This window comes from Sturnira hondurensis, unplaced genomic scaffold (assembly GCF_014824575.4).
Source record: "Sturnira hondurensis isolate 20B ecotype Veracruz unplaced genomic scaffold, ASM1482457v3 Scaffold0015596, whole genome shotgun sequence".
NCBI classification, from domain to species: domain Eukaryota; kingdom Metazoa; phylum Chordata; class Mammalia; order Chiroptera; family Phyllostomidae; genus Sturnira; species Sturnira hondurensis.
Genome location: NW_028088227.1, coordinates 25,055,105 through 25,169,176, shown reverse-complemented (window position 1 = coordinate 25,169,176; position 114,072 = coordinate 25,055,105). Strand labels below are relative to the sequence as shown.

Genomic DNA, 114,072 nt, shown 5'->3' with positions numbered 1-114,072 from the left:
TGGATGTGGCCCTGGACCAGGGCCTTTGTCCAACTCCAGGCCCCTTCGCCCCCCGCCACCACTGGGCAGAACCTTCCCTTTCTCGACTTTTCCTGCAGCCTTTGACTTCCCTTCCTAGCACTTTTTTTTTTTTTTTGTTTGGAGGCATTGTTTTACAGACTTTATTTTTCAGAGCAGTCTCAGGTTGACAGCAAAATTGACTAGAAAGTATAGAATTCCCATACACTCCCTGCCCCCCAACATCCACAGCCTCCCCACTATCATCATCCCCCGCAGAGGTCACATCGGTTAAAATGGATGAACTTCCATGACATCATCACCCCAAGTTCATGGTTTACTCTTCGTACTTCGTGTTCGGACAACCGTATAAAGACAGGTGTTCATCATTACAATACACAGGCGTTTCACTGCCCAAAACCCAGGAATTCATGCCCCCTCCCCGACCCTCAACCCCTGGCAAGCAAGATTTTACTGTCTAGTGTTGCCTTTTCCAGAATGTCTCACAGTTGGAATCGGACAGCGTGCAGCCTTCTCAGGTTGGTGTCTTTCACCTAGGAATGTGAACTTAAGGTTCCTCTGTGGCTTCATAGCACATTTCTCTTCACTGACTGACGTTTCATTGTCAGGATGGCTGTGGGTTTATCTGTTCACCCAGCGAAGGGCGTCTGAGTGTGAACGTTTCACAAGTCTGATGTCAGTCGTAGGGTTTTTGTAGATTTTGCTGAGTTGAAGAAGTTGTCCTCTATTTCTAAGTTCCTGAGGGTTTTTTTAAACTATAAGTTGGTGTTAGAGTCTGTCAAATACCTTTTCTGTGTTTATTAATTAGGAACAAGTGTTTTGATTTTTCTTGTTTAGTCTGTTGCTTTTGAAATGTTGAACCAGCCTTGCATATCCGGAATAAATCCCACTTGGTTGTGGTGTTTAATTCTTTTTAAACGTTGTGGAGATGATTTGCTAACATCTTGTTGAGGCTTTTTGCGTGCTTGTTCATGAGAGATGATGGGTCTGCAGTTTCTCGTAAGGCCTTTGCCTGGGGTGTCAGGGAGATGTGGCCCCGTGGAAGGAGTTAAGACATACTCTCTCTGCTTCTGTTCTCTGGCAGGGGCGATAGAGAATGGGTGTGCTTGCTTCCTTAAGTGCTTGGTGGAATTCTCCGCTGAACCCGTTGGAGTCTGGTGCCTTCAGTTTGGGGAGGTTATTTAACTATTGCGTCAGTTTCTCTGCTAGGTATATATAGCCCAGTTCAGCCCCTGTGTCTTGTTGGGTGTGTCAGCAAATGGGTCTTTCAAGGAATTAATTGGTTCATTTCATCCAGGTTAACCTGTGGGCGTGGAGTTTGGTCAGAGTGGGTTTTTTCCCATCTTTGTAATGTCTATGGGATCTGCAGTGACGTTTCTTCTTTCATTTCTGATATTAGTCATTCGTATCTTTTCCCCTCGGCCTGGCCAGAGGCTTTTCAGTGCTATCTCTTCAAAGGAGGCCCTGCTATTTGTCTCATGGATTTTCTCTGTTCCCGTTTCCAGTTTCATTGATTTCTGCTCTTAATTTTCATTCTTGTTTGCTTAGGGCTTACAATGTGCTCTCCTTTGAGTTTTCTGAAGTGCAGGCTTAGATGGTTGATTTCGGCTCTTTTTTCTTTTCTGATATATGCATTTAGTGCTATACATTTCTTTCTAAGCACTCCTTTTTTTGCATCTCACAAATTTTGATTGCTGTATTTGCATTTTTCTTCAGTTCAAAATACTTTAAAGTTTCTCTTGAGATATTGAACACACATGTTCATTAGAAGTGTGTCGTTTCATCTACAAGTGCTTAGGGGTTTTCCAGTTAACTTTCTGTTATGATTTCTAGTTTAATTCTATCATAGTAGAGGGCAGACATTGTATGATTTCTGTCCTTTTAAATGTGTTCAGGAGTGTCCTTGACCCAGAATGTGGCCTCTCTTGGTGAATGTCTCATGGGAGTTTGAGAACATGGGAGTTTGTGTCCTGCCGCCGTGGGGCAAAGTGGTCAGTAGATGTCGGTTAAACCCAGCCGACCAGCGGCGGGATGGGGTCAGCTCTGCTCTCACTGCGTCCCCGTGTCTGAGATGGGGTGGAGTCTCCAGCTCTGACAGCGGGCTTTCTCCCCCAGTTGTAGCGCTTTTTCCCCGTGTAGTTTGTGTGTTTCTAGGCACATTCGTGGTAAGACTTGTTTATTGGAGATGTGGACTCCGTCTCCAGGGGGCCATGGACTAAGCCCGACGAGCTCAGGGGAGGCCTGTGTGGTGGACTTAGAAACTCAGACCGAAAGTAACCTCACAGGTCGGCCTGAGAGTGAAACTTCCTGACTGAAAGTGAGTCAGAGCGGGCGGTCACCTGCTAGGCCATTCATTACCTTCCATGACAAAGGTCAGTCTTTACCTTAACCAAGACTGTGGGTTGTCGTGGTGCGTCCAGGACAACATACCTGTGGCATGTCAGAGCAGTCCCCTTACTCTAGATCCTTTAGGGCACAGTCTCCCTCCAGGACACGAGAGCACAGCACCGCTTGCGGTTGCCGTGCTCTCCCAGACCGCTTCGCCACGCTGTGAGTGTTCACCGTGCGCTGTCCGGTGTCCACCGTGTAAAGGAAGTGTCTGTCCGCCCGCTCTTGGTTAAGTTTCAGACGGGTCCTCCCTTCGCCTCCCCGCCTCCCCGACCTACCACCGTGGGTTTCATGTCACCCCTTCAGTCTTCCCCTTTGTTTTTTCTTTTTAAGTGTATTTTATTGATTATGCTATTACAGTTTTCCAATTTCCCCCCTTTATCCCCTCTCCTCCCTGCACCCCTCAACCCTCTAGCACCCCCTTAGTTCATGTCCATGGGTTGTACATACAAGTTCTTTGAGTTCTCTGTTTCCTATACCTTTTTGACCCCTCCCTGTCTATTTTATGCCTGCCAGTTATGCTGCTTCTTCCCTGCTTTTCCCCTCCCCACTGAACCCCCTCCGTGTGATCTCCGTTTCTCTGGTTCTGTTCCTGTTCTAGTGTTTGCTTAGTTTTTCTTTTCTTTCTTTTTTTAAGGTTTATTTGTAGATAGTTGTGAGTTTGTTGTCATTTTACTGTTCCTATTTTTTTATCTTTGTCTTAGATAAGTCCCTTTAACATTTCATATAATAAGGGCTTGGTGATGATGAACCCCTTTAACTTGACCTTATCTGGGAAGGACTTTATCTGCCCTTCCATTCTAAATGAAAGCTTGGCTGGATAGAGTAAACTTGGATGTAGGTCTTTGCCTTTCATGATTTGGAATACTTCTTTCCAGTCCCTTTGTGCCTGCAAGGTTTTTTTTTTGAGAACCAGCTGAAGTCTTACGGGGTCTCCTTTGTAGATAACTGTCTCCTTTTCTCGTGCTGCTTTTAAGATTCTCTCTTTATCTTTAAAGAGAGACTTTAAAGATAAAGAGACATTCTTTAAAGAGTAACGGCGGGCCGACGGCCATGCCGATGGCCGAGAGGCTGCAGGTGTGTGAGGGCGGGACTGTGAGCAAATGAAGTGCTGCTGATTTGGACCCATTTAGTTTTGGGGTGCATTGCTCCACAGCAGGAGATAACTGATACACCCACCGCTCCAGACCGGGCCAGGGGCCTACCCAGTGGGCTGCCCTGGATCACGGGGGCTGTGCATCTGGCTGACCTCGAACCGAGGGGCTCTCTAGGAGGCCAGGGGACGCCTTTTTGCTCATACCAGCCCAAGCCCCCAGCTCGGGGCCTGGTGTGAAGGACACATTGACTGGTGTTCGGAGTGAACAAGTGACTTGAATGCCCCAGATGAATCTTCCTGCCAGTCTGTTCACATAGTGGTCAGAGCCACCCTGGTGGACACTTGTCCTCACAGGCCTTGGGAACACTTGCCTTATGCTGAGTTGGACCCTACTTAGAGTCTCCCAGAACCCCTGGCAGCCGCTCGATGGTGCCGGCCCAGTCTCATGCTTTTGCCACCAAGAACAAGGGGTTGTAAGGCTGTGAGGTTTGTGTGGTGGGGTGCCCGTGTGCCTGACTGTCTGGGACCTGTGGCTCCACAGTCATTGCCAACTGTGTCCCGAACAGAGATGCCACTCCCTCCGGCCCCCAGCCCCTCCTCGCTGCTCTGTGTTGCGCTCCTGCACCCTCAGATCCTTTGCCAGTGTGGCCTTCACTCTGGGCTCCAAAAGAGAAGGCTGGCCCTGTGGAGGTGGAGAGCATGGGGGGCACCACAGGCCCCTTGGAAAGAATTTATGGAATTGTCTTCAAGCAGCATAATCCACCAACGTTTTCAGTGTTCTCTCTACTATTTCCTGTCTCATTTTCATGCTTCCTTGTACTTTCCTGTTTGGGCTAAGGTCAAATAGCAGAAGTACTGAAAAGTTTCTCATTCGTGACTCATGATGCCTCTAATCTGCCCTGAAACAGGAAGCTCTGTGAGATGTGTCACCGGAAGTCTCTGCTTCCATCACGGGCTCTTTGCGCACGACCTGTTTCCCAAGCCCCTACCCTGGGGTCCTGTAGGGACCCTTGGGACTCTTAGCCTGAGGGGGGCCTGTTCCCAGCTGGGGGAATACATCGTTTGCTCACTGGGGTCAAAGGGTGGTTTGGGGGAAAATAAGAACCCAGCTGTGTTGAGGTCCTAGGGGGACCCGACAACATGACAGACCCGTGGCTTAGACAAGGGATTCGCTTTCTCACAGTCCTGGAGTCTGGGAGTCTGCAACCCAGGTGTGGTTAGGGGTGCGCTCTCCTGAGACCTCCTCTTGGTTTGCAAGTAGCTGTCTTCTCTGTGTCTTCCCTCTATGTGTGTGCTGACCTCTTCTCAGAGGACAGCGGCCAGAGCAGGTCTGAGCTCACCCCTATTTTACTTTAGTCACCTCTGTAAAGATCCCGTCTCCAAACACAGTCATGTGAAATCTTGGGAGTTAGGGCTGCAACGTGTGGGTTTGGGAGCCACACAGTTCAGCCCATAAAAAGTCTCATTTTCTTTAAGTCCACACAGAGTCTGACGGTGAAGCAGCTAAGCATGTCGGGTTGGAGGGCGGCTGCACCTTTGACAGAGCAGAGCTCACTCTGAGTGGTCTGCGTGGGGCCCTGAACGCAGCAGCACCCAAGACCCCTGACAGCCTCATGGGACCCTCACTCCAAGCTGGCCCAGCACAGCCCAGGAGGTGCGGCTGTGAAGTCCTCTCTCCAAGTCTAGAGGCTTTCAGGGGTACAGGGACAGCAGTTAATTGTGGTGAAATGCACGTAACTTAAGAGTCACCACTTTGGCCATTTTAGGGTGTGTCCTAAGTGGCAGCAGAGCAGTCACGATGCTTTGTGGCCCCCACATAGCTCCAGGACCCCTTGTTACCCCAGTTGCTACCACACCAGCGAGCAGCCCCCTGCCTGCCCCGAGGCTCACCCACTCTGGGTGCGTGTGGGCTGTGGGTCCTGGAAACTCTGAGCTGGTCCTCAGGAGAGCTTCACGCCGAGGCTGCCTGGACCTCAGATCACTGCGCATGTGAGGCCTGGGCCCCCCTCCCCTCCTCGAGACGTGTATCCCTCCTCGGTGCCTGTCTGTCCATGAGCATGCGGTGGCGCCTGGGGGCTGAGGAGAGTCCTGGACATGCCGGTGACGGCCATTCTCTCCCCAGAGCCCTCCCAGACCTTCCTCTCATGGCTGTCCTGCCAGGCCTGGCACGTGGCCCCACCGTGCCCGTAAGCATCCAGCTTCTATGTCCTGGCTCCCAGCTGGCTGTCCTGGCCTCGTTCTTCAGAAGCCACCTGAGATGGGTCAGGGTTTATGGAGGAAGGACACACGGGTTAGGGAGACAGGTGGGAGACACGGGATAGGCAGGTGTGTCTGGATCACGGGGCTCTGAGGGTGACCCAGCCTTGGGATTCCCTGCAGGCATCTGGGTGAGGCTCCTTACCACTCCCTGTCCTGGGATGCAGACAGGCCCACGGGCACCTCCAGTTCCAGACTAGACCTGCAGTGCCAGGGAGCCCTGCAGCAGCAGGGTGGGGCATGAAAGGGCTTGGGGGTGTCTGGGAGGAGGTCGAGTGTTGCCCTCCTGCAGCCGTGGGCGGGACCTGCCCTGCCAGCCCTCTCACCTGCCCAGCTGTTCTGCAGGTGACATGAGCCTCACAGCCCTTGTTCTCTGACAGAGAACAAGTAGTTGTGCTCTGGAGGCCTGTAGGGGGTTCTTGGGGGGACTTCCAGCTAGAGATCAGCTTTTATTGATGGTGCTAAATGGCTCTGAAAGGTCAGTCCTTTACCAAATGAGTCACCTTAGAGACTGTGCCCAGGAGTGTGAGGGGGCAGGGGTGCCAGTCTCCCTAGAGTGGACTGAGCCAGGGCCAGCCCAGCCCAGCCCCTCATTTCCTGCTGGCGCCGCTTCTTTGATGGTTGTTTTCTGTGTTAGTGCGCCTGCCCCTTCCAGGGGGCAGGGCAGACCTGCCGGTGTGTGTAAGGGTGTTTCCTGATGAGATAAGCACTCTGTTCAGTTATTCTCCGCCCTCTTTCCCTGCCAGTGGCAGCAAAGTCAGAGGACAGGAGACCAAACACCAAGCCTGGGGATATGTGGAGCCCCAGACGTGTTCCTGTGTGCCTGCGTGTCTGTGAGGAGATTTGAAATGGGGCCCCCAACCTGGCTTTGGTGGCCTCCTCACTGGCCAGGTCCAAGGATGTCAGGTTTGTGGTTGCTGTCACAAGGGGCCGGGCCTGGCCAGTGCCCCACCTCTGCGTGAGGCTGCCCAGGCCCCTTGGGGTCTGCAAGAGGCCAAGCTGGAGGACGGGGATCTGTGGGCCCCCCATCCTTCAAAGGTGGGGAGCGCACCCCCTTGCCAGGGCGGGAGCCCGGGGGACACGGAGACAGCCCTTCTCCATGGAAAAGCCCCGGGATGGTTCTCCCCATTGGGACAGTGAGGCTAGCCCGGCGATGACACCAGTGTGGGAAAGCAGAAGGTGGAATGTCCAGGGGCTGCCCTAGAACCAGGCAGCTTGTGGTTTTGATGTTTAATTATGTTATTATTGTAGAGATGGCACAGCCAGAATGCTGAAAATGGAGAAGAGAAAAATTCAGCCCAACCTCAAACCCTATAGCCTGGAGCTACCCGCCCCATGCGTCCTGTGTTCCAGATATTTCAGTGCCTGTGGGTGACTTAACACGTTCACTCTGTGAGTGAGCATGAGCGTGGCCGAAAAGCCGCTGTGCCCTTACAGCCCTCTGATGGCCGTGGGGTTGCGACTCCCAGGGGGCTGGGCCCTGTGCTCTTTTCCCAGGGCTTTTCCATGAAATCCAACCCCTTACTCCCTTCAACATTCCCAGTGTTGGCAGTTTGTCCTGATTAAAATAATGCCGAGAAGAACATTTTGTCCTCGGAGTCCTTCTCTGTGGCGCATGTTCTCAGAAATNCGGGATGGTTCTCCCCATTGGGACAGTGAGGCTAGCCCGGCGATGACACCAGTGTGGGAAAGCAGAAGGTGGAATGTCCAGGGGCTGCCCTAGAACCAGGCAGCTTGTGGTTTTGATGTTTAATTATGTTATTATTGTAGAGATGGCACAGCCAGAATGCTGAAAATGGAGAAGAGAAAAATTCAGCCCAACCTCAAACCCTATAGCCTGGAGCTACCCGCCCCATGCGTCCTGTGTTCCAGATATTTCAGTGCCTGTGGGTGACTTAACACGTTCACTCTGTGAGTGAGCATGAGCGTGGCCGAAAAGCCGCTGTGCCCTTACAGCCCTCTGATGGCCGTGGGGTTGCGACTCCCAGGGGGCTGGGCCCTGTGCTCTTTTCCCAGGGCTTTTCCATGAAATCCAACCCCTTACTCCCTTCAACATTCCCAGTGTTGGCAGTTTGTCCTGATTAAAATAATGCCGAGAAGAACATTTTGTCCTCGGAGTCCTTCTCTGTGGGGCATGTTCTCAGAAAAGAAGCCACAGGATTGGGGTTGGGAACGTTTTCTGCAGCTGCACTGCCACGTGGAAAGGTCCTCACAGTGTGAGCTGTTACAAGTGCTTCCCCGTAACGAGCCCAGACTGGCAATGGGCTGGGGCCCGGGGGGGCCTGACTGCAGGACCCTCCCCCTTGTCCTAACCCCTGCTGGCTGGGCCCGGAGGCTGCCAAGGGTCCTCCCAGGAGACTTGCAGAGAAATGCCCTTCTCCTGGAAACCCTGCTCTCTGGCTTCTCTGGCGGTGGCTGTGGCTGGTGGCTCATGACGGGAATCCCCACAGCACATGTCCTCGCATTCCCAGGGCTGGGTGGGTGGCACACTGGGGGTCTGCTCCTTTATTGGTGGAGCCCCCCCCCCCTTAGTAGTAGTCTAGAATAAGCCATTTCTGGGCATGTCGACTTGATGGCCTCTTGACAGGTAGCCGGCCAATAAGTGAAGATGGCTGTTTCTGGAAAGACAGGCTCGCCTGCCCTCAGGTCCAGCCACAGGCGGGCCCAGCTGGGCTTTGCTGTGGCAGGTGGCAGGTGCACAGACACGGGTGCGCCCTGGGCCCTCCGACCCACTGCTGCAGCGCGGGTCCCCACCACCCTCACTGCTGAGTTGAGAACATTCTCCATCTTCAGGGCTTTGGAGCTCCCTGTGGCCTCTCTGGGGGTCCAGGTGGCTGCCCCAGGCCTAGCCCTCAGTGTCACCTCCTCCTGTGGGACTTTACCCCACAGGTCCCCTTCCCGGGCAAGTGTCAGCAGGCGCGCTTGGGAACGCCAAGTTAAATGGAGCAGAACAGGTGTCTTTAAGGTTGTGGGCCTGATGAGAACCTCCCAGACACGGCTGCTTCCCCATGGGAAGAATGCTTTGAGAGCCTGGGGCAGGGTGAGTTCTGGCCCCGACAGATATGTCCCCAGAACCACGGAGCGCGGTCCACTCTGGAAGTAGGGCCTCTGCAGATGGGACCAAGTTACGGGCCTGAAGATGAGGTCCCGTGGGTTACCGCTGTCAGCCCTGAGCCCAGTGTTCTTGTCAGAAACCGGTGGGAGAAAGTGTGTGATGACTGCAGCGGGGACTGGAGTGGCTCGGCCAGGCTGGGCCCCGCCCCAGGGCCCTGATGCAAGGACAAGGGTGCCCACCTGCACCTCACAGGCCGGCTTCAGGGCACAGTGTTCCTAGAGAAGCAGCGTGGACTCACGAGAATGGAGGGGCACTGCCAGAACATTCTAGAACCAAGCAAAGGAACACAAGTCTGAGAGAGAAGCACAGCCATCGTCACAGAAAGGCAAGCCATGACTCAGGTCACGGAGAGGAGGCAGATGCCATAGACAACAGGCCAGACATGCAGCTGCCCGACCTGCTTCTGGCCTGTGGCCCTGGGGTCCCCAGGCCCTGGGGTCCTGGAGACTAGAGAGGCCTGAGGGCGGGCAGCCAAGCCTGGAGTTCTCGGCAGCTCTGCTGTGGTGCTTGTGTCCCTCCTCGTCCAGGGGTGAGGGAGCCTCACACCACAGGCTCAGATGGTTCCTCACTGGTGACGCCAGCATGAGCCCCCTGTCTGTCCCTAGGTGTTGAACGAGGACATTGGGCTGTCCTCTGTTGAGACATAAAGACCTTTACTGCTGCCTGGAGGGCAGTCCTTCCACCGTGACCCCTGACCCTCAATGGGGTTCAGGAACTACTGAGATCCAGCCCCATGTCACCAACAGAAGGGACACATAATTTCCAGACTGGCAGCCATCAGCCTCGCCCAGTTCTCCTGGGCTCAGAGTCAGCGGCCTCTGTGGCAGGGCCTGGGCTTCCCGCTTCCCACGGTGATGGGAGGGAGGCCAGAGTGCGCTCTTGGCAAGAGGCAGATGTAAAGGGAGCGCCTCCTGTCCTGACTAATGCTGCGGTGTGACTGAGGGCAGCTTGTCCACAAAACCGGGTGGTGACTCTAGGAAGTTGGTGACCAGATGACCTTGCATCACAGGGCCTGAGGCTGCCCCCTTCTGGGACCACTGCCTGCCCTGTGGCGGGTCCTGCGCTGGGGCCACCCAGCTCATAGTCCCTACAAGCTTGGGGAAGCCAAGGAGACGCAGTGTCAGGCCCGCCACTTCCCAGAGTTCATTACCGTGTTGCCCCTTTCTAGCAGCTTCACTGCCCCTGGGGCCCTGTGCATCTGGTCCCCCTTGACCCCCATCCCCTTGGCTCCAGCCAGCTGCCCGCCCGGCCACACCTGGTTCCTCTCTGCCCTACCTCCACCTCCAGTGAGAAGTTGCTGCTCACCTCTGGTCTGGAGAAGAGAGGACGTGCCCTCAGGATGGAGATGAGCTCTGGGGCAACAGAGCCGGCCAGGGGCAAGTTCTTCAAGCCGCTCCATGAAACCCTTCCTCCCTAGCCTCAGGCGGGACCCCCAGGAGAAACCCTGCTTCCCAAAGGAGGCGGTGCCGGGGGAGAGCTAAGGGTGGGGAGGCCGGGAGGGACGTGTGAGAGGGCGCTGCTGGGACCCCTGCTTCGGGAGAGCCGCGGGGGCCCAAGTGCTGCGTGTGAGGTGGGCAGTGGCACCCGCAAGAGTATTGCCCTGCTGACCACACTCGCCTTGCCTGGTGCCCCAGTGTCGGCAGCAGACTCAAGCTGGGTTGCCCGGGCCCCACGTGGCCCCTCCATGTTTGGGATGAGCTAAGGAACAAAGTCAAGTTCACACAGCGTGGGCCACAGGGTGGATGAGGAGGCTGCTCCTGGAGAGGGGTAGAAAGAACCCCCTGGAACAGGGGCAGTTGGCTCTGCATGCCCCAGGACTGCACTGGTCCCTCTCAGAGCTGGGAGTCTGAAGCCATGGCCTCGGGAAATGTTCAGGACGTGCTGGGAGGCTGGTGGGCAGTGGGGTCTGGATTTCGGGATGACCGAGCTGGCGGCTTGCAGCCTCAGGGGAGCAGAACAGGAGTCTCTCCCCGCTCCCCACCCCCGCTCCCTGGTAGCCCAGTGCCAAGAGCCACCAGGGTGTCGGTTCCCCTTTACCTGACCCCTCTCCCCACCTCCCAGTCTCAGGTGGCTTCTGTGGCCACAGGGGGTGAGGTGACTGGGGTTTTTCTCCAGAAAGGACCCTGTGACCCAGGAGAGAAATCGGCTCCAATGCTAGAAGCTGTGGTTCAGACTCGGGCAGTGTTTCCCAAAGTTTTGTTGTGAAAAATTTTTGAAATATTTAATCAGAAATTTATTTCAATGTCAAAGTTTATAGAAAATTATTAGCAGTTCCAGTAACAAATTGCATCGTCAGAAAGACCTTTTTAATGATTAAAAATTGTCAAAAATTATTTGCAATCTGGTGTGCAATCAAGGCTGACTGACATTATTTTCAGTTATATCAATTAAAAAGGAAGTTGCTAGAAATATAAAATTTAACATGCTAAGAAACCAATCTTCAAGGAATTGAGCTGGAAAAAATCACATGGGCAAGCAAGATATCACGTTGATAAAGTGTGATAGTATTTTATAAAATTATAACCCCCAAGAGTGAAAACTTTTTGAACCAATACTACCTTTTAAAAACTGTGGTGAAATACACATAACATAAAATCTACCATCTGAACCATTTTCAAGTGCATGTTCAGTGTCGTTAAGCACAATCATGTTGTGCAGCCATAACTACCACCCATCTCTAGAACTTGCCGTCTTCCCGAACTGAAACCCTGTCCCCACTGAACACTCTTTCCCCATCTGCCCCCACCACCACCACAGCCCCTGGCGCCCACCTTCTTTCTTTCTCTGTCTCTGAGATTCCATGGCCCCGGGGACCTCACAGAAGTGGTATCGTACTGTTTGTCTTTGCGTGTCTGGCTTGTTGCACTCTGCAGCACGTCCTGAGGTTCATCCACGTCTCGGCATGTGTCAGGATGGCGCTCCTCCTCAAGGCGGAGCACTGTCCCATGGGGTGGACGGGCTGCACGGGCCTGCCCGACCCTTGGATGTGGGTATGCAAATGTCTCTTCAGGACCCTGCTTTCACTTCTTTGGAGTGTATAGTCAAAAGTGCAATTGTTGGTTATGTAGTAACTCTATTTTTAATTTTTTGAGGATCCACCGCGTACTGTCTTCCACCACGAGCTGTGCCGTTTCACATTCCCACCCACAGTGTGTGAGGGCTTTAATTTCTCACCTTCTCACCAGCACTTGTTTCTGTTTCTGTTTTGATGTAATAGCCATCCCAGTGGGGGTGTGTTGTCAAAACTGCAAAGCACTTAAAATGTTTAAAGAACAGGAGGGTGCCCACACCCTGTAGCGATGCTCTGTTCCCACCCGGTACCTCTCTGCTGGGTGACCGCACACCCTTTTGGCCATGCCGATCCGAAAGCGGGCAGCAGACGTCTGCATCAGTGCTAGCACACGTGCCCCTGGGCGAGCGGGGTGAGGGCAGGAGGACATCACTGCCCTCAGAAGGTTCCATTGTTATGTCTGCTCTCCAGGCCCCATCTACAGGTCCCCACTTGTCCTGACACCTGCCAGGTGCCGTGCGTGGTCCACACCCAGCCTGTCTTTCTAGACTCTTCTTGATGTCTTCGCCGTGGACAGTGCTGCGGACTCCGGGTCTGTCTCACTGCCCCCTCTGCTGTCACCTCCCTGGCCTCCTATAACCTAGAGGTTGGCACTAGAACGGCCATCCTTACTCTTAACTTTCCCCCCTGGGAGATGTTTGCCGATACCTGGAGGCATTCATGGCTGTCACATTGGCGGAGTACCATTCCACACCCTCTAATGTGTAGAGTGGCCTCAGGCCCACGGGGAGCCCTGCCCCAAACATCTTAGCCAGGAGGTTGTGACAGGGAGACTTGCCGAGCTCAGGGCAGACATCTGTGGCTGGACCCTTGCTGGTGCTCCAGGAGCTTGCTCGTGAACAGCCAAGAGCCAATGCTGGACCCCTACTTTGGCCTCTTGGGCAAGGGGTGCATGTGACTGTCCACTATGCAGGCATATTCCCACCCTGGCAACTACCAGGTCACACAGGGGGCCTCCCTTCGGCCCCCACTGGGTACCCTGGTCCCCAGCTTCTGCCAGAACTGCAGGTCCCGGGCTCATCAGTGATCACATGGCGGCTGTAGGTGACACTAACTTGTCATCCAGGTGCCCTGCATCCGTGGGCTGACTTGTATCCTTAAAGAAAGCCCTCTCACTTCCCCTTCTCCCCAACCTCTTTAGCCTTTCTGTTAGGTTTTCATTTAGATTTCTAAACAGTATTTCTCTGGATTTGTGGATTTCACTCATTCAATGAGTTGCAGTCAGTATTAAGTTTGAAGTCAAATTGTTCAAAATCTAGCCACTGGAACTCCTTCTGGTGGTCGCAGGCGGGGCAGCCTCCCCTGTGCCCTCAAAGCCTGGGCTTCGCTTCTTCTCCTGCCTCCTTTCAGAGGAGAATGGAACTGCAGGACCCAGATCCGGGCAGGAGGGGAGGCTGCCAGTGCAGAGTTTAGGCTGGTCCACTGGACTGGAGTAAATAGATACAGGTGTGCAAAACTGCATATGGACATCCGATTTTAAGTGAACGTTAGGAGGACTTTGAACCTCGTTTGTTGCTTGTCTACGTCACCCCGCTACTTATTCTGAAACTCTCGGTTTCCAAGAACATCACCTTATTACTCAACTGTGCCCACAACCTCGGTGTGAGTCTCTGCCCTTCGCGGCAAAGATTTTCGAGTCCTCCGGCTGCCGAGAGGAACAGCCAGAAACTGCCTTCCACGCTCCTTCTCTTCCCAGAGTGGCTGTGTTACTGGTTTCAAGAACATTCGAAATTTAACCATTTCCTCAAAATACCAAGTGTGGTGCTTTTTACATAGACATTTTTCTTTTAAGTCTTGGAAATACTTTGAAAATGTGCCACACCTGGCCCCCACCCCAGGTGGGGGGAGGGTCTCCTGTGTGCCCCCAGGCCTAGCCTGTCTGCCCTCCCAGCACCTGTGTGCCTGTGACGCTCCAACACAGGGTCGCACACTGACAGTGACCCTACCAACACTAGAGTCTCCACCCGCCACCCAGGTGCCTGCAGCACAGGGGTGTTCAGTGGCCCCTCAGTCCTTGCAGGGCTAGCCCATGGGGTGCGTCAGGCTTGGACGGTGCCCTGGGCGCGCTCGTGTTCTCCTGCCCTCCTTCCTGCGTGGGGCTGGCATTCTATGGAAGCACGTGTCCAAAAGGGACCCCAGCTGCCCATCCAGCACCAGCCACTTGCATCTGGGCAGCCCAGTCTCCTGGTTTTCTCTCAGCAGGAACACACGGTGCCCCAGGCCTACTCCTCAGAAGCTGCATGCTTCCCTTTGGAGATGTCCCCACTGGTTAGGGGGTCAGGCCTGACAGAGTAGGGGCTGTAGTAGGGCCATTCTATAAGTGCCATCCTCTGTGCTGTGTGGCCTGAAGCAACCTGCCCACCTCTCTGAGCCTCAACTTCCTCACCTGTGAAATGGGCAGAAAAAGACACTTCTTGCTGGATGCATGGGCCAATGGGGGCTGGTTAGGTGAGGGCCGTGGAGGTGTCGGGCTGTGGGCTTTGGCACATGAGAACAGGACTGCTGTCAGGGAGCGGACTCTGCAGAACGGGATCGAGTGTGCTCATGCCTGAATGTCAGGTGTCTGTGGCCCAGGCAGTGGGGACAGGTGAGGTTGGCGCTGGGATGGGGCTGTCCTGGGGTTGAGTCTGTGTTGGGGTGGGAACAGGAAGGCCGTGGAGTCTTGAATGGGGAAGCTCTGATGGGCAGAGCAGAGCTGGGTGGCAGCGCCCAGGGCGTCAGTCAAAAGGTGCGGGGAAGGCTATGTCCAATACATTTATGATGTGTGTCCCTGCGCCTGGCATTGCCCAAGGACACCAGGGAGCACGGCTGGCTACGGTCCTGGTGGGGCACAGGCACGGAATGCATGTCCCAGAGCCTCCCACTTACCGCCCATGATCCTGTTCTCGTCTTCCAGAAATGGACCGCCCCTGGCAGAGGCCACAGGAGTGAAGGGAGCTCCGCATCCAAGGAGGAGAGAGGGAGGAGGGGCCACCCGGGGCCTAGACAGCACAGGGAGGGCGCAGGGCAGCTGACTTCGTAGAGGACCAAGGGGGCCAGCGAGGGCAGGGAGCTCTGGGGCGAGAGCAAGGTGCCCTGATGGGGGCGGTGCAGGGGCACCTCAGTGCCACCCTTGGGAAGGGTGCTGTCAGAGGGGCTTAGTTACCACCACGCAGGCGGCCCTGTAGGCAGGCCCATTGTCACCCAGTCCATCCTTGTCTCCGTGGAGAGCGGGTCACTCTGAGCTCCTCACTGGCTTGGTCTACTCATGGGACGGTGCCCCACTTCCTGTGCGTCTCTCTGCGGACTCGGCCGTCCATGGGGGGAGGCAGAGTCTACCCTCCCCAGCCTCCCAGGGCAGCGGACCACACTCGCCTGCCTAAATGTGGCTGTGTGGTTGCGGGCCAGACAGCACACAGGCAGGGACATGAATGAGCGTGAGGCAGAGGTGGCCCTGCTGTCCTGGCAGGGGAGGACCTCGTGGTCGGCTCATGGATCTGCAGACCCTGGGCAGGATCACAGAGGGCTCTGAGACGGCAATCAGGCCTCCAGGGACCCTGGAGCCTCTGCAGGGCAGGGGGTAGGTAGGGGTGCTGGCCTTGCTGGCCCTGACCCGGGGCAAACTTCTCCTCATTGGCTGTGACCTGGGACTTTCCTGGTCAGGCTCCTTGCCACAGGGACAGTTCCCGGGGAAACCCCATGTGAAAGTGGAGTCACTCAAGTCAGCCAGTGGTGAGGGCGAGTGCAGGCCGGACTGGCTCCCTCCAGAGGTGTCAGAGGCACTGGGAGGGCGGCTCACTCAGATTTCACTGTCCCGGGCCACACCCTCCAAGTGCCTGCCTGGCCAGGCCACACTCACCCTGCCTTGACCCTCAGCCCTGCTGAGCTCAACCGCTCTGCCCTGTCCAAGCACCTCTGCCCCCAGGGCCTGTGCCTGGCGGTTCCCGTGCCCCTGCCGGCCCGGCTCGGAGCAGATGCCCACTGCAGGCTTGTTGGGTGGAGGTCGGCAGATGTCTGTACAGACCTGTGTGTTCAGAGAGAGACATCAGAGACCAAAGGGAAACATCCCGATGAGAGAGACATGGGTGCATGTGGGTGACTGTGGGTCTGGGACAGCTGGAAGTGGGGGCTGGTACCAGGGGACCTCCCCCAGGGAAGCTGAGGCCCTGGAGACACCAGGAGAATGGGGCCAGCTCCTCCAGGGTCCTCTGGGGCCCCCACACTGGCCGAAGCCCAGGACACCCTTCTCTTCTGTCACCTGCCTCTCATCCCACACGTCACTGCTTCTAGCCCCCTTTCTGCAGCAGTCCCTAGTTCCTGGGAAGGGGGCTCCGGTCTTGTTCATTGTAGCCTTGCTGCCACTCTGCCCGAGTCACCACAGACTCCGACGTGCAGACACCTCTGCCCCAACGAAGGTCTAGAAGAGCATGATGCAAGCAGGGGTGTTCCAGTGGCTCCCAACCATGGGGCACAGTAGGCACTGGCCCCTCACCTCCTCTAGGTGCAAGGGGCGTACCCCTCCCTGGAAGATGGAGGACAAGCCCATGACGGCCAGCACTGGGGCCGGGCTAGGACGTGTGACTGGCAGGTGATGCCTGTCGGACCTGGGGCAGGGGGGGGGTGTGCGAGAGAAATCCCCTTTCCTCCTTGGGCTGAAAGGAGCCTGCGGACTGTCTGGAGGCTGTGGTACTTTGCAGGGGCTTTCCTGGGAAGCAGCCTGGGACTTGCCCTACTTTCATTTCTCCACTTGGAAGCCTGGGCCAGCAGCGGGCCTGGCTGGGAGGAAGTGAGCTGTCCTTACAGACACTTCCGGCTGGCACCCAGCTGGGTGGAGGGCAGCATCCCTGCCAAGCTCGGCTGAGGCGCACAGAAGGGGCCTGCCCCACAGCAGCCTCCTTGTGGGCATTCTCAGCTCCTGGCCCTGAGGGCAGAAGGTGCTGAGTGTGGTCGCTGGGCCAGTGTGGGCGCCATGCCCTGAATTGCTGGTCAGTGAGGTCGGAAGGTAGATTGTCACTGGACTGAAGTGCTCAGAGTCTGGGCCTGGAACCCTCAGCTTCTCCCTCCTGGCTTGGGGACACAGCTCCTCCACCACCTGGCCAGGCCTCAGTTTCCCCAGAGGAACCTGCAGCTTTGGCTCATTTTGATGGGACAGGTTCAGGTGAACAGCGGATTTGCGGTTTTCTGTCCACAAAGGCCACTCTGGCTCCTGCCCCTGGGGCCCCTGGCCCTTTCCCCCTGTGGATTGTGCCTGCTGCTACCCTGCTCAGCCTGGCAGCAGGGTGTCCAAAGTGCACATGGCCTCCCAGCACCTGGGACAAGGCGGAGGTAAATGAGTGGGCAAGCTGAGTGTTCTGGCCTTGTGGGTGAGCAGGCATCAAGGGCAGAGGGCAGCAGGCAGAGAGCACCATATGGCATGGGCCTCGAGTCTCAGATGGGACGGCACCCCCGGCTCCTGCCAGTCCAGAGCCCTGTGGACCAGCCAGCCTCCTCCCGGGCAGCCTTCCTGCTGGGCTAGGAAAGGGCCATGTCCTGACGAGAGTAACATCAGCTTGGCTTCCATGAAATAACCAACATGGAGAAGAACCTGGGAAGACGATGTTTGTGAAAACTAGGGAGAATCTGGGAGACTCCCCTGCACTCAGAGAGTGGCTGAGAAGGGCCCGCTCAAGGTCAGGTTCTCACCTGCACAGCCCTGGTCCCCCACAGCACCTCAGGCTGTTAGCGCTCTGGCTGTTCTGGGACATATACGCAGTGTTACCTACTCACGCACAGCCTTACTGAGACAGCAGTCACATACTGTCACCGAGACCCTCCATGGAAATCACTGATGCAGGACAGGAGGTGCAGGGGTAACTTTGACGTATCCACGGACAGAATGTGTGACCCTGGTCCTGCAGGTCATCTTCTCTCCTAGAAGCACTCACTGTGCATTCTTGGTGAGCAAGCCAGCGAGCGAATGGTGCCAGACACGACTTTCACGGGCCTGCCTCTCTCTGCGTGGAGACTCCCCGCCCCACGCACACCTCCTGCAGAGGGCTGGCCCTGAGCTGCCTGGGCCATTGCCCATTTCACTTAGAGACAGAGCTCAAACATTGTGACACCAAGTCGGGTGACATCCTTTTAAAAAATTTTATTTAAAAAATTTAAATTTACATTTCCATTATGGTTGACATAGAACATTACTTTGGTTTCAGGTATACAGCCCAGTGACTAGACATTTACGTAACATGTGGTGTGATCCCCCAAGAAGTCCCGCGCCCACCTGGTCGCGGACACAGTTGCCGGGGTGATACCGATTTTACTCCCTTGGCTTTACCTTCTATTCCCGTGACAGTTCTGTGACCACCAATTGGAGCTTCCCAATCCCTCAGTTTGGCAACTCTCAGTTTGTTCTCTGTATTTATGGGTCTGTTTCCATTGTGTTTGGTCATTTGGTTTGTTCTTTTAGATTTCACATGTAAGTGAAATGATCTTTCCTGTCCTGACTTACTTCACCTAGCCTAATGCAGTCCGGGCCCATCCGTGTTATCGAAGATGCTGGGATTTCACTCTTCTGAGGCCGAGTACTAACCCGTCATGTGCACCCACCACTCCCTCCTCACTCCGTCGTCTGTTGAGGGACTCGCAGGTTGCGTACCTGTCTTCGGCCAGGTACCTCCTTCAGTGTTGATTTCAGGATCGAGTCCAGCTCGTGAGGACGGGCTGCGCTGCTGTCCGTGGCTGAAACGTGAAGCTAGACACCCATCTGTGTTTCAGTCCAGGTCCAGTTACCAAATCAAATGCATCGTAGTGCATTTAAGATGTGATTACGTACAAAAACACATCTTCTCACATAACGAAGGATGGTTTCTTTGGTAAGTGGAGATGGACTTCAGTCCTGGTCATATTGAGGATAAATGTTACTAAATAAATCTGTAATACGATGCGGATAGAGTTTCAACCTTTTTAAAAACCTGAACTCCTGTTTGTATTGTGTGCTGTTTAAAAATGGAGGCATGGTGAAGGGGTTTGTGAGCCTGAAGAGCTGGGGGCGTGGCCTGGATGCGGGGTCTGGAACTGCAGGTGGGGCCGGGGGCATGTGGGGCGGGGGCTGCCCAGGGCAGGTGCAGTCCTGGGGACAGGCTGATGGAGAGATGCCCATGCTGGGGAGGCCGAGGATTCTGACTTGGGGAGCACTGTCCACAGGTTTCTGTCCTTGTGTGTGCCTGGGCCTGGATGGGGGACAGGCTCTTCTGCTCTTCAGGGGCAGTAAGGGTGGGGACATGCCCTTGGGGACTGGTGAGACATCCTTGCTGATGGACCTACCCACTGTTCCTGAAAGTCCATCCTGGAGTCAGAAGCTGCTCCCTGGGCAGCAGGACCCTGGGGTGAGGAGGGAGAGAACCGGGACTTTGGTTGGGGACTGCGCTATACACCAGGCACTGAACCCCCACCCAGCCTGTCCCTACCCTCCACCAGGGACACAGCCACAGACAGGGCTGAGGACACGTCAGCCACTAGCCACCCACCTGTCCCCAGCCCTCGGGATCCTCAGCCTGCCCTGCTCCTTGGTCAGGGGCCCCCGGCTGCACCTGTTCTGTCCCCAGCCTGTGCTGCAGAGGGTGGGTCCCCGGGGGCTGATTCCCGTTACCGCATTTCACAGAATTGGCACGAATTAAAGGTCATTTATTATGGTCACTTCTGTTTTAACCCACCCATCTTTTTAAAAACTGGGAAGGAGTGTGAACACACTGGCAGTTGCTGGCCACAAACTGGGTGATTTTTAGATTATTCTCTGTGTTCTTCTGTACTTTCCAAATTCCCCACGAAGTGCACAGGCTGAGATGTGACCAGGGAGAATAAACACTCTCCTGCAGCGCCATGCTTCCTGCGTGTCAAAGGCCCGCGTGTCAAAGGCCTGCGTGTCTGCGTTCGTGCCACCATCTCACCGTCACAGCCATGTGTCCCAGCAGGGCCACTGCGTCCTGGGGGAGCACACACACTCTTTCCCCAGCGCCGCCCGCGGACACACAGGTCCCCTCCAGCAGGGGTGAGGATGGCAGGGGAGGTTTCCTGGGCCTCACGGAAGGGCCAGGTGTTGACTCCTGGGATCCTCTTTAACCTCATGAAGCAAGTGCCGTCTCACCCCATGTTACGAATTAAAGGGACGTTCAGACAGACAGATGAGGGAACTGGAGCCACAGTGCCAGCTCGCAAAGCCAAGAGGCAGCACTTAGCCAAGTCCATGACCCTCGTGCATGACTTGACCTTCACTTGGGTTATCTGCAAAAAGGGAAAATATTTTAAATAAGAAAGCTGGGCCGGCAGGTGTGAGGGGCGAGGGAGAAACTTGACTCGGTTAATTGTGTTTCCATTTATTCAATGGGCAGAAAGAAGATTCTAGGACAGAGTCTTGGTGTGGTCAAAGAGGACCCCAACTGCCCCCACCACACCCCCACCCCTTGTCCCATCTGGTTCTGGGAGTGGGGGGACAGGCAGGTGGCCACTGTGGCATGGTGGGCCACACTTGTCTGCACACTGCAGGGACGTGTGTGTGAATGTCCGCACACTGGCACTTAGATATGTGGGCGGGTTCCTGAGCCATCAGAGGCCCTCTGCCGGAACGCCTCTCCGGGACAGAGGCACCTGAATCAGGGCCCGGTTGTGGGTCCCAGCAGATCAGAAGTACCTGACGATGTGACAGGTGATGGGGAAGGTCCGGGGACTGCAGCCGTCCTGCAGTTTTCTGGCGATGAACCACCCGTGCTTGCCCAGAGGCTAATCCTGGGAGTCCTTTAAGACTCTCTCACTGCTGCAGCCCCCAGCTCCAAAGACAGGCCAAGTGCTAACCAGCCTCCTCCCGCTGCCTGGAGCCCAGCCTCTCCCCTGGAGAAGTTCACAGGCCCAGATGGCAGCCAGGATGTCAGAAAAGCCCAGGGCAGATGCCCTGCTCACTCTGGATGCTCCAAGTCAAGAGCAGGACAGACGCCTCCCTCTTTCCCTGCCAGGTAGCGGGGTCCTGCTTGGGGATCTTTGGGACAGGAGAAAGGTCACGTTCACTTCCTTGCTCTGTCTGAGGTCTGCCCTGGGCAGAATGTTCTCCTGAAAGCTCATCTCCCACGCTGGGTGTGGGTTTCCCCAGGCACAGGCGAGGAGAAAGTGAGGGAGGTCAGGTTTGCCTGGAGGAAGTGGACCACCTGTGGTGGCCCGGGAGTTGGTGAATGTCCCACAGGGACTTCCCAAGGCTTCCATGGCCTTTGGCCGAGACCCACAGCTACTTTCTCCAGTTGTGTCCTCACAGATCTAAACTTGGGGCTTCACTCAGCCGGTTTGGGTGGGTGGAAGGTTCTGGAACTACACAGAGGTGGTAGTTGCACAGTACTGTGAATGTACTTACTGCCACTGAGTTTTACACTTTGAAATGGTAAATTGCATGTCGTGTATACTTTACCACAGTAAAAGTAAACAAGGGAATTGGGAGAACCCGCCCCCGTTTGTCAGCTTTGCATGTGGGTTGGAAGCCCTGGCAGCGTGGCTGGGACCCCTGATCGAGGCTTACCAGGCTGAAACCAAGGTGCTGCTGGCTGCGTCCTCCCGGAACCATGGGCCCATCGGGCTCCCTCCAGCCGCTGTTGGGGTTCAGTCCCTGGGTGAGAGGACTGGGCCCTCTTTTCCTGCTGCTTGTTGAGCAGCGTCTGTCCCAGTTCCTAGAGGCCGCCCTTGGTCCTTGCCCAGTGGCCCTCCATCTCCAAGCCAGCCCTGCTGTCCAGGCCCGACTTGCCCTCCATACTCACCAGAGGGAACCGCTCTCCAAGAGCCTGTGTGATGCAGCCAGGCCCCTGGCTGATCTCCCTGCTGGCAGGTCAGCCAGTTAGTGACTTAGCCACACCTTTGGGGTCTGTGATCCTGGGGCAGCGTGGGAAGCCTGCCTCCAGGTACCCTGGTGACTAAGTTGCTGAATTTAGCCTGTGCCCTTTCAGAGCCCAACCCACTCCTGGGCTTCCCCAAGGTGATGCACAGCAGTCCCCAGGCGCCTTGTTAAAGCAGGTGCTGGCTCAGGGGTCTGGGGCCCACACTGTGAGCATCACGTCCACAGCTCACGCCTATGCGCCCCTCCTGTGACCTCCCATCCTGACCTGGGGGCCACAGACCCCCCTCTCCGCTCCTAGGCGGTGCTTAATGCCAACCCCATCAGGATAAAGCCCCCACCACTGCTGTGCTCAGATGCTGTGTGTGTGTGTCTGCATGTGTCTCTGTGGGTGTGCATGGGTGTATGCGGTGGCCCGAGCAGTCTCGTGGATGGCCATGGGTCCAGGGAGGCCCAGACGGTGGCCTGGAGGGGAGGCCACCAGTGGCACTGCCCCCCGTGGGCTCTCCCACAGCACTGTCCAGACCATTCTGCTTCTGGGTCACTTGCTCCAGACCCAGAGTCCTTCACAAGATTGTCCGATGGCCAAACCCAGGCCTCGAGTCTGGGCACACGGTAGCCCTTTTCAGTGACCCCCTGAGCTTGTGTTTGCAGAATGCCAGCAGTGTAGTTCAGGGCAGCAACGTGCCTGACCAAACAAGTGCGCACTGGGTTGCACACTGTGGTTAGGGGTGGGCGTGTGACCCATGGGATATGGAGAGAAAGACTGGGACCTGGGTGGGCAACCCTCCCAACCCATGGTCAGTGATGCTGCCCCGCTGGCAGCTTGACATCAGCCACTGGGGTGTACTTACACCATAGAAATGGGCAAACCCCACAAACCAGGTCTTTCCCCCAGGAGAGCCCAGCTGGTCTCTGTGGTGACCAGGTGGCAGAGCCTGGTGCCACTCTGCGGCCGCCACCGTAGACAGGCCTGGCCTATCTCTGTTCACCCTGCCCCTCAGCCTGGGTGGGTGGAGCCAGCTATGCTGGCCTAGGGAGCCACCTCAACTGGAGCCAGGTCCAGAGCTGCCGGCTCATGACCTAGAGGACATTTGTGAGGTGATGTGAAGATAATGCTGTGGGAATCGAGAGGAGGGACAGCCACTCTGAGAAACAGTGGCGTGCCCTGGAGGTGGGGGCGCCGTCTTTCACATCCCTGCTCTGTTCCCATCTGTCTCCCAGGAAAGGTCCCCCTTTCTTGAAACACGAATAAATAGAACAGAGACAATAACCAAAGGTATAATAGAAGAAACTTCCTTGAGCTGGCGATAGATCTCAATCTATTTAACTAAAGAACTCAGCAGGTTTCAAGCAAAATTAATGAACATTTTATAACAAATATAAAGTCCTCAGGAAAGGGACTTCCAGCCAAGATGGAGGTGTAGGTAGACACACCATGCCTCCTTGCACAACCAAAAGAAGGACAACAACAATTTAAAAACAAAAAACAACCAGAACTGACAGAAAATCACACTGTAAGGAAGTCCCACAACCAAGAAGTTAAAGAAGACACATTCACCGAGACAGGCAGGAGAAGTGGAGACAGGAAGCTGGGCAGAGTGAACTCACAGCAAGGCAGGAGCTGGTGGACCCAGCGGTCCCACATTCATGTGCGAATGAACCAGGAGGAACACCTGGGCAGTGAGACGAACCACACAACCCGGGGCTCCAGCGCGGGCAAATAAAGCCTCAAAACACTGATTGAAAACACCTGTGGGGGTTGAGGCAGCAAGAGAAACTCTCAGCCTCACAGGAGAGTTCGTTGGAGAGACCCACAGGGTTCTACAACATACACAACCCCCCCCACTGGGAATCAGCACCTGAAGGGCCCAGTTTGCTTGTGGGAAGCAGGGGAAGTGACTGAAATCCAGCAGAGAGTGGAGCAAGTGGCACTGTTCCCTCTCGGACCCTTCCCCCACACACCGCATCACACCCCAGCCACATGGGTTGCCCCGCCCTGGTGAACACCTAAGGCTCTGCTCCTCACTACGTGTAACAGTGGCACAGAGACAAAAAAAAATGGCCCAAATGAAAGAACAGATCAAAGCTCCAGAAAAAATACAACTAAGCGACGAAGAGACAGCCAACCTGTCAGATGCACAGTTCAAAACACTGGTAATCAGGATGCTTACATAATTGCTTATTCAGTGACAGGACCTGCTGCTGGCCCACACTGTAGGCAGGACGACGGGATGTCCCCAGGTGGGGCCCAGGAGGCGGGTGCAGGGCAGGGAGGTGGGTGCAGGGGGAGCTGGCAGGATGGGGGTGGCCCCGTGGACAAGAGGAGCTATGTGTCCCATTTTGCCAGGCCTTCACCCTGCTCATGGTGAGGGAACAGGCCTGGTGGCAGCAGGCCTGCGGGGGACTTGGCGGCCAGCTCGGGAGACTGTGGTGATGACGCTGCCGGTGGCAGAGATGACAGCAGGGCCCCACCAGCGTCCACATGTGCCTGTCCTGCTGTTCGGTGCTGGCCCTCGGGTTTCTTTACCAGCAGCTGTGCGCTGCCTCTCAGGGCATGCGTGGGCCAGGCCAGCCCGTGGCTGTGCAGGTTTCAGACAGAGGGACAGTGCTGACCTGGAGGCTTTGGAGTGGGATGGGGGGCCGGGGCCTGGTAGATGAGGGTGGGACCCCAGCCAAGGGGGTCATCCGAGGGGCTGCGTGAGAAGTTCTGTGGGCGTTGGCTCCGGCCAGTGACAGAATGAAGTCTCCCGCTGGTGTCCGGGGCCAAGCCCAGGCCGACCTCTTTCAAGAGTAGCTGGGAACTGGAGCATTTGCGGGGGGTTGCCAGCGGGTGTTGCAGCAGATTATGTAAGTTTTCCTTTGGAAAAGAAGATTTTTTCCCTCATTAAGTCAGCCAGCCAATTTCAATGTACTAATCTGAAATCATTGGCAGAAGCTTGACCCTGGAGCTGGTCTTGGCCCCACTTCAGGGTCACACATGGACTTCGTGTTTCTCGCTGTGGACAGCGCTGTGAACTGACCTCAGCTGCAAGGCGCTCTTGCCAACACTTAACTCAAATCTAACAAGCCTGTAGATCTAAGTTCCAGCTGCAAGAATAACAGGATGGAAAAGCCAGCAACCAGCCCCAGCGGGCGGGGTCAGTTGATTGGGGTGTCACCCCGGGCCCCAACAGGTTGCAGGTTTGCTCTCAGCTCAGGGAGGGTACGGACGCAGCAGAGCAGTGACGCAACGCTGCGCTCTCGAGTCTGTGTATCTCTCTCTCCACCCCCACCCCTCTCCTTTCCTCTCACTCTGAAATCAGCAACATTATCCTCAGGTGAGGATTTAAAAAAATCAAAAACCAGCCACCAGGCAAACCCAGACAGTGGCTGCCCTACAGGACAGCTGGCCTGTCCCCAGGTTGTCGGTGTCACAGGCAAAGCATGTGCTCTGGGGGCCTGACACCCCAGGGATGTTACATCCATGAGTGAGGCCCGGGAGGAATCCTCTTTGGGAGAGGCCAGTGGTAGAGATATTCTTGGCAGTCTGGGAAAATTAGACATTTCGAAAGAGTTCATCTTGATTTTGTTAAATGTGTGAATGTTCTTTGGCTGTGTAAGAAACGTTTGATTATTTCACACATGTATACAGAGACATTTCTGGGAGGCATGCTGTGATGTCTGCGATCTGATGTCAACTTTCTCAGCATTGAACAAGTAAGGAGGAAGAAGATATACCAGCACTACAGGGGGGAGGGGTGCCTTTCGTGGTCCTGTCCCCTTTCCTGACTGCAATTCAAAATGAAACTTTCTGTTTGTGAAATGTGATAATAAGTATCCACATAAATGGTAGAAATAGCCCCTTGGGTGAGGTGAGATTAGGTGGTCCACTCTTTGGAAAGGGGAGTATTTGCCCGTCCTTACAGCTTCTTCAAAACTTAAGTTTTAAAGGATTGACAAGGCGTGATGGTTAACTTTATCTATCAGCTTGGCTGACCATATTACTTCACTCAGATATTCATTCAAACACATCTGGATGGCACCATGAAGATATTTTTTAGACGAGATTAACAGGGAATCAGTAGCATTTGAGTAAAGCAGACTGTCCTCTGTGACGTGGGCGGGCCTCACCAGGTTGGCCGGCCGAGGGCCTCGAGAGAAAACATGTTGAGGTTGCCTGTGGAAGAAGGAGTCCTCCCTCCAGACCAGCGCTGCACCATCGACCCTTCCCTGGGTCTCCGGCCTGCCCCGCTGAATTTGGTCTTGCCTGGCACCAGAACCACATGGGCTGAGTCCTTAAAATAAATCTCCCTCTAGATATAATTGAGAGAGAGAAATATACCCTTTGGTTCTGTTTCTCTGGAGAATCCGGTTACTACACAAGTGAAATAAGTAGAATTATGTCAGGAAGCCACAAAGCACAAGGTGTGCAGGGCCCGGCAAGAGGTAGCTGGCTGAGCTAAGGGTGCAGGTCGTGGGGTAGGATGGGGACCAGTGTGCTTTCTTTTTTTTTTTTTAATTTTATTATTTATTTATTTATCTTTAGAGAGGAAGGGAAGGAGAGAAAGGAGAGAAATATCAATGTATGGTTGCCTCTCGTGTGTCCCCTGCTGGGAACTGGCCTGCAACCCAGGCATGTGCCCTGACTGGGAATCGAACCTCGATTGTGTGGATCGCAGGCCCTCGCTCAATCCACTGAGCTACACCAGCCAGGGGTCAGTGTGCTTTCTTATGTGAGGCACGTAGGAAGGGCCCTGGGGTGGGCAGGGGACAGCGAGACTGCTGCCAGCTGTGGACGGGACGGTGTCCCCGCCTCTCCCGGGTCCTACCGGCCATGTGCATCTTTGTCTCCTTTGACAGCGAGACCCCAAAGAGCCCTCGTCTCTAATAAGGTGGAGAGGGTTTGAGCTGTACTGACAGTTCTTTTGTAGTTTTTGGATTTTATTCACAAAATCTGCTTGGACTTAATTCTAACTTCAATCACCTCTCTTCCCTGCTTCCCACATTCCCTGTTTGTAGGTCTTTACTTTGAGTCCCCGCCGTTTGGGTAAATTTTATGAGTGAGTTTTCCAGGGAGGAAATGTTCTCAGCACAGTTTCTGATCCCCCATGTAGCTGATGGACAGTAGGTGACCTGCAATGACCTGGCTGGGGACAGAAGCCTGGGTTTGCAGCCATGACACTATGTCCATGCTCATTGTCCTCTGGTGTTTGCGTAGAACTCTCTCGGGCTGCTCTGCCTTTCTGTGTACTTTCCTGATTTTTTAAAAAATATGTTTTATTGATTATGCTATTACAGTTGTCCCATTTCCCCCCCCTTCTTTCCCCTCTGCCCTGCACACCCCCTCCGACCCACATTTCCCCCCCGACTTTAGTTCATGTCCATGGGTTGTTCATAAAAGTTCTTTGGCTTCTGTATTTCCTATACTATTCTTACCCTCCCCCTGTCTATTTTCTACCTACCATCTATGTTACTTATTCTCTGTACCTTCCCCCCCTCTCTCCCCCTCCCCCTCCTCTGTTGCTAACCCTCTATGTGGTCTCCATTCTGTGGTTCTGTTCATGTTCTAGTTTTTTGCTTAGTTTGCTTTTGTCTTTGTTTTAAGTATGGTTATTAATCATTGTGAGTTTACTGTCATTTTACTGTTCATATTTTTTATCTTCTTTTTCCTAGATAGATCCCTTTAACATTTCATATAATAAGGGCTTGGTGATGATGAACTCCTTTAACTTGACCTTATCTGGGAAGCACTTTATCTGCCCTTCCATTCTAAACGAAAGCTTTGCTGGGTAGAGCAATCTTGGATGTAGGTCCTTGCCTTTCATGACTTGGAATATTTCTTTCCAGCCCCTTCTTGCCTGCAAGTCTCTTTTGAGAAATCAGCTGACAGTCTTATGGGAACTCCTTTGTAGGTGACTGTCCCCTTATCTCTTGCTGCTTCTCTCCTTCATTTTAATGTTGGGTAATGTAATTATGATGTGCCTTGGTGTGTTCCTTCTTGGGTCCAACTTTTTTGGGACTCTCTGAGCTTCCTGGACTTCCTGGAAGTCTATTTGCTTTGCCAGATTGGGGAAATTCTCCTTTATTATGTTTTCAGATAAGTTTTCAATTTCTTGCTCTTCCTCTTCCTCTTCAGGTACCCCTATAATTTGGATGTTAGAACATTTAAAGATGTCCTGGAGGTTCCTAAGCCTCTCCTCATTTTTTTGGATTTTTGTTTCTTTATTCTGTTCTGGTTGAATGTTTCTTTCTTCCTTCTGCTCTAAACCATTGACCTGAGTCCCAGTTTCCTTTCCATCACTGTTGGTTCCCTGTACATTTTCCTTTATTTTACTTAGCATAGCCTTAATTTTTTTCTCTGACTTGCTACCATATTCAAGCAATTCTGTAAGCATCCTGATTACCAGTGTTTTGAACTGTGCATCTGACAGGTTGGCTGTCTCTTCGTCGCTTAGTTGTATTTTTTCTGGAGCTTTGATCTGTTCTTTCATTTGGGCCTTTTTTTTTGTCTCTGTGCCACTGTTACACGTAGTGAGGGGCGGAGCCTTAGGTGTTCACCAGGGCGGGGCAACCCATGTGGCTGGGTTGTGATGCGGTGTGTGGGGGAAGGGTCCGAGAGGGAACAGTGCCACTTGCTCCACTCTCTGCTGGATTTCAGTCACTTCCCCTGCTTCCCACAAGCAAACTGGGCCCTTCGGGTGCTGATTCCCAGTAGGGGGGGGGGGGTTGTGTATGTTGCAGGACCCTGTGGGTCTCTCCAACGAACTCTCCTGTGAGGCTGAGAGTTTCTCTTGCTGCCTCAACCCCCACAGGTGTTTTCAATCAGTGTTTTGAGGCTTTATTTGCCTGCGCTGGAGCCCCGGGTTGTGTGGTCCGTCTCACTACCCAGGTGTTCCTCCTGGTTCATTCGCACATGAATGTGGGACCGCTGGGTCCACCAGTTCCTGCCTTGCTGTGAGTTCACTCTGCCCAGCTTCCTGTCTCCACTTCTCCTGCCTGTCTCAGCGAATGTGTCTTCTTTAACTTCTTGGTTGTGGGACTTCCTTACAGTGTGATTTTCTGTCAGTTCTGGTTGTTTTTTGTTTTTAAATTGTTGTTGTCCTTCTTTTGGTTGTGCAAGGAGGCATGGTGTGTCTACCTACACCTCCATCTTGGCTGGAAGTCCCTTTCCTGAGGACTTTATATTTGTTATAAAATGTTCATTAATTTTGCTTGAAACCTGCTGAGTTCTTTTGTTAAATAGATTGAGATCTATCGCCAGCTCAAGGAAGTTTCTTCTATTATATCTTTGGTTATTGTCTCTGTTCTATTTATTCATGTTTCTTCACCTGGAAAGATCAGGTATCCGCCTGGTGAGTCCCCAGTTTTCGTCCGTGAATGTCCCTTAAAGGCATCATTGCGCCTTTGTTCCATTTTACTTACTCGTTTCCATCTGTTCTCGCTTCCATCTGCCAGTGCTCCCACTCACATCCAGTCTATCTCGTTCCACCCCAGTCTTTGTTTCCTGTGGGTGAGGATTTCTTCCTTAAGTTTTACTGAGTGAAACTGGTAGCCAGAATGAATTATTTTCCTTCAAGAATTTTTTTTACAAGTAGGTCCTGTGTTTTCCTGGGTTTATGAAAAAGAACGTTTAATGACTCCTGCTGGTTTTATTTTTCTTTTCCTTTTTACTCCTTCCTGGTCATTGGAGTTTTACAGAGGCTGGTATTTCCCCTACAGGGAGAATGGTTCTTCCCGACTTCCCTCCTTTTCACTTGGCGGTTCTGTTTCCACTGGTCCTTCCATGGATGGCGTTTGCTGCTTGATTTTCAGCTGCTCTGGGGTTAGGGTGGAAGGGGGGCCCTGGGGAATTCCATCAGGGGAAGTTCATGTCCTCTCGGCTTTCTCTCTTGGAGCAAAGCCCAGTGTGGGCGGGCCTGCAGCCCCCCTTCCACCTGCATCTGCCCAGGCCCTGCTCCTCTGGGCAGCCCTTGCTGCTCACAGACTCACCCAGGTGCTCCAGAGCTTTGCCACTCAGAAGAGGCCTCCACCCAGCCACGAGCCTCCTGCTCGGCCCTCAGGCCCCCATACCACCTGTGCCCAAGCTGCTGTGGCCCCCATTTGGCCCCTGACTGTCCTCCGGCCTCAGCCTTTGCACCAGGGGCTCCGAGGTCCCTGGGCTCCACTCCCCTCCTCGGTGCTTTCGTCTTCCTTCCAACAATGCCCTGCACACCAGCATCCAGGAGCCCCTGGGTGAGGCTCTTTTCTCCTAGGCCCACCATGCCTGGATTTCAGTCAGTGATGTGCTTGGGGACACTTTGGCTCAGGGGCCCATGCAGTGTGTCTGCATTTGGGGGGGGGCCTTTGGAGGAAGAATTCTAGCAAACAGGCAAGTCTGGGTGGAACCAGAGCTGGTTACTGTCAGCAACCCTCGAATGGCTGGTACCACTTTGCCTCCGGCCCAGCCCCTCGTCCCAGTACTTTAGAGCCAAAGACCTGGGGGGACCAGCAGTCTGAAGACACGAGACCCTCGCCTGCCCAACTCTAGCCTTCAACACTCCTGCTCCTCCTCCCGCTTTGAGTCTACAGCACAGATGTCCACGGATGAAGGGGTGGCAGGGCAGGCAGGGCCCAGGCGGGGAGCCGCTCCCGAGCACACACCACCAGCCCGGGAAAGCAGGCATGCGAGGAGTCAGGAGCCCAAACCAGCGCTTGCACACCTGGGTGGCTAGTTGTCTGACTGTGTGCAAGATCTGCCTCCTGTCTGTAACATGGAGGCCGTCAGAGCACTCCCTTGATCAGGTGGGTGGGGGGGTTAAAATTGTTGTGAACTTTTACCATGACTGTGGCCCCCAAATAAGATGTGAAAGTTCCCAGCTCCTTTGAGGCCCCTGCATAACCTGGCTGATCTGACCATAGCCCGGCACGCCTGAGTGCCATTTGCCGCCTCCTGTGAGGGGCAGGAGAGGATGGGGAGGTGCGAAGCGAACTGCTAAACTGCTGTCCCCAGGACAACCTGGCCCTGACCTGTGACCGGGCAGGTGCAGGGCCCAGGCAGGCCCTTCAGACCTTTCTCTGGAGCATGGATCTGTGGCCGCAGCCACTTGCCCGTGACACCTGGACAGAAGGGTGAGACCTTTTCAGATTTCAAAGGGCCCATGTCCCTGCCCTGTGGACTAGAACAGTGGGGAACAGGAACACAAGGAGGGTGGCATCCAGCCCCGGAGAGGAACAGAGAGGAGGGCTGAGACCAGATTCGGGTGGCAGATGTCCCTGAGATCAGCTGTGCCTGTCCTGGGCTTGGGAGACCCTCAGTGACCCTTCAGTAAATTCCCTGTCCAGATCTGCCAGTTTGAGTTGGGCGTCTGTGGTCTGCAGTCAAACGTCATAACCAAGAGCAAGCCCTTTCCCACCTTTCAGTCCCTTCACTGCCACAATGTTCTCTGTCGCCCAGTTTTGGCGTCCATTGCAGGATGGACCTTACACCTCACCAAGCCTTCGCCACACTCCTGGCACTCACCCCCACTGTTCACCCTGGCTCAGCCCTGCACTGTCTCTGGACTCCTCAGACCTCCCCACATAGACTGAGTAAGGGCGGCTCTGACTGCTGAGCCTGGACTCTGCATCTTTCTCCCTTCACTAGTTTTTCTTCTTAATGCTGATCGATGTCCTGTTCTTGGACCATCCTTGCACTGCTAAGCAGACCCTGCTTGGTGGTAGTGTAGATGCCTGGATACATGAACACGTGTTTGATGCCTTGGTAGGGTCGTTTTGTGGCTATTTTATTCAGAGTGTTTGCATCTATAGGCTTCCTTGAAGTACATGGTTTTCATATGCTGGTTGATGAAGTTATATTTTCATAAATTAGAGGATGCTTTCCATCTTTTCTTGTTGTCTAAAAAATTTTGCACAAGATCGAAATATTTTTTTGAAAAATACATCAAATTCAAATGGACTGAATTTTTTCAACGTTAGATCCTTAATCACATTCCTAATTTCTGATATGGAAGTTGGACTGTTCAAATATTCCAGTTCTTCTAAGGATTGATTTTGGTCATTTCTGTTTTGCTAGAAGAGCAGCCATTGCCTCCATATTTTCCTGGGGGTGGGCCTGACCCTCTTCATCACAGTCCCACAAGCCCTGGAGTAGGCCTTGCTGCCCAGCCCGGGCCCCTCGCCCTCCCTGCAGGCACCCCTCCGGGCAGGGCCAGCATGCCCACCTTTGGCCCATGTCTAGTCACATGGCTCTGCTTCCTGAAGGGACACCTCTCACTTTGGAAGAGAACGGGCAGTGGGACGTGTTGTCAATGCAGTGACAATAAGATGCATTTTAGGGAGACTTAGAAGGGTGGCTATTCCCGAGGCCCTGTAGACGTGTTGCCTCTTACTCAGCACATGCCACTCTCCCCCCAGCGCCCCGGGATGTTCCTCGCCGGATATTTCATTGTCTGAAGACAAGTTCAGCTGGTTAATCAAGTTCGGGATGGGCAAGTGCGGAGACTCCATAGCCTTTCCCAGGTGGTTTGTGCCATCTTTACTTTGATTGTTGTTGATCAGCTTGTTTTTTTATGTCTCCTCTCTACTTTCTGTTTTTTTTTCTAATGTACATTTTATTGATTATGCCATTATAGTTGTCCCAATGTTTCCCCCTTTGCCCCGCCTCTGCCCGGTTCCTCCCTTCCCCCTAGCCCTTCCCCCACCACCCCACCGCTTAGTTCATTTCCATGGTTGAGCATGTAAGTTCTTAGGCTTCTACACTTTCTATACTATTCTTAATATGCCCCTGTTGAGTCTGTACCTGACAATTATGCTTCTAAATCCTCGTACCTTTTCCCCCATTCTCCCCCTCCCTCCTGATAACCCTCCATGTGATCTCCATACCTATGATTCTGTTCCCGTTCCAGTTGTTTGCTTAGATTGGTTTTGTTTTTTAGATTCAGTTGTTGATAGTGTTTGTTGTAATTTTAATGTTTTTTTGAATTCTTGTTTCTTCATTTTGTTCTGGTTGCATGTCTATGTCTTGCTTATGTTCCAAATCAGTGAGTTGAATCTCAGCTTCCCTCGCTTCATGGTTGGTTTCCTGTGGGTTTTACTTTATTTCCATTGCCAGAGCCTTCATTTCTGTCCTCATGCATTTGCTGTACTCAGTGAGACCTGTGAGCATTCTGACCGCTGGTGGTTTGAACTCTGCGACTGATAGGCTGGCTATTTCTGCATCGCTTAGTTGTGTTTCTGCGGTTCTGTTCAGTTCCTTCATTTGGGCCATATTTCTTTGTCTCCTAATTTTGGCAGCCTCCCTCCATCTGCGTACTAGGTAGAACCACTTCGATTCTGTGTAGTGCACCTGAGAAGTCATGTGGGGTGGAGCCTTGGGTACTTGCCAGGGCAGGGCAACCAACGCTCCGTGTGCGGGGGGAGGAGTTAAAGGGGAGAATGCTGCCGCTGGCTGACTTCTGGGCGCTTGCCTGGCCCTTGCCCCGTTTCCAGTCACTTCACCCACTTCCTGTATGTGACTGGTGCCCCTTCAGCTGCTGTCCTGGTTGTAGTTCCCAGGGTGGGTAGCTTTGCATACCTTCGGGCAGTTCTCTGTGGCCCCAACCCCCACTGGGTTTACAGCCAGAAGTGATGAGGCTTCATTTTTCTCAGCACTGGAGCCCTGGGCGTGTGGTCTGGCCTGGGACAGGGCTCTCTCACTCACAAGGTGTCTCCCTGATATTTATACACCACGCGTGAATGTGGGTCTACCCACTGCGCCACCTCGCTGCCTCCCTGCCTCCCTGCCTCTCTGCCCCCAGCTCACGGCACCGTACCGAGTCCTCTCTGGGCTGACTCCCTATCTCCTACACAGCTGGACGAATCTGGCTTATGTAAATCCTTGGTTGTCAGACTTCCATACCGTCCTGCGTGTTTTTCTTTTATAAGTTAGCTGTGTTCCTTCTTATGGTTGTGCCATGAGGTGAGGCCTGTCTACCTACGCCTCCATCTTGACTGGAAGCTGTTGATCTGCTTTTAATGAAAGGTAAGCTGCTGTAGTGTTTTAAGTTCAATGACACTGTAATGTATTCATTACTTTTCAGTATTTTAGGTATTTGGCAAGGTATTTACAACACAAACCAAACGTCTCAAACACTTAAATTACTCTCATTTCTCTAGCAAGTTAAGCTTATAACAGATCAAGTCCGCTTACACATTCTCATACTCTTTTTCAAACTTAAACTATTTAATATCTCTCAGCTTAAAGTCACACCTGTAGCAGAAATACAAGTTGAGGTCATTCCTAACCTTGACTGTGAAGATGACTAAATGCAAAGGCGACATAGTGCATTATTTCCACTGTTTTTTTGTTTCAGTGTTGCAGAGCTTAACACTAACTCCGGTACGGCTATAAAGAATTTTTTTTAAATTTTTTTTTAAGATTTTATTTATTTATATATCTTTAGAGGGGAAGGAGAGAGGGAGAGAAACACCAATGTACGGTTGCCTTTTGTGCGTCCCCTGCTGGTAGTTAGCCTGCAAGGAACTGGCCTGCAACCCAGGCATGTGCCCTGGCTGGGAATCGAACCGCGATCGTCTTAGAAAGAATTTAATGAGCTATAAAGCTTAATATTTTATTATGAAAATATATATGTAGTTATGTTTAGGTACTTATTTTTTTAATTATTTTATTGTTCAATTACAGTTTTCTGCATTTACCCTTCACTGCTCCCCCAGGTACTTGATTTTTAGAATTGTGGTAAAATGTGAATAACAGGTAATTTGCCACTGTAAGTGCACAGCTCAGTGGGATTAAGCACATTCACACTGTTGTGCAGCCCTCACCACCGTTCGTCTCCAGAACTTTCTCATCCTCCCAAACCGAAACTCTACGCATCAAATAATTTCCATTCCCCTTAGCCCCTGGCAACCACCGTCCACTTTTTGTCTCTATAAATGTCACTTCTTCTGAGTGGAATCATGTCATATTTGTCTTTTTATGTTTGGCTTATTCACTAGGCATCACAGCCCCAAGGTTCACCTATGTTGTGGCAGAATGTGCTTCCAGAACGTTCTTCCACTTTAAGGTGGAATAATGTCTCATCGTATGGGCGGACCTCATTTTATTTATCCCGTCATCTTTTGATGGATATTTGGGTTGTTCCCTTCCACTTCTTGGCTGCCGTGAATGTGCCGGTGTGAACATGGGCGTGCAAAGAGCCGAGTCCCTGCTTGCACCTCTTTGGGGCGTAGACCCGGAGCTGTGATGGCTGGGTCGCATGGCAGGTCTGCGTTGAAGTTTTGAAGAACCGTCATACTCTTCTCCACCACGGCCACCCCATTTCACACTCCCGCCCACAGTGGATAAGCGTTCCGATTCTTGTGTCTCCTTGCCAACACTCTGTCTGGTTTTGGTTTGGTTTGTTTTGTTTTGTTTTGCTTGTTATTGTTGCTTCAGTATTAGCCGTCCTAGTGGATGTGATGTTATATCTCATCATGGCTTTGATTTGCATTTCCCTAATGATTAGTGATGTTGAGCATCTTTTCATCTGCTTATTGCCAGTTTTTATAGCTTCTTTGCAGAAATGTCTGCTGAAGTTCTTTGACCATTTTTATTTATGTTTAGAGAGAAGGGAAAGGAGCATGAAAAAGAGGGAGAGAAACATTGATCAGTTGCCTCTTGCATGCACCCTAACTGGGGACCAGGCTCACAGCCCAGGCATTTTTCGCTGTGCGGCATGAAACTCAACCAGCTGAGCCACAATGCGCAGGGCTTTCTGCCCGTCTTTAAATCAGGGTTGTTTGGTGGGTGGGTGTGGGGGTGTTGTTTTTGTTGAATTTTAGGAGTTCTTTATGTATTCTGCACATTAGTCCTTTATCAAGTATATGCCTTGAGGATATTTTCTCTTATTCTGAAGGCTGCCTTTTCCTGCTGATGATCGTATCCTTTGGTGCACAAGAGTTTTTAATTTTAATACGATCTAGTTTATTTGTTGTTCTCTTCTGTTGCTTGTGCTTTTGGTGTCAAATCCAAGAAACTATTGCCCAATCCAAGGTCATGAAGCTTTCCCCCTATGTTTTCGTTTGAGAGCTTTGCAGTCTTAGCTCCTACTGAGGACTTGGGGATAACTCGAGTTAATGTTTGGATGCGGTGTGAGGTGAGGTTCCAGCTTCGTTCTTCCGTGTGCGGACACGTTGGGGGCTCCCTCAGTTCGCCATGCTGTCTTGCTGGAGATTTCCCTGCACTCTGGTCGTGCTTGAAGTCTGGCTGCGTTCCTGTAGGCTGTGGAGCTGGGACAGAGTGAACATTTAATCAGGGCCATTTGTTTAAACTTAGCTTGGATTTGTGAGGAATATACTTATATCAGAAGATGAATCTCAGCTAAAAACAATGGAGGTTCACAAGGACAGAAACTCAACAATGTGAATATTCTCTGGGGGCCGTTGCTGTCTGGGTCCTAGTGTGTCAGAGGCCTCGTGAAAGTGGACGATGTGGGAGTTCTGGTCTCATCTGGTCTCGTGTAGAGTCACCAATCTCGGCAGTCCTGAGGCTGCCCTGTTGCCCCTCCCACCCACCTCCTCCCACCTGTCTCCAAGGTCCTGTCCCCTCACCATGGTCACCATCCGAGCGAGAGGACTTGCTGGCCTTGCACCTGGCTTGTGCACCCCCCACCAAGGTGGCCTGTGAACCCCTCTCTGAGCATTGAGCCAGGCCATGCTTACCCCTGGTACTCACATGCGAGAAGGTGTCCGTGGCTGCGTGTGCCTGTGTGTGCCCATCTGTGCCCGAGTGTGTGGACTTGCTGAGCAGCCAACTCAGCTCTCTCCAGTCGGGCAGGTCCTCAGCCCCATCCGGGTGCCAGGCCCGCTTTCCCCCCTCCTTTGCTGGGCTGGATGCTCCTTGAGGATGAGGGGTCCACTCGCCATTGTCCTTGTCCCTGTCGGTGGCTGGTGACACCCAGCACACCCGGGTCCCTTGGATGGGTGTGAGAGTAGGCCATGCCTTTGCAGTCGTGTCTCCCTAGTGAGCGTCTCCTAACACATTTTTATGTGTAACGGTCTTTTCTTGAACTCCTTCTTACTTTTTGGGCAGCTAAATATGCAAATCAATGGAAAATGAAAGTCATTTTTATTGACCGTGACTCTGAGGCTTTTAGGTGCTAAAACGCTTTTCTGGGTTGTGAGCATTACAATAATAATCATGCATTCGATGAAAACGACCAACTTGTTGTCACGTGGGTAAGTAGTCACCACACGTAAGAGCCAGGTCTTACTGGGAAAGTGACTCCCCGTGAGGGGCTGAGGCCCATTTTTTCACCACAAGGTCACCTTTCCAGAGACAAGCCTTCAACAACCCAGAGGTCAGCAGCAATCCCGTTTTCTCCTTCATTTCTGCAGAAGGAAGCATTTTGCAGCAGCAGAGGTTGAAAATTTTAAAATTAGGCCTATGAATTCTTTTCTAGGTCAGTGCCCGCAGTCACAGGACCAACCAGGTGCGAGGTGCCACCAGGTGCCAGCTCAGCGAGACCCCTCCCTGTCTGTGCCGGGGCTTTCCTGAGTTACAGCAGCTTCGGGAGCCGGGTACCTGAGCGTCTGACTTCTGGGCAGCCACCCAAGGCTCTGCTGACACCCAGGAGGTGGCTGTTGTTTCTTGGTTAATCTTATACTTCAGAGAGGCTGCAAGTTTAACCCTGCCTAGTCATAAAAGGGCAGGAGAATTTCTTTAAAGTCTGGTCCGTTTCTCTGCTCAGTATTTTGGCCTCTTATGTGCCTCAAATATATTTTTGTCAAAAACCCAGAGCTGCAGATTTTGTGCCCCACGAGTGGAAAACATCTGTCTGTCACTGTCCTCTTTGTCCCAGCAAGTGACAAACGGAATTTTCTGTCTGAGAAACAGCCAGGTTTCATTTGTTGATTCATGGACGCGGGCTACTATGAACTTCAGAGAAGATTCCAGAACCTGCTGGGATGTAAGTCATGGAGAATGTGCTATCCAATACAGCAGCAGCTGGGATGGGAGTGGTGTGCACCCCACATAACTCATGCACTTGGGAGAAACCTCAGCGCAAGCCAAGTCAGCACTTCATCCCGATCACATCGCCTTAACAATGCAGTTGGGACGCAAGGGTGAAAGGACAAGCCATTTGCTAAAAAGGGGAGCGATGCCGGGCTGGAATTCCTGGTGAACTGTGTGTGCGGCCTCTGCACCTGTGTGTGCACCAGAGTGTGTGTTTGCATGTGTGTGTGCAAGGGCACTAGAGGGAACTCAGCTCTGACGTCCAGCTTTGGGGAGGAATCACATGAGACGTGAGTACAAAGCAGATGGACACAGCTGACTCTAAACCACGGCGCCGAGCTCCCCGCATGCGGAGTGGACTGCAGAGGCCACTGACGCTTGCTGCTCCGGAGCCCAGGGTGGGAGTGCACCTTCACCTTGTGGGCAGAGTGTGTGGAGTGTGACTCTTGTCCAGGGGTAGAGTGAGACTGTCACTGTGCAGGAAATCAGTCTACCCACACTCGTGGGCATTGGAGCCCCTGGCCCGAACCCTTTGGCTATCCCGGCCGGGTCATACCCTCGGGAGGGGTGTAGAGGCCACAGAGAAGGTGGGCTCTGTGTCTGTGGAGGGGGAGTTCAGGCCTTGCTCTCTGTGCTGTGACCCCAGGTCCTCCCCACAACACCCAGGTCTGGATCTCTGACCACAGGGGCCAGGATGGGGGCCCCTATGAAAGTCTCCTCCAGAAAAGAGTACCTGGATGTTGAAGTTCTGCCCTCCGGCCCCCTGTCTGTGCCCCTCAAAAGTGTTTGGTACTTCTGTGCCCCCAGTTTGAAGGCCATGGCCTAGAGGGCCCCCTCTGTCCTGGCCCCTTGGTCCCCCAGGGTCGTCTGGCCCTTGGTACAGCCCCTCCACTGCACCAGCACCTGTGTCGTGTGTGTTAAATACAAGTGCACCTCCAGCCACAGCCAACATCTGGGCAGGCGGGGGACAGGGACATAGCACTCATTTCTCCTAATCTGGGAAATGTTATTAAACAATAACTACACTTAGTTTAAACAAAAAGAAAAAACCCTGGCCTGGTGGGTCGGTTGGTTGGGGTGTTGTCTTGTACACTGAAAGGGTGCAGGTTCGATTCCTGGTCAGGGCACGTATGGGAGGCAACCAATTGACAATTGTTCCTCTCTCTCCCTTCCTCTTCCTTTAAAAATCAGCAAACATATCCTCAGGTGAGGATCTCAAACAAAGAGAAAAAGAAGAAAAAGAAAAGAACTCTGAATCTGAAGAGCTCATTAAGGAAAGCTATCTGTGTCCCAGAGATGACCTCCCCCGACTCCTCTGAGGGTCACCGCCGCTGTTCTTTGTATTTTTCATCTTCAAATACTTTCCTGTGTAACTGAAACTCTTTGCTACGAAGTCTGGTTGGCCTGGGCTAAGTGATGGCCCCACAGGCGCCCTGGAACCTGTGAGGATGAGGCCTTACGGGGCAAAAGGAACTCTGCAGACGGGATTAGCTTAGGGATCTTGAGATGGGACGTGAGCTGGAGAGGAGGCAGGAAGGGCAGAGAGAGGAGAAGAAAGGATGAGAGCAGAGGCCCGAGAGGGAGAAAATGTCACCCTGTTGCTTTGAAGACTGGGGAGAGGCCAGCAGCTGAGGAGCGCAGGCGCCTCTGGAGCCTGGATAAGGCAGGACACTGATCCCCCCACCCCCCACCCCCCAGAAGGACCCAGCCTGCCCACAGCTGCGTTCCAGCCCATGGAGCCTGAATGTGCCCTTCCGACCTGTGGAATCCCATGATAATTAATTTGGATTGTTTTAAGCCACCAAATGGGGCTGATTTATTCTAGCAGCTACAGGAAATGAACACACACAGTATTATGAAAGTTCCATAAAATATGCCTTAGTAGTTACAAAAACTCACATAAAGACCACATTAAGAAGAGCCAAATAAAGCAAAAAGTAATTATTACTTGTCATATCCTAGTAAACTAAAAAAGCTGCCAGTACTTCTTGACGTATGGAGTGGACTTGATCTTGGCATTTATCCGGCCATCTACAATGACTTTTGTTTGCATTGCATCATTAAGGGTGTTGCGACACCATGCTCTTGCTGGCAGCCGCACCATCCAAGCCCAGCAGCTGTGTTCCCAGTATCTGAGAACCCAGGGCTCCAGCCAGCTCCTCGTGCAGTGGGGTGACGAGACCTTGGGATGTGTGCCAGGAAGGCATTTGCATGAGCTGGGGCAGGGAGGATGGAGGAGGCAGCTCCTCATTAGTTCCCTTCCGTCTCCACCTTGCTGGGGCCCCTGCAGTCCCCAGGAAATGTAGCCACCACGATGCAGGGTACTTTGCCATGGGGAGCTGTTGGGGAGCCCTTGACACCTCGAGGAAGCTCTCCAGCTTCAAAGGTGCTCCCCGAAGCAGCCAGTAAGTACGCTTGCAAAGCTGAGAGTGACTTAATCAGCACAAGAGCTGAGATTGGAGGGGCTGAGGGGTGAAGCGAAGTTTTCTTCCTTCCCCACCCGCTACAGAATGTGAAATTCCCCAGGAATGCTGTTCTTGTGGTAACTCGAGATACAACTGTTAGCATTCCTGCTGCTGCTCACCAGAAAAACACAATTTATCCGCCATGGCCTGCAAAGCAAATAGGAAAGTCTCACGCAGGCTGTCAAGAAAGAAAACATTCCCCACCCAGGTCTGATATTTTGTGTGGTGCCCTTCTGGGCCCCGCGGGGGCCGCCTGGCCTCCTGGTGGGACGTGGAGCAATCTCTGAGTGATTATGATGGGATGGGGAGGCCCTCTCCTCACCCTAGAACCAAGGAGCCTCAGCCCATGGGGCTCGTCTCGACTCGCCTGTGCTGGGTTTGCTGCGCCAGCATCATCCGACCATCTTTTCCTCCCCACAAGGCGTCTCCGCCAGAAGCGCCCGGACCCCGGCTTCTATGGCCAGGAGTCTCGTTCAGCCAAACAGAAATCAGGCCTCACCGTGTGTCCTTGGCCAGCTCGTCACAGAGATGGCTTCAGCACCTTCTTTCGGTCTGAGGTATTCAAGGTCATTTTTTTTATGTTGTGACTTTTAATTTTTCCCCAGATTTATTGGGTTAATGGATACGTAACCCTGTGTGGGTTCACACTGTGTGCAGGGTATTGAATGGATACACTTGTGTGGTGCAGAATGACGGCCAACACGTCCCATCACATACGAGGTCTGTCCAGAAGATACCCAGCCATGCACTATGAAACATAGAGACATTTACTGAAGAAGATACAAGATACAAGAAATATTGTACACAGGACAATGACACCTTGGTCCCCTTCAAAGTAGACACCTTGGAACCTCACACTGTTCTTCCAATCACCATCAGCTGCCCTGTTGCATTTTCCTGAATCTCATCGATGGTCTGAAATCTCTTCCCTTTCAAAGGTGATTTTTGTTTTGGGAAAAGTCAGAGGTGGCAGGGTGCCAAGTCTGGGCTGCAGTGGCGCTGAGTCACCTGGGTGGTTTGATATTTTACCAGGAAGCTCGGCACGAGACTCGATGCACGTTTGCACCCTGACCAGCCTCTCCCTGTGTCCCCACCCCCCCCCACCTGCAGCTCCTAGTAACCACCATTCTACTCATGATGCCAGTTCACAAAACATTGGACAAGTTTTCCCTCAAAGAACCAAAAGAGAAAGCATTCTAAAAATAAATGCAGGAAAGATCCGACTTCTGGGATAAGATTTAAGAAGCAGCCTCTGCATTAACACAGAGAGACTCTTTGGAAGCCCATCCAGCCCATGTGCGTTCCATGCAGACCGGAGCTGGGGTTCTGTAAAGCATGACCGGCAGGGAAGGTGTCTGGCTTCCCCGGGGTCTGTGCGCTTACTAAACAGGCCTCCCCTGTGTGTTAGCAGTGGGCATTCAATCACTGCAGTGGAACTTCAGTTCTCAAACGTCATTCATCCCGGAAGACTGCTCGAGGGGCGAGTTGTGCACAAACGGACGCACACGTGCACACCCTCTCCTTTGCCGCCTGAGAGATGCACGGCCTAACACACAGGTGTCAGCACGGAGGGGTTGTCAGGCCGAGAACTGAAGTTTTGTTTGGCAACCGAGACATTTTCCCCAAGAACAGCTTAAGAGAGAACCAAGTTGTCGGACATGGGAGACGTGCGAGAACCGAGGTCTGACGGTACCGACAGCTCTGTACAGTTCTGCCTGCTTCCATCATTTGTTCCGGATTTCAGGCCAGTTGCTTCTGCTTGCGTCTTTGACATTCGACACTGACAGGTTAGTGAATATCAGCTCTAAAATGGTGGTTTCCCACCAGGTGGCTTTGCCCCCAGGCCAGGGGACCCTTGACAAGACCTGGAGACATACTTGGTTGTGGCAGCTGGGGTGAGGGGGCCGCTGGCATCCAGTGGGTAGGGGCCAGGGATGCTACCGGACACCATCCTGGGTGCTGGATGGCCCCACCAGAGGGCATCGGTGGTGCTGAGTGTAAAGCCATGTCCTCAGGGGAGGTGACTAGGGCGGGGAGCTCCCTCCCATCCCCCGACTTCACTATTTCCTTCGGGGTCCTTATTTTCCTCTTTATCTTGGTCTCTCTGCTTGACGTCACAGGTGACCCTAGGTTGTCTGATTTCTTCTCTTCAAGGAGGAGGTGACAGGTTCCAGCTGGGACTTACTGACCCACATAGGGCCTCCTGAATTCCAGACGAAGCAGACATGGCCACATGTGTTCTGTCAGCACCTGAGACAGCTGCCCGCCCCACACCAGGACTGTCACCCACACTGCCCATGTTGGCACCTGGCAGAGCAGGGCAGTGGGAGGGAAGCTCCCTGGCATGGGTTGTTGGGGCGGGGGACAGAGTCTACCCGGAGTGTCCCTCATCCACTGGGTCCCCTTTCCACTTTAGCCAAGCTGGACAAAACTCTGCCACACAGCACAGGAGGCCCAAACAAGTTGGGGTGTTTTAAATTTAGGAAACTCCAAGGAAGAGGAAAGAGCAGACACTTTCAGAATATACCCTAAGCTTAGACACACCCCAGCAGCCTCTCTCCCCCATAGAGCCAGGCCAGCTTCATGCAAATGCGTGTTTCTGGTGGTCAGTTGAGAAGGGGTCGCCATCTCAGTGCCGCCTCGTGCCCGCCCTGCCCTGCACTGACCGTTGCTGACTGCTTCCTCCCCTTCTAAGTGTGAGGGTGCAGGCTGGACCCTCCCCTCGCCTCCCCTCCCCTCTCTACCTGTGCGGTGGCCTGGCGCCGTGGGCTGTGAGTACAGTCTGCTGTGCGCCTCTGGCCTGCACTCTCGAGCTCCCTCCTCCTCCGCTCTCCCTGACATCTCCACTGTCAAAACAGCAGGTCCCTGCATGTCATCTCCAGCAAGCGAGTGCTCACTGTGCACCAGAGGGCTCTTCCCTGCTGATTTGGGGGCCCTGCTTTCTTTCAGAGACCCTGCCATGTGAGGGGCTCCCCCGAGGGAGAGCGGGCTAGATGCCACCTGAGGATGGGCCGCATCTTGATCTGGAGCCAGCAGGGAATGGGCACTAGGCGCTCAGTGAGGCCTCGCAGCGGGCAGGCCAGGGCCCCGCCGGGCGAGTGTGGGAAGCAGACCTCCCGTGAGGGCTGGTGGACCTTGCCCTGTGGCCTGGTTTCTGTTTGCTCTGCTGGGAGCCATGGCCGTGGGGACTTAACCCCATCACTCATGGTCAGAGCACAAACTTGGAATGTGCGTCACGAAACGTAAATTTGGTGGCCCTGGTCTTGGGGGCTTTTTGAGTTCTCTGCACGAGTTTGGGGAAGGGAAATGTTCACTGGCCTGAAAAATCCCTGGAATTTCCTCAGTGAGCCCAGTCCACTTCTGTCCACGGTCCTGGGGAGACTACTGAGCACAAAGGCGCTGATGGGGCTTCTGTGGGAGCTCCCTGCCCCTCGTGACCACAGTGGAGGTTCTGGAGGCAGCCTCCATAGCAGGCAGGTGGCACGGGCAGGGCGAGGTGGCCTCCAGGGAGAGGCTGGAACCCAGGGCGCTGCCCTCTGTGTCCCCAGCTGTTGGCCTCAGGCCATGCGTGCTCCCGGCTGTTAGCATAGGAGAGGCCTGGTGTCTTGCCCTGGGGGCTGGGACATGCCTCAGCCCTCAGGGTAGCACGTGTAACAGGTGGCACTCTGGCTCCTGAGCCCCTCCAGGGCAGAAGGTGCCCAGGAGCAGGAGGTGGGAGCCCCATGTACTGGCTACATCACAGCCAACCCCACAGGTCGGGGCATCCCCAACCTGTGCTCTCTTGGGGTCCCTTTCCAGGGCCCTGTCCACCCCACCTGGCACCTTCCTCTCAGCCCTGTTCCCTGGCTCCCTGTAAATGTGCTTTTCTCCCCAGACCTTGCTGACCCAGGCGGAGGGGAACCAGACATCCTGGCCCCAGCGCCAACCCAGAAAGGGAGTGAGGCTAGCAGGACTGCACTTGAGATGGACACGGGATGCAGGGACAGGAGGGAGCCTCTTCTCCCCAGGCAGGAGGAGTGAGGGCTCCTCCCTCATCCATTAGCAGTGGCTCTTTGTGGAGCACCGATGGTGTGGATGGAGGTGGCCATGGGCAGATGCGGTTCTGGCACTGGAGACCCAGGGCGGAGGGGACAGGGTCCTGTGCAGAGCTAGAGGCCTGAGGCAGATGCAGAGCCTGTGGGTATGAAAGAGACGAGAATGGGACGGGGGCCTCTCGGAGCAGAGGACAGAAGCTGTGCCCGCAGGTACCCGGGGAGGGGTGAGGGGAGAGGACAGATGAGAGCAAGGCCCCCTGGCCAGTAGACCCTCTGCAGGCGAAGGCCCTGTGGGCGGAGCAAGGACGGGGCAGAAGATCTGGGCTTCCTGGGGGTGGTTTGGACTTTCCAGGTGGGAGTGACACCTGGGGTCTTAGGTGTTCAGGGGCAGACGCAGGGCAGAGGGAGGAGGGTGAAGGCTGGAGGGACGGGGCATAACCACAGGGAGAGGTCAGGGTTCTCAGCACGGCTCCTTCCCGAGGTCTCATTCCCACCCCACCCCACCCCGCACAGAAGGGCTGCCCACATCCCAGCCTCCTGGGCCTGTGGGTGCTGCAGACACCTCCTTAGGGTCCCACAATGCCTAACCCCAGTCCACGGCAGTGTCCCAGGTCCCCTGTCCCGTGCCGGCAGCCCCCGGTGGCCAGTGGGTGTGAAGGACACAGCTGTCGTCCTGGAGCCTGGAAGTGATTCTGAGGCCCCGAGTGTAAGGAATTTGGAATCAGCAACAAGGGTCTGAAGATGCCAGACAGGGTGTGTCTCGTGGGAGCGGCGGCGCCTCCTGGGGTTTCCAGTCCCAGCCTTCGAGCGTGCTTAGGCTCCATAGCCTACAGGTGGCGGACAGCAGCGTGGACGGCCCTTGTTGGCAGACAGCCGGCTGGAGAGGCCCCAGAGGAAACATGCCCATGCCTTCACCCCTCCCACGGACGTACGTGACCTCCTTTGGAAGTTGTCTTTGCAGAGGTCGTTCATTTAAGGATCTTGGCATGACATCACCCTGGGTGTAGGGTGGGCCTGACATCCAGTTACTTCTGTGCTTAGGAGAGAAAGGAAGGGAGAGCTGAGCCACGTGGTGCAGAGGAAGAGGCCACGTGGGGGTGGAGATCGTGGCTGGCAGCACGGGGCTCTGGGAAGAGGCAGGAATGTCCCTCTCTCGGTGCCTCCAGAGGGAACCAGCCCTCTTCTTTTAAGCCACCCTGTCCCTCTGTGGTGCTTTGTTACAGCAGGAAAGGGCTAGAACCTGCAGACAAGGCCTGCCCGGGGGGCTCTCCCCCCCACCCCCGGAAGCCAGCTCCCGCTGTTTGTGAATCTGAGTCCTCACCCCCTTTAGTGGTATGACTGTGCTCTCTTTGCTGCTCCTTTGAACTGGCTGGGACACCTCACTGTCCCCTTCCTAAAAAAGTTAGGTGACACTGGTAACATGCACTCATTTTCTGCCTGTGTGAGTCCCAATTTTCTTCTGTGTGAAGATTATCTTTTAACATGAATAGTTTAGGGATTGCGAAATGGAGACATCTGGACGCAGCATCGGTCTCCTGGTGGCTGATCTGAGTGCTCGGAGGGACTGTTATTTACTCATGATTTAAGAAAATATATAAGTTGCAGTGCTTTCGGGGACATGGTTGAACCCCAAGAACACACCAGCCTGAAACCAGAAGGAAGTGACCCCTGCAAGCAAGTTGGTTCAGGTCTGGTGAGGCCCCGGATGTGGGGCCCGAGGAGGAAACACACACAGGAGCCTCAGGAAATGGCAGGGGACCTGTTCGTCCGGGGTGCCGGTGGCGGGAGACCAGGCACTTTCCCAATGCAGCAGCCCACCTGGTGGGGTCACAGGGCAGGAGACCCTCAGGCCCACTCCAGGACCTCCATAGCAGGGCGATGCAGGGCCGATGGCCATGCTCTGTGTCCCCTGCTGGAACACGGTGGGACAGTTCCCTGCATCTCTGGGAAGCCCATTGCTGGCAGTGCAGGGGAAATCAAAGCCGGGGCCCCGGCTGTGGGCCTGATGGCTGTGGCAGCTGCACCTGTCCAGCCCCTCGCCAGGCAGCTGGAGGTCTGAGCAGCCTACAGTCAGGCCCCAACACGGCCACCAGACCTGCCTCGCCTCCTGTCTCTCATCCGGCTCTTTCTCCCCACACTCAGCTGCCAGCTTCCCAGCCCAAGCTGTTGAAATTGGTGATGGCACTGACAATAGTAACAAAGGCAATAATAGTCATTCTAGAGGGAGTGGGGGAGGCTGAGCTCAGGATCAGCTGTGGGCCTCCTGGCAGTACCTTGTGCCTTCTGCTGAGCTTTGCCCTGTCCTGTCCCTCCCCACTCACCTCCCAACTGCAGACCTAGCTGTCCCCATACACTACACAGATGCCCCCTGAAGCCAGGGACACAGTCTTTACAGTGCCTGCACCTGAGGCCCAGCAGGGAGCACGGGGCCACAGAGGGAGCAGCTGCTCTGACTCAGCCCCTACTTGTGCAGCAAGGGTCCTGTTTCACAGCTGTCTGCAGGTGGCTGCCCGAGCATTAATGTGGCACCACTGTTTCTATTTCCTCCCTCAAACTGCACACCTGCTCTTTTTCTAGACTTTTTTGAAGGGGTTTTCCAAAGTCAGACGGTGCGTTCGGCCCCAGGGCTGAGACCGGCATCTGTGGTGAAGACCAGCAAACAGACCTGGAGAGCGTCCACATTGGAGAGCTCCCTCAGTCACTTGTTCCTGTGCGGGTCGGTTCATTCATCCTTTCATTCATTCATTCATTCATTCGTTCATCCAGTGCTGTGTTTGTCCCTACCGCTGTCTCAGGCGGGCATCAGGAAGGCAGAGGCTAACGCCCAAACCACGACCAGTGTCCTGGCCAGCTGACTCAGACCCTTCAGGGCAGAGAGCTTGGGCACAGTTGCTACCTGGGGACTCAGCTTAGTCTGCTCCAGGGATCTCACCGGGATGATTTTGACCCATGCCATCTGGGCTGTCACTGCGGGGCAGGTGCTGCTGGCCCATGGAGAGTGGAGGCCAGCATGTGGGACAGCCCCAGGCCCACAGGCCACGGTGTGAGGGAGAAGCCCTGCCCCAGACAACACAGGGCTGCGGGCCCGAGGCTGCGTTTGGCGTGCCAACGTCACTGGCATCGCCGCCCTGTCTGTGAAGTGATCCCCACCCCACCCCATCTGTGACCCACACACCCAGCTGTTCCCCCACGAGCCCACTTTCCTCCCCTGTCAGCCCTGGCACAGTGCGCCCTCCATTCACGCCTGCAACCCCCTGGAGCAGCTGCTGTTCGTCCCCACCCCATCTCACTGGCCACCTGCTGGGCTTTCTGTCCTCTTTCCTGGGACATGTGATGCATCAGAATGAGCCCCAAAGGGTAAGATTGTTACTGGTGCAAGTCAGCTGGGCAGTTCCTCGTCTGCTCTGGTCACCACCCACAGTCCTCGAAGGTTGCCAGTCCTGGGTGGCCCAGTCAACCCAAATTGTCACTCTATCTGCTGTGGAGGTCATGGGATCTGTCCTATCAGTCACCGCTGGAGTCACGGGGAAGGCTTTGTTGGGGAGATGGGGCTTCTGGGGTCCTAAAGCACCTGGGAGTTGGGTGGGCACAGGAGGCAGAGGCAGGGCAGGTGAGGGGACACTTGCTGGGAAGTCGCAGTGGGTGAGAACAGGCCTCTCGGAGGGCCAGGGATGGCTCAAGTCCGTGGAGTGGAGTGGAGGGAGTCACGGACCTGGCAGGCCATGTGGGCCTCCCAGGCCAGTCTCATCCTGCAGGGGGCACAGATCCCTGCAAATTTGGGGAGGCTGTAACACCCTGTGTGGCTAGAAGGTTCGTGAGGTTGGACCAGGGAGGCAGGGATGAGGCCCAGCCTTGGGAGGCCAGCCTGGAGGGTGTCCCTACACATGTCCCCGCACATGTCCACCTGCACAGCCCCCCGGGCCCTTCTTCTACTCACATGGGCAAATCCCCGTGGGCCCACAGGCAACATGGTTCTTAAGGGGTCATGCTGGGCATGTTATTCTAAATCTTGCTTTTTTGAATGTGTCCAGGTCCGGTGAGAAACACCTAGCTTTCCCATCACCACAGAACAGGGCCCCTCAGGGGCAGGACTGGCCTTCCTGTGGCTGGGGCGCCGGGGCGGTTGTCATGTCAGATGATGTCAGGAATCGTCTAGCAGCGGAGTCTGGAGCAAGTTCCTCAAACTCACGTCCGGCCTGAGACAGAGGCTCAGGCCGCCTGCCTCCCAGCAAGGGGGTCAGGCCACTGGCTCGGAGCCCGGCACACCACCCCCTCACCGGCATGGCCAACCCCTGCCCTCCTGGCATGCAGGCCCTTCCGAGGCTGAGAACCTGAGATGCTGGACCTTTCTAACTCCTAACAGCTTGTAGTCGGGGCACCAGGAGAGGGTGGGCACCTTCCACCCTGTTCCCCCAGGGCAGCACCCTTCCTGACAGGCCCCACCCAATGCCGGGATACCGAGGGACCTGGAGCCTGTGCCGACAGGTCATGCTTCAGGCAGCGAACCCCATGGGGGACCGTCAGGTACCCTCCGTACACCTAGCCCAGGACCCTCGTGGTGGGAAGAACCTCCTGGGATAGTAGGCTGAGGATCTGGGCAAAGTATCACGTGACAGGAAGTAGGAACGAGGCCGGGGTAGCAAGGAACGTTCGCTGTGGCAGTGAGTGAACACCCTTACCGACCTCTGACATGTTCTAACTTTTCAAAGAAACCTCAAGACCAGCCCAGCTGTCCTTCATCCTGGGGAACGGGTCAGGGAACCTCAGGTCCTGCTCCTGCTGGGCAAGACCAGCCCCAGAGAGGGCCCCTCCACCTCGCCAAAGCCCCTCTGTCACAACCACTGCTGGGAAAGCATTCTGGTTTCGTGGTCAGCCCAGTTGTTGGCCAGGTCCACTGCTTGGGACACAAGTGATAAACGAACCTGTGTCACCTCCTCAGTAGGTCGCTGCTCTTTAGCGGGAGGTATGAATGTCGGGGTGCCCAGAATGAATGAATGAATGAATGAACGAACGAATGATACAGAGGAATCAGTTTGGACACAGGTCACCTTAGAAACCTCTCCAGAGAGAAAAGTTCTGCCTGGCCACCTTTTGCCCTCTTGCAGAACTCTGACCTCTCCGACATCATCTCTCTTCCCTGCCTGCTGTGAAGCTCTCCAAAGTCGAGGGGCCTAGGATAGCCCCCATCCTGGACCCTTGGGGAGCACCCCTGCCCTGCGGGGGGCCACATTTAGGAAGAAGGGGTGAATGATGAGTGAACGCTGGAGGAACGAGCGGCTGGTAGGTGGGATGGATGAGTGAATGACCGATCGACCAGGAGACCATGGTGCACGCCGCACCCAGGGGCCTGCGACAAAACCGTTTCATGGAAAGGGACATTTTTTGGATCTCAGATCTCACAAAGACATGCTGAGGGCCTCAGCAGTGAGTGTTAAAAATAGAAGCCGTTAAAAAAATTTTTTTAACGAACTGATGGAAATTCCCTTTATCAAAAGGAGCTGCTGTAGATTAAGCCACAAAAGGGATGTGTCCAGGACTGAGGGCAGTTTCCTGAGCTAATAATGCACTGTCTGGGGACTTCCCTGGGGACAGCCTGTAAGCCAGCACCCCCCAAGGCTGGCCTAGGGCAGGTCGTGCCCTCTTGGAAGTTGTCATTCAATATCTGTTAAAAAAAGAAACTGACAGTTCCTTCTTCGACTTCGCAGGTAGACGTTGGGCCCCATAACCCTGGCTGTGTGGCTTGGCTCGTTGGGGCGTTGTCGTGCCAGAGCGGAGAGGCTTTGGTTGAGGCTTGGTTCAGTCCCGTGCGATCTCCAGTCTGGGCGAGTACAGGGGGCAACCGATCCATGTTTCTCTCTCACACTGATGTCTCCCTCTCTCCCTTCTTCCCTCTCTAAAAGCAACAGAAATAAAAGTCCTCAGTTGAGGCTAAAAAATGCCTCTGGCCAATGTGTTCTGAGGAGTTTTTGGACAGAACAGCACTTCAGCAGGAAGAACATTCGGACAGGAAGTGCAAAGGTCCCGGTAAATAATTTGGGGAGCATCCTGGGCTAAGAGGTGGGTGTCAGAGATGAGGGAGGAGTGTTGCTGGCACCGCGGCCCTCTGGGACGGGACCCAGCTGGTGCCCTGCTGGGCGGGCGTGCATGCCCGCTAACCTGGGTCCGGTGGGTCCTCACTCCTACCGAGGCCTGAGAGAGCTACCAGCTGTTTCACGACTGCCTGCAAACTTTCCTAATTGTTTTTTTTTAAGATTGTATTTATTTATCTTTAGAGAGGTAGGGAAGGAGAGAGGGAGAGAAACATCAATGTATGGTTGCCTTTTGTGCATCCCCTGCTGGTAGTTAGCCTGCAAGGAACCGGCCTGCAACCCAGGCATGTGCCCTGACTGGGAATCGAACCGCGATACTCTGCTTCACAGGCCCGCGCTCAATCCACTGAGCTACACCAACCAGGGCAAATTTTCCTAATTGTTTAACCATTGAGTTTTAACTATAGTAGACGTCCACTATCATATTCGTTTCAGGCACACAACATAGTGATCAGACATTCATATGCCTTACGAAGTAACCCCTGACAAGTCCAGTACCACCTGGCACCACACACAGTTGGTACAGTATTATTGGCTACATTCCCTGTGCTGTTTGTTACTTTATGTCCTCATGACTGGTTTTAACTGGCGATTTGTATTTCTTAATCCCTCCCCATCCTCACCCCTCCTCCCAGCCCCTCTGGTCTGACGGCCATCGGCTGTTCTCGGTATCCGTGAGTTTGCTTCTGTTTTGTTTACCCACTTGGTTTGTTTTTCAGAGTCTATGTGTAAGTAAGATCGTCCTTCTCTGACTTACTTCACATAACACAATATTAATGCATTTCTCCAAAGAGAATGTACAGATGACCGGCTGGCAGACACCTGGAAAGATGCTCAGCATCACTAATCATCAGGGAAATGCAAATCAAAACCACAGGGAGATACCACCTCACACCTGTTAGAGGGGCCAGCATCACACAGTCACTGAATGGTGCGCATCGGCAAGGACATGGAGAGCAGGGAGCCCTTGGCACTGCAGGGGGAGATACAAGTTGGTGTAGCTGTTCTGGAAAACAGCACGGAAGTTCCTCAAAAAGCTAAAAACAGAACTGTCGAAGAGACAACTCAGCAACTCCACTTCTGTGTATTTATAAAAACAACTCACACATTTGAAAAGATAGCATTATATACAATAGCCCNACTGAATGGTGCGCATCGGCAAGGACATGGAGAGCAGGGAGCCCTTGGCACTGCAGGGGGAGATACAAGTTGGTGTAGCTGTTCTGGAAAACAGCACGGAAGTTCCTCAAAAAGCTAAAAACAGAACTGTCGAAGAGACAACTCAGCAACTCCACTTCTGTGTATTTATAAAAACAACTTGCACATTTGAAAAGATAGCATTATATACAATAGCCCAAATATAGCAGCAACCTCAATGTCCCTGGATACACGAATGGATAAAGGTGTGTTTATATATACACAATGGACTATTACTCAGCCATAAAGAAGGAATGAAATCTTGCCATTTGCAACAACATGGATGAACCTACAGGGTATTATGCAAAATTCTTGAATGTTCATTCATAGTCTCTCTCTACCTCCGTCAGCCAGGGCCAGACCAAAGACAAAGCCAGCGTGGCGCCCAGGGAGCCGACGACTGAGGTGAGCCCTGGCAGGGTCACTGCAGGCTCGGCCCCTGGGGGTGAGCGCCACTTTAGACTTTGCTCCTTTGGGTGTCTTTTTTGTCTCGGCTGGCTCCAGCCCAGGTGTTGGACCAACTCAGGTGCAGCCTTGGGTCACAAACCCTCAGAGCCCTGTCTTCTTTCAGTAAGTCAGGCACCGGGACCTCATCCTGCACCTGGGATGAGCCGCCCTTCCCAGTCTCCAGAGCCAGGCTTGGTGCTGGTCCCTGCCTGGAGCATTCACAGTGCTGGGTCTGCACCTGGGGAACTTCAGGTGTCCGATGCCTGCGGCCCACCCAGACCTTCCGAGGCCCCGGGCCTGGTTGGAACATCGCTAAAGATTCCCAGCCTGTCCTAATGTGGCCCCTGGAGTGCGGGCTAGCGGTTCAGCCCACTGTGTTGGGGGGGTGTGGGCGGGCCTGCCCAGGAGGTGTAGCAGGGACGTCTGGCTCGGTGGAAAGAAGCCCATATATGAAATCAGGAAACTGCCGTTAGTGGTGGGTGGGCTGGTTGATTCCGCTCAGCTTCTTGGCCACTGGGAAGGGCCAAGTGCCTGCATGGCAATGTTATTATGAAAGTCCAATGAGCCATGGCTTCTGCTGTGCCATGCAAATGCCCCCGTTCGCGGTACGGCTTTAGGAAGACACAGCAAGCTAAATGCAGAGCTTGTTTTCAAGGTCAGGGGTGGCGGTGCCCACAAGTGATGGAGTGTGACAGGATCAGCCCAGTCAGTGAGCACCTGCAGAACAGCCACCAAATTGCTCAAGACCATCACCAGGGCCTGGGAGGGAGCTGGGGGAGAGCCCGTCCCTTTTCTTGGCCCATCCCCTTTCTTGGCCCGTCCCTCTGGCTGGCACTAAGAGCGATGGAAAGCACCAGTGCGGTCCCGTGATAGAGGCCCCAGGTGTGGGCACCGTTTCCAAGCTGCTCTCCTCTCTGTACAGAAGCTCGATCTCTAAGGAGTGTGACCAGGTTGGCCTGAGAATCTAGAGGGGCATGTCTGGCTGCTCTGCAGTTTCTCCAGAAAAAAATATTGCAGGCTTTGCAGAATGTGATGCCAATAATTTGAAAAGGAGCTTGCGTGTTTATCTAATCATGCTCTTTGGTAAGTTAAGGTTTACATGGATTCCGTGGATTTACATGGGAATCTATATAAATCTTAACCTACATGGCTGCTTCAGCCCTGTGTGCGCCTCCCTTGTCCACCTGCTGTCATGCAGTAAACCTCACCTGCTGATTTGTGGGGGGCTTAGGGCACCCCTGCGGCGTGCAGGGACTGACCCTGGAGCATGTCTGCACGTTCTGACCTGCTAGAGGCCTGGACAGGCCAGCCCTCGGGCCACGCACAGCAGGCAGTCTAGACACTTCTCCCAGGACCACTGCAGTGGCCCAGGAGGAACCTGGAACTGCTTTCCTGACCGCAATGGCTTCACCTTCACATCAGACACCTCACAGCCCCTCTGGGAGCCCCAGGAGCTCGGCGGAGAGGAGCCCGATGCCTTAGGACGACACTGTCACTTACCTCCAGGCATGTGAATTCCAGGTTTCACCAGAGCCACCTGCGTGGTGTTTATTCAAGTGTCGTAAGACCCAGTGCCCCCAAGTCTAGCAAGAGGCTTCTGTCTCCCAGGCCCTTCCCCAACCAGGCCCTGTCCCAGGGTGGGGGCTGTCTCAGCCCAGCCCAAGGACGGCCGGAGACTTGGGCTGAACAAGCACATTTCAGTATCTGACGATTCTGCACGCCCCCCCCCCCCAACAGGTGGCCGGCCCCTTACACCCTCCAGGGGAAGCTCGTGATCGGGGAGGAGGAGGAGCATGGTGATGACGTGCACCTAACGTCCTACAGCACCTATCATTTTCTAACATACTGCGTGTCCTTTCTCATTCTGTCCTCACAGAGACCACCTCCCGGCCCCTCCCCCAACCCCAGCTGGCTGGCGCACGGGCACTGCTTGCATTTTGCACAGAGGGGTTGAGTCACCTGGCAGAGCACACAGCAAGGCGGAGGGACCTGGCTGGCACCCCTGTCTCAGGCCCTGGCCCCGAGCTGTGGCTGGCAAGATGCCCTCCTACCTTTGCTGTGGAAAGAGTGTGCCTATGTGCTGAGGAGGGTCTTTTCTGACTTGGCTTCTGGGGCTATGAAAGTGTCACTTCCTCTTTTAGGCCCTGAAGGCAGACAGGAAATTTGAGGATGTAATTTTATCTAAAAGTCTGTCCCCGACAACCAGCTGGGCTTCATCGCAATCTTCCCTATGGCTAATAGCCCATGCCCTTGTCAAGCTTGGCAGCGTGGAATGTGCGTGCTGGTTAGAGCCTGCGGTGGAGCAGCCCCTATGGCCCTCACATCTGCCCTGGGGCTCGGATGGTGGTCCCCAAAGCCCAGAACCCTCCAGGAAAGCCCAGTGCTCCCCGAGGACAAGGGAAGCCACTTCCAGGCCAGGACGCCAGCTAGCAGTGACCTCAAGAGATCCTGAACTGGAACACGTAGGTGCCCAGTTCACTCATGCCAATTTGGGTCATGATTCTTTAAGGTGGAAAAAAAAAAATCCAGGACCATCCCTTCCTTGGTGCCTGCCAGGAGGCTCTCTGACCGTGGGCCTCCTGCTGTGGGGCCCATCTGATTGTGGGGTATCTGCTTGCTTTTCGGAGTCTCTCTCTGAGCAGGCCCCCCTCCCCCCAGTTTGTGGGTCTCTTGTCTACAGCCAAAACCTGCCCCAGACCTGAGCCCTGGAACTTACAATTTTTTCACCATGTCCCTGATAGTTGCTCGTTATGACTAGTTTTTACTTGGTGTTTTACTTATTGTAGAGGATAATTGATTCCTGGGGGTGTCCCACCAATGTTTATAAACAACCCCTCCCACATGGCGAGATTTCAATGGTCCTTCAAAGCACAAAGCGCAGGTTCCCCCACTGGGCTTGGGCCCAGCCCCGACTCTACCTTCTTGCGTGCTTCCCTCCTTGGCTCCCCCACTGCTCTCTGGCCCTGCTGAGGACACAGTGAATTTAGATCAGGCGTGAACTCCCTTCCTTCCCAACAGGGTCTGCTTAGCCTCACGGGAAGTATTTTTCTTTTTCAGATTTGGAGGTTTAATTGGAAGGTAAACAGAGAACCCCCGGCAATCATGAGAACAGAAGCCAAGCGCTCCAGGGTTCCGATAAATGGAGCGTTTCTTGCATGCTGGACAACTTCGCGCAGGAGGCCCCGCATGTTCCGCCCGGAGGGCAGCGTGGGAAGTCCCTGACGGGCTCAGGTGCCAGCTTCCTGGGCAGCAGTGAGCAGAATCAGAGAACCCACAGGCCACTGCATGATGGCAGTGTGCCCTCCGGCCTGCGCTTCGTCCGCAGTGGGGACGCCTCAAGCCTTTTATTGTGGTTGCCTGGTCCTGAAGTCCCCCACACAGGTCACGCCACCTCTGGGGCAGGAGTCACTGTCTCTTCAAAGTCTGGACATGCGAGACCTCAAATGTACTCTTCATGGCCAGGCCTGTCCCCTGAGACATGGGACGTGGCTGCCCCCCCTCCCCCCACCCCCCACCCTGCCCAGATGCTGTGCATCACTCACAGTTCAGTGAAAGGAAGTGGTCAAGTTCAAGGCTCTACAATTTATCCACACTGCTCCCCCCTTCTTTTTGAGGAAATGATTTTTTAAAATCTTAATAATTTTTTCTTTTCCATTGTAGTTGATGTACAATATTAGTTTCAGGTGGGCAACCAAGTGAGTAGACACTTGCACCCCTTACAAAGTGATCACACAGTAACCCTAGTACCAAGCTGACACCGTACACAGTTCTCACAGTATTGCTGACTCCATGATTCCCTACGCTGTGCTTCTCATCCCCGTGGCGATTCTGTAACCACCAATTTGTACTACTCAATCCCTTCTCCTTTTCTGCTCACCCTTCAACCTCCCTCCTGTCTGGCAACCGTCAAACATTCTCTGTATCTATGAGTCTGCTTCTGGTCTGCTTGTTTGTGTTGTTCTTTAGATCCCACACAGAAGTGAAATCATCTGGCATCTGTCTTTCTCTGACTTCTTTCACTCAGCACAATACCCCCGGGTCCGCCCACGCTGGTGCAGGGGCCAGATTTCCCTCTTTCTCACGGCCGAGTCCATTCCATCATGTACGTGCACCGCCTCTTCCTCATCCGAGCCTCTGCTGATGACACGCAGGTTGCTCCCATGTCTTGGCTGTTGTGAGTGAGGCTGCAATGACCATATGGGTGCATCTGTCTTTTCAGTTCAGTGTCTCGGGTTTCTTTGGATAAATACTCAGAAGGGGATCACTGGATCCTTCCTCATCTCTTGTTACATCCCTTGTTTGAAAGTCTCTTTTATCTAGTATAAACACTGCTACCCCGGCTTTGTTTGTTTTTGTTTTCATGCAGTGTCTCTCTCCACCCTTTACTTCCAGTGTGTGTTTGTCTCTCCATCTGCAGTGAGTCTTCTGTAGACAGAATATGGAAGGGTCTTGTTTTTTGTTTTTTTAAGATTTTATTCATTTATTTTTAGAGGGGAAGGGAAGGAGAGTGGGAGAGAAATATCAATGTATGGTTGCCTGTCTTGTGTCCCCTGCTGGGAACTGGCCTGCAACCCAGGCATGTGCCCTCACTGGGGATCGAACTGTGATCATCTGGTTTGCAGGCCCTCGCTCAATCCATTGAGCTACACCAGCCAGGGCGGAAGGGTCTTGTTTGTTATCCATTTGGCCACAGCCAAATGGAGCATTGAATGGATTTGCACTTAGAGCATTTGTTCATAGATATGTACTTATTGCCTTTTATTATGCATAGTTTTATCTTTTTTTTTTTTACTTCTTATTCTTAAAAAAGACTGTTTAACTTCTCTTGTAACACTGGTTTGGCGGTGATGGACTCCTTTAGCTTTTTCTTGTATGGGAAGCTCTTTACCTGGCCTTCTGTTCTAAATGATAGCTTTGGTGAGTAATCTTGGCTTTAGGTCCTTGCCTTTCATCACTCTGAACACTTCTCGCCAGTCCCTTCTGGTCTGCAAAGTTTCTGTTGAGAACTCAGCTGACAGTCTTATAGGAACTCCTTTGTAGGTAACTAACTGCTTTTCTTTTGTTGCATTCAAGAATCTCTCTTTATCTTTAACCTTTGGCATTTTATTATGAGGTGTCTTGGTGTGGCCTCTGGGTTCATGTTGTTTGAGACTCTCTGTGAGGAAGTGATTTTTTTAAGTGACTTTTTTCCCTCTAAACACTAAAGTGTGGCTCTAAAGCCTCTTGATTTGGGGTCTGGAGGAAATCCTAATCAGACTTTTCTGTCCGAGCCAAGGTCACCAGCCTGGCTGCCAGGCAGGGCAGGGAGCCCCTGAGGCCATGCTGCCTGGTGTTGGGGTTAAACTGCGCTTTCTGGATCTCTGTCCTGGCAATTCCTGGGCCTGACGCCATGGCTCTCGTGGCCCCTTGCGGGCAGCCTCGGCCACATGCCGAATAGCCCCCTTCCCACCTCCAGGGTCAGCCACATCCCTCCTGAAGGCCTCCCCTCGTCTGGCCTTGGCTTCCACTCACAGGTCCCTGCAGCCTCAGCCCACCTGTGCCCAGCCTTCCTGAGATGGGCCTCCTGAGTGCCCGTCCTTGGTGGGGCTGCCCACATTTCTGGGGGGGATCTGACCCAGCAGGGGGGGGCATGGGCCCCAAGGAAGACCCTATGAGTGGGGGCCGGGTATGGAGTGGCCTGGGGCTGCCCCTTCCCTGACTGCCTCACCAACTAGTGGGAAGAAAGCCAGCCTCCTCCCAGGCCCTCTTTGGCCCAGATGCTGACCAAAGCACAACCCAAGCCCCAGCTGCTAAGAGACTGGCTCAGAGCGGGTCATACTGACATGGTGTGAGGTGCCAGGGCCCTGTGCAGTGAGAACTGTGGTCTCCTGTCATGGGGGCGGGGCGGGGCTCCCTCCTGTGGGGTATAAGGAGGACACTACCTGTGTGTGGTCATTGCACGAGGCAAAGAACCCAAAGGTTGGCACAACACCCAGCAACGTGTCTCCAATTTGTGCCTGGACCCCGGCCGGGCTGCAGGCCTGCATCCTGGCTCCTACCTGTGTCTCCCCTCTCTCTTTACTCTCTCCCAAGTCTCCCCATTTCTCCATCTTCCTCTCTTCCTCCCAAGAGCTGTAGTGGGTGGAAGAGTCTCCCCCCAAACTCATGTCTGGGCAACTGTAAGTGCGGCCCACCTTCGACACAGAGTCTCTGCAGGCGTGATTAGTTAGGACGGGGTCATCCGTAGTTAGGATGAACCCTGAATACAATGATTGGGTCCTTACAAGAGGAGAGAACACCAGAGACTTCGGGGGGCGACCCCAGGCCAAGCATCACCTGCAGCCTGGGACATAGCAGCAGACACAGAAGGCCCTCCCCCTCAGAGCCCAGGGGCCCAGCCCCACTCACACCTTGATCTGTTCCAGACTGGGAGGAAACGGGACCCTGCAGGTGCTCAGGCCTCAGCAGCATGGATGAGTCCCAGGCCCCTCTGCCAGGCCCTGTACTGAGTGGGCCCGCACACCCTCCTCCAGCCCACAGTCCTGGGCCCGGCAGCCCTCTCAGGTGGCGTTTTTCCAAATCGTGGTGTTTGCTTCTGTTGTCTCCCAGTTACATCCTGGGGTCAGGGAGACAGTGATAGAGGGAGACTTGCTCTGGACCTCCGGAGAACAGGCGTCCTCGCTGTCCTGCGCCCAGGGGTCAGCTCGTTTGGGACATTTGACGCCCATGCACAGCAGCTGTGCTCTGAGACCAGCTCCTGCACTCAGATCAGCTGCCTCCCAGCACGCTGAACCACCCCACTCCCCTGCCCGTGCCTTTTGTGGGGCCTTCCCCCCACAGCCAGGCCCAACCCTGGGACCCTCGCCAATCCTGGTCTACTGCTCCCAGAAGCTCTAGCAGCGTCCCGAGGGAGGCTCAAGGTCAAGCAGCAGGGACTTGAGAGGGTGAGTCACAGTCTTGCAGGGGAGGGGCAGAGCCCTGTGCTCCCACCACGGGGGGGGGGGGGGAGGTGGGGGGGTGGGGGGTGGGAGGGCGAAAGGGAGGGCCTTGGCCAGTTCTTGGCTGGGATACTCGTGTTTTCCGAGGCTCAGATCAGGGTCCTCAGGAGCCTTTGGTTCTGGTGGTGCCCAGGTCCTGACTCAAGTTTGCTGGCTGCACAGCTCCTGATGTTGGCGCTTTCCAGGGTTAGGGGCACGGAGGCCCAGCCATCCTCTCCAGGAAGCTGTGGCAGAAACCCCCTTCCCAGAGCTCCGCTGTGCCTCTGGCGGCTGGGGACGACAGACAGGGGGCCCTTGGACTCGTTTTTTATATAAATAATTTATTTATTGTTTTTCCTCCCATTACCACGTACCCCCCCTTATGTCCTCTTCCACCTCACTTGCCCTGATTCTTGACATTAAAGACACATTGGTTCCTCAGGCAGGGTCACCCCGAACCTTTGGGAGCCACCTGACCCCACCCCCCTCACAGAAGTCCCCCAGCTTATCATTTCTCCCTGACTAGGCAGGACAAATACGGATTCAAGTGTTAACCACCTGGCAGTCCCTGTGGAGCTTCTGGACAGGGTGGGACTGGAAGGCTGCCTCGGAGGGGTGGTAAGACTGTCCCTCGTCAGCCCCTGATGACCTTTGGGTTGAGGGAGGGGTCGGTCACCAAGGACAAAACTGCCCCAGGTAAGAATGCCGCCCGCCCCGTAAATGTGTCCTCTGAAAAGTTGGGCTTCGGGGAAGTAAAGCCAAGACACACTGCCACGGGACCAAAGCAGCCAGCTGCCTCACCAGCGGGCATCTCCACCCTGGGACCACAGCCGGGGCACAGCCAGGCAGCCTCCTCCCGAGGTGCCCAGGCCAGGAAGATGGTCTAAAGCCACAGCTGCCCACCCCACGGTGGGGCAGCCTGGACTGGCGGTGGTGGCCCAGGTCACGGGGAGTGTCTGAGCAGCAGGGGCCAGCAGACAGAACCCAGTTCCAGCCATCTCGCCTTACATAGGGGATCCGGGGGTGCAGGGAGCAGGGCAGGCTCAGGCAGCTGTGGCCTCCCCACCCTCCCGCCCCATGATGTGCCATCCCAGTCACTAGTCTCGGCTCCATCTCAGGGGGTGTTACTGCTCCCTACTCTTTGAGGCAGACGGTGCAGGGCCCGTGGCAACCAGAGACCAGGGTTCCAACAGCTCTGGACCCCCAAGCACTGCCAGGTGCCCAGGGCTCCTGTGCCCACGGGCTGGCTCTGAGTGCAGTCAAGAGGGGCAGCTCCAGCCTCTGCAGCGGCTGGTCCCAGGGGCCATGTGGGGTGAGGATGAGGCCCACAGCCCTGACCTAGAGCGCTCCCAGGCCTAACCCTGTCGACCACAGGTCTCCTCCCCTGAGGCCCAGTGTGGGTGGGGGTGGGAAGCAGGGACTCTTGCCCTGCCCGCCCTACCAAAGTCCCGGCCTCGAACGGCAGGGACTCACCCTTGCACCCACCTTTATGGGGACACTCCTTGGTGACAGGCTGTCCATTTCAGATTTCGAGCGGTGTCCCTACCTTCTAAGCACAGGGGGCAGTAGCAACCCCCCAGTGAGACAGCTAGAATGTCTCCAGACCTTGCCCAGCACCCCCTGGGGGACAGAACTCCCTCTGGGAGAACCCATGGGGCAAGGCAGGGCTGCAGACCTGCAGAAGGGACGTGCTAAGCGGACCAAAGCCACCTGACCCAGCTCACATTGTGCATTCTCTCAAAGTGGGTTTGCGGGGAGGAATGTCAAACACGGGCATTCCGCCGGTTAACGGCACAGGAAGCAGATAGTGAACCGGGGAAGGTGGGGTGGTGTCGGTGAGAGCCTAGAGGACATGGAAGTGCCTGCATCCCTGAAGCCAGTCCATCCTCCCCAGGCCCCACGGTAGAGAGTGTAGAGAGCATGGCTGTGACCATGCCCCAGGCCCAGGCCAGCATGGCGCTGGGAAAAGGGTGAGGAGCAGCCCCCCGGGCCCAGAGGTAATGGGGCAGAAGCAGGCAAGCCCAGTCCCCTGCCACCTCCCACAAGAAGGAAACCAGCTTCGGACAGGAAGCGCTGGAACTGGGCTCAGCTTCCCCCACCCTGGCTGGCTGAGATCCTGGCCCCAGCACCCCCAGGGCCCCCACGCCAGTGCTTCTTTGCTCCAAATGCCAGTTAGTGACCCTTCTGCCACTTTCCGAGATGATGTGCGTCTTCTAATGCCTTCGTGTTCACAGTCTGGGTGGTTCCTCATCACGCTCATTTAAAAGCCACACGAGGAGGGCTTTTTGCTACAAAGACAAACGAAGGATTTCTTGTACCAGTGTTAAACTTGGCTTCCCCACGGAGACAGGTCCTCTCTTCTGCCTCAAGTCTGGGTCTGGGCTCACCAGTGTCCAACGGCCACGGGCAGAACTACAGGCCCCACTTTCCTGGATGTGCGTGCCTGGGTTACCTGACAGCCTCTTTTGCAAAACACTAAACTGCAAGATTCATTCCAGGCAACAACATGGAAACTGCCCGGAGAGGGTCAGGACCACGGCCCATCTCCCGTCGCCTGGGGGGTTGGGTGGGCTCCAGGGAACCCAGCATTTTGAGTTGAGGTCTCCATCAGACCGGGCAGGTTCTCAGCAGAGGCTGGGAGAGAGGCCATGGCGACAGCGACAAGGAGCTGCCCAGCCTGCTCTCTGAGGACGCCACTGTGCGTTCTGAAGGGCTCCCTCACAGCCGGCGTGTCCTCCGCAGCCATGCCACCAGGCATGGTGGTACCAGCAGCAGCTGGTATTCCATGTGCTTGCAAAGGGAGAGCTGGCTTTCCACAGCCACTGAGGGAGAGTGTTCTTCCCCACGAGCATCCAAGACGAAAGCGAATCCTGGGCATCTTTCTGCACCAGCTGTTTCCTGCAGGTGGGCCTCACACATTTGCGGTCACAGGAACCCCGCCAACACCCCGTCAGCCTCTGCCAGCAGGGCCCTCCTGGAAGAGAGTGGACACCTTCACTTTTCTCTCCACACGGGCACCCGGCCTCCTGCCGCTCTCAGGGCCCCTCGGTCCACAGCGTGCCTCTGGGGCCTCAAGAAGAGCCCCAGGAACTCTCGGGGGCTGGTGGTGGGAAGGAGCCATCTTGAGGTCTCTTTCCACTGTTTGGCAGTGAAGGTGGGGGGCCCGCTCACACGTGGCCGTGTGGTGTGTTCCAAAGCCTGTTCACAAAGGCCTCCCCCTGGGACGGGCGACCCCGCCCATTCTCCCTGGGGTCAAGTGTAGTCTTTTCAGGGGAAGCCCCTGAATGTCCCTCCAAGACCAAGGAGGCTTCACATCCATGAAGCCTCATGTTAATGGTGCAGGCGGGGCCGAGAGTCTCCCTTTGCCACCAGCCTGATGGAGTCAATTCTCAAGCTGCCATCTGACGTCCCTCTTGGTGACATCTCACAGAAGCCTTGTCCATGTCCTGAACGGTGAGTTCTTGTCAAACATGGTCTTGGAAGGAAAGAGAAGGGAGATGAATGTGAAATACTGTGAGCTGCTCACTTTCATTTTGGAAACGGAGATTTTCTAAGGACTCGGGACGGTGAAACCATGGGTTCAACACAGCTGCCTGCAAACAGCGTGCTTTACCCGACTCAGACCAGGCAGGCCCCAAGGTTTCAGTAACTTGTGTTCCAGAGTTAGCCGAAACCGGCTGGCGTGATCTCTAGCAGCCAGTCTGCTGATCTGACCCAGGCTCACCTGGGTAACAGGTGGGCCCACTTGCGGTGGGAGCTCTGGGCACCTGGGCCCACCCTCCCTGTAGGTCAGGGGTGTCAAACTCATTTTCACCAGGGGCCACATCAGCCTCTTGGTTGCCTTCAAAGGGCCAAATGTCATTTTAGGACTGTACACATGTAACTACTCCTTAACAGTTAAGCGAGAGCTCAGCGTCAGGGTAGAAACAATGTTGTCAGCTAATAAAACAAGGTGGAAGGCTGGATGCAGCCGGTGGGCCTTGTGTTTGCCACCTGTGCTGTAGGCGGAGAATTGGGGCTCAGACAGGTGCAGCTACTTGCCTAAGGTGTCTGACTGGCTGCAAAGCTGCTCACAGCCCGAGGCACCTTCTGGTGGGAAACCAGACACTTGGATGAAAGTTTTTCCCAAACTGGAATGGGGGTCACAACGACCTTCACTCCCAGGACTGTGGGCTACTGGGCTCCTCCAGGAAACACCAGGTAACTGATTAGGAAGGACCCAGTGTCTGGACTCACTCAAGACCCCCATGGGGCGGAGGTGGGGTGTATGCCCAGAGGCAATGAGGGTGGAGAACGGAAAGCTTGGTGGAGGTGCCGGGGGTCCTCGTCCTACTTCTCCCTGCCGTGTATACGTTTGCAAAATTCCGTAACCCGTCACCAAGTGGCCACGTGGACGGGACTGTGTGCCCAAGGGGGCGGGTGGAAAATGCCTTCCCTGGGGGTTTCACTGTCTCTGAAAATGGAAGCACCTAGATCCTCGTCACCAATCATCGCTCATGCCAAATGGCAAACACTGAGAAAGTGGCTGCCGAGCCACGGAGCCCCCAGAACCTGTACACTTTTCCCCAAGCCTCCCTGCTTCTTGGCAAACTCACCGGTCAACTCCAGCTCGGGCCTTAAAGCTTGAGCACCTGGTGGAACAAACAAGAAATGCTCAGGGCGGGCTGCAAAGACTGGGAAGGGGCCAATCTGAAGACACCAGTGGCCGAACTGCTTGGGCTGGGAACAGACTCCCAGGGGAGGCATCCTCAGGCCGGGCTGCTTTCGGGCGGGTGCTTCGTAAGAGCTTTATGTGTGGGAGAAGCACATTAAGGTGCTTTATGCCCTGGACTTTTTGGAACCTGGCGGATGGGCACCTCTGCTTTCACAGAAATGAACTCCCTGCTGGCCCCTAGACTTGGGGCCCATCTTCCCCACCCCAAACCCAGGAGAGGGTGTATGGAGTGTGGAGCCTCAGCCCTTGGACTTCCAACCCACATGCAGAGCTGTGTGTGCTCAGGGTGTTAACGCCACCAAAACTGACTTCAATGAACCAACTCCTCGCAGAGTTTTGAAACAGCTTGAAAAAGGCAAAAACGCTGCCCCCGCACCAAATAAAAGCCAAACATCTATCTGCACATGCCCCCACCTGGTACCTGCATAGTTCCAGTGGGGACACCGCCTCCTGCACCCCAAGAACACGGCCACCACTGCCACCACTGCCACACCGAGAACGATCAGCACAGTGAGCCCGGTCCTGGTCTCGGAGATGTTTGCTGGGTGCTTGAGGGTGTCGTTGACGCTCTCTGTGACGCTGGCATTGATCTCACTGGCTAATGCTACGAGAAAGAGGAAAATAACCCAAGACGTACAGGGCACGGAGGAAGAGGTGTTCTTTCACTCTGAAGAAGAAAATGTTAATTCCAAAGAACTTCCCTGACACCACCTTGTGACTTTTACAACGTAAAGCTGACAGTCAGAAGGGCTCTCTCCCCCAGGTGCAACCCCTCCCCACCTGCCCCGTGGTCCACACCGGGGGCAGCCGGGGCAGGAGACACGGGTTCTTTCTGGCTTTTCACATTCAACCGCTTTCACCTTTTTCTAGCTTTACTGCTGACTTTAAATCATGGTGAGATTTTTACATGACATGAAAGTAACTGCTTTAAAGCGAACAATTTGGTGGTACATGTGCACCCACAATGCAGCACGGTCGCAGCCGCTGTCCGAGGCCAGGGCTTTCTCATCGCCCAAAAGGAAGCCCACGGCCACTGCCAGTCACTCCTCACCCGCCCCGGAGCCCCTGACAACCTCGGACCCCCTTTCTATCTCTAAGGGGTTGCCCATTCTGGGTATTTCCTATAAAAGGAGTCATACAGCGTGTGACCTTTTGGGACTGGCTTATCCCACCGTGCACATCTGCGTGCTTTGCCCACACTGGAGGTCAGGGCCGGCCTCACACCGTGGTCTGGGCAGGCCCTCGGGGCCCCGACTCGGAAGGGCCGTGATACTCTGCTGTCCCCGCCTCGGATTCTTGTCAGGTTTGAACAAGGAGCCCTGCACTCCCTCCTACTGTGCGCTGAGCCCCACAAGTCCTGTGATGGGCACCCCTTTCCTGCAGCAGACATAGCCCACAGGCGCCCTCCACCTTCTACCTCTCATCTCAACACTCTGGGAGAGCCTGTGGCCTCTACGAAGGAGGCACCTGTCTGCATCCCTTCCAGCCAGGGGCCTTGGGCCAGCAGCCAGGCCCAGTTGGACCTCACAGTAGAGCAGGGCACATGCCCAAAGGCGCAGAGTTTGGGGTGGCACCGTGCAGGTGTGGGCTTCACTCCTGACTCTGCCACTGCCTAATTCTGGGGCTTCTGAAAATGCTATACAGCCTTTCAGAGCCTCAGTCCCTCATCTGGGTAATGGGTCTCCAAACTGACCCCATGGTCAGTGAAGATTAAGTCAAGTAAGTGTGCATGGAGACAGGGTGATTCTGTCACCACGCACCCGACTCCTCCCTCCTCTCCCTTCCAACTACCGCCACCGCAGGTCCCCTCGCAGGGGCTTTGTCTTCTGTCTGAGAGGCTCACCCGCCACCCCAGGCCTGTAGCCTCGGGTTGGGATCAGCCTGCGGAGCCTGGGGATCTCACCTGTCTGGCTGCTGACAGTCAGGTTCTGGTGCAGAAGCACGTTCTCGATGCAGCAGCCGACGTTCACATTGGGGACGCGCCGAATCTTCAGGATGCTGACCACGTCATACAGGCCCCGTGAGTTCAGGGAGACCGTGCTGTTCTGCAGGGCCTCGTCCAGCAGGCTGTTGTCCGTCTTGTTGATCCAGTACACCTTTGGCTCGGGGTAGCCATCCTTGGACATGCACGTGAAGGTGAGCTCCTCGTCCTCAGGGGTGTTTGAGGGGACGCTGACCACGGGCATGCTGTAGTTTGCTGCAGGGGAGGGAGACAGGCAGTGAGGCATGCCAGGCTCTGAAGGTCAGGAATGGAGGGGTGCCCAGTGCCCAGGTCAGAGGGGAGGCATGCCCCGGACCCTGGTGGAGAGGCAGGCCGGGGCTGCAGTCTGGGCAGGGAGCATGGACCCTGTTCTGTCCAAGAGTCGCCCCCTCCACGCCCCACAGAGGAGTTACTGAGCCTCTGGGCAGTGGCTGGCACCCACTCCCCACTCCAGGGACACTGGTCTCATTTGCCTCAGTGACACGGGGAGCTTGCATTAATCTGAAATGAACACAGCACATGTCTGAGCTAAACGGTGCCCGGAACCTCTTGGTAGGCTTGAATTTCCCTCCTAAATTCTGATCTCAAAACTGCCTTCTAGCACTTTTCCCTAATTTTCCTTTAAAAATCGAGTCTGAGTTGATCTGGGGAGTTCAAGGCAAAAGTAGCAAAATTAGAGGGGTTTCTGGGAAACCAGGGAGCCTCAGGTTATGAAAAACTTTCTCATGCTTTGAACGAAGTTTCAACCAATTCAGCTTCATGCTCAGTTGAGCAGAAGGCTGCTAACCGGGACCTGGCTTTTCTTCAGGGGAAAAAGCAGGCGAAGGAGCCAGGAGATGGGCCTCGCTTGTGCCCTCTCCAGGCCGTAAGGCTGGGATGGCGTCAGCGGGTGGTGTCGGCACTCTTACCTGCCACGTGCAGCGTGACCTCAATATTCACGATCTTCACTAAGTTCCTAATAACCAGGCAGTTAAACTTCTGTTCATCTTGGGGGGTGATGTTGTAGAGGGTTAGAGAGAAGTCGCCCCGCTTCATGCGGTCTAGTGACATCTGGGCCCGGTCCTTGTACTGGTTATTGCCATGGCCCACGGAGCTGTTATTGGACAGGTAAGTCACAATTTCTGGTGTGCCAGCAACACTGATTTGCCAGTAAACATAAAGATCATTCAAGTCAAAATTCTCTTCTCTGGTGTAGTTGCAAGTGAGCTCGACGTTGCTGCCCACCATGGCTCTGACTTCCTTCTCGTGAGTATCTGTAGTGATTCAAAAAGCACATGGACTTTGTGGGGTTGACTCCTGGCCTGCGCAGCTACCCTGGTGGGGTCGAGGGGACCCTCTCACATACTAATTCTAACTCACTTCAGTAGAAAAGGCACGCGTTCCTAAGATACACACAGGAAAGCAATATTTCAAACATTCGAAATTCGTGGGAAGCTCCCGCACTGGACGGGCTGTGGCTGATTTCCTGTTGGCGGGTGAGTGGCTGCTAGCGGTGGGCAGCGGGGGTGGGCACCGGGACCCTGCTGGACCCTCTCTGCTACTTCCTGGGAGTTTACAATTCATTCAAGTTCAAAAGGTTTTGTACAAACTTAGACATTTGAAGGAAAACATTAGTTTCTCAACAACAGCCTTCCAATGCTGCTTGCAGTGTCGAGAAAGCACGTGGCATGTCCACACTGGCTTCGCCATCTGTGTAAACACTTGGACGCCTGCCGGAAAAGTGGCCATGTCCCCTGCCCTGCCACTCTCTGAGCTGGGAGGCTTGGCAAGGTCTCTGTCCCCTGTGCACATCCCTGTTCTTGCTCTTCTGGAAGCTGAGGTTTCTGGGCTCCCCCGCCCCACCCCTGGGGCAAAGGGACCCTGAAGAAAAGGAAGCCCCGCTCATCTGGAAAGCAGAGGGAGGAAGTGCGTGCCACCTACACCTAACACATGACAAAACAAGAACTAGTCCCCTCTGTGGCCTTCCACCCCACACATTACCCAGGCTTGGGGCCCAGCCTTGCCACAGGTGCCCCTGGAAAAGCAAGGGCTCTGGCAAGGCCCCGGCTGCCGGCTGCAACCCCTGTCCCACTCTCTGCACCGAAGGGCTTGGAACCGTTCCCCAGATGGACGATGAGGGCTGTCGGACTTACCGGCTTGCAGGCCGCCAAGCAGCAGCAGCAGCGGGATGGCACTGGAAAGGAACCAGAAAAGCAGGTGAGTCCCGCTTCTTCCAGACAGCGAAGGCTGCTTCTGGGCAGGAGCGGGTCACACCCATCGGAGAAAACGGACAGCCAGCCCACCAGCCAGGACCCTGCGGCAACACCCACCCACCTTGAGACATAGCACAGCAAGTCAGCAAGTCCCGAGCGGCCAGCAGCCCCTGCAGCCAGCCAGCTCCCGTGCTAACCGTCCCCCCTAAAACAACGTGTGATAAAGGGCAGTGAAAGACACTGCCAAGGCCACAGCCATCCACCCCCTGGTGTCCCTAGCCACCAGGGATGGCTTCCAAGAAATTGTATGAAATCAGGAAAAAAAAAACCACTTTCAAAGTATTTATAGCAAGAGTTGCAATTAATTTTGGGAGACGAAGGAGATCTGAAGTGCCCGGTGGTGGTCGGTGAGCCGCAGGACACACCTCTGTGGAGCCCACTTGTTCTGAAACCAAATCGGGAGGCCCCTCCCAGCTGGTGCACAGCTCGGCTGCCAGGGGTGTGGACTTACGAGGCTCCTGGCACCTCGGACTGGGAGTCTTGGCACCCTTTAGCCTAGCTACCCCCTCCTGCTGGCCTCCCAGAATGCCATGCACCCTGAGTTCTGGACAGAGACCCTCGCGACATCCATGACAACTGTCATCTGACTCTGCACAGAGGCATGTCTGCTGCCAGCATGGGCCCCCCGACACCCCACAGAGGCCACAGCCCGTAGGTGAGCCTGTCCTCACTGTCCCTATTGGGGCCACCATTCCCATCTGTGGGGACAGCTGTGATAACCTCTGTCTCCGGCCTTGACCCCTTCAGCCATCTTCCCCTGAGCCAGAGCAAATGCAAAGCTAAAGTACAAAGCTGGGAAACCCCCTGTGGCCCCGGAGCCCACCCTGCCTGTGCGCGGGGTCCAGGATGCGCATGTACACCCACCAGAGCCTTTTCAGGTCTCATCTGCGCACACGTTCTGTGCTGCCCCAGGGATGGTGTGGCCCGGCCCTGGGGGCTGCCTGCCTACTGGCCTCTCTGTACCCTCTCCCTGGGGTGGGGGAGTCTTCCAACCCTTGCTGTCAAACACTCCCATCCACCCCTCCCCTGGGCCCCCCATCCCTGCCTGCACCCCATCACTACCTCGCCTGCTGCCCCAGCCCACCCTTCCTGGGTCAGACAGGAGAAGGTGCAGACTGGGCTACAGTTCCCAGGTGAGGGTGGCTGATGGCAGTGACATTGTAGTGCTTTTTTTCTTTTTCCTATTGAAGAGACAGAACCGCCTCAATTACCTACATTTTTAACCGGGGAGACTGGGCTGCGGGACCTAGAGGTGGGCAGGCTTTAGGGGTGTGTGGGTGGAAAAGCTGGGGGCCGGTTTATCAAGGGAAGCACAGGCCATGTGCCCTGAAAGCAGTATTTTGGCAAAAAGCTGGGGACAAAGATGCCCACGCTCAGACTGGCAGGAGAGCGGGAGCGACTGGCGGACCCAGGCAGTTCCACCTTCCCAGTCCCGCTCTGCCAACCTAACGGGGGAGGGGAAATCCCTGGTGTGTGGGGGCGGGGCCTGCAGCCCAATGGAGGCAACAGCCGGCCTTGGGCCGTGGAGATAATCACATCCTTCATTCTTCCACCTCTGGGTAATCCTCTGGGGGCAGGAGAAGGGAATAGGATGGAGTACCAGATGGGGAATGAGCGCTTTCCCTTCCCTTCTAGGGACCCCGCCCCCTAGCACACCCACGCACATCGGTGGGTCCGGTCCCCAAACCCAGCTCGTCACCACCCCACCCCCCGCGTCCCCGTGGTGCCCCGGCCAGCAGGTAACCGTGTGGGCCTGCCCTGCCCTATGCTGCCCTGCTCTCGGTCGCCCGCCGTCCGCACGATCCCGCGGCTTTGCAGCTAGGTGAGCAGGTCTGGGCGGCGGCCACCAGGGCGCCCTGGGTCGGTCCTTCCTGGGCACCCAGCTCCCTAACTGTGGAGCCTCCACTTCTTCCCCAGCTTCCGCAGGGTCCGACTGGCGGCCTCTCACCTTCTCAGTGCCATGATAGGAGCGAAGACCTCCGTTGCGGGAGACCTTGGGCAGCGGAGCCTTCAGGCGGTGGGAACCAGCTCAGCGGCGAGCAGGGAAGACCGTAGCTCGCTAGGCTGCCGGCTCACGGGAACTTTGGTCCCACCCCCGCCCTGCCCCTGGCCCCACCCACCTCCTTGGCCACTGCTCCCCTCCTCGGAAAGGAAGCTCCGCCGCTGGCTCCAGAAAGTTAAACCCTTTTCAGGCAGTTGCAAGTTCGGCCCAGATGGGCAGAGGGCCACGGGCCTTGGGGCTGTAGGTCCCCGGGAGGTTGGAGGGAGCGTGGTACGAGGGAGGAGGGCGGCCAGGGTCTCTGTGGAGGGGCCTTGGAAGGCTAAGTGCTGCCCCCCAACGTCGTCGCGCAGAGTGTCTGGCCCCCAAGTGTCCTGACAGGAGGATTCCTCCCTCCCTCCCTCTCCCCCTCTGTACCTCCAGCTCCTAGGTGGAGTGAGAGGGCCGCATCTGCTCAGGAAAGAGTGAGGGAAGGAGGAGGGAAGGAGGGAAGGAGGGTAGGCAGGCAGGCAGGCAGGCAGGCACTACTGTCCAGTGCAGCCCTAGGTTTGCCCCTCCGGCCCCCCCCCCCAGCTCTGCTCTTTGATTCTGTCTGGGTCCCGCACCTCGGGCCCCAGCATGTTTTCATAGTAAAGGCTCTGAGAAACCGGCCGCGCGGAAACCACTTCATCTTTGTTCCGCCAAGTTGGCGAGAGCTGGCACTNGGCCCCCAAGTGTCCTGACAGGAGGATTCCTCCCTCCCTCCCTCTCCCCCTCTGTACCTCCAGCTCCTAGGTGGAGTGAGAGGGCCGCATCTGCTCAGGAAAGAGTGAGGGAAGGAGGAGGGAAGGAGGGAAGGAGGGTAGGCAGGCAGGCAGGCAGGCAGGCAGGCAGGCACTACTGTCCAGTGCAGCCCTAGGTTTGCCCCTCCGCCCCCCCCCCAGCTCTGCTCTTTGATTCTGTCTGGGTCCCGCACCTCGGGCCGCAGCATGTTTTCATAGTAAAGGCTCTGAGGAACCCGCCGCTCGGAAACCACTTCATCTTTGTTCCGCCAAGTTGGCGAGAGCTGGCACTCAAGTTTTCTGGTGGGAAAGAGCTACGCAGGGTGGCGGAGCGCAATTCAATGCGCCGTTCGCTCCCTTCCCTCTCAGCCCGGCCAGCGCTCCCGGTCTCTTCTCTGCTTGGCCCCCGTGAGGTGAGGGTCAGGAGGGAATAGGGTGCCCTCCCCTCGGAGGTTGCCAGGAAGGGCCTGGGTTCCAAGGCACCCAGCTCAGGTCCGGAGGAGCTGGCAGGAGGGGTCTGTCCGAGCACCCAGGCTGATTCAGAGGCAGAGGCCAGCCTGTGGGGGTTCAGGAGAGGCCAGGTGTAAGGCGAGGGTAGAGCCGAGCAGGGAGGACCGCCCCCCCCGCCCCCCCCCATCCCAGCCACCTGTGCACAGAGGTGCAGTGCACGGCTCCAGGCCCTCCGTGAGTCTGAGCATAAAAGCTTTTAAAAAGGCTGGGGCTTTGCCTTACGGAAGTTAACATTCCTGTGGGGACAAGAGCAGAAATGAAGTGACAAAAGGGATGGGCTAGGATGAGGGGCGCGTGTGACAGAAAAGGCGGGGCCAGGCTGGGAGGGCTGGCTCTCCACCCCAGGGCCCCACCCCTCCAGGCCAGGCTGGGAGGTTGGTGCGGAGGATTTAAAGAGACCAAGCGGAGGCCGCCCTCCGTTTTAGCCTTGGGGAGCAGGGCCAGATCTCCTTTCGTGTGTCCAGTGAGGGCAGGGACAATCTGAACTGGCTCTGGGGCGGGGCGGGGTGGGTGGGAGAGACAGAGGGGAGGAGGGGGAAGTTGTGGTGGAGGAGTCCAGGAGATGGGTACCGGAAGGAAATTTAAGATTTTGAGATTTGGCCAGGAGAGCAGGGTATGAGCCTCAGTCAGATTGGTGGGGGAGGGGTGTCTCAGCACTCACCTCATTTCTGAAGCCAGAAAACCAGTTCTTTCCCCTACCGAGGCTTGAGGAAAAGTAGCCCTGTACCCTGGGCGGGGCACATTATCAGACCCAGAGGTCTGGAGGGGATGTGATTTCAGTGGCCTTGGTTCCCCATGAATTGGTTCTTCTCCCCATGGGTTGGCAGCAGCCAGCAGAGGAAAACAGAGTGTGGGGAGGGCTGGGCTGGGCTGGGCGCGCCCCACCTCTCCTACCTGTCAGCCTCCAGCCCAACCCTCAAATCCCGGGATTCTTTTGATTGGACACGCTGCACTGATTGGCTGACACTTTATTCTCCCCCCACCCCACTCCCATGGAAATTCCTACTCTGCCCTCAGGGATGCTGAGTGGGGAGGGGTGGACCCCACATGCGATCTCAGCCGCTGTGGGAGAGGAACGTGTCTGGGGAACAGAGAATCCCCCTTGTGGAGCAAGGGAGGGACAGCGCCTTTCAGTGCAGCCCGGGCACTGCCCCATGGCGGGTGGGAGGGAGGAGAGAAGGCTTGGAGGGGCTAAGGAGGCGGAGCTGGCAGGAGCTGAGGCTATCGAGGGAGGACAGAGCTCTGCTTCCTGGACAGTCTCCTTCGTCCTAGGCCCAAAAGGCCAAGTACTGTTGCCACCAGGATCGCCCAAGAGCGGGGACTCTGGGAGGAAACATACTGTTTGTTGAGCAGGCAGTGGAGTGGCAGCGAGTGCAGCTGGGCTGGAAGGGAACATCAAGGTGGCCCAGGGCCACGGGACATCCTGGAGGACTGGGACCGTGGCGGGAGGGGCACCCCCAGGAGTGGGGACCAACAGCGCCCTGGAAACCGCAGCCTGAGAAGTGCATGCTGGCTCTGCAAGTCAGGAGCTGTGTGACCTCCAGCTGCCTGACCCCTGTGCCCCGGCATTTTTCCCTTTGGGAAGTGGGGAGAGAGAGCCATAAGGTGTCCCTCATAAAGCAGCCCAGTTAATGCGCAGGTTACAAATACAGAGAGTTTTAAGACAAATGGGAAAAAAAGCAGACCGCAGTGGGGGATGGAGCGAGAACTCCCCGAGGGATATCTGGGCTGACCTGGGGACCCAGGAGGACTCGTGTTCCTGCTGGGGACTTCAGGTTCCGGTGTAGAGGTGGAAGCAAGAAGCTGTGCCTTGGTGTCCCCAGGGTACCCAGAAACCCGGGCTCCCCTTCCAACGCCCCCGCAGCAGTTCCCTCAGGGTCCCCACCACCAGGGGCCCATGACATCACAAGTGTCAGTCGATGCTGGAAGCTTGACTGACCCCTGGTCCCAGGAAGCTCATCTTTTCACTGAGGGTACCTGTGGATGCCTGAAGTTGTGACCACAAGCTCGGTGGGTTAAAGCAACAGCAACACATTCTGTCAGATCTCAGGAGGCTGGATCTGAACTTGTGTCCCTCCGTCGTGACGCCATGTGGGAGGTGGTCTCCCTCTGCCCCCCAAAAGGCCCCAGTGGTCACATTTAGGGTTCACGCGGATAGCCCAGGACTACCTCCCCATCTTGACTCCATCGCATCAGCCAGGTTCTTCTTTGCCACATCAAGTGACGTTCACGGTCCCCAGAAACTAGGACAAGGACATCTTTTGGGGGAGGCAGTATTCAGCGGGCCACAGAGGCTGCAGAGAGGGGCTCTGTGAATGGAGATTAGATAGTTAGAGGGAGGGACTCTAGATATCTGGGAGGGCACCAGACACGCAGAGCTGTTCTGAGTGGCTCTCACCCGCTTGGGAGCAGACTGGTGGAAAGCGCTTAGTTAGGCTGGGCCCCGCCACCAGTTGCCTGGGGGGGGGGGGGCCTGCCACGCCCTGTCCCTCCTGTTGCTTCAGCAGGCACACATCTGCAGCCTGCGTGGGTGCAGAGCCCAGACCCCCAGGGAGGTCGGCCTCCCTGCCTGCTGGCTGCTGCCCCCGCACCTGCTCTGTGTTTCCCAGGCTGCTGTGCCCTGGGGTTTTCATTGCAGATCTTGCTGGATTAGCGCCTGGGCATCAGACCTACGTCAGAGGCCAGGGCCGTCCTCCACTCACCTGCAAGAGGAGGTTCACACTGACTCAGTGAGCGGGGCTGTCCGCAGAAAGAAGACAAACGGCGGCGGCGGGGGGGGGGGAGGGGGGNGGGGGGGGGGGGGGGGGGGGGGGGGGGGACGGCGGTGTGTATAAAGAGAGAAAGAGAGGGAGAAAACTTATGTCAAGGGAGTAGCTCATATGGTTTGGAGACGAGTGGCAGAAGACCTGGGGTGGAGCTGCCGTTGCAACCCACAGGTGCTGTGCCAGAGACCTCCTCCTGCGGATTCGGCTTTTGCTCTGGTCCGGCCTCCAGGGCCTTGGCGGAGGCAGCCCGTGGCCCTCCGTCCCTGGCTGCATGCCGCGCATGCCTCCTCACTCGGTGAAGGGGCGGGAGGCTCATTGGTGTCTCTGTGATTCAGGCACTAACCGCACTTTGGAGTCACCTCCAAAAGCCCCACCCTTCCTAACACCTACACCTTGGGAGTCAGAATTTCATCGTAGGACTTTTTTGAGGGCGGGGCACGGAACACAGACATTCAGACCGTGGCACCCGCCTACCTTATGGAGAGCAGTCTACTTTACCCAAAACTCACCGATTAGAATGTTAATCTCATCCAAAAAACACCTTCACAGAAACACCCCAAGTAGCGTTTGAACAAATGCCTGGGCATGCTGGCCGGGCCACACTGACATAAAAAACTAACTGTGAAACTTTTCATCTACTTAAACATCTATTTAAAGGTTTTATTTATTTTCAGAGAGAGGGGAGAGGAGGGAGAAAGAGAGGGAGAGAAACATCGGTCGGTTGCCTCTCTCACACATGCATGCACAGGTTGGGGACCCCCCCACCCCCCGCAACCCAAACCTGAGCCCTGACCAGGAACTGAACCGGTTTGCGGGATGGGATGATGCCTAACCCACTGAGCCACACCAGTCAGGGCAAGATGTGGTTTTGAAAACCTTCAAAAGACCCAATTTTAACGGAACCTTTCTTCCACAAAGCATCTTCCATGCCCCTCACCAGCACCCCCGCTGGTCCCCAGGGGCCCCAAGCCCCGGCCATCATGTGCAGGACAAGCCAAGTGTTCAATGATCTCAGCCTTGGTTTCTTTGGGGGGCTTCTGCTTACTATGACTATGGAAAGACCTCTTTAGGACTCGCTACCTGGGATTCAAATCCGGCCAGAGTCTGTGCTTTCTGGGGCTCGCCCTCACTGGGGCCCAGCATGACGGGGAAGGCTGCCCCCTCGGTCCCTTCTCCCTCTGCTCACCAGGCTTGAAATTCTAGACTTTGCAAAGGTCCACGATGTTCTATGAGGCCATCATCAGGGCTTGTGGTTTTTACCCTCACAGCGAATGGCTGTCACATGAAACCGCCACCCTGTGCATGTGTGGAGTGTGTGTGTGGCGGGCGCTTAGGAAGGGGGGCCTGCTCTTGGCCCTCACCCATACCCCCACACCCTGCAGAATAAAAGGAATCCTGGGCTTATTCACCAACACATGAAGAATGACCTTGAACTCCCCTGATGAATGTATTGTTAATTTCTCAAATGGCACACCGTGCGCCAGAACATCAGGATGTTGACCTTGGTGAGATGCCAGGCACTTCGCCCCCTCCCTCGAGTGGGCGTGGAGGGTGGGGGCTGCATCTCCAGACACCGCTGTGGCAAATTCAGACTCAAGCAAATAAAATAATAATTCAAAGAGGAAAAAAAGAGACAATATCAGGAAAGTTATCTGTTCTAAGAAAAGTCCTTTTTTTTTCTTGCCACAGTATAATGAGTCATTTATAAAGAGGAAGTGAGCTCTTTTGAAAAAAACTTGAAATATTCTTTCAGGGGCAGAAAACAATTCTTCACCAGTCTGGCGGGCCCTGGGCTGGGGGACTTTGCTCTCTGCCTGTCTTGAGCCAGCAGGAGCACCTCGTCTTGGGGAGCCAGGGCAGAGTGCCTGCTGTGGAAGGGAGAGCAATCTCATCACCCACGGAGCACCCCACCCTCCCCAGGCTGGCTGGTGCCAGTCTCTCCAGACTATTCGGAGGTCTCTCAGGGAAACACCCTGTCCACCTTGCACGTCCTGAGCAGTAGGGGGTGAGATGGCCCCCACACTTCCTGCCTCCCCCAGGGAGGCACTGGTCCTGTGAGATGTAGGCACAGCAGTGAAGGGCTGAGGGTCCCCAAGGACAGACCTTGGCCCACCTGCGCAGGTCCCCCTTTTTATGAGAAGGAGCCACCACGGAGAGGCCCCACCAAGCAGGAGGGGCAGGATGTGGGGCGAAGGCTGGTCACACCGAACTGAATGTCCTTCCCCAGGAATTCTGATTTACCCCAGACAGAGGGGTCCCGTGGCAGCCAGTGCTGCACACCCTGCATGTGGGGCAGCTGGGTGGGGAGGACATGGGACCCCCAACTCGATGCCACCCATGGGACTCCAGACATCATGGGCTTGGTGCCCAGGACTTCAGTCTCACGCTTCAGGCACCCACCGCAGTCAGGGAACAGAAGTGAGGTGCCAGGAACATGGGGGGCCCCTCCTGGCACTCTCCACCCCCCGCACATCACCCCAGGCAGCCCGAGCAGCAGCAGAGGGTGACCGTGGCTGTGCAGAGGCAGCTGCCCATCAGCTCAGGGCATGATGTCTACTTTCTGTGAGTGTGGGTCTCTCTCCTTACTATTAAGACAGCAGCAGCCCGAAGGGAAACGCCTTTCAGAGAAGCAGCTTCCAGCTTGTTTCTGGGAACCATGTGGGGGAGGGAGCAAGCTGGCGGGCCGGCCAGGGGAGCGTGGCACACGTAAGCAGCTGCCCACAGAATGGCCGCCCGGGCTTCAGAGGGAACAACCCAGAAAGCTGCCTCCTCCCTTCATCTATGCTTAAAACAAACCCTGGGTGTGGTCCTGGTGGGGGGGATGCTGGGACTGGGGTGGGAAGGAGAGGCTCCAGGGGCCACTGTGGGGAGAAGACGGGACCCAGCTGGCCCTGAAGATGCATCGGCAGGGTTCGCAGGGCTGCACTAGGGGGGATGAGGCAGAGGAGCCGGCCGTTCCCCTCAAGGGCAGGGGGCACAGTGTGATGAGACAGAGGCAAGGCCGCTGCCCTGGGACAGAAAGGCTGAAGGAGGAGCAGGGCTGGCCGTGCTGGGGGCAGGGTGTGTGTGGTGGGGAGGGGAGGAGCGGAGTGAACATTCCTGAGTAGAACAATCTGCAGACTGCCTGGCAGTGGAGGAGGGATTGGTCGGAGGAGTCTTGTGCAGCCAGAGTTTGTCCTGGTGAGTTTGTGCGTGTGGGTATGAGTGCGGGTCAGTGATTGTGAGCAGGTGTGAGGGTCTGTGTGTGAGTGTAGGCGGGCTGTGCTCCAGAAGGCTGGGAAGGGGTACCAGGCCCCGGGTGCGTGTGGCCGTATGGCGGATGGCCAGGGGTTTGGACTCTCTTCTCTGGACACAGGGAAGCCCCACAAATTCCTGAGGTGACAGCCTCACAAGTGCTAACGCAGCAGCTGGAACAAGGTGCCCTGTGTGGACGGGTGGGCCTGACCTTGGGCGTGCCTGACCTTGGGCGCGCCCAGAACGGCGTGCAGCATCTGGAGGGCCCACTGGACACAGCTCCCACCCTGGGCAGAGGCGGCCGGGCATGGCCGGGCCCAGTCTCCTCCAACTCTTGTTGCTCAATGGCCAGTGTCCCCCCTCCACCCCGAAGGACTTGTGCACCCAGGGAATACCTCCGCACGGCCGGGATGTTGCTCCACACGTGCACGGCGTTCCGGACAGTTCTGCCGCAGACCTCCTGGATGGTCACGGGGTCCGTCTGCAGGTGGAAACGCCGGCTGAAGATCAGGGTGACCTGGACAATGACCTCTGTCCCCTGCAGTACCCACGAGCTGCAGCCACCATGGGAACCATGTGTGGCCCTCAGAATACAGTGAACAGTCTTCCCAGGCTGACTATGTCCCCAAGTCCACCGTGCTTCACATTTAAAAAAAATCATTTGAGGAAAAATGTCGAGATACTATTTTAAAACTTTTAACCAGTGGATTTTTTGTCCCCGCGGGTCATGTGGCACAGAGACCCCCCCCCCCCACCTGCTCAGCCACCGGCTGGACTCCCCTGCAGATAAAGATGACTGTGGTCTTTGAGCCCTGGCTGGTGCAGCTCAGGGGGTTGAGCTCCGGCCTGTGAACTGAAAGGCCGCCAGTTCGATTCCCAGTCAGAGCGCATGCCTGGGTTGTGGGCCAGGTCCCCGGCTGGGGCCATGTGAGAGGCAACCGATCGATGTTTCTCTCCCTCTCTGTCTCCCTACTTTCCCCTCTCTCTAGAAATGAATCAATAAATCTTAAAAAAAAAAAAAAAGAACTGAAAGAGGACTGTGGCCTTTGCATCTCGGGGACGTGAGATCTGTGCCGGCAGAGAGGAGGGTATTGAGAGGTGTGAGCAGGCGCCTGGTCCTGGTTCACCTTGTCCCTGAAAGCCACCAGGAGGACAAGAGGAGAGAGAGCGGGAGGTGGGACAGACCTTCCGCCACTGGGAGGGGCAGCCTTGGAAGGGAGAGGGGCACAGAGGAGAAACTGAGGCAAGAAGCCACCTGGTCCCTGACACCGTGAAAGGTGGTCTTGACTCTGCCTCCCCAGGCTCCAGAGCGGTTAGAGAGGCCCCCCCAGTGTGTCCCGGAGCCCCACCACCTTTGAGCACATAGCTTCCTCCTATTTTTAGGCACCACGGGGTGGGAGGCAAGGGGGGTGACAGCTGGCTGTGCCATTGGTCACCAGGGCCCATCCCATGAGCAGGAACGAGGCTCCCCAGCAAGGTGGGAGCAGTCACAGAAAACATTGAAAGTCCCCTTTTGTCCACACTCCTCTAATTTGGGACCGATTTGGATGGACCCAGGAGGTGCAAAGAACAAGGAGAGTCAGGGTTTTGCTCCCAGTGCCCCCCCCCCCCCAGTTGGAAACTGCCCTCACTGGCTGGACCCGTGATTACTGAATCATAGTGTTTAAACAGCAGCCCTGGCTGCGGCTACGGGGCAGCCTGTGCAGTGTCCGGCCCCAGCCTGTTCAACAAGCAGGGAGAAGCACAGGCGCAGACAGAAGTCCAGGGACCGTGGGGCCACTCGGCTCGGCTCGGCTCTGGGAAAACGCTTTTTTAAACCATTGTGAAGGGAATTACATTCCAGGAAAACATAACTTACCCGGTCGATCTCCTGAAAAATAGGAAACCCTTACAGGTCGTTGTTTCTGAAGAAGAGTCACCTCCCGTTTTAAAACGAGGGCAACGGCAACCCACGCAGACCATCCCACAGGGAAATTCTATCTGGCTTTCAAATATTTCCGTGACCCCAGCTTCACATCGACAGCCAGACCCAACGAAAATGGCACACACCAAAAACCCGCACGCCGCTCTCTCTGCCCCGGCCACAGCAAAAAAGGCACCAAGTGCCCTCCCGTAGGAATGCAAAAATGGTTCCTTATTGGGAGTCTATTAGTATATCTTATTAATAGCTCAACAGAGGTAAATTTTCTCATTATCTTCACAAACATTAAAAAGAACATCTGAGCCCTGGTTGGTGTGGTTCTGTGGATTGAATGCTGGCCTGAGAACCAGAGAGTCACCAGGTTTGATTCCCCAGTCAGGGCACATGCCTGTGTTGCAGGCCAGCTCCCCAGTAGGGGGCGTGCAAGAGGCAAATACACATTGATGTTTCCCTCTTTTTCTCCCTCCCTCTCTCTCTGGAAACAAATATATAAAATCTTAAAAAAAAAAAAAAAGGAACACCTGACAGAATCCAGGAGTTATTATTGATAAAATTATTCAAAAAGTAGAAACCAGCCGTGGCTGGTCTGGCTCCGTGGATTGACCACTTGCCTGTGAACAGGATGGTCACTGGTTCGATTCCTAGTCAGGGCATGTGCCTGGGTTGCTGGCCAGGTCCCCCACTGGGGCCATCAAAAGGCAACCAATCAATATATCTCCCCTACACTGATGTTTCTCTCCCTTTCTCCCTCCCTTCTCATCTCTCTAACAATAAATAAATAAATTTTTTAAAAGTAGAAAGCAATGCAAACTTCTTTAACATAGTGAAACCTATAAACTCAGAGCCAGCACCCACTCAGTAGGGCAACACGGAAACACTGCCANGATGGTCACTGGTTCGATTCCTAGTCAGGGCATGTGCCTGGGTTGCTGGCCAGGTCCCCCACTGGGGCCATCAAAAGGCAACCAATCAATATATCTCCCCTACACTGATGTTTCTCTCCCTTTCTCCCTCCCTTCTCATCTCTCTAACAATAAATAAATAAATTTTTTAAAAGTAGAAAGCAATGCAAACTTCCTTAACATAGTGAAACCTATAAACTCAGAGCCAGCACCCACTAGTATGGCAACACGGAAACACTGCCATGAACATCAGGGACCAGACAGCCGTGTCCTGCCCCCACTGTGACTCAGCGTTACCCCAGAGACAACAGAAAGAGACACGAGGAAGGTCCCCGAGAGGTAAAATTCGAAGGAAACCCCGCCTCAAGGTACAGATGATCTGCTCCAACACCAAGGAGGCCTAATAGAATCCCCCCAAAATGACTAACGTCCCTAAGGCCGTTCCATGTGGCAGCAGAAGCAAAACTGAGGTACAGAAATCGATGGTTTCCGATATTCAAATCAAACCCAGTGAGATGTGAGGACGGAAGACCACAGCTGCCGCAGGGCACTCAGGAACAAATGCAGCGCGAACTGCCCAGGATTGCTGGTGACGCTCCGGGTGAGGCCCCGGAAAGTGCGAACGGTGGGAACGTGAGCCAGGACTAACCCTGCCCTCCAAGGGCCACAGGGCAGACCCTCGAAAATGACAAAGACCCCGACACGTGCCCCCGCATCGGAGCAGCGGTTGTGAAAGCCAAGGGTCAGGAATCGCCCAACTGCCCATCTACGAGGAGGAGGCCACTGCATTTGTCATGTCCACACGAAGCCAAATGGAAAAAAAAGACAAAACAAAATGAAGCACACGGACCACAGTGAGGAATGAGGGGCGTCCGGCAATGGGAGGGTCGCTCACGGGCACTCAGGCAGCAGCCAGGCGGCAATGCAGGCAGGTGGACCTGCTGTGTTTCTGAGAAGAAGCCTGGAGGTGACCAAGAAACCAAAGACGAGGGGACAAGGACAGATGGGGTCAGCGTGGCAAGGAGACTGTTTGCTACCTGTTTGGATGTGGGGGAGGTGTCCGGTGGGAGTGGACACTGGGTTGGACCAGGGGCTGTCGTGTATAGGGACAGGTTTTGGGAGGGCTTCAGGTCAGCCCTGGACAGGGTTTTCACTGAATCCTGGCGGTTCTAAGGGTCAGGGTTAAGAGGCCTGGAGAGAAAAAATCGGGTTGTCGGTGCTTTGGAGGTTGAGGGTCGGTGTGAGTGCCTGTGAGTGCATGTGTAGTGTGTCAGTTGTGGTTGTACTGTGTAAGTGTGTGTGTGGTACATGCACATGTGTGCATGTGCACAAATGGAGAGCCCTGTTGTGATGTGTCCTGAGTGTGGTGTGAAGAGGACACCATCTGAGGCCGCCACAAAAGGTCCACACCCTGGTGGCACAAGGCAATCTTCCCGGGCTCTGCAAACTCTGAAAATGGAGTCTCAGATGTCAGAACTTCAACGACCACCCCCAACAAAGCCCCCATGTCCCTGGGGAGGCCCACCTGGCTGGCATCCTGGGGACACACCCTGTCCATACCTCCAGGAAGCGTGTGGCTACAACGTGGTCATCCTTGGTCAACACCAGGTTGTCCACGAACATCCAGAAGAAGGGCCGCGGGCTGCTCAACCGGGGCCTTGCGTATTGCAGGATGCGGTGGAACTGGTACACGAACCACCCTGGGGGGACCAGCAGGGCTGAGGCCGGGGAGACTGTGGGAGGACCAGGCCCCGTGTGGCTGGCTCCCTCCTCCCCTGCGGCAGCTGAGTCTCAGGGCCCCAGGGCTCGCTGGGCAGCCCCCAGCCTCACCCAGTGCCCTGGAGTCCAGGGGCTGTGGGTGATGGGCAAGTTCACCCTCTGGCTGTGGCCATGGCTACGTCAGAACACATTGTGTTGTCCTTGCTGAACATGGGCAATTTATGGATGTTAGTGATCCCTCAACAAAGAAGTTTTTTAAAAAGACAGCCCTGGCTGGTGTGGCTCAGTGGGCTGAGTGCCGGCCTGGGAACTGAAAGGTCACCAGGTCGATTCCCAGTCAGGGCACATGCCTGAGTTGTGGGCTGGGTCTGCAGCTGCGGGCGTGTGAAAGCAAACACTTGATGTTTCTCTCCCTCTCTTTCTCCCTCCCTCCCCCCTCTAAAGATAAATAAATAAAATCTAAAAAATATATGAAAAAATGAAAAGGCAGACAATATGCCATTTCTGCCCTCTCTGAGGGCTGGTGGTCCATGGGGGGAGGGAGGGGAGGGCCTGGGCCTGGGGGCAGAGGGCACTGTCTCACCGGGAGGACGGTCTCGGGCCTGGTGGAGGGGAGGTGTGCTGCCGTACACAAGGTCGAACGGGCCCCACTCTTCCACCTGCAGGACACAGGACATTGGAGGAACTTCCACGGCTCGCAGGCAGGCAGCCCGTGCCAGCAGCAGGCTCCTGTGTGCCGAGTGGTGGCACCACCAGGGCGGGCGGTGAAGCCACGGAGTCAGACCCACCAGTGTCCCTGTCAATCACCATCGGCCTGGGTAACTCTCAGAGCCGGCATCCATCGTTTGAGGTGAAGCTGGCACTCCCCCCCCCAACACCCCACAGAGCGCTGGACACTCCACGTGGACACTTTTGTGTGCAGTGGGGAGAGGCTGTGTCCCAGCCTTGGGGCAAACGAGAGACCAGTGTCCTCCTGCCCTGGGGCCAAGAGAAGGCTTCCCACACTTTCTCCACCTGCTGTGGAGGCCCGAGGCCGAGTTGGGTGCTGGTGAGTCATTTCAGGCATTTCCTCCAAGGCTGCCTTGCAGGAGAGCGGAGAAAAGACTTGGAGGGAGCCGGGGCATTTCGTCATGGGAGTGTCCAGAGGGAGTTTGCCGCCAGCCACTGTTTACTTTAGAGGGAGGGGCAGGGTTAATCCTCTCTCTGGGTGACACCATCACAGGTAGGCCCCTTGGACTTCCACATGGAACAGGAGGTTTGGCTGGCCCCTCTGCTCTGGGCTGCGGGCAGCGTGGGGGCCTTGAAAGTGCCCCTCTTGCCTCTCCCCCGAGGGCAGAACTGCCAGCAACTGTGAGGGTGGGTGCCGATTCCTGTGAGACCCCCACGTTGGCCCTGGCTGGGGCCAGTGCTGTGCGGCAGCTGGGCTGCTCCCCCCCCCCGCCCAACCCCCACAGCACTCTGGCCCACCCATGGGCCTCCATCCTGGTACCTGGATGAACACAATGCACTTACATTCCTCCTCACTACGTCAGTAACATCGTCCAGATGTCTCAGGTTTCCTGAGCCAGAAACAGTTTCCAGAAAGCCCAAACTCATCAGCTCTGGGTCAGGAAAGACAAGGGCACAAAAAGACAATCGACTCGGAGCCCCACCTTAATCCAATGACCAGAAACCATGTCTGTCGTCAAGGAACAAGCTTTGTCTTTTCAGTGACCTGACGGGAGACGGAGGGTGCAGTGTGTGTTGCCTTGGAAGCCCAGCAAGGAAAGCTCCTCTGAGTGTTGCTTTGAGAGCCAAGAGGTTTGCCACGCAGCCAGCCTTCCTGGGCCGCCATGTTGCGCCCGGGTCAGGAAGTCCACCAGGCAGTGGGGTCCACACCGGGGTCACCGGACCAGGCCGCATGACATGGCGGGTGGGCTGCCGGAGCCAAGTTATGCCCTCAGGGTGGTTGTGGCCTGGGCACAGGAAGATGAGCCCAGAAGGGCCTTGCAAATTGGACTCAGGGACGTCCCCGGGTGGGAGATAAAGGCAGTGTGCCCTGACCTGACCCCCGGCTCCCTTCAACTGTAAGTTGGGCCCACTCTGTGTGAGTCTCAGGCCCCTTGCCCAGGCTGCTGTGACCACTGCATGGTGGTCAAGGCACAAGGCACAAGCTGGAAACGGGTAGAATCTCCGATTCCATTCCGTCTGAGACTAAGGGGTATTTTCAAGGGTTCTCCTCATGCCGGGCCCAGAAGAATCCAGGGTTTCTGAGGGCCCCAGCTGGTGAGGGAGGACACCTGGGTGAGGCTGGAGGCAGCATGGGTCTGGCTGGGCACTCTAGGAGTGAGGGTGCTGGGGTCCTTGGGAGAGGCTGGGTCACTCTGCCGGGTGGCTGGGTGTGTGGTGGCCATGGGCAGAGAGCCTGGCCACCAGGCCCTCATAAATGGCACTTTATACCCGCCACCTGGCTCTCTGCGTTTCCTTTCCAAGGTGCGTCCTCTGAAGGAGGGAGCCCCATGGCTCCTTCACCCTCTCTGCCGACTCCTGAAAATGACCCTCAGCCCCATATGCGTGGTGTTGCCCCAGATGCTCAGCAAGTGTGACACTGGGAACATTCCAAACCCCCCACACACCCAGGTTGGGGCAGGCGCACCCTCCATTGGAAGTCCCCTGGATGTCAACACACTCACCATTCCCTATCTCCCCAAAAAGGGACAGCACACGGACTGGCTCTCTTTTCCACGCAGGCACAGTTGCATACATCTCAAGGGGACTGTCCTGTTTATTTAAAAAAGAGGACATTCTGGGATGACTCGGTTACAGAGCCTATGAGTCACACGGAACCTCCTTTCTGCCCAGCAGGCAGATTGGCACGACCCCCGATGAACAGAGGCACAATTGAGACACCCCAGCCACAGCGGCTGGCCTCGCCCTGGTCGCATGGCCCCCAGACCCACGAAGACCCTGCTCCCCCTTAGACCAGGCTTTCTCTAGCAGAGGGAAGGTGGATGCCGTGCAGGTGCGTTTTTCCTGAGCGTGCAGAAAGACAGTTCCACCCCGGGCACGGGGGGACACTTCCATCATGTTTCTTGGGGGGAGTCTCAATTAGGGGCGTTCTGAATACCTGCAGCAGTGGGGTTCACCCCATTCCTCTCCTTGTGTGAGCTCTGAGTGTGGCCCCAAGCTGCCTGGCTTCCTGAAAGCTCCCAGCAGGAGGCCCAGACCCAGTTGAGGATTAAGACCAAGAGCCTGTGCCCTGTGCTCAGCCACAAAGACGCGGAGCTGAGGAAAAAGGAGGGCAACCCCCCCGAATGATGCCTACTTTCCCTTCCAAGACACACGGGGAGAGACCCTTCATCCATTTGGAAAACAAGCCCCCAAGAGTACCCTGCCCCCAAGCCGTGGCACTGCGGGGAGCCCCACCTCCTGAAAACAAGGCACCAAGTTGCCCACAGTCGGAGACCTTGCCTGAGCAGGGTGTCTGCCTGTGTGTGAGGCATGCAGGGCGGGGTGAGGAGTTGTGGCCCCGGGTCACTCAGGGCAGGGTCTGCCTCAGGCTTAAGCAGATGGGCCCGCACAGGCACAGGCCCTGAGGGAGTGAGCAGGTGAGTCCAGGCGGGGCAAGGCAGGTGGTGCCCTGGCTACCCTGAGGGGGTGGAGGAGAGGGAAGGACAGGGCCATCCAGCCCAGGCACAGTTCTGCGGAATACTGGGGGGCACCCATCCTTGTCCCCCACCACAGCTGCAGGAGCTGAGCCTCGTCCCTCTGCATCTGGCCCTAAGCTCGAATTAACGACGTTTCTGAATATCGATCGCATTTTCTTTCAAAGTAAACACTTAGATGGACAGTTTCTGCCACTAAATGGCCCCCGAAGAAGGTTCCAGAAGTGCGTGGGCCTATTCTCCAAAAAGCACCATTAAAACACCCATAGAGGTTGTTAAGGACACATTCCCAGCCTGTGTCGGGAGACTGTGGGATGGCATGGCCACCTGGGGGGCCCGGAAGTGGCCCCAGCAACGCTGTGTGCAGGTCCCCAGAGCTGGTTCCGGCCCCTGCTGTCTACTGCTTCCTCGCCAAGCACTCTCGCCCTCCTGTCTTTATTTTCCCAGGGCAACCATGACAAACAGAAATGAACTGTGTGGCCACAAATTTATTTGGGAGGTTGGAAGTCCCAGCAGTGCCGGTTTCCTCTGGAGGGTCTGAGGGGGCTCTGTCCCAGGCCTCTAACCAGCTTCTGGAGGTGACCAATGGCCTAAGGCCCTGGGCTTGCAGAGCATGGCTTCAGTGCTCCCCACCCCCAGCGCCACACACCACCCTCCCTCTGTGCCTGTCTTCCCAGCCTCCTGTCCTTTCTGTTCCCTGACACCGGCCACTGTGTTGGAGGCCCTCCCGAATCCAGGAGGACCTCCCCCAAGACCCTGAACTCAGTGACATCTGCAAAGACCCTGCTTCCAAAACAGGTCACGTTCACAGGTACCAGGGGTCAGGACTTTGTGGGGCACAGTTCCTCCCGCTGTGATGAGCCCACAGCCCCTGCCTGGCACCTGGCTCCCGGCCTCGGCCCCCAGAGGCCTTGTGTCTTGCTGGCTGCCCGGGCGTTTGTTCCTACTTGCTGGGCTGAGGGGCACACATGTGGGGAGCCCCTCTCCCACCTGCTACCAACCCCTCATTCCAGGCTCAGAACAAACAAAACCACCTGCTAAAGTAGCTAAAAAGCAGACCGCCTCGTGGACCTGGCTGTCAAAGGGAGAGCACTGCATCTCACTGCGTAGGGGCGGGCAGGCATTTCACAACTAGGGACCAGGGCGCACCCGCAAAGCTGGGTCACTGGCCCAGCCTCCTGGTGGCTGCTTACCGCCTCCTGGTCGTAGAAGGCCTTCAGGCGCTCCTGCCACTTCCTCCTGCGCTGCAGCAGCCCGTTTCGGGAGGAGGTCAGGCACAGGAAGCACACCCAGTTGCTCATGGCGTGGACTTTCTCCGAGGTCCCGGGACCCACCAGCACATCCACGCACTCAAAGCAGTAGCACCTCGAGTCAGACAGAAACCCACAGTGACTGAGATGACATTGCTTTGGCCACCCACTGAAACCATGGGTTGATGTCCCGACTGGTGTGGCTCAGTGGGTTCGGCATTGTCCCGCAAAGCGGAAGGTGTCCAGTTTAGTTCCTGGTTCAGGTTGATTCCCAGTTCAGGGCACACGCCTGGGGTGCAGGCCAGGTCCCCAGGTGGGGGCGTGCAAGAGGCAACTGATGATGTCTCTCTCGCACATGGATGTTTCCCTCTCTCCCTCTCTTTCTCCCTACCTTCCCGTCTATAAATAAATAAATAAAATTGAAAGAAAGAAAGAGAGGGAGGAAGGGAAACTATGGTCTCCTCCAGGCAGACAGCCTGCCCCCTTCTTTGGAGTGGGCTATGGGAAAGTGAGACTGTAGACCTGGGTGAGGACCCGTCCCTCTTAGGGACCCAGATGGACAGGAACCAAGCCATCCATAAAAGACAGCTAGCTGTTTATGGACAGTGAGAGATTTCAAAGATCCCCCCCTAAGCCACCGGTCTTCCCCCAACTCAAGAGCCCGTGGAAATAGTTAAGGGCTCCAGCACCAGCTGGGGTGGGGGGCAAATGGTGGAGGGGGCAGCTGGAAATGCAAGGACGGTCCGGGAGGACAGAAGGGGAGGGGGCCATGCACGGTGCTCAGGCCGGCATGGAAGGAGGAATGACTGCGCCCCTGCCTGTCTCCCGCTTCCCTCCACTCTGACTGGCAGCCCCAAGGGTGCAAGGTTCCCGCACTGCCCTGTGTAATGCCTGGGGAGCAGCTCCATCTCAGCGATGCAGTAATGAAAAGCAAAGACCAGAAACCAAATCCTTTGACATCCTACCTTCCATATGCCAAGGCTCTCCACCAGATGAAACATTTGAAATGAAAATAAAAAGCTTTGGAGAAGGTCATCTTTTCAAGGGGGAAATGCCCCCCACACTCTGGGGTAAGTGGCCGAGATGGGTAGAAATTTCCTGGGCTCTCGGGCCCTCACCCCCACCCCACCGGGCGCCCCGCGCCTCACCGGGTGCAGTCGGGGTTTTCACAGATGAGCAGAGTCTCTCCCGAGCAGCAGATGGAGCAGTAGGACTGGTACCCGTCGTCGTCGTACAGGAAGAGGCAGTCCAGGAACTTGTTCTTGGAGAGGGGCAGACCAGGCCACTGCCCCTCTGCTCCCACAGAGATCCCCAAAGCCACCCCTCAGCTCCCTGCTTACCTTGCACGGGGAGCACATCCCTCCCGCAAATAGGGGGTGCTGTGTGTGCACCTGGAGGCTCCCGCAGCAGATGCACATGTCTAAGGGGGGCAGCCAAAGGGCAAAGCATGTCACCGCACCATCAAACAGAGCAACAGACGGGGAGGCAAACTTAGCAGGAGTGGGAAAAGCGCACACCCTTGTTGAAAGATCTAAATGAATGGGAACGTGTCCGTGTTCATGGCCCAGACACTGAATATCATTAAGACAACGTGCCTCCCCAGACTGGCCCACAGTCTTCTCAAAATCCCCACTGGCTGGTGTGTGTGTGTGTGCATGCGGGTGTGTGCACATGTGTGTGTGTGTGTGTGCGCACAGAAATTGCTACAGCTGACCTGAAAATGCACATGGAAACAAAAGGAATCGAGAATAGGCAAATCCATAGAGAAGATAAGTAGATTCGTGGTGGCCTAACGTTCATGGGAGGAGCTGATAATGAATGGGGAATGACATGGGAATGGGATTTGGGGGGCGGGGGTCATGAAAATATCCTAAATTAAATTGTGGTGATGGTGAAAAGCACCGAAAGACACTGCACCGTACACCTTAAATAAAGCCGTGTGGGCTTGGCCGGCGGAGGGGTTGAGCAGCAGCTGACCAGCTCCGTCTGCTGCCCCCTTCCTGGGTGGACCCCAGCCGGCCTTTCCAGAGCTTGCTGCCATTGCCCTTCACCTGGGTGGGGGGGCTCACCTTCTATGTCTCGTTGGTTAGCCTTGACTTCATATGCAATCTGATCTGGAAAAGAAAGTTAAGAAGTGGACCCTTCTGTCCATCTGTAATTTAAACAACATGAAGTGAGTGCCACAAGCCCATCTTCTGAAGTCATAGGAGTCAGAAGATCCTGCCCCAGCCACCCCCTGCCCTCCCCTGGCCACCCCCTGCCCTCCCCTGGCCACCCCCTGCCCTCTCCTTTCCTGAAGTGTTAAACATCCAAGCTCCCGGGTGGGGGGAGCCTCTGCCCAGACATCTGAGCTCTGTGTGAACATTCCCAGGCCTGTGGTCGGCACCCTAAGCGAGGGGCCCAGCACCCAGATGAGCCTCACCTCTTTGGGGTCCAGGTGCAGGGGAGGACGACAGCTCGCTGGACCCCACCAGGATGACATCCTTGCTGCACTCAGCCTCTGGGTCCAGGACTGGAGCAGCTGCCATGTGGACACCACCCAGGAGACGGGACGCACACAAGCAGAGGGAGAAAAATGGCCCCTCAGCTTCTGCCTCTGACCCCCTGGCCCCGAGTGTAGAGGACAGAGAGGACTGCCCAGCTCAGCCCCCGCCCACTGTCCACAGCGACACCAGGCCCTCCCAACTGGGTGGGAAGGTCCCCCTCGCAGGACGACTGGTGTTGAAAGAGTGCCCTGAGATGGCTTTGTGTCAGGAGGGCTCTCCTCGAGGAGGCCAAGGTCTGGGGGTCTTCTTCCCATAAAAGGGAAGGCAGGGGGCCCCAGAGGGGACTCCCAGGGGTTGGGGTTCCAGGACCTGAGGTCTGCTGCAGCGCCAGCCTCCGGCCTCCATTCGCATCTACCAGTTGCTATAGGCCCCTCTGCCACCCCCACACTCCGGCCTCCCACAGCCCCCCAGACCTGCGGGACCCGCAACACAGGAGGATGGGGAGAAGGAGAAAGGGCCTCACCGAGCTCGCAGGGCGGCTGGTCCCCGGGGGTCTGCCACAGCCCCTCTCCCAGCTGCTCAGCTGGGTGAGGGTCCAAGTTGTCCGGGAAATCCAGGCTCAGGGTCCTAGGGCTATAGACGGCCATGGAACCAGGTGACAGGCCCCCCAGAAGCCAGCAGGAAGAAAGTCAGGTGGGAGAGCGGAGGCCACCGGGGGTGAGCGCTGAGGAGCACTGGCTGAGGAGCCCTGGCGGAGGGCGGCAGAGTCTCCGTGGCGAGCAGGGACAGGGCAGGCAAGCTTCTGTGTGCAGGGGCGTTGAGTGGAAGGCTGAGGCGCTCATGCGGCCACTCCTGTGAGTGGGGAGATAGAAGGTTCAGGAACGGGGGAGGGGCAGAAAAGGTTGGGTGGGGTTAAGGGCGCAGTGGGAGGGTGCAGGTTTGAGGGACTGGGTGAAGGAGTTCAGTAAAGGGTGCTGAGTGTAGAATGGAATTAGGGTGGGGGCCTCAGGGCAGAAGGAGCTCAGAAGGGGGAGGGGCGAGTCACTCAGGGGCGGAGCTTAGGGGTCTTAGTAGTCTGGGCGTGGGTGGGTGGGCAGGGCCCCAGGAGAAGAAGGAGGGGGGAGGAGGGGCAGGGGTAGGACAGTTCCCTGGGGGCCTACGAGTTGGGTGGTGTCCTACGTGGGGGTGGAGGGGGTGGAGGTGAGGGGTGAGGGAAAAGCAGAAAGGAGGCAGTTATTGTGGTGGGATGGGCAACAGACACTCAGTGGGGGGCGGTGTCTGGAGAGGTTGGGGGACCCCGGGCAGGGGCCTGGAGCAGGAGGCGGAGGAGCACGTGGCAGCGGCTGTACTGCTGGGACAGATAGGGTACAGGGCAAAGTGTGAGGACATAACTAGGGCCATAACTTTCTCCCCACATGGGTGTGGGCTGGGCCTGGTGACTTCCCGGTGAAATGTGTAGTGTGCGCTGGGGGAGCAACCACAGGGAAGACCCCTGACAAACACCTCCACCGGGTTTTCAAGGTCAACCCCGACAGTGCTGTGAGGTTCTTGGTAACTCTACATAGCTTTGCAAATTTTCTGTAAATATAAAACTATTCTAAAATCTTTTTATTTTACTGTATACAGCGAGCGTTATTAAGTATAGTTGGCGTGCTGCACATTACCAATTTTGCCTACTCCCCCGCCCCCACTCCCTTGGCAACTGCCTATCTGTTCTCTGTGTCTAATGATGTCAGGGTGTGTTGTTGGGTTTTGTTTTTTTTAAGATTCCACGTATAAGTGAGATCATATGGTATTTCTTTCTCTGTCTGACTTATTTCACTTAGCATAATGCCCTCAAGGTCTATCCACGTCACAGATGGCAAGATTTCCTTCTTTTTATGGCTGAACAATAGTCCATTGTACGTGTGTGTGTGTGTGTGTGTAAAATAATTTCTCTGTCCAGGCATCCATCTCTGGACACTTACATTGTGTCCATCTCTTAGCTACTGTAAATAATGCTGCAGTGAATATTCTAGTTTCGGTTTTTATTTTCTTTGGATAAATACCCAGAAGTGGAATTGCTGAATCATATGGTAATTCTATTTTTAATTTTTTGAGGAATTCCCATACCATTTTCCATAGTGGCTGCCCTAATTTATATTCTAGGCAACAGTGCACAAGGGTTCCTTTTTCTCCACATCCTTGCCAACACTCATTTCCTGACTTTTTGGTAACAGCCATTCTGGCCAGGGCGAGGTGGTATCTCACCGTGGCTTTGATTTGCATTTCTCTGATGATTAGTGACGTTGAGCATCCTTTTATATGCCTGTTGGCCATCTCTATGTCTTCTTTGGAAAAACAGCTTTTTACATTTTCTCCCTATTTTTTCAAATTGGATTTTTTGTTGGTTTTGCTGAGTTCTTTGTGTTTTTGAGAGTTAGCCTCTTACCAGAAATATCATTTGTAAATACCGTCTCTCCCTCAGCAGGTTATCTCTTCGTTGTGTTGATTTCCTTTGCTGGGCAGAAGCGTTTCCGTTTGATGTAGTCCCCCTTATTTATTTTTGCTTTTCTTGCTTTTGTTTTTGCCTTTGGTGTCACGTCCAACAGCGGCATCGCTAAGTCCATGTTTTCCTCTAGGAGTTTCATGGTTTCAGGTCTTGTGTTGGAGTGTCGAATCCCTTTGGAGTTAATTTTTGTGCGTGGTGCAGGACAAGGGTCTAGATTCATTCTTTCGTGTGTGGCTGTCCACTTTCCCCGCCACCGTTTATTGAAGAGACTTTTCTTTCCCCACTGTGTGTTCCCAGCTCCTTCGTGACCACTGATGTGTCCATTCACTCCTGGGCTCTCCGCTGTGTCCCACTGATCCGTGTCTGTCTTTGTGCCAGTACCGCGCTGCGGTGACTACCGCGGCTTTGCGAGGGACGTAGCTCGAAGTGAGGAAGCAGGATGCCTCCCGCTCTGTTCTTCTTTCTTAAGATTGCTTTGCCTATTTAGGGTTTTTGCAGTTCCATTCAAATTTTAGGATTGCTTTTTTCCATTTCCATGAAAAAGGTCATTGCAATTTTGATAGGGATTGAATGGTTTGGGGTAGGATGGATGGTAACAATATTAATTCTTTCAATCGTGAGCATGGAATGTTTAGAATATGTATTCTCAATATGGACTCTAAAAGAATAATTCGTTATTCTTTTTTTTCTAAGTGGAGGGAAGAGATGTTTTTTGTAAGAGTGTGATTGTGCCGAACTGAGGACACGCGTGCCAGGGAGCAGTATGTCAAATGCACTGGAGAACAAGCTTTGTGGTTTTCTTTTTTTTTTTCATCAACTTGTTATTTATTTATTTAAAAAGTCATTTTGAAGTTTTTCTTTTTTTCATTCTCGTTCAAGTACAGTTGTCTCCATTCTCCCTCCACCACGCCCGCCCGCCCTCCCCAGCCCCCTCTCCCACCCTGGATCCTACCCCCCCTTGAGCTTCTTCCACCCTCCTTTATACATGTTCCGTGACCACCCTCCCCACAATATCCCGCCACCCCTCCCCTCTGGTTACTGTCCGTTTGTTCTTCATTTTAATGTCTCTGGTTATATTTTCATTTCTAAATTTTTCCATAAGAGTTGGCACGCGATATTGCATTAGTTTCGGGTGGACACCCCAGTGATTAGGCTTTATACCACCTACTAAGTGGCCATCCTGATATACCTCCTGCCCCTCTGACACCACACAAAGTTATTAGAATGTTATTAACTGGGTGCCCTGTGCTGTGCTCTACATCCCAGTGCTAGAGGTGGTGAGACAGGCACAAGCAGAGCAAGGGTTATGGGCCAGGTGCAGGAGGTCACCTCGGTGGAACGCCTGAGGTGCCTAGCGAGAGCCAAACTGGGAAAACCAGGACCTCACCCCTAGGGTGACCTTTCTGTCCCCTAGCATATCGCTTGCCATGCGGTTTGGACTTTCTGATCTTTCATATCACTGGTCATGTGGTTTCGATATCCTCCTGACCTTTCCTCCCTGGAAATAGCATCTAGGCCTCAGCTGGGATTCACCTCCAGGCCCAGAAAAGCAGCAAAACCAGGCAAGTGACCCCGTGGCTGCCTTGGGACCAGCTGCAGTGACTAATGACTCCCGCCCTGCCACCAACCAATCAGTGGAGACCACAGCCCTGGAACAGCACACCTGGAAAGCTGATGAAAATCCTACTGAGATCCTCCCCCAAGATTCCTGCCTGCAAGGGAGAGATAAACCCTCTGGCCGAAGGACTCAGCACATGCCCCGCCTCCCTGGAGCCTGTCCCTGCCTCTCCCCTCCCCCTGTTCCTCCCCCATAGGCATGTACCTCCTAAACTCTAAGGGTCCCCAGGAGATTTGCAACCAGGGGAGCTGTGGGCAGCAGCAGCTCATCCTGGGCTAACCCCCTGATCCTGGCTCCGGGGCCTCTTTTTGTTCGACTTCCCAGGGAGCTAAGGCAGCCCCACCTGGGCTCTCCGGTTGCTTCTTCTATGCTAAGCCCTCCCCTGTGTCACTGTCCCAGCTTTAATGAACAGCCATCTCAGAGTGCTTTGGCTGCAGCCAGTGAATTCTTGCTTGCTTTACTGCATTTTGTCTTGACGGAAATCTTTCCTTCAAGAAGGAAAGAGCCAAGGTCTCCGCATCTCTCTGGAACCCCGTGACTCTACTGTAACTACCAATCTGCGCTTCCTAATCCCAGCACGTTTCCCACCCAGCCCCCCAGCCCCCCTCCCATCTAGCAACTGTCAGAAGTTCTCTGTAACTGTGAGTCTGTTTCTGTTCTGCTTGTTCACTTATTTTGTCTTTCAGAGTCAATTGTTGACAGATAGGTATTTATGCTATTTTACTGTCCATTTTTAAATCTTCTTTTTAAAACAAGAAGTTTATTTAAACAACAAGACGCTTGACTGGAAGGGATAACTACCTAGGATTCATTTCTTTTAGAGTAATTTACCCCTACCTAAAAAGAAAATTGACCTATGTGTAACAGCTACATACAAAAAAGTTATTAAATTGTTCTTAGTTTTACAATGATAAATGAAAAATATTAAAATTCTCCAATCAAACAAGGTATGCAAGGATTTTTACATTGTTCTTTTTTTTTAAACAGCGAGAGCAAAGTAACTTACTGGAATATAAAGGTATGAGCTGAATGTGCATGCCACTGAGAAAGTGGGTATCTTCACGGAACCAGTATTTTCCCCACCTCATCTCCATGTGATGTCAATCAAAACATACCTTTGGCTGTTCAGTGAAAAAATGCAAATGCTTGTGCACGTACATCAGTTAGTTTACGTACAATAAGGAAATGGGGAAAGGGAAAATGAAAGAATGGAGACAGAACTACACTGCAGTGCCACGGTCCAGCCTCGGCAGGTCTCAGGGTCCCCAAAGGATGGACGGCGTGGGCAACAAATGAAGGGTCAGACACCCCATTGGATGTCGGAGAATAGCCAGCCTCTGTGGGTCTGACTGAACTCGTGGAGTTTGATTTAAGCTTTATTTTTATAGAGATTGTTGCATAACATTAAAGGGACAGGTGCATGGCATGATCAGTTAAGCAGAAAAAAATCAATACGGAGGTAGCTAGGAAAAGTACAGGAAATTCCATAGATTCAGTTATGCTGAACAAAGGTTATTTTGACCAGGAGAGCCATTAATCAGACAATTAGAAATAGCTGTATGTACAGAGTTTTAAATGTCTTATTGATGAATAGGTGTTTTTTAAAGTTCTTAGAATTTGGCATGGGTCAAAAGGATATGCTAGACTGAAGAGTGGTTATAGGAAATTTATTACAAGACCTTTGTGGTGTCTAACTTGGCTATGTATCTTTCTGTCTAAAATGTTTCTTTATGTGTGGGGGCGACTTTTCCCGCAAGTCCCCCCATCCACCATGGGTGAAAGTAAACACTACCAAGACATGATCTGCTTGGGGAGGAGAAGTGGCCAGTTTCTCCGGGGAGAAAAAAGGCTTTGAGCCCCTTCCTCCAAAGGCTTTTATTGGGTTGTAATACACAGGAATACGGGATGGCAAGGATCAAACAGTAGATAACATTTCAAAGAAATCTGAGGGCTTAGCCTGAGTCAGTGTCTGTCAGGAAGGGAGTTTTGCAGAAACTTTAGGGTTTCCTGCTTGGACCCTTAACATATGAATGAAAGCACTCTCAGCAGAGCAGGTTTCACAGGTATTTTAGGAGTTCTTTGTGATGCCAGATTTTTTCCCAGGATCCGCTCTGGCAAGGCAAGGAGCTGCACCCCTCCCCAGCAGGTATTCAGGCTTAAGTGGATTAGAGCCAGGGAGCGCTTCTCCCAGAGGACATGGGGACTTGGGCTATGTCCCATAGCCCAGGGGAAAGGGTTTATTGCTCACTCTTTGTTGCAGCCCCCCCGAGTCCTTCCATGATGGCCTCCCAAGTGATCCAGTCTGGCTTAGGTTGCCCCCCGCTATGAGGGGTCTTACCTGTCATGGACTCCAACCATGCTTTGGGGGCAGGGAGGAAATTGAGGCAGCATTTGCTACCAGAGACAAGCTTTGTCTCCTGTGGTTCACATTCTGGAGGTCACCCGCTCATCCTTAGCCACAGGGGATAGTTACAATTCCTGAAACCAGGCAGAGCGGTCCACAACACTTATGTACTTAGGACTCTAACTCCTTAGTGATTGTTTCTACGTGCTTCTACGTAATAGTTAACCAGCTTCTCCTGCTTCTTTACCTGTCTAATTCCATTAATATAAATTCTTGTCCAAGGTGGAGGAGGGGCTCTTACTCCATCAACTTTTAGACATCCAGGGGCTACCCCATTAGGGGGGACTTCTGTTCTATGGCCAAGAAGTCATTCTGTACAACTTCATTGGAATTCTGCGGATCATTGGGCCTGAAATGCAGGTGTCTAAAAATCCCACCCCCTATTAATCTCAAAGACAGACATGCAGGGAGAGACAGGCAGGAAATCCAGCCACAGTCGCCTCTGCTGTGCAGATGCATCTCATCGTCCCGATGGTTTCAAGGGACGGCTGCTGGTTGGCTCCTGACACTGCAGCAGTCAGGAGGTGGCGGAACTAAATCGCAGTTTTCTGGATGAGAATGTCTTCTCGGTCTGGAGGAGCAGTGCTCTGGAAGAAGGAGGCAGGTCTACTGTAGGGCCTTAGGTTCTAAGGCCCTTGAGCATGCTGATAACCGGTGTTTTGAACTTGGCCTCCAGTAGCTTGCTTGTCTCCATCGTGTTCAGTTCTTTCCTAGGGTTTTGTTCTGTTCTTTCATCTGGGACTCGCTTCTTTGTCTCCCCCTTTTGGTGACCTCCCTGTGTTTGTGTCTGCCTATTAGGTAGAGCTGCTATGTCTCCCAGACGTGGGAGACTGGCCTTATGTAGTAGGTGTCCTGTAGGGTCCAGTGGCACAGCCTCCCCCATCACCCAAGCTGGGTATTTGAGGTGCACCCACAGTGTGGGTTGAGTACACCCTCCTCTTGTAGTTGAGCCTTGATTGTTGTTGGCACATCAATGGGAGGGATTTACCCAGGCTGATCAGCTGCAAGGACAGGCTGGGACTACTGTCCACTGACCTCTGGCCACCATGGAGGATCAGCTGTGCAGGGCTCCCCCCCTAAAGAGTAGGACTCACTTCAGTGGGTCTCTGGTGCCCACCAAGCCCACCCCTTGAGTGCATCATTTGCAGAGGAGGTTGGGTGGTGACACCTCGATGTGGTCTGAAGCTGTCCACTAGGTGAGCTGTCTCTGGGGCCTTCCAGGAGGTGGGGGCAGGGGGAGGCGTTGGTGGTCTGCAAACAGGCCTCGGAGGAGCTGACCTCTTAGGGACCCGCTCAATTCCCAGGGCCACCTGCAGAATCAGGCCCTGAGGTACTCAGGCAGCTTTGCTGGCCCCTGGTGTGGGACCCAGGTGGACTTTGGGACGCCTGTCCTCATTGCAAGCCCTAAGATCACACATGGGAGAGTCTTGGTGGGGAGCACAGGTTGAGATCTAACACTGCTTCTCCACCTCCACAGAGCCTCCTGCTGTGCTGAGCCCTCCTTGCCTGCCCTGACCTGCAGCCCAGAAGCACCCACGCCCTGGGAGAGCAGTACCCCTGCCTTCCTATGGCCAGGGCATCCTCAGGGCTGGTGTGGGAGCTGTTAGGACCTGTTGACACTCCCTACCAAGCCCATACCCCCTTTAGAGCGATGGTGGACATGTGATTAAGTACCTCCTGGCCTGGTGGGGTGACCCACAGCTCGATCCCAGCTGGATTCAGAAGCTGGTGGAAGCCTAGCTAGGTCTGAATGTGGCCATGTACAGCCCGGGCTCCAACCAGCTTGACCTGCCAGGATCACACTTGTGTCCATGCCATGGTGAGAAACACCCTCCTTACCTCAGCCCTCATGCTGTTCTTTGCATTCCTGAAGTGTCCCCCAGAGGGGCAGGAGGGCCCCTGGGTCACATGCCAGGTGCTGGAGAGGATTTTCCAGCAAGTGAGGCAGAGAGGAGCCAGGCAGCTGGTGCCCCAGCCAGAGCACATGTCGTCCAAGGGGACAATAGGGGCCAGCACCCTGAAAAGATGGCAGGCAGGGCTGGGTGTGCTGTAGCAGCAACCACCAACCCAGGCTCAGAGGCCCCAGGGCCCCCTGGGGCACAAACACTGGTGGGACTCTACCCTCCTCCACCTGGAATCTGAGGCCACTGCAAGGGAAGGGAACACGGTGACACCTCTGTGTTTCTGAGGCCAAGTCACCTGACCACCTAGTGGGGGGGCTGTGATATTTTCTGTTGTTCCCTGGGTTTTTGATGTAAAAAAGAAGTACACGGAGGCAAGCTCAGTAAGAGGAATTTACTCAAGAACGGCAAAGGGAAGAGCGAGTTGCAGGCAAGGCCACTGAGGGGTGGGGGTTGACTGCATCTGTGGGCATGGGGTGTAAGGACGGGAGAGATGGTCAGAGCCAGTTAAAATTAAAACTCGAAGACCAGCCTGGAAAACTTCCCGTCAGACAAATCGATGCAGTCAAGGAAACAGACTCAGCCCAGCCCAGCCCAGCTCCCCCTGAGTCACCTCCCGTCTATGCCTCTGGCAACTCTTCCCAGTGTCATATCAGGCACCTCAGCCCAACCCCTTCCCCCAGCATCCAGGAAAATTCCAGCACTATCAGTGGTTTGCAGATCAGGCATTTACGGGAAGTCTGCCTCCTCCTCCTTACTTTTGTCTTTCTGGGATTCTCCGTTTTGTATTCCCTGGGTCTATTTTGGACTGGATTCTCTCATAGGTGAATGGATGAACAAACGAACGAACATTCATTCATTCTTCTCCTAAAGACAAAGCTGTTGGAATGAAAGTGAAACTAGCCCTTGTGCTGGTCCTGACCTAGACAGGACCACGGAGTGACCCGCTGGGCACTCAGGACCACCTCTGGCTCTTGTCCTTCTGTCTGCTGCCTCCGCCCCCGCCTCCACCCCCCACACACCCAGCCTGCTCTCCTGAACATCGATGCTTTCAATATGGAGAGAGGAGGCAGCCCTGACATCGGGGCATGCGTGTGCTCCCCGGGGGTGTCAGCAACCTAACAGAGCTGGCCTCAGCCAAAACTCCTCTGTGACTGTGACAATGTGAGTGGAACACGATTAGACCCTTCCAGGCTCTGTGAGCACCAACACAAGGGCAGGTGCCACCACAGAAATGGCCAGACAGCTCTCTCTCCTGGCCAAAATGGGCAACTGCCTCATTATCCCTGAAGACAGGAGCCCCAGGACGGTGCCCCTTCCCAAAGCACCCAAGCCATGGCTGATGCAGGGGAGCCTTGGGGACAGGGCTGCAGGTCTGCTGTCTGGACATGTGCGTTCAAGGCGTCATCACTGCATTACGGTCTCCAAGAACACCAATGACACATCTACTCACCCTACTTAACCCTCTGTCTCCCAGGCCCGCTGACTCAGATATTCTCTCTATGGCATGCTTATAAACATTCATTTCGACACTGTGCTTCTGAAATGCCAGTTTGACTTGTGCACGGGTTGCACCTTTCAATATTCAGAGTCGCAAAGTCAACAGTGACTCGCTCGGTGTTGTGTCCCAGCCCCCATCGCCGTGGGGCTGTGGAGTCAAACTTTTATGGAAATCAAATCTGTCTTCTCTGTTTCTTTTTAAACTCTTTGGTGTTTGCCCTGGTGCTGACTGCACCCTCCTGGTGCCTGGGTGGCCACCCCCTCAGCTCCAGGTGAAGGCCCTGGCAGTGGGGAGTCCACGGTGCAGGGGGCAGGGGGGCGGGGGAGGCTGGCCGGGAAAGCTCCAGGCACTGGCCCGACAGAGAAGGGCCTGGAGGGCCTCTGCTCTGTAAGGTCCTCCTAGACCTCCACGCAGGCAGCCTGGGGTGAGCGAAGGCAGAATGGGGATCCTGCAGGGTGGTGGTCCTCCAATCTGCCTACCCCCTTCCCTGGAATGTTTGGCAGAGGCTTGCCCTTAACTTTGACCTGGGCCTGGGTCCTGGATATGGAAAGGGGTCACTGCAGAGCAGCGAGGGCCGAGGTGATGGTGGGCTCTGAGTGTGGAGCCTCAAGGAAGTCCCCGGGAGGGGCTCAGGTGGGCCAATGGCACCGGCACACAAGTCAGCTGCAAGATCCCAGCCTCCTGGGGGCATGCAGAGGCCTTTAGGGAACACTGGCAAGGCAGGAGCCCACCCGCAGCCTGACTGAGGACTAGAAGGGCACCAGGACAGTGGGCGCAGTGAGGGGACAGACGCATGGGTCTGCTGCAGAGAGAGCAGAAAGCCAGAGACGGACCCTTTCTGGCGTGAGGACAGCTGGCCTTTGACAAAGGAGAAGGAGCCATTGGGCAGAGGAAGGACAGTCTTTTCAACACACAGTGCTGGGACAACTGGACACGCACATGCACACAGTAACCCTTAACCCCTGTCCGCTTCTCTCCACGCACAGAAGTCGGTTCGAGGCAGACCACAAAACTAAGTGTAAAACGTTGGTGATAAACGCCCTGGCTGGTACAGCTCAGTGGACTGAGTGCTGGTCTGTGAACCAAAGGATCGCTGGTTTGATTCCCAGTCAGAGCACAGGCCTGGGTTGTGGGCCTGGTCCCCAGTGGGGAGCACATGAGAGGCAACCACACATTGATGTTTCTCTCCCTCCCTCCCTTCCCCTCTCTCTAAAAATAAATAAACAACATCTTTTTAAAAATGTTGATGGTAAAGCAACCAGCATGTCCTGTAGAAGGCGGATGGATAAGCAAACAGTGGCCCATCTAGACAATGGAATATTATTACTCAGGGCTAAGAAATGAGCCAGGAAGCCATGGAAAGCCAGGGAAAAACCCTAAAGGAAAACGACTAAGTGAACAAAGCCAATTTAAAAAGGCCACAAACTGTCCAGTTCACACAACACAGCATTCTGGGAAAGGCAAATCTGTGGAGACAGAAAGAACGATGGGGGCTGAGGGGCAGGCGGGACAACCAGGCAGAGCGCAGGGTCGTTAGGGCAGGGAGACTACTCTGTGTGATACTGGAGCGGTGGATGCAGGTCACCACGCCTTTGTCCGAAGCCATCATACCTTCATCACACCCCCGGCGTGAATCCCCGTGGAAACTATAGACTCCGAGTGATAAGGGTGTCAGGCGGGTCCGTCTGTTGTAACAGGGGCACCACCTGCTGGGGATGCTGGTAGTGGGGGAGGCTGTGTGTGCATGTGTGGGGGCAGGGGGTGCATGGGAACTTCATTTTAAAAAGAATTAAAAATAATAATCTATTTTGCAAAATTGTGGTTGGGGGCCGGCATGGGACCAAGCAAGGCCATGGCTCACAGCCCTCCCTCTCCTCCACCAGGTAATTCCCGCTTTGTCCTGGGTGCATCCCCCCCCCCGGGCATACACACGTGTCAGGAGTTCCCCCAATGCTGCTCCCCATTTCAGAGCACCCCTCTGCAGGGGGTGTGCACCTGACGTCTTCACTGCCCCTCCCCCACTCTCCTGAACCCACTCCACCCCTCACCCTCACAGGACCTGGCCACTGAGACGCCGCTGAGTGTCTTGCTCTCCCGGACGCTTTCTGGCGGGCGTCTGCACGCCCTTCCCCAGTTGCCCTCTATCTCAGGGTTGGAGCAGCCACGGGCAGGCTTGCCAGTTCTCCCTGCACTCTCTGACTTCAACTTCAGGATTCGAAAGGCATCAACTACCCACTGACCTCCGGGTTGACATCTTTGCCAGACCTCCCTGGGGTTCTAGACCTTACAGTTTCCCTGAAACCCCTGCACAGTGTCGCAAAACAAACAAACAAACAAGCAAACAACCACAGGCCAATATGCCTTGTGAATAGAGACGCAAAACTCCTCGACAAATTACTAGTTAGTCAAATTCAACAACGTATGGGAAGAGTGATGCGCCCTGACCCAGTGGGGTTTGTTCCAGGGACATGAGGCTGGCTCAACATTCAAAAGTCAGTCCATGTCACTGGCCATATTAAGAGGCTAAAGAAGAAAAATCATGTGATTTTTCACCAAAAAGCATCAACCAGAAAGCATTGGACAAAATGGAACCCCCATTAGGATAAAAACTCTCATAAATGTAGGAATTAGAAGGAACTTCCTAAACTTGATAAAGAACATCTACAAAAACCTACATCTTCCCCCAAAGATCAGGAACAGGACAAGGATATCCATTCCCGGTGTTTTTATTCAACCGTAGTGCCGGAGTTCTCACCACAACAGGCTAGAAAAGGGAACAAGAGGCATATGGATTGGAGAAGAAGACGTGAAATGTCCCTATTCACAGACGGCCTGGCTGTCTTTGTACAAGTCGCAAAGATTCATAAAACTGGTGGACGGATGGACGCAGACATCGACAGAACAGAATCAAGAACCCAGGAATGGATCTGCGAAAACAGGCCCAACCGATTTCTTGAATTAACTAATTTCATTGTGGTAAAATACACATAACAAAAATTTCCCATTTTAACAATTTGAAAGTTTAAAATTCAGCAGCAATCGGTCCATCGCAAGGCTGTGAAACCCCCCTCTGTTTCCAAAAGGTTGTCATCACCCCAGTGGAAACTTCGTGCTCACCAGGCAGCCACCCCCGCCCCCAGCTCCTGGAAACCAGTAATGGGCTTCCCATCTCCATGGAGTCGCCTGTCCTGGGTACTTCATATGAATGGAGCAAATACATTATGTTACCTTCTATGTCTGACTTCGCTCAGCATGATGGTTGCGAGGTTCACCCATGTTGTAGCGTGTATTAAAATGTCATCTCTTTTATGGCTGAATGTATTCGATTGCATGACTGACCACATATTACTCATCCATTCTCCTGCAGATGGACATGTGGGCTGTTGCCCACGCCTCTGTGGCTGTCGTGATAGTGCTGCTGTGCACATGTGTGCACAATATTTTGCACCTGTTTTTGGTTGGGTGGACACCTGGGAGTGGAACTGCGGGGTTGTACGGCAGCTCCGAGTTTGGCCTATCGAGGCACCGCCAGAGGAGGAGCTCCCGGGCTCCCTTCCTTGCAGGTAAGGACAGGGGCCTAGAGGTGGCCTAGCAAGCAGCCGGCATGTTGCCGCACCTGGTGCCTCAAGGAGGAGCCGAGACTCCCCCCCAAGAAGGCAGTGGCCCAGCTCCTGGCCCCAGGCCCTTTGTCCCTCTGCGGGTCATGCAAGCCACCTTCACACGTCCTGGCAGCTCCAGGTCACCTGCAGAGAGGCGCCGTGGTGGGAACCCCCACCTGGTGGAAAGTCCAGAACTCTACCAGAGCCTCTTTGCTGATCTCCAAGCACAGGGCTGGGGGACGCCCTCAGAGGTCAGGCTCGGCTTGATGCCCTGGGGGCCCCTGCAAGGGGTTCATGGCTTTGAAAAGTGGAGTGAGGACTGATCTTATTGGCAGTTTTTAATTCCCCTGGAACCATGTCTTATGGCCAGTGGCCCCTTGGTGACCGCTCAGCTGATGGGGTGGCGGGAGAGAAGCTGCTGGGTGCAGAGTGGTGGAGGGAGAGGAGGATGCCCACAAGAGGGTGACCCCAAGCCACTGGAGGCTAGGTTCACTGGTCCCCCCTAAAGCCATGGTTCCCAGGCACCCCTGGGTGCCTTCATGTGGGAATGTGGGTGTGCTGGCCCAGCAGGTGCCATTAGATGTGAGGTGAAGTGGCTTTGCTTTCCTGAGTCTGGGCCCACATGAGCGAGGAGCCTGGGAAGGTTGATCCAGAAGCTTCCTTTGGAAGGGAAAGAAAGGCCAGCAGACTGTTGGCAGGTGCAGAGCGGGGGACGGGGGTGGTGACGTCTGTCTCACTCACTCAGTTACAGGGAAGTTTCCGGGCCTGTCCCTCCCCCGACCCCCCACCCCCCTCCCCCCTGCCGGAAGCTCCCCGGCCGTGATTGGCCTTGGGGCAGCACAGCCTTTGCTCTTTCCGCGGGGAGTCGGGTATAACAAGGACCCAGAGGCCGAAGCGCTCAGCCCCACAGAGGTGCCCGCCCAGGTGTGCCCGCCCTGGTGCTCGGCGGCGCGGCTGCGAGAGTGCGAGCAGACACCGCCCAGGCATTTCACAAGACCCCTGGCACCCCGTCACCCCGTGGCCACGGGACCCCAGGCAGGGAGAGGAGGCTCCCAGGCTCGCTTCCCCCGCCCCCGCGATGTCCGGCGAGGCCCGAGGCGGAGACGCGGTGCTGCGCCGCCTCCTGAAGCTGCACCGCACGGAAATCGCCGTGGCCGTGGACAGCGCCTTCCCGCTGCTGCACGCGCTAGCCGACCACGACGTGGTCCCCGAAGAAAAGCTCCAGGTGGGCCCCAACCCGGAACCCACAGGCTCCTAGCCTTGCCCACACCCTGCGCCCGGGAGCCGGGGTTACCGCAGGGGAAAAGGGGTTCCAGGCAGACCGCCTCCTCCGCACTCTCCACTCTTCCGCTTCTCAGGCGCCACTCTCCTCGCCCCTAGCCACCCCCTCACCCTGCCCAGGAGCCAAATGGACTGTCCCCAGAACAAGTTAGAGGTTGGCCCCTGCCCCCGATGCCCTAGCCTGCTCCAACCCCAGTCATTAGCCTAGCGGATTGTCTCCAGGATTCGTTCCAGTTGTGACCCCAGAGCGAATCCCCAAAGCCCCGCTCCCAGCCCTCACCAGCCTGTGTTCAAGCCAGGGGCATGGTGCCCTAAGATGAGCTCCAAGTGGGCTCCCCTCACCCCAACACCCCCATGCCATCCTCAAGCTTGCCCCAAGCCAAGGAATGGACATGGTGCCCGGTGTCCAGCAGCCTCCTCTGGGTTGGCGCCCACCCTCTAGTCCCACAGTGGAGGTGGGAGAAAAGGGGGTACAGGGAAGCACGGGCAGGGCCCCCCAGCACCTGCTCTTGCTTCAGGAGACGCTGCGTCTGAAAGAGAAGGAGGGTTGCCCACAGGCCTTCCACGCACTCCTCTCCTGGCTCCTGACCCAAGACGCAGCTGTCATTCTGGACTTCTGGAGAGTTCTCTTCAAGGACTACAACCTGGAGAGATATGCCCGACTGCAGCCTGTCCTAGACAGCTTTCCCAAAGGTGAGGGTGCTGGGCGGGGGCCTGGGGGCCTGTGGGTCTGCCGCCCTTGTGGGGGGCGGGGGGAAGAAGAGGGCTGAGGCTCCTGAGTCCTGTTGCTGAGCTCCAGTGGGACTGTGAGACGAAAGAGGATGGGGGGTTTGGGAGACTCTGGGAATGACCCAAACAAACCTTGAGTCCTAAGAGGCGAAGGCCTCAGGCCCCTTGTCTGCCTTGCCTGGGGGACAGTACTGGGCTTCCACTCCTGCCCATGCCCTGCAGATGTGGACCTCAGCCAGCCCCGGAAGGGGAGGAAGCCCCCAACTGGCCCCAAGGCTGCAGCACCGACGCCCAAACCTCCCACCAAGAGGAAGGCCCTGGAGGAGCCTCGGACTGTGCCATCGGCAGCCCTGTCCCCAAGGGGCACCTCCAGCCCAGGTGTGCAGTCCAAGGAGCAGGTCTGGCCACAGATCCCCTGGGAACCTGACACCCCAGCTCTGGGAGCATCTGTCCCAATGGATCAGCAGGAGCCAGCGTGGAGGGGTCAGGAGAGGTCCCCTTTGGGTGCTTAGCAGACACGTTGGAGGTTGCCCCAGTGCCCATGAAATAGGCAGGTGGGTGTCACTTCCTTTTCACTGACGTGGACACCAGAGCCCTGCAAAGAAAGGAACCCAGTTGGAAGACGGGCCCCACCCCCCACCCGGTGCTCTCAGCCCTGCCTGCCCACTGGCCCCGGGGAGTGGAGAGTGGGCCGAATGCTGCAGCTCCCCCTACAGGCTCCCAGGTGAAGGCCAAGCCCCACAAGAAGCAGGAGAACCCCGCAGAACCACAGCGCCTGGCGCTGGGGAACGGTGAGCAAGCCCCAAATCTTTGGCTCCTGGGCCAGGGTCAGGGGGTTTGGCGGAGGGGGGGCGTCCTCTGAGGGCCTGTCCTGGGACCTGGGACCATGCTGGCCTGGCATGTTGCCCCAAAGCCACATTTGGGAAAGAGGACACATCCCAGGCCACTCCCCCATGCCTGTCCTTTAGAGCCAGCTCGACTTTCCTTCCTCCAAAGAATCCTCCTTGGTCTCCTGGCTGGATGCAGCCTGTCCCCTCTGGGCCCCAGAGAACAGGACCCCAGAGACCCCCGTGGCCACCTGGTGCTGACCTAGGTTTAAGCCCTGGGTACTCTGCCTCCCTCCCAGCATGACCCAGGGCCATGTCCCAGGGTTCCTGTTCATCCCTGTTGCCCCTCACATTAGTCACACACACACTCACACACACACACTCACACGCACAGCCTGTCTGTGTGGAGGGGGCTGGGCCCCCTCGGAGACCTGCCCTGAGCTGAAGGAAAGGAGGATTCCACTTCCAGGCGCCTCCTGCTCCCCACGTCCTGCCTGGAGCAGGCACTCGGGGCCATCATCCCAACTGAGGGCCCCCATGTGGTGCCCCCTTCCCCAGGGATTCAGACTGTGTCCGCGTCAGTTCAGAGGGCTGTGGCTGTGTCGTCCGGGGACGCCCCAGGCACCTGTGGGGCCGTGGAGGGGATCCTCATCCAGCAGGTGTTTGAGTCAGGTAGACGCTGGTCCAAGGGGTCCACATCCCCCCTTAGCTCTCTGGTGGCCCTGGAGCAGGGAGGACTAGGGACAAGGCAGCCAGCATCCCTGAGGGGTTCTGCTGGCTCTGGGGAGTGGTAGGAATAGTGGGGGGAACCGAGGGCTCCCCATGGGTGAGGGACTCCTGGACAAGCCAACCGGAAAACTTCTGGGCCCCCTTCCTCAGTCTCTCTGTGTCCTCTGCTCTCCTCACAAGGACACCCATCATCCCAGACCTGGCTGGGGCACGTGTGGGGCGGGGGGGAAGCAGCGTCCAGCTGCACAGCCCACGGCCTCCCTGCCCTCGCTGGCCACTGGCCTGGGCCTGCAGTGCAGCTGAGCAGGGCCCCTGGGCAGGCAGCTGGGCCACTCAGCGTCTCCTCCCAGGTGGTACCCAGAAGTGCATACAGGTTGGGGGTGTTTATACTCCCAGCAAGTTTGAAGACCCAGCCACGGTGAAGAGCAAAGTCCGCAGTGGCGGAGGCCTAAAGACCCTGGTCAGAGCCAAGGGGACCCAGGTCGCTGCCCCTGTAAGCACTGCTCGACCGCCCCTGGGGGGGCACCTTGGTGCCCACTCCTGGGACACACCATGGCAGCACCTGGCCTCTTGTGGGGAACTCCGCCTGCAGGAATAGTGGGGGCCTCTGGTGGGGAACTCCGCCTGCAACTCCGCCTGCAGGTGGGGGCTCCCTGCCCCTGGGTGCCCTTCCACTGGTGACCATGTCTTTTCCCTGGCAGGCTGGAGGAGAGCCGAGGGTCGGTCAGCAGGGCAGGGTCCCGGCCTCTGCTACCCTCCCCAGTGAGTCCCAGCTCCACCAGGTAACTCCCAGCAGAGACGGGGTTTGGGGAGGTGCCCCAGTGGTCACAGGGCACTTACCCAGTGGCCACAGGACAAGACCAAAGCCCCCATGTACGGGGCAGAGCTCTTTTCATTCAACACTATCTTTTTTCCTGGCAATACACAATTGTAAAAGTTCCAATAAGTCAGAGGAAGTGAGGCTTTCTGGGCTTTTTGAACCATAGCATTTGGTCCAGGTGCCAGCTGTCCCTCATCACACAGCTGGCCCACAGCTGGTGCAGTGGCCCCTGGTGGCAGCCCAAGTGCCACGCCCATGCTTGGGCTCCCAGTACCGAAAGGAGGCAGAATCCAGCAGAGGTCCCCGCTCTCTCCACACCAGGCACTGTCTGGGACCTGGCACCCAGGGGCGAGCGTGCTCCATGCCCGCCCCTGCTGGCAGGTCCCGGGAGTGTTGACACATCGAGTTTTCTCACTGCTGTGTAAGGCTGCCCGGCCCAGCAGTTCAGGGGGCTTCTGGGGCAGGGGGCCCCCAGGAGGGCACCGGCAGACTGGAGGCCTCAGGGGGAGGGGACCGTGGGAGCCTGGGGCCAACAGGAAGGGCCTACACCTCCTTGCCCTGAGAGGAAGGGGCAGCACGGGGGTGGGTGTGCAGTCTAGGGGCCACCTGGAGCCCAAGAGAAGCCAACTTTCTAAAGGTCTGTTCTTCCCGAGAGAGAAGGACCCAGGAGGTGAGCTGCAGTTGCAGGGATGAAAGGGTTCTCAGAGGGCTGGGGAGCAGGCATTGGCCAGCAGCGGAGTGGGCCAGGGGACCTGGGTACCCTGGGAGGACCTGCTATGGGGCAGTTCTGGGGGCTCTCGGGGAGGCTGGGCCCCACCTCTTCCCCTACAAGATGTGGACTCTTTCTGTGTCAGAAGAATGAGGACGAGTGTGCCGTGTGTCGGGACGGCGGGGAGCTGATCTGCTGTGATGGCTGCCCTCGGGCCTTCCACCTGGCCTGCCTGTCCCCACCGCTCCAGGAGATCCCCAGGTGAGCCTGGCATGCCGGTCACCTCCGCAGTGCCCATCCACCCCCCATCTGGCTTCACAGCCACCGCTGCCCACTGACCCTGAGTGGGAGGCCGCCCAGAAGTCTCTGTGTCCCACGGGTGGGAAGTGAGGCCCACCTTCGAGGGAGCTCTGGTTCAGGTCACCAGGCAGTGTGGCTGGGGCCTGGGCTCTCTCACTCCACCCCCCTGTGTGCCACACTGTTCCCAGCCTGGCCAGCAGGGCCCTGAGGCCCCCTCAGCAGAACAAAGGCTGGAGGCAAAGAGCGGTCAGCCCACTCCATCTCAAGCCACGCTCCGGGACAAACTCCTATGAGCAGCTGACCCCCCTACCCCTCACCCAAGCAAGGTCAAGGATCCCAGAAGGCACTGAGTGGCCCCCCAGGGGCTGGTCTACCTCCTGGCACCCCTCCCCGGCCCACCAGGAGAGCTTTGCTCTCTATCACCCGTGCTCACAAGCCACGGTGGTCTGCAGGCAGGGCCCAGGGGGAGTTGTAGCCCCGGCTCTGGCCCTGCTCGCTGTGACCTTGGCTGGTTCCGTCTCTCTAAGCCTCAGATGCTTCTGCACTAAAATGGGGGGTTGGGCCCAGGTCATTGTTCAGTGTCCCATGGACACTGACGGTCTATCATTCCTCTGTTCTCTTCCTTCCTTCCCTTGACCGTCTCCCTTTGGCTGGGCCCCATCACCCTTATGGAAAGTGGTGGGTCCACGGGTATAAACACCCCAGCACAGGACGGCCCCGCCTGCAGGCCTGGCCTGTGACAGCCAGGTGCAGGCAGCTGTGGGGGTGAGGGTCGGGCACTCCTGTGGCTCCTCAGAGGAGCACACAGGGCAACACTGACCCAGCAGGTGGGGGCCACCCCCAGGGGTAAATAGTGGGTATGCTTGGCCCTCCCGTTGACTGGCCAGGCAGGTCCTTCCAGTATGGCTCTGCCCACTTCCTGGCTGGGCCTGTTTTCCTACCTGTGAGAGGAAAGGGTGCCTTGGAGGAGCCCTCAGGCCTCCCCTGAGTTTTGGGTCTGGGGCTCTGCCAAACCTTCCACCTTGCCCTGCATGCCTCTGGCCGATGACAACTTGAGCAGCGGGACCTGGAGGTGCTCCAGGTGCCTCCAGGGAAGAGCCCAGCGGGACCAGCCCCAGGCTGAGGAGCCACCGGCAGAAACCCCGGTAAGCACAGGCCCACTTCCAGGCCCTCTGTCCACCTGGAGCCTTGCCGACCCGGCATAGGGGTCCTTTCTCCAACACCAGCCCCCAGTTCCCAGCAGTTAATGACACCCTGGGTGGTGCTGGGCTAGTGCCCTGCAGCCCCTCTGAGCACTGACCTTCTGGTTCCAGGTCATCCTGGGACTGAGGTCCTCAGGAGAGGAGGTGAAGGGCCTGCTCAGGGAGCCCCCGGCTGGGGTGGATACTGCTGTGACCTACAAGCACCTGCTGCCCCCAATTTCAGCCGCCCCCCTGCCCGTACTGGACCCCTCTGGCCTACGCCCCCTGCTGTGTGGGGGCCCCGAGGGGCAGCAGGTAGGGCGTCTGGGGTCCTGGAGTCCTGGGTCAGGGAGCTGTAGGCCCTGTCCCACAGCCTGCAATAGGAGGAGAGGGATAGCAGGGGAAGCGACTGGAAGGGGAAAGCAGGTAGGAGTCTGACTGGGGTTAGGGGTCAGGGCTCGGGGAGGCCTTTGCCGGGCAGCCAGACTGGCCATGGGGAAGGCAGGTGGGGAGCTGGAAGGAGGCACGGGGGTTGGGTGCTGTGGGAAAACACCCAGAACAAGGTGGGGGGCTTGGAGGGACTCCTGCTTGGGCAAGACATTCTCTCATTGTTCCGGAACCCCCATGCTCCGATCCCAAAGCAGGATGTAAAATTCGGATGTAAAAGGGTGGCATTTTGGAGAAGACCCAGGTCCCTCAGTTCCCCGTGCATCTTTTGGGGTATGCAGTTTGGGGGATCCCTTGGCCAGCCCTGAAGGGGGTTCAGGCCCACCAAGGAGGAGCGAGGTTGGAGCGCTAGGTTTCTCCAGGCTTCAGCCTAAAGGGTGAAAGGTGCCCCAGTGTCCCGGGGCTTAGATCCCCAAACTGCCCCTCTCCCGCGTGGGCCCCACCACGCCATCCAGCCCCGATGCGTTCCTGGGTCAGGGCAGAGGACTCAGGGTGCGTAGGGTGCCCCTCCCGGCCCCAGGACACAGCTCGGTCCGCCCCGCAGGGCCCGGCGACCGGCGCGCGGTGCGGGGTGTGCGGAGATGGCACCGACGCTCTGAGGTGCGCGCACTGCGCCGCCGCCTTCCACTGGCGCTGCCATTTCCCCGCGGGCGCCCGGCCGGGGTGAGTGTGATGGCCTGGAGGCGGGGCGGGGCGGCCCGCCCAGCGGCTCCGCGAGAGACCCCCGGTTACACCCCACAATTCCCGGCCAAGCACGGGCAGCCCACAGCCTGTCTTCCTCTCCGGGCAGGGCCTCCCTGCGCTGCAGATCCTGTTCTGGAGATCCCGCCCCGGCCCCGGGGGAGGGGGCGCCCGCCCCGAGCCAGGCCCGCCCGGTTACCGGGCCCGCCAAGGTTGGTGCCCCAGTGCGGGAAGGGGGACCTGCGGGTTGACAGGTGAGGGGAGCGCATTTCGAAAGCAGGCTCTGGCGCCCGTTTCGCGGGTTTGCACCGTAATCCGCAGCATGCGTTTCTTATTTATATGCAATGTTTTTTTTAAAAAACCCACTCTTTTGATAATTTAAATCTATATAAGAAGGAAACTCGTCTAAGCAATGGTGACTAGGAAGTCACAGGTGGGGTGCACATCTGTGCCCAGAGCTCCCCTAGCCCTGGGCACCCCTCTCCCAGCCCAGGAGCACCCGGTGGGGTGGGGTCACGGGGAGCTAGAGGAGGCTCCACAGTGAGAATGAGCACGCACGCGCCGTGACCGAGGGTGACCCACCCCTGTAATCACCCCCATCCACGAAGGAAGTCCAAATTCACGCAGAATTTTTATAAAAATGTGTCTGAGTCAAGCAGGATACACCCGGAAGCAAGATCTCAAAAAACTGGGAAAACGTGTCCACAGAAAGACAGTTTCTCCTCTGCGCTTGTGATTAAGGAGGGGCAATAAGGAAGGCTCCACGGGGGCGGGAGAAAGCAGGACAACGGCTTGGGACAGTGAAGACCTCCTGCTCTGTTGAGAGTGGTCACGCCTTAGAAGGCGGGGTCCGAATGGGCGCTTTTCAAAGGTGTGCTCACAGAAACAACCAGTAAGGCCTAAGGTCAAGATAAGCCTTTTACTAAAGAAGTTTTCTGCCTGTGACCACCCACCGTGACCTGCCCAGTGGGATTCCTTTGCATAGAAGCCCTTTCTGTCCCACCCCAGTCCTCCAGCAGCCCTGCGTAGGGACCCTGTCCAGCCCCATCCTGCAGCCGGGTGTCCCTGGGGAAGCCTCTCTCTCCACCCTCTGTCCAGGAGGAGAGGCAGCCTGGGCCCGCAGCTCCCTGGGGAGGTACTTCATCCTGGGCTCCCTCAGAATGGGGGGGGGGGTCCTGTGTGTCCCTGTCAGGAGTCCCCAGAGGGTGGCACCTCCTGCCCTGGCTGCTGTGGGCAAAGGCCTTCCTGACCACATCCAGGGCTTGGAGGAATCTCTGGGGGTCCCCAGAGGTGGTGACGCATGCTGCCCCCATCCAGGCTCAAGCTGCTTCCTAGCCGAGCCTCGAGCTCCCTGACATGCGTGTGGGGGATGGTGCCCCAGGCACTGCACAAGGCCCCGCCCAGGAGGGGCTTCCAGGGACCACCTGGCAGGGCTCACCACTGCCTGGGCCCTGTTCCTGCTAGAAGCCCCCTCATCATGGTCCCCACTCATTTGCACAGTGTGCACCCAAGCCAGCTCACCAGCGCCTCCTCCAGGCAGCCTTGGGGGGGTGGGTCTCCCAGAAGTGGGTCTTCTCTGCAGAACATGTTTCCTTTATTGAGACCTGGGTTTTTCCTCCTAACTTTTCTTTCTGTTGTGTTGTAAAATGTCATGCCATTTTGGAGTGAAAAGGTGCAGCTCCCTTTGCCCCACTCCCCAGGCATAGTTATGTGACCGTGGCCCCCAGACCCTCACCTGAAAGCACCTGCACACCTTAGGGCTGTGCCCCTCCTCCAAGCACCCAGGGCTGGTGGCGCCTGTGTTGATCAGACCCCCCCAGGTGGAGGTGCTGACATTTGGCTGTTTGGAGCTACCAACCCAGCGATTTCACCTGGTTCCACGTGTGATTCACCCCTCCTGACCAGGAGCCTCACTCCCTGCTCTGACACCTCGCCCAGCAGCCTGTTGGCCCTAACCGTGCTTTGGGATGGCTGAATGGCCGGCAGAGAGGCAATTTCCTCTCTGAGCCTCAGTTTCCATCAGTGGCAGAGTTCCCTAAGTCACCTCACGTTCCCCAGAGGGCCACATGCAGCGTGTAGAGGCAGGCTGGCCTGGGTGCTTGGGGCAGCCAGCTTGTGCAGGCGTAGGGCCCTGGGCTGGCAGCCCCACGCTCACTCACACCCACCCTGCCTGTACCCACTGCCCCCAGAAGGAGCAAGGTGTTAGAATTCAGTTTCAGGGACCCCCAAAAGAAGTACCCACAGCATCCCCAAGGCCCTTGCACCTGCCACCCACCCCCACCCCGATGCCTCTGTAGGAAGTCCTGTTTTCATGGGGGTGTCCCCAGCAGGGGTTTGGAAGTTGGGGTAACCTTCCTTTCCTGGGTTTTAGGCAGGGGATGATTCTACTGGTCACGAGCCCGTTCTGCAGAGGGATGACCTGGAGTCCCTCCTGAGTGAGGTAACACATCACCTAGCTCGGCCTGTGCCTGTCCTCCATCTCGTCCATCCTTTACTGCTCTTCCCACCCCCCATTTCCAGGGCAGCCAGCATCCCAGCTGCAGAAGAGGCTAGGAGACCCAGCCTTGGGTGTGCCAAGGCCCAGGTCAACATGCTTCAGCATGGCACTGACCCCTCCACACACAAGGGCACACAAAAGCACCAAGGGGGTCCCGAGCTGTCCCTGTTCTAGCTGGCTTGGAGGTCCTGGTGCCAGGGCATGGGGGGCTAGAGGCTGCAGAGCCCCAGCAACCAGACCACCAAAGCCTGCCTTGGAGAGTGTAACTTTTACGGGGGTGGGGGGTCCTGATACCCTGCTGCGTGTGGCTCTCACCCCCGCTCTCAAGCCAGGTTTCTCTGCCCAGAGATGAGCAGCCAGAATAGTTGGGAAGAAAATGTGGCTTTTAGGGGCCTCATCTTCTTTTGACAGGAGGTCAACACCTCCAGCCATTCCCCTACCCTGAGTGGCCAGGTGTGGGTGGGGTGGGCCCACCTGTCCTTGAAGGTTCTGGCCAGGACCAGTGTCCTCCTTCTGCTCTGTCCTGCAGCACTCCTTCGATGGCATCCTGCAGTGGGCCATCCAGAGCATGTCCCGCCCTCTGGCTGAGGCGCCCACCTTCCCCTCCTGATGCAGGAGGACCCAGGCCTCGCAGCGTGGCAAGGGCAGGGGCTCAGTGTAATCGGACCCTCTCCTCCATCCCTGCATCATTGGACCCCTGAGTGCCCACTTATGCTCATGGTGACTCTGCTCTGAGAGGGACAGAGGGGACATGCTTGCTCAGCCTGGAGCTGTCCGGTNAGAGCATGTCCCGCCCTCTGGCTGAGGCGCCCACCTTCCCCTCCTGATGCAGGAGGACCCAGGCCTCGCAGCGTGGCAAGGGCAGGGGCTCAGTGCAATCGGACCCTCTCCTCCATCCCTGCATCATTGGACCCCTGAGTGCCCACTTATGCTCATGGTGACTCTGCTCTGAGAGGGACAGAGGGGACATGCTTGCTCAGCCTGGAGCCATCCGGTGAGGGCCAAGAAGACCTGAGAAGTTCAAGTGCTGTCAACACCGCTTATAAAGACAGCCTGTCTTTGTGAACACAGCCATCGTGTGCGCTAAAATTAAAGTCACTTCTGTGTGGTGTTAACCTGGTTTCCAATGGATGGGGTATGTTTATTTTGGGGGTCTGAACACCCGTGTTTCTGGCACCTGAAGTGCAGGCTGAGTGGGCTGGATGGGGACTTGCGCAAATGGAAGAGAAAGGCCTGTGAGCAGGGCTCACACTGAGAAGTGAACAGCGCCCTCTGCTGCCAGAGCGCTCCACTGCCCTGGAGTCAAACCC

At 55.7% G+C, this 114,072-nt stretch overlaps 3 protein-coding genes across 6 annotated transcripts; 1 reads left to right on the top strand and 2 right to left on the bottom strand.

The window, feature by feature from the left end:
• Nucleotides 1-53,094: 53,094 nt before the first annotated feature.
• On the bottom strand, nt 53,095-69,940 carry ICOSLG (inducible T cell costimulator ligand). 4 transcript variants are annotated; one of them, XR_005069272.1, is made up of 9 exons: nt 69,805-69,940; nt 67,737-67,777; nt 66,513-66,857; nt 65,527-65,820; nt 64,038-64,227; nt 63,505-63,540; nt 61,009-62,384; nt 55,462-55,469; nt 53,095-53,106 (listed from the first exon to the last, which is right to left on the bottom strand). XR_005069272.1 is itself a non-coding variant. In XM_037065261.1 (7 exons), exons 1-7 carry the CDS (start codon nt 69,816-69,818, stop codon nt 62,240-62,242), a joined length of 1,065 nt encoding a protein of 354 aa, XP_036921156.1. In that variant the 5' UTR covers nt 69,819-69,940; the 3' UTR covers nt 59,269-62,239. The 4 variants fall into 4 exon arrangements, 3 of the variants coding, with proteins under 3 accessions (XP_036921156.1, XP_036921157.1, XP_036921158.1); XM_037065261.1 differs by lacking the exons at nt 53,095-53,106; nt 55,462-55,469 and having other exon boundaries at nt 59,269-62,384; XM_037065262.1 differs by lacking the exons at nt 53,095-53,106; nt 55,462-55,469 and having other exon boundaries at nt 62,291-62,384; nt 63,505-63,543; nt 64,045-64,227.
• A 5,126-nt stretch (nt 69,941-75,066) lies between these two features.
• DNMT3L (DNA methyltransferase 3 like) lies at nt 75,067-89,089 on the bottom strand. Its single transcript, XM_037065301.1, has 11 exons — nt 88,984-89,089; nt 88,631-88,675; nt 87,902-87,981; nt 87,710-87,822; nt 86,505-86,676; nt 84,340-84,427; nt 83,180-83,268; nt 82,251-82,326; nt 81,509-81,648; nt 77,521-77,606; nt 75,067-75,759 (listed from the first exon to the last, which is right to left on the bottom strand). Exons 1-11 carry the CDS (start codon nt 89,087-89,089, stop codon nt 75,594-75,596), a joined length of 1,161 nt encoding a protein of 386 aa, XP_036921196.1. The 3' UTR covers nt 75,067-75,593.
• Nucleotides 89,090-103,620: 14,531 nt separating this feature from the next.
• On the top strand, nt 103,621-113,535 carry AIRE (autoimmune regulator). The gene is made up of 14 exons (XM_037065300.1): nt 103,621-103,786; nt 104,361-104,535; nt 104,794-104,949; nt 105,288-105,362; nt 105,957-106,070; nt 106,478-106,620; nt 106,829-106,909; nt 107,802-107,917; nt 109,017-109,101; nt 109,270-109,452; nt 110,129-110,247; nt 110,375-110,477; nt 112,637-112,705; nt 113,292-113,535. Exons 1-14 carry the CDS (start codon nt 103,640-103,642, stop codon nt 113,370-113,372), a joined length of 1,647 nt encoding a protein of 548 aa, XP_036921195.1. The 5' UTR covers nt 103,621-103,639; the 3' UTR covers nt 113,373-113,535.
• Nucleotides 113,536-114,072: the final 537 nt, after the last annotated feature.

Excerpts from the sequence above, each read along its gene's own strand:
- ICOSLG (XM_037065261.1), bottom strand. Across the intron at positions 65,821-66,512 it reads GGTCACGCTGCACGTGGCAG|CAAACTACAGCATGCCCGTG; the intron begins GTAAGAGTGCCG and ends CCTCCCCTGCAG. Across the intron at positions 63,541-64,037 it reads TGGAACTATGCAGGTACCAG|GTGCTCAAGCTTTAAGGCCC; the intron begins GTGGGGGCATGT and ends TTGTTCCACCAG.
- DNMT3L (XM_037065301.1), bottom strand. The coding sequence starts at position 89,089 with ATGGCAGCTGCTCCAGTCCTGGACCCAGAGGCTGAGTGCAGCAAGGAT. Across the intron at positions 88,676-88,983 it reads TGCACCTGGACCCCAAAGAG|ATCAGATTGCATATGAAGTC; the intron begins GTGAGGCTCATC and ends TTTCTTTTCCAG. Across the intron at positions 82,327-83,179 it reads CTGACGTAGTGAGGAGGAAT|GTGGAAGAGTGGGGCCCGTT; the intron begins GTAAGTGCATTG and ends TGTGTCCTGCAG.
- AIRE (XM_037065300.1), top strand. The coding sequence starts at position 103,640 with ATGTCCGGCGAGGCCCGAGGCGGAGACGCGGTGCTGCGCCGCCTCCTG. Across the intron at positions 104,536-104,793 it reads CCTAGACAGCTTTCCCAAAG|ATGTGGACCTCAGCCAGCCC; the intron begins GTGAGGGTGCTG and ends CATGCCCTGCAG. Across the intron at positions 109,453-110,128 it reads GGGGCCCCGAGGGGCAGCAG|GGCCCGGCGACCGGCGCGCG; the intron begins GTAGGGCGTCTG and ends TCCGCCCCGCAG.